Source organism: Theropithecus gelada, chromosome 2, assembly GCF_003255815.1.
Source record: "Theropithecus gelada isolate Dixy chromosome 2, Tgel_1.0, whole genome shotgun sequence".
NCBI classification, from domain to species: Eukaryota; Metazoa; Chordata; class Mammalia; order Primates; family Cercopithecidae; genus Theropithecus; species Theropithecus gelada.
Window position 1 is genome coordinate 60944062 of NC_037669.1, and position 144179 is coordinate 61088240.

At 39.9% G+C, this 144179-nt stretch overlaps 1 protein-coding gene across 2 annotated transcripts; it reads right to left on the reverse strand.

The window, feature by feature from the left end:
- Positions 1–67133: 67133 nt before the first annotated feature.
- LRRN1 (leucine rich repeat neuronal 1) lies at positions 67134–114844 on the reverse strand. 2 transcript variants are annotated; one of them, XM_025375278.1, is made up of 2 exons: positions 114383–114844; positions 67134–70365 (listed from the first exon to the last, which is right to left on the reverse strand). In XM_025375278.1, the coding sequence occupies exon 2, from the start codon at positions 70084–70086 to the stop codon at positions 67936–67938; it is 2151 nt and encodes a 716-aa protein (XP_025231063.1). In that variant the 5' UTR covers positions 70087–70365; positions 114383–114844; the 3' UTR covers positions 67134–67935. The 2 variants fall into 2 exon arrangements, with proteins under 2 accessions (XP_025231063.1, XP_025231064.1); XM_025375279.1 differs by lacking the exon at positions 114383–114844 and adding an exon at positions 113243–113632.
- Between the last annotated feature and the right edge of the window lie 29335 nt (positions 114845–144179).

Sequence of the window (144179 nt, forward strand, 5' to 3'; positions counted from 1 at the left end):
CTGCACAGTAGGAATAGTATTCAAATTTCCTGCAGCTCATTGCTGCAAAATGAGGCAGATTACATATACCTACTATAAAAAGTTTTTGTGGGAAAATATGCAAGTTTCCAGTAATTTTCATTACCCAGTTTATCCATTCATAAATACCTTCCAGTGAAACAATGCAATATATACTTTGTAAGTATTACATATTTCCTTATTAGAATTGGAAAGGAGAACCATAAAATATAACTGGCCACCTCCTTCTTGGTCATTATAGTGCATTTACTGGTGATACTACCAAGAAACATACATTAAGCTCCCATCCAATAGATGTTTTTCTTTATGAGAAGAACAATGTATACATCTTCCCTTTCTTTGTAACCTCTAATGCCATGTACCTGTGTGAAGAGGGGAAATCTAGACTCATTCAGGAGCTCACTGATGAGCACAACAAGGACCCAACTTGCAGCATCCCTACAACATCATTTTATTGAGACAATTGTTATTTATCAGCAGAAGCAGCAGTGGGCTGTTTGTTTCATAAGAAAACTCCCCAGCTCTTATTTAATTACCTTGGAGGACCTTATTCTCAGAAACAACACTATAATGAGTGTACCATCAGACACCAGATTTATTTCCTGAAGCAGAGGGGATTTGAAATGTACCGTAAACAGGGAGTTCCTGTGAGCAGAGAATCCAAACAGTGGAGAGAGCTTATTAATGTAGGGCATGGTATTTGACCTCTTTTAATTGGTTAAAATTTCAAAATTGGCTACAGTTTCAAAAACAAGGCTGTGAGGAAGAAGAAACAGCATGGGTGGTGATGGAAGAAGTGACTGGATCTCTAGAAACAACTTGAACTCTTTCTGCTCTGCAGCTTGTTGAATCCTTTGAAGATTTTTCTGCATTATGGCTAGGTTGCTATGCTGATCATGAGACAGATCCTGGTTATGAGCACATCACAGGGTGACGGTCTTGGTACATGATTGCATTATTGTTTTCAAGTATTCACTGTGTATCATGAAGTTGTTATCAGGTAAGTCTTACCTAGATAGACATCCTTGCTTTGACAAAGTAAGTTCTTAAGGGATTCATTTATTTTATTTTGGCTGATGTGAAATAATCAGAATGACAGAAAGAATGAGAAAGAAAAGAATCAGACAGGAAGAATGAGAATCACTGTATATGTGATATTCACAAATCTTAGCCTCTTTTTCCCGAAGGTAGCCAGATCTTTTGTGTTCTTTGTGTCAAGGGCATTTATCAAACTTAAAGTAGAAGCTGCTTGAAAATAAATTTTCTAATTGCCTTTTGTGACTGTTATTGAGGAAGGGGAGGCAGAAGAGGGAGAGAGGTGAGAAATTCCCTAAAGTAGAAGTGGGGCAGAGAATGACATGATAGGTGCCAAGTGTATCAGAGACCAGCACCATAAAGCTTGGCAGCATGCCAGGTAGCGGGCTCTGGAAAGAGAATGGTGGTGTGTCCAGACTGGGATCCCTAGGTAAGCTGGTCAAAGGTGACCCTTTTTTCTAGGCTCACTTCCCTAGGGTCAGCCCCCTGGCTTGGCCTGGTTTTTACACTGGAGTCTAAAGACATCTCCAGAGCATGATGAGGGAAGGGTGGAAATACCCCTAAGGGTTGAAATTCAACCTCCTATCAACTTGGCAGAACAGGGGCTTGTATTAGATTTCCAGGGCTGCCAAAACAAAGTACCACAAACTAGGTGGTTTAAACAACAGAAATTTGTTCTTCCATAGTTCTGGAGGCCAGAAGATAAAGGTATCAATAGGGTTGCTTACTTCTGAAGGCTGTGGGGAAGAACTTGTTCCATGCCTCTTCCCTAGTTTTTGGTGATTGGTTTTTAATCTTTGATAATTTTTGGCTTGTAAGCCCATCACCCTGATTTCAGTCCTTGGCTTAATCAACTATGTACATAGTGATGCCACTTGCTGAGATGGGGAAGATTGTGGGAGGGACAGATCTACACAGGAAAAATCAACAATCATATTTTGGCCAAGTTCAGACTGAAGTGCCTATAGACACATAGATAAGGATGTCAAGCAGTTAGCTGAACAGATAAGTTTCGGGTTGAATTAAGAGGTCAGGGCTAGAGAGTCCTTGTTGTACATATTATATTTAAAACAGAGGTCTAGATGAGGATGAATGTAGAGCTTGAAGAATGTAGGCACAGAAAAGAAGACTAAAGGAAAGCTTGGTATAGTCACACTTCAATGACTGAAACAGGAGAGAGAACTAGCGAAAGTGATTGAGAAGTAATGGTCAGTGAGATGGAAGACAAATCGTGAGAAATCAAGAGAAGGGAATATTTTAAGAAGGAGGGAGTGGACAACAATGGTAAATACTGCTGAGAGGTCAAAAGAGATGAAGAGAGAGATGATCATTTGAGTTGGAAATATGGAAGACATCCTGTTAAGACTGGTTTCAGTGGAAAGGGAAGGAGTAGTATGGTGGGAAAGAAGCCTGGTTTTAGAGGATTGAGGGAGAATAGAAGGAGAAGAAGTAGAGACAGCAGCTTAGAGAGCAGAGAAACATGGATATATAGAGCTAGATGGGATTATACTGCAGTGACAAAAACCAACTAAAAGCTTCAAACAAAATTGGTTTGTTTCTTGATCACATTCCATGACAATAGCTAGAGGTCAGCTATGCCCTGTACCATGTGTCTTATGTCTGGACACAAGCTGACAGAGTTCCCCCAGTCTGGGGCACATCCTTTTGATAGAAGAGAGAAGAAGCAAGAGACAGAACCATGCCATGCAATGTCTCAAATCTTCAGCTTGAATTTGCCATACTACACATTTACACACATTCCATTGACCAAATCAAGTTACAGGCCAAGCCCAATGTCAATGGGTAGAGAAGTACACTCCTTCTGTAAGGCACTTCACTGCCTATGGTAATGTGCAGAAATGAAGAAATAGTGAATACTTGAAGACAATAATGCAATCTATCCCCTCACCTCTGCAACCACCACATACACACACCTTTTTTTTTTTTTTTTTTTTGGTGGGTGATATAGACCATGTTTGCGTGCTGTTGGAAATAATGCAGTAGATCGACTAATTGAAGAAAAAATCCTGTGAGGAGGTGAGGTTGCTTTCTTAGGGGTAAGAATACTACATTATTAACAGGAAGAAAGGCATAGAGAGAGTACAGAAACTGAAAGGTTGGTATGCTTGCCATGTTTTTTATATGATGACTTCTTGATTCTAAATTTTGGTTCTGTTTTTGCTTCCGAATAATGTGTAAGATCAAGGTACTTGGGGAGTATGTTTTCTGAAATTTGAATGTTTAGACATCTTTTGTTGCCTGTTGCCTTCAACAAAACAATTTGATGGGTCTGGAATTATTTTTTTAATCTCCAAATGACTAGCCATGTTGCTACATTGTCGTATAGTAGTATTTCGGTTATAGAGGTGTTTAATACCATGATCTCATTATCTCTAGGACATGCCCCCCGCGGGTTATAGCAGCTCAATGCCTACTTATTGAACGAGTGCATGCATGAACTGCATGCATTACATTTTTTCAGACAACTCTTTAATGGCTCATTCTTTAATATTTTTAATTAGATCATCTTTTTTAGCTCTGGCAGAGTAAAATGCAATTCTCTTTGATGAATACTAAGTATGAAAGGAAAAAATAAGTGTTATAAGCATGTATTTTGAGAATGAAGTCCTGTAAAATGTAGATAGATCAAGTACAATTAAAAACTAACATGTAGGTTGTAGTCTCCTTTCTTGCCTGAGAGAGTATGAAGAAAATCATGTGTCTATTAAGGTGGTAAAGCAGCAAGGCTTTCAGGGTGAAAACTGGATCTTCCTTACAGTCTGTATATTAAGATCATCAATCTTAGTAATAACTTCTACTAGATGAACAAATATAAGAGATTTCACCTACCTAGAGTTAAGAAATGAACTCACTTCCTTCTCATAAAATATCCTTTCCTTCATAGCAATGGTAAAACGTGGTAACTCAAGTAATTATCATTGAAGAATGAGAACACCTACTTAAAGCATCCTTGCATAGATGGCTTCCTTGCCCTCTTCACTGAGCAAAGCCGTTGGGATTGGAGAGATGGGTGTGAATGCTCAAGTGTGTGGCACTTCAATATGCCATGGCATTTTTCAGTAAGTTTTGAGCTATTGAGTTGCTACTTGTCTTCTTTGAAAACCATGATTCTTAATTATAAGAAACCCATTTTGACAAAGATTGAGAGTGGCAGAGACTTAAGTGGAAAGTTAACTGTCAGAATATCATCTGCCCCGCCCCCCCCCGCCCCCATTTTTCTGTGTTCTGGAGAGTATTTGGGAACAAAGTTCCAATTTCATAGCTATTGCTCTTTAGTATATTAATTGGCAGTGATAGGAGGGGGAAGTTCATGCCCAATAACTTTTAAATTATTCCTAAAACAAAAAAATCACTTGGTTCATTTTTGAAATTTAGGTGTTGTCTAACCAATAGGAAGCTCAGGGACCTCTGGGAGACAGCAAGCCTTCTTCTGTAGTTTGGCCGTAGAGAGACCCAGGTTTGAAAAATGATTCTGTCACCTACTACTTGACTGAAATTGGGAACGATTTTTGTTTTCTTTTTGGAGGCTGGTTTTACTCATGTATAAATATGAATACTAGTGTTTGTCTTATTAACTCATCTATTTACTCTTTTAATTATCACTGAGTAGTTACCATATACTCATCTCTGGTTTGTGGATACTAAAAATGCAAATAACAATAGCTAACATTTGATGAGTATTAACAAAATATAAGCCACTCTGAATACATCTCTTTTATTGTTCCCATCAGATTTGTGAGAAAAATGGATTACCATTATGTTCATTTTACAGATAAGAAAGCTGCACTTAGAGTTCAAGTACCTTGTCCAAGTTACATAAATTAGGAAGCATGGAGCTGAAATTCAAGCCAAGACAGTCTTCAGTTGAGAGTTTATTTTCTTAACCACTGTGTTATACTGCAAAGATGTAATGATACACTCTCTGCTTGCTAGTATGGACACAGACAAGAAAGTAAGCAATTATAATAAATGGATGTGCAAAGTATCCAGGCATTGTAGAGGAAAAAGCATTTACTTCCTTAGAATCAACTTTATTTTGAGATCCAAGATCCTGATGAATCTACAGAAGTCTTATCTGATGTGTTGGATTTTGTGCTGATATCAAAGCCGTTGGCATCAGAAACACGCATACATACTATAATTTTGGAAATGTCAATATTTAACATCAGTCACTCTCTATAAAAATTCATGATGTTATAGTGATAGAGTACCAGAAATCTTACCAAATTTCTGCTACTAGGAAATACTTAGCACAGGCCGCCATTTACATTAAGAAGATGATTAGACTATTTTAAAGATTCTGATTTTGTTAATGACTGATGCTATTAAGAATACAATTCACAGAAAATATGCTAAAAATATTTTCATTAATCAAGTGCATATTTTAATAAAAACCAAAACATAATTTTTATAAGCACATTATAGGAGGATGTGATGTGTGAACTGTACTATAAAGGCACCGATAAATCAGAATGAAACAAATGAAAATAATTAATTTTTAATGACTTGAAGTTTGGGTCAGAAAAAAAGTGAAATTAGAACGTTTTGAATTAGTAGCAGACCGTGAGCTTGAAGACCTCGATAACAATCCACCCTTTGTATGTACGGTGTGCTATTAACTTGAAAGCAAAAATGGCCTCTGTAAAACATTGCCTTTTGTTAATTAGACAACTTTGAGCCTTTGAACATGAATCATTAACTACTGATATTGCCCTAAGGCCAAATATTTGTGATCTCCTGGGGCTGTGAGAGAGAAAGAAGAAAAAACGATGAGGAAAGGAAAGTGCTTATTTCTCAGTTTTAGATTATCCAATTATTTCAAGTAGAGAAATATCATTAATAAGGTCACTTAAAATAGAGTAAGTGGGAAAATAGGAAGACAGCATCCTTGTTTCAGGCATGGAATTTTATGACAATTACAAAAGCCTAGCAATCTATCATTTTAATGGTGGCAGGAGAATAGTGGGTTGCAAGCTCCTCTGTGTGAGGAAGATGTGACATGTACCAGTAACATCTCTATTACTACAAAGTAGGGGACCCAGCTTTCAAGCAAAGCGTAGCTACTATTATTAAGGACTTCTGTAATGTTCTTGGCCATGTGAGACTGTAGATTGAAAGGGAAATTTCATTATATCTTTAAACATTTAAATACTTGGCTTCATAGTTCACTGATCTTGAGCAGCCTGACTCTCATTTTGATTCAGGTTTCCTTTGTTCCTTGGTTATTTATTGATGGTGCCTTTCTCATTTATTGTGTCACATTGAGAGGTGCTCCCTCCCTAAATGTAGAATTACTCTGGTGTGCTGATTTTGCCAGTGATGTGACAGATTTCCTGGGATCATTTGTAGGATTATCTCTTTGAAGCTCTGGTGTCAGGATCCACTGCACACGTGGTGAGGAGAGTATTCTTTATCTGCAAAACTACAGATTACTAGGAAGAGCCTGCTTTACTCTGCTCTTACAGCTCTTTTGTGGCCTCTGTTCCTAGGAAGCAAAAGAAGTAGAGGTGATAGGTAAGGACCAAAGTGTTCTCCACTCTGTTCACATCAAGAGACTTCAGCACCCAGAGACTATAAGCAGCGGCTGAGTAGAAATGGAGTGAAGAGGTAGTGTCAAGGAGAAAATGGCTCTGAAATACTTCACAATATAGAAAGTGCTGTATTTAAGGATTGTAGGTATTAGTATTATTTTTATTTCTTGCTTTGACAATTTAAATTTCCTGTGCTCCCTCTGAAATGAAGCAAGGGACCAGGCTGTATTTTTCCTTCTAACACTTTTCTCTTCCCTGCCACTTTCTTTCCTCTTTGGTACTTTTCATGCTATGCCCCTTACCCCTCCTCTAATAATGAGGTCCAGTAAGCGGCGAATAGAAGGTCTGGGCAGATCCACTCCCTGTCTCTGTTCCATGACCCCTGCCCCTTCAAACCATGAGAAAACTAATGGTGATCTTGTCGACTATTCCTATGTTCAGAACCTTCCACATGAGTCACAGCTAGTTTCTACTCCGGCATCCCAGCCCTCTAAGTGCCTCTCCCAATGTCCTCTCCCTCATATCTAGCTTTTTCTGTGGCCTATTCTTTGTCTCCATTGGCAGGTACTTTCTTTTTTTTCTTTTTGGTCTCTTTATGTGCTCAATTTTAATAAAAATCATGGCCCTTTTGCACTGTTAGAGGCATTTTGTCATAATCTTCAGGCAATAAAAGAGAGAAACATTTCAAATGAAAGCAACAGGGACTGTGCCCAGTTCATCTTTGTTGGATACATGCCAGTTTGCACAGCTAATGGTCTTCTTTGTGCATGGGTGGTTATTAGATGTTTAATGACCATTGCTCTGTTAGAACTCTAGATGGTCTTAGCTCTGGGTGAACAGTTTAAAATCTGGCTGCGTTAGCAAATACCTCATTGTAAGAAGACATATTTCTTCCTATTTCTAAGTGAGGACACAAGGAAGATTTAGCTTTTTATTTTTGTGGGGGATGAGATTCGGTGGGACAGTGGATCTGTTCCATCAATAATTCTTATTGAAAGACTGCTAGGTAAGGATATCATAAGCACCTGGGTATTTAGAATGAAGGGTGATATAAATAGAAATAAATCTTGTTTATAATTTTATTTATGGAGGAAACACATAATTTCTTGATCAGAGATTTTGGGATTCTGTTTCCTTCTGTTTCCCTGGACCTAGGAAAGGACTTGGTCCATAATGGATACTCAATAAGTGTCCTAGCCAACTACATAGTGAATGAATGAATGTAAAATGTAAACACAGGAAGAGAAATACATGGCAAGCAGAAGGTAAGTACTCAGACACTGCTAATGAAACCATCAGTCAAGGAAAGCCAGCAGTTCAGTGGCAGTATCTCTGGTAGAAAAGGTGAATATACATGGAAAGCAAGTAGTTTTCTTTTTGTGACCTCTCTGTGCCTCCGTTTCTTCATCTGTAAAAATAAACAGTCTGAATTAGATCAATATTTTTAAAACTTTAGCTTTGTGCACGATAATCACCTTGTTGAAGAGTAAGTTTGGGAATCTACTCCCAGATAATCTGATCTGGTGGTTCTGGGGTAGAGGTTAGGAGTCTACGTTTTTCAAAAGCCATGTTCAGTTACCTCCATGGATTGATGGCCAGTCTTTGAGTTGGCTGACCTTGGGTCAAGCGTACAGAGTTCTGGCTGGAGTGAAGCTATTCAAGTATACAGAAGATGGCCTTCACAACTCAAAGAACTGCTTTTCTCAAAACAGGCTGTGAGTGTAGCAAGCACTATGACTGACCTACCCACTTCAGTATTAACCAACTTGGCTCTCACATGCTCACGTGGTAGAAATGGCCTTGCTCAAAGCACCAAGATTCTTCTGATGGAGCTGAAGTCACAATGGGTTTGGCTGCTTCCTGTTCTGGTGAGGCACTTCTGCCTTCCAAATGCCATGCTTTATGCTAACAAAACTGACAAGACTCTGTGTCAGCCTTTGCTGATGTTATTGCTGAAAAACTGGTACCTGTTTTTACTTCACCTTGTACCTTCCTAAGTTCTTTTCAGTTGAGTTGATGGACTGTGGCACTCCTGACTTGAGCTCAAGTACATATGCCTTAAGTAAAATGGCATTTATTTTCCTTATCTTTCATTTTTTATGTAATTTTTACAGGAATACACTTTGTAGTTTTATAGCTAGGAAAAAAGTGAATGAGCCCAGGTAGTCTTGTTAAATACCTCTCTTCTCTGGGTGTAATGGAATTTTTTTTAAAAATTCTGATAAATCTCTCCAATCAGCTTGACATTCCTCCCATCTCTTCTTTAGGTGACTCTTATTTCCTGGTTGGTGAAGAATATCTATGGCATTCCATAAGTGCTTCTGTCTTAACAGGGTCTTGTGAAACATTTATTATTGTTCATTGGCTCCAGTTGCAAATATTGTAGTAAGAGTTCATTTCCATGATATGTTTTGGGAACTGGGGTGATGCTGACAAAAGAGCACAGTGCCTGGCACATAGTAGATACCCATAAATGCTGTTGGATGAACAGATTAATGCCTAAGTTGGGGATGTCAAGTCCTGACTCTGCTATTTATGAGTTCTGCCTTCTGAGGCAACTCATTCAGCCTTTTTGAACTTCAGTTTCCTAATCCATAAATGAGTTCAGATTAGGTGGCCTCTTTCTGCTAAAAAAAAAAAAAAAAAAGTTACAATTCTGATATGACTCTAAGCATAAAAGGTACCCTGGATAGTTGTGATTGTATATTGAATATTTGCCTTACCTCTCAGGATGCTTTCTGCTGCATATTCAAAGTAATAGAATCCTAGACTGAAATGGCCTAAAGGACATTTATTCTCTTACATAACAGGAAGATGAGAGGTAGTGCAGGCTTTATATTTCAGTGATTCAGCAGCTCAGCAGTGGCACAGGAACCCAGGAGCTTTTGTATCTCTGCTCTGTGATCTTCTGCATCAGCTTCATCTTTTTGCTGGTTCTCCTGGAGACTTTATGTAAATTGAAGTGTCATGCTTTTCACATCCAATGTGAGAGAGAAGAAAAATCTCCTAGCCAACTACATAATATAGTTCCTTTTCTTCAGTCTGTTTGGGCCAAACAAAGACCTGTGCTCCTCCCTGGACCAACTGAGCCCCCACAGGATTAAATAGGGTGATTAAATTTGACTGATCATGTGGGATGGAATAGACATGAGTCTACTCATACAATGTCTACTTAGGTTTCTTAATCATTTCTGCAATTGCTCTTCAGGTGCCAGTCATATATCTTCTGTCCATTATTAACTATTATATATCTGGTCTTGCAGTGGTGAATAGAAGGCAAAATCTACTTTGATGGCTTTATGTATGTACTAGTAGGTATTAGGCTTGCTATTGTAACTATGACAGACCAAGAACCCAGTTTCAACTTGGTTACTATATTGAAGACACCTTTGATATATTTCAAGTTATTCCTTCTTTTCTCAGTATTTTTTAATTGACAAAAATTTTATATCATGTACAACATCAATCCTTTTTGGCATCTGTATTTGTCAGGGTTCTCTTAGAGGGACAGAAGTAATAGGATATATATAAAGGGGAGTTTATTAAGTATTAACTTATACAATCACAGTGTCCCACAACAGGCTGTCTGCAAGTTGAGGAGCAAGGAGAGTCAGTCTGAGGCCCAAAACTGAAGAACTTGGAGGCCAATGTTCAAAGGCAGGAAGCATCAAGCATGGGAGAAAGATATAGGCTGGGAGGCTAGGCCCATCATTGTTTCACGCTTTTCTGCCTGCTTTATATTCGTTGGTGGCTGATTAGATGGTGCCCACCTGATTAAGGGTGAGTTTGCCTTCTCCAGCCCACTGACTCAAATGTTAATCTCCTTTGGCAACACCCTCACAGACAAACCCAGGATCAACATTGCATCCTTCAATCCAATCAATTTGACACTCAGTATTAACCATCAGAGCATTATATAGAAAATCCAGATTAAGTAAATAGCACATTTCTTGCTCTCCAGGAATTCAGAGTTTCATAGAAGAAGCAAGAAAGAAATACTCAAAAAGTTAAATTAGAATACAAGGAGAGTACATGTGAAGTGCCAAAGGACCCATAACAATATATAACCAACTACTAGACACCTACTGTGTATGAGGCGTTGTTTAGGTGTGTTGTATATGTGGCTATATTTAATTCTTACAACAAACCTACTAAGTAGATGGTGATATCTCCATTTGATGGAGGAGAAAACTTAGGCTCACAGGGATTAAGTACAAGACCCAGATAACACAGAGCTGGGATTTGAACCCAGAGCTCTGTTTCCAAAGCCTGTGTTAATTTTACTACATCATGCTTTGAACAATATGTAAAAGTAAGACCAGAAACTTCCAACCAATTAAGTATTTTTTATCAACTTATTTTGGGGTGTTGGGCTAAAGGGGATGCAATTAAGAGGAGTTAAGGTCACAGAACAGAAAAGGGTGATTGTCACAGATTGAGTTCTCAAGAAGCAGATGCTAAAATGGAGTTTGAGATGCAAGACATTTATTGGGTTTCAACACATGCAAAGGGGAACAGCAAGCAAAATTGGACAGAGAAAGAAGTTAAACTGTGATGCAGGCCCAAGAAACTCATGGCCAGGTTGGCAGGGAGTGCTGCAGTGAGCATTGCCCTGCATAGTGTCCTGCTACAGGCTGAATGGCAAGACCTGTCTAGCCCCACTTTGCCCAACCACTGGATAAAGCTATCCTGGGAAGGGCATGACCTCTGTGAGCCAGCTCTCTGCAGCTAAGGTGGTCCTGCAGAGGTTGACAGCTGGAGGCTGCCTGCTGGCAATACTCCCTGTGGCAGGGAAGCAAGGCCTTCCTTGAAGGGGACCTGGATCATGCCTTTCTATGTCTGCCACAGTGATGCCAAGGGCAAATTCTGCCTGTATCCCAGTTCTACCCATATCCTAGTTTGTGTCCAGTGGGTGTTACTGAAAGTGGTGAGTGGGGACCTATTTGAGTGAAATGGATAGGGGCCTGGGAGTGATGAGCCCACAGATGTCATTTCCATGCTTGCCAAAATGCTTAGGGAAGGACATCTTTCAGTCTGGCCTCATTTCTTTCAAACTAGGGTCTCATTTACTTTCTCAGAAGCAATTTTGAAAATGGGCCATGGTGTATCAAAAGACAGGAGTCATGCTTTTTATCATAGCAGTGAGGTTGGGCCAAACCAGGTCACCAGAATTTATTGTTTTTTCAAAGCTGATGGATTTCTAGGATTGGGCTCTGCTGTGGTAATCACCAGATCACAGAAAGCTTCTTGAGGTCAAAAGTTTACTCCCATCATTCAGGGATCCTGGCTGACTCACTGACTCATCTGCTGAGGCCTAGGTTACTAAAGTGACCTGGAGATCTTTTCTTTCCCACACTGCTTGTTTGAGTTTGCATGTAATAATTAAGAGATATTACAAAATCTAAACCACACTAATGAGCCCATGAAACAAGGCTGGAGGAGAAGTGTAGATTCTCCTTTCTCACTCAGATATCACACATAACATTCCACCTTGCCTTGCAACGGTCAGACAGGTCTGGAGTAGTCTTTCCTGGCTCTGTGAGATGCTAGGATAACTGAGTGCCCAGCATACCCAGTGCAGGTTAGTGGAGATATTTGCAAGCAGGCAGTGTGCATCTATGAAAGAATCCTCCAAAAGAAGCGTTGGAGTTGCTAATGGAAGCTGTTTTTCCTTCTCTCCTTTCCTGTCCAGAATGTGCTGCCCATCTCCTTCTTAGGCTCTGTATTAGTCCATTTTCATGCTGTTGATCAAGACATACCCAAGACTGGGAAGAAAAAGAAGTTTAATTGGGCTTACAGTTCCACATGGCTGGGGAGGCCTCAGAATCATGGCGGGAGGCAAAAGGCACTTTTTACATGGTGGCAGCTGGAGAAAATGAGAGAGAAACAAAAGCAGAAACCCCTGATAAACCCATTGGATCTCATGAGACTTATTCACTATCAGGAGAATAGCATGGGAAAGACCAGCCCCCCATGATTCAATTACCTCTCCCTCAGTCCCTCCCACAACACGTGGGAATTCTGGGACATACAATTCAAGTTGAGATTTGGGCCACAGCCAAATGATGTCAGGCCCCATCAGGTTCCTAGGCTTGCTAGGCGGATGTGAAAGGCCTTGATACACTGAAGCTGAGCTCTCAAGCATCAAGCCACACACAACCTCAGCCAGGAGAACAAGGGAGCTACCTTTTGGCAGGGTTCCACATGGGCTCTATTGGAGAGACAATTAGTGGTACTGTCATTAGGTACCTCTTAATGGCTTTCTTAAATGTGCTGACTTAAATTTATTTAGTTCTAGAGGTTCTCTGAGCATCATAACTATATTTCAAATTGTGATTTCTATAAATTAGAAATGCCACTTTTCTTCAGCCCAAGAATTTCAATGAACCAATTATTCAAAACCAAATTTAATCAAGTGCATTTTTTTTCCTTTGCAAGCGTATGTTCCCTGGGCCTGCAAAGAAACACAATGTTGCCATCGGATTGGCTGAACAGAGCTGATAGATGGGGCTGTCTAGAATTTATTGCTAATTTGGCTGTTAAGCCTTGCAAGGACTTGACACAGAACTGGTGCCTTACATAATAATATTTAGGCCGGGCGCGGTGGCTCAAGCCTGTAATCCCAGCACTTTGGGAGGCCGAGACGGGCGGATCACGAGGTCAGGAGATCGAGACCATCCTGGCTAACAGGGTGAAACCCCGTCTCTACTAAAAATACAAGAAAATTAGCCGGGCGAGGTGGTGGGCGCCTGTAGTCCCAGCTACTCGGGAGGCTGAGGCAGGAGAATGGCGTGAACCCGGGGGGGCGGAGCTTGCAGTGAGCCGAGATCGCGCCACTGCACTCCAGCCTGGGGCACAGAGCAAGACTCCGTCTCAAAAAAAAAAAATAATAATAATAATAATAATAATATTTAGTGTCTGGCCTTGGGTTTGAACTTCAGTTTTCCCAAGTGTTGGTAAACACATGGCTTTGCTGTGCTTTTGCAAATACCCTCGACTTGGCTGATTTCCTTTGACAGAAGACAATGTACAGTTGTGGCAATTGTTTTAGTGCATTCTTTCTTTGTTCTCATTGTGCCCCATGTGCTATAACTTGTGCGTGCGTGTGTGTGTGTGCACTCATGCACACAGGTGTTTCAAGTACCTCTGACTGTGGCATCCACAACCTATTTTATTGGATAAGGGTATAAATTCTGGCCAAGGATAAAGGACTGCAGAAGGTTACCAGAGTAAGAGAGTATGGGAAATATTATAAATTCTTTTGTCATATTTAGAGACCAAAAATGTACTAAGAGCACAAAATAAGCCCAAGATGCCCTAGGCTGAATCCTGGCATCACTATTTACTAGTTGTATTACGTTGGTGAGTGACTTGTTGTGGGAATATGATCCATGTAAAGTGGTTACTCATTGCCTGGTTAGAAACTGCCCACTTTATGCTGGCTATTGTTACCATCAATACAAGGTTAGAATGTGCTACTGAATGATTGCTTCACAGAATTCATGGACAAAGGTAACCCCATATAACAGAGACAAGGCTTATAGACCAATAAATGATGATCTTCCCACCTTGCACAAGCGTTCATTGAGTTTGACATATGTATAACCTTGTAATGGGATCTCTGCCTCTCCAAAAACTAAATAATAATAAAGGAACAAGGTCTTGTTCTTGAGGATTCCAAAATCAAGATATGTTAGACTACAAGATATCTGAGATATTTTTCAGCATAAAGGTATATGATTTACAGTCTCTTTACCCACAAATTTGGTGATTGTTATCTTCTAATACTCCCAGGGAACTCTGGGATGAATTTAATAGTGTAGCATTCGGTTACAGCTTTCAGGTCTATATATGGAAGATTTTGGAAATACAACCAGAGCGCATTCCTCATCTTCACCTCATGCCTTCAGGACCTATTCTGGCCCAGTGTCTAGTGTCTAGGAACTGAACTGAAGGGGAGGATTTCCCCACGTATTATGGCTGGCTCCAATTTGTGTTCTAGGATGGGTCTCTATCATGGATAATAATTCTAATAGTTAACATTTATTCAGCATTTACTATGTGCCAAGCATTTTGATGATTATGTGCATGTCATATTTAATTGTTACACTCACCTTGTGATCTAGGCATGATTAGGATCTTTATTTTACCTGGGACAAAGTTGAAGCTAAGCAGGATAAAATAAGTGGCAGAGTTGGAACCTCACCCCAGATTGCCAGGCCCCAAAGCTCTTCCTGGTACAAGCATGGTGGCATGGACAGTTCTTTCCTGGCTCTTTTTCACCTTTCTCATCTATAAAGTGAGGGTGCTAGGCTCTGTCTCTAAGACTCTTCCAGTTATAACATTCTATGACTTTAGATGTATTGAATGCTTTATATCAAATAAAATTTTTGTAGAATCCACAGTCATATACATCATCTCCCTAACTCTTTCTTCTCTTCTTTGGCTTGCTTTCAAATGACCTGAGAGTGGATTGCAGAGTAGTATACAAGCATTTTATTTTCTTCTTTTTACGTGTGAACTCACCCCAGTGGATCATTATACACTTTGGGCTTTGCTGGTTTCTGTGTCTGATTCTGGTCCTGACGGGGACCCTTTCTTGCCTACATCGATGTCTGAGAGCAGCTCTCTGGGGACATTTGGCAAGTCATGGCTTAAACAAGGTAATAGTTGTGTTCCGTAGAATGTTTTCAGCCAAGTTAGCACTGAGGCTTGAGGAAAATAGGTGATAGTTGGCCCTCTATTAAACAGAAGCATTTGAAAATATGTGAGTTCTTTGGAATGCCTGATAGTAAATATGTGGTATAATTTTTTTCAGGTTTAGCCTATCACCCCTTCAGGTTTGATTATTAATGAGGAGGCTATGAACTTTGGAGAGTGATAAAGCACTCCCTGCTCTCTGATAAATGACATGTGAAATCAAATGACATGTAAAGACACAGCAAAGAGAAAAGGAAGGTGAACTAGAAAAATTTCAAATCCTGTTCAAGGAAATGTTTAGGATAAGCCTTTTTAGGCCAGGTGTGGTGGCTCATGCCTGTAATCCTAGCACTTTGGAAGGCCAAGGCAGGTAGATCACTCGAGATCAGGAGTTCAAGACCAGCCTGGCCAACATGGCAAAACCCTGTCTCTGCTAAAAATACAAAAATTGGCTGGGCATGGTGGTACATGCCTTTAATCCCAGCTACTCGGGAGGCTGAGGCATGAGAATCACTTGAACCAGGGAGGCAGAGCTTGCAGTGAGCTGAGATTGCACCACTGCACTCAAGCCTAGGCAACAGCATGAGACTGTCGAAAGAAAAAAAGAAAAGAAAGGAAAATAAAAGCCTTATTAATTTCTCAGAGATTTTACTCCCTTCCTTAGAACAATGCATAATATAAATGTAAACTTATTCAATACCTGATGACTATGATATTTATAACAAAAACAGCATTACAGAAGGCTTTTGATTTCAACTCAACAATTAATAGCTAAGAATGGGATGATAAGCAAGTATCCATCTTTTATTCTTATATTTTGTCATCACCCATCAGTGTCTAGAATCAGAATTATTCATGTAGGATTGTGTCTGAACTTTGGAAAGATTTTTGTTACTTTTACTTTAGTTTCTTTCTTTGTGAGATAAATTAGAAATTGCTAAAACCCAAAGACCTTAACATTTGAAGGCCAACATAAATTTTTAGGAGCTTCCTCTAAAGGCTGGATATCTTGGTTTCTTAGCTACCTGACCCTCCAAAGACTGAGAAACTAGTTTTTGGAGCCTTCTGATGTCTAAAGCACACATGCACACACACAAAGTTTATATATAGGGAGTATAAAAATGAGGACCAAGGGATGGAAGAAGCAGCAAAACTATGATCATTGGATTTTATATAGTTGCTAAATATAAGTTTAGCTAAGAGCTTCCTGGTTGCCAAGACAAAAATGGCAACACTAAAAATTATGAGATTCCCCAGTTTCCTTCTGGTGGCAAGAAAGAAAAATATTTATTTTACTTCTGGTGATATTTTATTGTTAGAATATTCCAGAAGGCAAGAAAACAGTAGAAACCCTGTCAGTAACTGTAGAGGCATGCCTCGTTCGTAGCTCAAATATATACAGTGGTTTTATAACCCAAGAATAACCCTTAAGTGAGCTGCCTTCATGGTTCAGATTTTTTCTCTCTCAGTTTACTTCTACTCCCTTACTGAGTTGATTGACAATTCTCTATGTATATCTTACATTCCTCTTCCCCAAGAGAGGAGAACTGGTTGGAATTGTTGGTCACTATTCAATATGGAGCATTCCTGTTGGGCACACTTCTCAAGTTAAGTAACCCTAGAAGTTATTTCCCAGCATATAGAACACCAGTTCAGCCATGTATGGCTAATTCAACCTGGTCCAGTGGAAAGAGCATGCCAAACCTCTGAGTAAACATCGTGTTGTAATAGTTTCCTCAAAAGAGAGGAGTGTAACATGTAAGAACTTTAGGTTTTGTGACCATTTGATACACTTTCCTTGCCAGAAAGGAAGAAGCCAGTGTTGACTCTATCCCTTATTCCCCACCTTTGAGCAGACACACCATTCCTGGGAAATGGTAATGGCAGGGTGTGCAATTGTTCCATTTTACCCAACTTATTCAGGGCACCAGATGAGTGAGTATTCACCCTTTTCTAGTCCTAGGCTACTGGGATTTCTTTTCAAGTAGCAATGCTAACAAGTGAAATAGATGGAAGGATCTGAGTTACAATGACCTTATTTTTTGCCTAAAATGACTTAATCAGCATCAGTGAGAGAAACAACAGGTCTACAGAATCTAGAAATCCACTTAATAGTGTAATATCAAGTTAACTTTTTTGTATATAACAAATTCTTCTCCTTCCTGACTTTTTAAATCTCCCCAAATCCTCCCTAGACTTTTTCTCAAGATGGAGACACTAGATCACTGTGGCACCAGTTCTAATTACTGTTTGTTTTATTCACATGTGGTTTTTCTTATTTTAATGCCAGGACAAGCAGGAATGAAGTATGCAGAGGGAAGCATTTAGCAAACACCACATTTTCATTTATTCAGCTTCATACTGTGTTCTTAGTCAAAAGAATGGAAACCATCCCAAAGTTACTTTGATTTCTCCCACTGTATTATTTCCCTATTTAACCACAATTCCTGACCTGAATTTATTTATCTGAATTTATTTACTCTTTTTATTTCTACTACCCAACTTTGATATTCCCTCTTTGTATACAGTTATTTCCCCTTCTATTTATAATACTGCCCATTTGATATGTAACACTTTTACAAAAGAAACAAAACTTTTCCTGGAATTGACTTCAAAAATAAGGTTCCAATATGGACTCTTAACTGGGGATTTAGTAGTATAAATGAGGAACAACTAATGATGAGTTTTATAGCAAAACGAACACAGTTTAAGTTTGATCAACACCCAATATTCCTGGGCAGGGAGTTGAGGAGTCATGTGTTAGACTCCCATGAGTGGAAGTATGAGAATTCCACTTTTTGCTTTTCTTTGTCTTGCATTTCCTGCCTGTGATAAATGTGTCCCAATATTTGTCCTTTGGATGTTGTTGTTGAGAATCATTTCTCATGATGGGAAATGTCAAGTCAAATAGTGTGACAGAACTTGTTGAATGATTGAGTCAACTCAACCACCAGTGGTATTGTCAACCATGGCTGTTGAATTAATGAGAACAATTAAAACTCATTTTTCAGAGGTCAAGAGAGGCTCACTTTTGTGACTTCATGTCAGATGATTGATGACTTTTTTTTTCAGATGGAGTCTCACTCTATCACCCAGGCTGGAATGCAGTGGCATGATCTTGGTTCAGTGTAACCTCTGCCACTCAGATTCAAGCAATTCTCCTGCCTCAGCCTCCCAAGTAGGTGGGATTACAGGCATCAGCCACTGTGCCCGGCTAATTTTTGTAGTTTTTAGGAGAGATGGGGTTTCGCCGTCTTGGCCAGGCCAGTCTTGAACTCCTGACCTTGTGATCCACCTGCCTTGGCCTCCCAAAGTGCTGGGATTACAGGCATGAGCCACTGTAATGAGCCACCCAGTCTGATGACCATTTTTCCACCCTTTATTTTGACATTTTTGATATTGAAAACCACCTGCAACAGAACACCATTTAAGATCAATGACTAGTGTCAGAATGAAAGAGACACTGTTCAGATTTGAGAGGCAGAATCTTAGAAGAAACTGGGTGTTAGACGATTTGTGTTAGAATTCTAGCTGTGTGATTAGCTGTGTGACCTTGGAAATATCATCAAACCTCTAAAAACCTACCTTCTATTTTTTTTTAACTTGTAAATGCTAGGTAATAGTCTTGCTTTATTTTAATAATCAAATAACATGATAAATGTGAAAGTTTGCAATCTGTAAGTCACACTGCAAATCTATTATATATTATAATTGTATTATGTTTTTACTTAAAATCTGTTCTGAAAACATTTATCAAACGTTCCTTAAATTAACTTAGTGAGTGCTATATTGGGTCTTCCTTTGGCAGGGCTGTGTATTAGTCCCTTTTCACACTGCTATAAAGACATACCTGAGAATGGGTAATTTATAAAGGAAGGAGGTTTAATTGACTCACAGTTCTGCATGGCTGGGGAGGCCTCGGGAAACTTACAATCATGGTGCAAGGCGAGAGAGAAGCAAAGGCATGTTTTACACGGCAGCAGGTGAGAGAGAGAGAGGGTGTGTGTGTGAAGCAAAGGAGGAAGAGCCCCTTATAAAACCACCATATCTCATGAGAACTCACTCATTATCATGAGAACACCATGGAGGAAACCACCCCCATGATGCTGTCAGCCTTAAACTAGGTCCCTCCCTAGACACATTGGGGATTATGGAGATTACATTTTACAATGAGATTCAGGTGGGGGCACAGCCAAACCACATCAGGCTGTTAAGGGCTATTTCACAGGAGATGTGATAGTTTCAAACAAAAGGCAAGAAAACTTTTCTTTGAACAAAAAGCTTAATTGTATGCCAGGAAGATTGACTAGAATGCTGAATAAATGTACATCTACTTAAGTAATATGGCTGTATTAGTTTTCTCTTGCTACATAACAAATTACCCCCAAATTTAGCAGCTTAAATGATACATATTTAGTATCTCACAGTTTCTCTGAGTCTGGAATTCTGCTTAGTTAGATGTTTCTGGTTCAGTGTCTCTCATGAAGTTATAGTCAGAATATCAGCTTGGGTTACAGTCATCAAAAGACTTGAGTGTGGCTATTAATAGGAGGCCTCAGTTCCTCGCTAGCTGTTATCCAGAGGGCTGTTTTTTACCATATGGGCCTCACCATAGGGTTGCTTGAATGTCTTCACGAAATGGCAGCTGGCTTCTGCCAGAGTGAGTGATCCAAGAGAGAAGGAGGAAGCCACAGTGCATTTTATGACCCAGGCTCTGAAATCACACACTACCACTTCTACTAGGGTTGCCAGATATGACACAAAATACCCAGTTAAATTTGAATTTCAGATAATAAATAATTATTTTTAGTATAAGTATGTCCCATGCCTGGCTCACCTGCAGTATTGTTGATTCCTAACCACATCTTTTCTCTCTTTGTAGCTATCAGTGGTGCTAAAATCTGAGTTCAAAATGCAAAGAATTTCATATATTTAAAATTAAATAAAATGCAGAGAAACTTAGAGGCAGAGAAAACGCCATGTCAACCACAAGTGTAATTAATATTTTCCAAGTAATTATAATTCTTGAAGGACTGTGGTATTATCAGATACTCTCCATCCTGAGCCCTGAATTCTATGTATAGTGTAACTGCACCCCATCAGGGGAAAATACAGGGTGCCTCTAAGTTCAGAAGCACAGGAGAATGAATATAATGTTGTTCATGACCACTTCTCTCTCTCTCTCTCTCTGTGTGTGTGTGTGTGTGTGCATATAAGCATATATAAAATTTACATTTTCAGACTTTGTAGACATCCGATAGTTAAACGTCAGACAATGTAAAGAGAGAGTAACGGCAGTTAAGGTGTAGAGATAATGCCTGAAGAAAAAAGCAATTCTTTTTGAACAGCATTCTGGGATGATGTACATTTATTCCAAATTATCCAATATATGTAGTCTACATTGATCACAGAAATGAAGTCAATGTGGAGGCAGTATGACATAGTGGCTAGGAATATAGCCTCTATGGGTCCCATTATGGCTCTGGGACTTTAGGCAAGTTTCTTATCTCAGAGGGGCTTGATTTCTTTATCTGTAAAATGGGACAAATAATAGTACCTCACAAAAAAATTCTTAGAATCAAATACATTAAATTTTCTACATAGTAAGAGCTCAAAAACTGTTGGTAATAATTATTTAGGAGTGATTGAAATATAGAAATGAATAAGAATTGTTCCCAAGGAAGAAAAAGTCTGGCTTTGAATAGCTAATCGGAAAGAACTGGTGGCTTCTACATTTTTAGGTTTTATGTGCTTGGTTATCATGCTTGTATAAGACTGATGTGCTGATTGGTAGGGTAAAAATGCTTGCGTCCTTCAGTTGCTGAGTTTCCCCCCAAATAGCAGCGACTGCTTTGTTTTCCCTCAGTTCCTTTGCTCAAAGACTCAAAGACATTCCTGTTTTTTCCACACATCTTCTTCCTCCTCTTCTCTGCTACCTATTGCAGTTAGTGGGAAAGTTTTCTGAAATAAATGAGAACTCTTTCTCCTCTTCTGTCATTTATTTTCCAGATCTTTTCTAAATTATACTTCAAATGCTACTTCCCCATTTGTCACCCACTTTCCTGTCAATGTTGACAGTGATGATTAGCATACCCTTACATCCTGCCACTCATTCCCCGCCTACCCTAGCATCATCCTGTGGAAAGGAGTCTGCATTTCCACAAGAGCAACGCCAAGTATCCTTGAAAGGGGCCATGAAACGAAATGCAAAATAAATATCATTGGTGCGCTCAGAGATGCTGTAGAAGAGACACTTGCTTTGGGTAAGAAAGGGGACTAATGACTGATAAGTTATCATTCTCTGCAAGGACTCCAAGAATGTTATGGGAGATTTATCATAATTCACTATGATCTTATTTTATGATTCTTTATTGGCTCCCTGTGGCAAGTTTCTTAATTTTTCTTTCTCACTAACAAGAATGATAATTTGGGGTATGTGTGTGAGATAAAAATTCACAAATAGCTCCAAGACCACGGAGAAATTAGTTTGATGAGAATTTTTTATTTTGCCTTTTCCTTCTCTCCTTCATCTTTTATCATTGTACTACTTATTTAAAGCTGTTAGAGTTCATTGATTCTAAGGTGCTTTTTCTCCCGTACAACTTTACTTCTCTGCAATAGGGCTATGTCTCATGTTTGATGGTGTTTTACAATTAATTGACAGAATTTTTTTCTTTTGCAGAATCACATGCCACAATGGTGCATCTTATAATGGATGATTTCTTAGAAGCAATGAAATAGGGCATTGTCCAGGCTTTGTGCTATGTCTGTTGCATACATTTTCTAATTTAGTCCTCACAATAATCCAGTGATTAATTAACCAGTACGTTTACTCTTAACAAACATTTAGAGTAATTGTATTTGAGCTAATACAATTAATAATAATATTTAACATATATTGAGCAGGCACTATGTAAGTCCTTTACATATACTTTCTCCATTTAGCACTTAGATGACCCTGGGAGATAGATATTGATATTTTCATGTTTGCATGTCATAGGCCAGCAAAGGAAATACTCAGGCATTGAAAAACTTGCCAAAGTTAGAGAGCTAGTAGCAGGCAAGGCAAGATTCAAGACTGGGTTGTTCTGACTTCAAAACCTATGCTATTAACCACTACCCTACATTGGGTCAAATTATTATAATTAACATTGGTGAAGTACTTTACCATTTACAATAGCTTTCACAAACATCTAATTTAATCCTAGCCTAATAACAAGTCAATGCAATTCCTTTTATATATTTTACTTTTAAAGATATAAAACACTGTTAAAAACATTATTAAAAGCCTTCTTAAAAAGGTATTAGCAAACCAAAGAAACATTAAGGAAAACTGAAAAGCTGGGACTGTTTCACTTTATTAGGATAAAGTAGAGAAAAGCTGAATCAGACTTCATGCTAAATAGTATCCAAAGGATAATTGTCTACTTTATTATAGAAAATCAAGCTATTGCACCATATGAGCCTTTGCTCTGAGATCTAAGTTTGCATTTCCAACTAACCAAGGAAAATCAATTGGAGTATTAAAACAATGGGTAATAATAATGTGTAAAATGGATCACTGGAGTTGATAAATATGATAAATGAACTTAGGTCAATGACTCTTTTGTATAGCTTCAACTTTACAGGGAATGACTTGAAAATTCACACTATTAATGTATTTGGGTTAAATCTATTGTCTTGTTATTCTAGTGATTTATGGCCAACAAAAAAATACCCTAAAAGAGGCATATGTCTGGATGAACAAGGGAGCTCTAGTTAGATTCACATTGTCCCCAAAGAATTCTAACCATTTAGAATTCTTGGTGGCTGGCAAGGTGGCTGAATAGGAACAGCTCCAGTCTGCAGCTCCCAGCAAGATCAACACAGAAGGTGGGTGATTTCTGCATTTCCAACTGAGGTACCCAGCTCATCTCATTGGGACTGGTTAGACAGTGGGTGCAGCACACAGAGGAGGAGCTGAAGCAGGGTGAGGCGTTGCCTTACCTGGGAAGCACAAGGGGTCAGGGAACTCCCTCCCCTAGCCAAGAGATGCCTTGAGGGACTGTGCCTTAAGGAACAGTGCATTCTGGCCCAGATAATATGCTTTTCCCACAGTCTTTGCAACCTGCAGACTAGGTGATTCCCTTGGGTGCCTACGCCACCAGGGCCCTGAGTTTCAAGCACAAAACTGGGCAGCCATTTGGGCAGACACCGAGCTAGCTGCAGGAGTTTTTTTTCATACCCCAGTGGTGCCTGGAACACCAGTGAAACAGAACCGTTCACTCCCCTGGAAAGGGTGCTGAAGTCAGGGAGCCAAGTGGGGGTCTAGCTCAGTGGATCCCACCCCCACAGAGCCCAGCAAGCCAAGAACCACTGGTTTGAAATTCTCCCTGCCAGCACAGCAGTCTGAAGTCGGCCTGGGATGCTCGAGCTTGGTGTGGGGAGGGGCGTCCACCATTACTGAGGCTTGAGTAGGCAGTTTTCCCCTCACAGTGTAAACAAAGCCACCTGGAAGCCTGAACTGGCTGGAGCCCAGCATAGGTTGGCAAAACCACTGTAGTCACACTGCCTCTCTAGATTCCTCCTCTCTGGAAAGGGCATCTCTGAAAGAAAGGCAGCAGCCCAAGTCAGGGGCTTACATTACAGATAAAACTACCATCTCCTGGAACAGAACACCTGGGGGGAGGGGCAGCTGTGAGCACAGCTTCAGCAGACTTAAATGTTCCTGCCTGCTGGCTCTGAAGAGAGCAGTGGCTCTCCCAGCAGAACACTTGAGCTCTGCTAAGGGTCAGAATGCCTCCTCAAGTGGGTCGCTGACCCCTGTGCATCCTGACTAGGAGACACCTCCCAGCAGGGGTTGACAGACACCTCATACAGGAGAGCTCCAGCTGGCATCTGGCAGATGACCCTCTGGGATGAAGCTTCCAGAGGAAGGAACAGGCAGCAGTCTTTGCTGTTCTGCAGCCTCCGCCGGTGATACCCAGGCAAACAGGGTCTGGAGTGGACCTCCAGCAAACTCCAGTAGACCTGTAGCAGAGGGGCCTTACTTTTAGAAGGAAAACTAACAAACAGAAAGGAATACCATCAACATCAACAAAAAGGACGTCCACACAGAAACCGCATCCAAAGGTCACCAATATCAAAGACCAAAGGTAGATAAATCCACGAAGATGATGAAAAACCAGCGCAAAAAGTCTGAAAATTCCCAAACCAGAAGGCCTCTTCTCCTCCAAAGGATGACAATTCCTTGCCAGCAAGGGAACAAAACTGGATGGAAAATGAGTTTGGCAAATTGACAGAAGTAGACTTCAGAAGGTGGGTAATAACAAACTCCTCTCAGCTAAAGAAGCTTGTTCTAACCCAATGCAAGGAAACTAAGAACCTTGAAAAAAACATTAGAGGAATTGCTAACTAGGATAACCAGTTTAGAGAAGAACACAAATGACCTCATGGAACTGAAAAACACCGCACAAGAACTTCCTAAAGCATGCACAAGAACTTTGTGAAGCATACACAAGTATCAATAGCTGAATAAATCAAGTGGAAGAAAGGATATCAGATATTGAAGATCAACTAAATGAAATAAAGCATGAGAACAATATTAGAGGAAAAAAATGAAAGGGAAGGAACAAAGCCTCCAAGAAATATGGGACTATGTGAAAAGACCAAACCTACATTTGATTGGTGTATCTGAAAGTGATGGGGAGAATGGAACCAAGTTGGAAAACTCTTCAGGATATTATCCAGGAGAATTCCCCAACCTAGCAAGACAGGCCAACATTCAAATTCAGGAAATACAGAGAACACTACAAGGAAGCACCTCAAGGAGTGCAACCCCAAGACACAAAATCATCAGATTCACCAAGATTGAAATGAAGGAAAAATGTTAATGGCAGCCAGAGAGAAAAGTCGGGTTACCCACAAAGGGAAGCCCATCAGACTAACAGTGGATCTTGCTGCAGAAACCCTGCAAGCCAGAAGAGAGTGGGGGCCAATATTCAACATTCTTAAAGAAAAGAATTTTCAACCCAGAATTTCATATCCAGCCAAGCTAAGATTCATAAGCAAAGAAGAAACAAAATCCTTTACAGACAAGCAAATCCTGAGAGATTTTGTCACCACCAGGCCTGCCTTACAAGAGCTCCTGAAGGAAGCACTAAATATGGAAAGGAAAAACTGTTACCAGCCACTGTAAAACATTCCAAATTGTAACGACCATTGACACTATGAAGAAACCGCATCAGCCAACAGCCAAAATAACCAGCTAGCATCATAATGACAGAATCAAATTCACAAATAACAATATTAATCTTAAATGTAAATGGGCTAAATGCCCCAATGAAAAGACACAGACTGGAAAATTGGATAAAGAGTCACGACGTATCAATGTGCTGTATTCAGGAGACCTATCTCATGTGGAAAGACACACATAGGCTCAAAATAAAGGGATGGAGGAATATTTACCAAGCAAATGGAAAGCAAAAAAAAGCAGAAATTGCAATCCTAGTCTCTGATAAAACCGACTTTAAACCAACAAAGATCAAAAAAGACAAAGAAGGGCATTACATAATGGTAAAGGGATCAAGGCAACAAGAAGAGCGTACTATGCTCAATATATATGCACCCAATACAGGAGCATCCAGATTCATAAAGCAAGTTCTTAGAGACCTACAAAGAGACTTAGACTCCTACTGAATAATAATGGGAGACTTTAACACCCCACTGTCAATATTAGACAGATTAATGAGACAGAAAATTAACAAGGATATTCAGGACTTGAATTCAGCTCTGGACCAAGCGGACCTAACAGACATCTACAGAACTCTCCACCCCAAATCAACAGAATATACATTCTTCTCAGCACCGCATCACACCTATTCTAAAATTGACCACATAATTGGAAGGAAAACACTCCTCAGCAAATGCAAAAGAATGGAAATCATAACACACAATCTCTCAGACCACAGTGAAATCAAATTAGAACTCAGGATTAAGAAACTCACTCAAAACCACACTTGGAAACTTAACAATCTGCTTCTGAATGACTTCTGGGTAAATAATGAATTTAAGGCAGAAATAAATGTCTTTGAAATCAATGAGAATGAAGACACAACCTACCAGAATCTCTGGGACACAGCTCAAGCAGGGTTTAGAGGGAAATGTATAGCACTAAATGCCTACAGGAGAAAGCAGGAAAGATCTAAAAATCGACACCCTAATATCACAATTAAAAGAACTACAGAAGCAAGAGCAAACAAATTCAAAAGCTAGCAAAAGACAAGAAATAACTAAGATCAGAGCAGAACTGAATGAGATAGAGACATGAAAAACCCTTCAAAAAAATCAGTGAATCCAGGAGCTGGTTTATTGAAAAGATTATCAAAATAGATAGACCACTAGCCAGACTAATTAAGAAGAAAAGAGAGAAGAATCAAATAGATACAATAAAAAATGATAAAGGGGGTATCACCATTGATCCCACAGACATACAAATTACCATCAGAGAATACTATAAACACCTCTACACAAATAAACTAGAAATTCTAGAAGAAATGCATAAATTCCTGGACACATAAACCCTCCCAAGACTAAACCAGGAAGAAACTGAATCCCTGACTAGACCAATAACAAGTTCTGAAATTGAGGCAGTAATTAATAGCTTATCAACCAACAAAAAGCTTGGGACCACATGGATCCACAGCCAAATTCTACCAGAGGTACAAAGAGGAGCTGGTACCATTCCTTCTGAAACTATTCCGAATAATAGAAAAAGAGGGACTCCTCTTTAACTCATTTTCTGGGACCTGCGCCATCCTGATACCAAAGCGTGGCAGAGAAATAAAAAAAAGAAAATTTAAGGCCAATATTTCTGATGAAAATTGATGCAAAAATCCTCAATAAAATAGTGGCAAACCAAATCCAGCAGCACATCAAAAAGCTTATCCACCATGATCAAGTCAACTTCATCCCTGGGATGCAAGGCTGGTTCAACTTATGCAAATCAATAAACATAATCCATGACATAAACAGAATCAATGACAAAAACCACATGATTAACTCAATAGATGCAGAAAAAGCCTTTGATAAAATTCAACACCCCTTCATGCTAAAAACTCTCAGTAAAATAGGTATTCATGGAACTTATCTCAAAATAATAAGAGCTATTTATGACAAATCCACAGCCAATATCACACTAAACGGGCAAAAGCTGGAAGCATTCCCTTTGAAAACTGACATAAGACAAGGTTGCCCTCTCTCACCACTCCTATTCAACATGTTATTGGAAGTTCTGGCCAGGGTAATCAGGCAAGACAAAGAAATAAAGGGTATTCAATTAGGAAAAGAGGAAGTCAAATTGTCTCTGTTTGTAGATGACATGATTGTATATTTAGAAAACCCTATTGTCTTAGCTCAAAATCTCCTTAAGCTGATAAGCAACTTCAGCAAAGTCTCAGGATACAAAATCAATGTGCAAGCAATATGAAAAATCACAAGTATTCCTCTACAACAATAATAGACAAACAGTGAGGCAAATCATGAGTGAACTCCTGTTCACACTTGCTACAAAGAGAATAAAATACCAAGGAATGCAACTTACAAGGGATATGCAGGACCTCTTCAAGGAGAACTACAAACCACTGCTCAAGGAAATAAGAGAGGACACAAACATGGAAAAACATTCCATGTTCATGGATAGGAAGAATCAATATCACAAAAATGGCCATACAGTCCAAAGTAATTTATAGATTCAATGCTACCCCTTTCAGGCTACTATTGACTTTCTTCACAGAATTGGAAAAAACTACTTTAAATCTCATGTGGAACCAAAAAAGAGTCCATATAGCCAAGACAATCCTAAGCAAAAAGAACAAAGCTGGAGGTATCTTGCTACCTGACTTCAAACTATACTACAAGGCTACAGTAACCAAAACAGCATGGTACTGGTACCAAAACAGATATATAGACCAATGGAACAGAACAGAGCCCTCAGTAATAACATCACATGTCTACAATTATCTGATCTTTGACAAACATGACAAAAACAAGAAATGGAAAAGGATTTCCTATTTAATAAATGGTGTTGGGAAAATTGGCTAGCCATATCCAGAAAACCGAAACTGGATGCCTTCCTTACACCTTATACAAAAATTAACTCAAGTTGGATTAAAGGCTTGAATGTAAGACCTAAAACCATGAAAACTCTAGAAGAAAACCTAGGCAATACCATTCAGGACATAGGCATGGGCAAACACTTCATGACTAAAACACCAAAAGCAATGGCAACAAAAGCCAAAATTGACAAATGGCATATAATTAAACTAAACAATTTCTGCATGGTAAAAGAAACTATCATCAGAGTGAACAGGCAACCTATAGAATGAGAGAAAATGTTTGCAATCTGTCCATATGACAAAGGGCTAATATCCAGAATCTACAAGGAACTTAAAGAAATTTACAAGAAAAAACAGACAACCCCATCAAAAAGTGGGCAAAAGATATGAACAGGCACTTCTCAAAAGAAGACATTTATGCAGCCAACAGACAAATGAAAAAAGGCTCATCATCACTGGTCATTAGAGAAATGCAAATCAAAACCACAATGAGATACCATCTCATGCCAGTTACAATGGCAATCATTAAAAAGTCAGGAAACAACAGGTGCTGGAGAGGATGTGGAGAAATAGGAACGCTTTTACACTGTTGGTGGGAGTGTAAATTAGTTTAATCATTGTGGAAGACAGTGTGGCGATTCCTCAAGGATCTAGAACCAGAAATAACATTTGACCCAGCAATCCCATTACTGGGTATATACCCAAAGGATTATAAATCATTCTACTATAAAGACACATGCACACATATTTATTGTAGCACTACTCACAATAGCAAAGACTTGGAACCAACCCAAATGCCCGTCGATGATAGACTGGATAAAGAAAATGTGTCACATATATACCATGGAATTTTATGCAGCCATAAAAAAGGATAAGTTCATGTCCTTTGCAGCAACATGGATGAAGCTGGAAACCATCATTCTTAGCAAACTAACACAGGAACAAAAAACCAAACACCGCATGTTCTCACTCATAAATGGGAGTTGAACAATGAGAACACATGGACACAGGGAGGGGAACATCATACACTGGGGTCTGTCAGGGGGTAGGGGGTTAGGGGAGGGATAGCATTAGGAGAAATACCTAATGTAGATGACAGGTTGATGGGTGCAGCAAAACACCGTGGCATGTGTATACCTATGTAACAAACCTGCACGTTCTGCACATGCATCCCAGAACTTACATATAATTAAAAAATGAAAATTTTAAAAAAATCTAGAATTATCATAAAGGCACAGAGTTGTAGAATTTTAGAGACAGGAGGAGTCTCAGGAGGTTGAGCATTTCCCACTTACACAGATAGAACATGAGCTCTCTTAAACAGCCATCAATATTTCATTTCTTCTTTCTTGGGCATCTTCTTTAATTGCAATTTGTCCTTGTCTTATAAGTCTTTATAGGTACCTGACCTGGGTTTGTGGTTTTGATACTTTTATTTTCTGGAACAATACCCTTTCTAATCCCTTTCTGACAGGGGGAGGGGAGGCAGTGATATGGAATGTAATGTCACTTTTGACAAAGGGGTAGAAATATTACCATTTTGAACACCAGGCATCCTTCTCCAATGTGTCCCATGTTTTATGCAAGAGATGGATTATGTTTGGCCCTGAATGCCTGCCTTTTAGTCAAAGATCTCTAGGGTGAATGAAGCACCTACCAACTAGGTAAAGGATTAGTAGCCAAGGTGAGGAAAAGAAATCTTTCTTTTATCCAATTCCAAACTTTCCCTTCTTCCTGTCCTTCTGTCTATGGAGCAAAACCCTCACAATAAAAAAGCCTGTATAGCCCAAGAGACAGGCAATAATTTTTTATCTCAATATTTAAATAAAATTTCTTATATTTTTCTTTAAAAATATTACCCAACATTATTTGCCATGGAATTACAATGGATTTAGAACTGGAATATACCTCAGAGATTATCCATTCCAAATTCTCTTATTTTGCAAATGAAAGATTTTGTAACTGGAGTGATTAAACGCCTTACCCAACAACATATAGCTATTTGTGGCAGCTGTAAATCTAGAACCTTTGTGTTACAGTCTGTGCTGTTGTAACAAAATACCACAGATTAGTTAATTGATAAAGAACAGAAATTTATTTTTCACAGCTGTAGAGGCCAGAAAGTCCAAGATCAAGACTCTGGCATATGATAAAGGCTGCTTCCGAGATGGCACTTTGAATGCTGCATCCTTTGGAGGGGTACAGCGCTGCACCTTCACATGGCACAAGGTGGAAAAGCAAAAAGGAACAAAACTCCATCCATCAAGCCCTTTTATAACAGCATTAATCTATTCATGAAGGCAGAGCCCTCATAATCTAAACACCTTCCAAAAGACCCCACCTTCCAACACTATTGCAATGGGGATTAAATTTCCAACACATGAATTTTGAGGGACACATTCAGACCATAGCACCTCATTTGCTGACTCCCAACTTGACTTTCCCCCTACAAAAAGTTTTTCAATTTTCAATTAATATTGTAAACTTCTTACAAGTAAGAACAATTCCCATAAAACTTTTTTCTTTGGAAAACTGGCAAAAGATCCTGACTAGGTTGCGAAAGAGATTGCTCTTTAAGACAAAGTTTCAGAAATGACCTTTGAGGGCATTTTCCATATTTCTGATTAGTGGGTGCAATAACCTTTAGCTGAAGAAAAGGGCACCCCAAAGAGCAGAGCAATAATAGAGGAATTACTTTGGCAATTACTATTACAAGTCCACCTTTGAAAGCAGGTGGAGAAGTCAGTGATGGAAAAAGCCAGCATCACAACCTATGATAAGAACAGAAATGTCAATATCAGCCATCTAGGGCATTTCTTTGCCTTCTCTGATTGGTAGCAAAAAACAAAACGAAACAAAACAAGCAAAAAAAAAAATATATATGGTTTTTTCCAGTTTAGTGAAAGGTATTTTCTATGCAGCTAGGTGTAATTAAACCTAAGAAATTACTTGGTATCTTTTAATTAATATAAGCCATAGCCTTGCCACCTCTAAAATGAAAGTAGTGTAACTGAACCAGCTTACCTCATATGATAAACATAAATTTAATACATGATAAGACTGAGAAAACCATTCTGGTTTTGAGTGAAATGTTTGAACTCTGTTAGAGCTTCCTCTGAATGAGAGTAGCCTTTAGATGCATTTCTTTAGATTATTTTATTTAAGTGCTGACTCCTGCTTCCCAGTTCTCTATAAGATATGGAAGAAGACAGAGCGTATCTTACCTAAGATGAGAAAAGCTTCAGGTCATTTTTATTTAACCTATTCAGCTGAGGACAATTGAGTGAGGGAATGCTAGATGTACCCAAGTGTATGCCTTCAACATTTCCCACAACACAGGCTTGGCTTTGCCCATGGTGGGCATACCGATCATAAACAAAGCCCATCCTAGCATAGCAGAACACAGATTAGACCAATAAACCCTTTATTTGAGCAAGTTACATTTGCTTTAGTTTCTTTTATCTCACCAAAGAATGCAATGAGAAAAAATTACCTTTTCTCTGACATTAGTTTTTCTAGATTCCCAAATCCTTCTTTTTCTGTTTTTTTGGGTTTCCCCCCCCCCCCCAGAATTAAGAATTTTTGGCTTGTGGTGACATGGAGTGTCAGCAGTTTAAAAAAAAAAAAAAAAAAAAAAGACCTTCATGACTCTGCCATCCATCAGTTCACACTCCCACTTGGGACCATGACAGTTTTCTTGCAATTTCTCTTCCCCGTTGCCTCCTTGAAGGAGAAAAATACTGTCTTTTATCCATAGTTTACCCATTAGGGATATCCTGAGAATAAATGAAACCATCACATGTTGAGATAATCCTCTGAATAAAGATCTCTTAGAATCTGATACCATTCAGAGTTTTAATAGAGTTACAGAGTCCAAAATCTCTCACTCTTTGCCAGGCTATCCCAGCTGTAGTGCCAGAAGAACACCATCTGTTAGCTCTGTGCCAAGCCTTCCCTTCTCCAAAGCAGCCACCATCACCTTTTGACATCTTTTTTTTTTTTTTTAATTGAGACAAAGTCTCACTCTGTTGCCAGGCTGAAGTGCAGTGGCATGATCTTGGCTCACTGCAACCTCCACCTCCTAGGTTCAAGCGATTCTCTTGCCTCAGCCTCCCAAGTAGCTGGGACTACAGGCATGCGCCACCATGCCCAACTAATTTTGTATGTTTAGTAGAAACATGATTTCACCATGTTGGTCAGGATGGTCTTGATCTTTTGACCTCCTGATCTGCCTGCGTTGGCCTCTCAAAGTGCTGGGATTACAGCCATGCACCACCTTGCCTGGCCCATCTTTGGCATCTTAACCGGTGCTCCTAACCGGTTCCTCACCTCCAATTTAGAATAGGACTCTACCTGGACAGATGATTTAACGAACCATATAAAACAAAAATATTTACAGCTATATAGCACCTTTTTAGATATAAAAGTACTTCCTCATTCATTAACAGAAAATTAGGCCAAGATTTTGAGGTATATGCTTTCTCAAAACCTGAAGTAATCTTCACAAACCAACTATCTTAAGGCATCAGCCTAGCTTTGCCACTGGACTTAAAATTTCTGTGTTAACAGCTGGCCAGAAATATGAGAATAATGAAGCCACCACTGGATTCAGACAATTTCCTGGACAAAAAATGAAAATGTCCTGTGAACTCAAAATAATGTTAGTTATTCTATGGACTTCGTGGGTTGCTGTGCATGCATTTATGCATATGCATTTTTATCTCTGTTTCCCTGGACACTCCTTCATCAAATTTAATTGTTCTCATTTTTTTCTGTTAATACCCCTTGACCACATCCAAATCCTTGATTTCATGCTAAGGCTTTGAGACACTAAGAAGGAGCTATGCTACTTGGTATAAGTGGAGGTTCCACTTCAATTTAAGAATTTCTGAAATTGCCTTAAGCTGTAATCAGAGCAAAGGAGCAAGTGTCAGAATATTTCTGTCTGTAATGGAAATAACCAGAGAAATGCAAAATATTTTTCTCTAGTCCATTCTCACCAATTCTATTTTAGATATACCTGGGTCCCTTTAAGCAGAAGTCTTGACTTGCAATAAATTTAACAGGCTGCAGGTTATTAAATGACTGTTCTCTTTATAACAGCTCCCTCTCCCTTTTGTTTGAAAAATTAAAAATGGAAATCACATAGTCAAAAAATCCTGATTTATTTAGGTTCCTCCTTAACCTCACTCGTCCAACCAATTGGGAGAAACAGTGCTTTTAGAAGAATGTCTTAATTTTGGTTTCTCTGGAAGCAAACTCTGAGAAAAGAAATTGAGTACAAGTAGTTGATTTGGAAGGTGATCCCAGGAAACAGCTGTCTAGATGTGGGGAAGAGAAAAACAGAAGGAGTCAATAAAGCCTTTCTGATTAAACAAATTACCACTGTGGATAACTGAAGCTCATTCCTGCTGGAGAACTCTGGGAACTACTGTAGAACACACAGCTCCATGCTCTCTCCCTGGAGGAGTGAGAGAGCTGGGGCATTTATAAAGCAACTCCAAAACCATCAGATTTTGTTTGAGAAATGCTGGTGGGGATGTTTTGCAACTTACCAGCAATAGGTCCTTGATTATATCACTTAAGTCCTTGAATTTCATTTTCTTAAGAACAAAGTGAAAACAAGAATATTGCTTCACAAGATTGTGGTAAGAATTCCATGCACTAGTGTGTTAAAGGGGTTTGTAAATTACTAATTTGTTAGACAAATGTTATTTATTATTAATATAGGTGAATAACACATGCTCTACACCACCAAGGAGCTTGAAGTCTTATAGAATGAAGACATAAACATAAATAAATACAGCAGTTCTCCCTTATCCTTGGTTTCACCTTCCACACTTTTCGTTACCAAAGGTCAATCACAGTTCAAAAATCTTAAATGGAGAATTTCAGAAATAAACAATTCATAAGCTTTAAATTGTGCACTGTTCTGAGTAGCATGATTAAGTTTCACACTGTCCAGCTCCATCTTGCCTGGGTCATGAATCCTCCGTTTGCCCAGCATATTCATGCTGTAGCTGCCACACATCCACTAGTCACTTAGTGGCCATCTCAGTGGTCAGATTAACTATCGCAGTATCGCAGTGCTTGTGTTCAAGTAGCCTTTATTGTCCCTAATTGTTCTATTTTATTATGAGTTACTATGGTCAATCTTGTACTGTGCCTAATTTATAAATTAAACTTTATCATATGTATGTATGTACAGGGGAAAAAATGCATAGTATATATAGGTTTTTGTCCTATCTGTAGTTTCAGGCATCCACTGGGGGTCTTGGAATATATTCCCCATGGATAAATGGTGACTACTGCAACTATCAAAGACAAGATGTAATCCGTGCCATTAGAGAGGAACAAATTTGTCTGATAGTACAATGGATTAGGAACCTAGGCTTTGGAGTTCCAGCCTTTGCTCTGCCACTTATTAGTTTTGTGATCTTGGGCAATTTACTTGCTCCCTATGAGTCTCAGTTTTCTTATCTACACAATGGGAATGCCAGAAATGTTCATGAAGTTGGTACAAATATTAAATTAGACAATACAGGTAAAGTGTTTAGTACTTATTAAATGGTGGTATTATCACTATTATTATTTCTGCTGCTACTCCTACCTGGGACTCAGAGGAGGGAGAGATTACTAGTTTGGAATGTGAAAGGCTCTAGGAAGTCTCCTGACATGAGGTAGTGAATATGGAAGTCCTTCATTAACTGTACTTTCTATCATCAATTTCAAGGTATGATTAATCATACATAAGGTTACATGACTTGGGCATTATAGTCTGTAGAACTATGGAGGCAGACGTAAGAGAGGAAAGGCATTTTAAATATGAGAAATGGAACATGGAAATGAGAAAAGACTGCAATGTCTCAGGCATGTTTTGCAAAGAGTGAGCAGAGTGGTGGGCATGAGCAGGAGGAAGAACGAAGTGGGAGATGGTGTCAGTACAGGGAAGGTCTCAGGGACCAAGGTAAAGAGCTGGAGACCCAATTAACATTTTGAAGAGATGAGTGACTTGGAGCCATTGCTCTCACAGCCTTGCAAGCCTGAGCCTTCAGATCCACTCATGTGTGGCCTCTTCAGTCCTGAATCCAGAGCCACCATTGTACTGCCTGGCTTGATTTCCTTCTCCTTCCTCTGTCCTGGGTGCTTCTCTTCTGACTCTCCCACTTGTCTTCTTGCTAGTCTTTGCTAATGCTGCACTCCTCACCTGGAGTCCCCTTTCCCAATTGCATCGTCCTTAATCACAGCCAGCCATGCATTTCCCACAGCGATCCCTTCTGCCTTAGCACTTTCAACACCTTTAGTCCCTACCTTCCACTTGACCCATTTCCCAACAAGAGTAAGGCCTTTCAATGCAGAGAATGTATTTTCTATTTTCACATTCCACATAATTTTGGATTCACAGAGAGTTCTTAGCAAATACTTGGCTGCTGAGACCAGTGGCCATACCTTCCCAAAAGGGCCTCAGCTTGTGTTTGTTAGGTCAATTGTGTCTTTCTTGAATGCACCTGGTCATAGTCAGCGTAGTAAAATGACAGGCCTGTCTCGACTTCTTTAAAGAAGGTCTGGTGATGTTACCATTATATGGCAATGTGAAATGGGATCCATGAAGCTCCAGGTAGCAATTTGGGAAAAAAGACTGATGTTTTCTGTGATATTTTGGATATAACTGTCTTGTGTGCTATTAAATTTCACCTCTATTCACTACTAGCTTTGAACCAGAAGTCAAGAGATCCCATTTTAGTTCCAGATTTTCCATGAACTAGCTGTGTGCATTTGGGCCAGTGTTTTCCTTTCTTTACCAGTAATGGCTGTCATTTATTTGACTGAGTGCTAGATACCCTGCTAAGTGCTATACTTTCATTATCTCAATCTTCACATCACCCCTGTGAGGTGGGTACCACGACTCATCCTATTTTCGGATGAGTAGAATCAGGTTCCAGTCAGTAAAGTAACTGGCTCAGAGACACAGAACTAGTTAAGTGGCAGAATCAGAACTTAAAGCCCGGGATGTCTGATTCCAAAGTCTATGAGTTTAACCACTATGCTTCATTGCCTCAGTTTCTTCAATACTCTGCATTTTCAGCCTTACATAAAGAGATGGGACTCAGATCTTTAGGATAATTTCTAAGTTTATGACTGTACTCTAGGATCTCATGTTATTTCAGGCATGAAATGGAGATTTGTAACTTGTAACTCTGCCATCATCCAGCTTCTAGCTAAGGCTATTCCCTGAGGAAAGTCTCTCACTCTCACTTTGCAGGGTATGTGTGGTGGGGTGGCTGACCTCTGCTCCTCCCACCACCTCCGGGGCTGGCATGGGACCAAGGACCAGGCTGATCAGCTTGTTGTATCCTTGGGCCACAGTGCTTGGTTCAGATTTGACCATGTGATTTAATTCAGGCCAGTAGTAATGAGGCTCAGGAATTTTGTTCTGACTTTGGAGGGAAACAAGTACTCATTTGCACTGAAATTGAACCTGGGAAGATGTAGACTCAGAGCTTGTAGCAGTCAGCCACATTGCTGCTTGTGGAATCTGGGAATAAAACTACACAGAACAGGGGAGAGTCAAAAGAGGGAAGGACTGAATCTTAGTGACATTGTGATATCCCCTGAATCCAGCCCTGTCAGAGGTCAAGGTCTAAGGCTGAACTTGCAGATAATTGAACCAATGTGTTCCTTTTGCAAGGTTCAGTTTTCTGTTTCTGAGCACCAAAAGATAAGAGGAGATCATGATTCTTTTCTTTTTGGCACAAACCTACCAAAATCTGATTGAACAAGCAATTTCTTCAGGATCACACCCAGTCAGAGTGCATCAGGCCTGGAATCACCTCTAATTATTGTAGGACATATATTATTACAGTGGATGGAAAAGTACCTAATTTATCATGTGATAAAATATCTGTTAAGTGGTACGATGAAACTTTATGATTCCCTTCTGCCAAGAGGCTTCCTGATCATTTGCTTGTCTCCAGAAGATGTTAATTGCTAATTGTCAATGTGCATTTCAGGAAAGTGAGCTGCTGACCGTGATGCCTGTTAGCTTCCAGTGGCAGCTCGTGTCTGTCCTCTTCATTTCTTTGTAATTACATTTGAACTTTGAAACCCAAAATCATTTAGATTGAGGCAATATAACTTGATTGAATGAATTATCTCTGTATTTTTACATTAGTCATTATATTTCACTGAATCGTGGAATGTTAGGGTCAAAAGAGACCTTTAGAGAATAGATTTTCCAACCTCTCTAATTTAGTAGATGAGGGAAATGGCAGCCAGATGTTGACACTGAGTCACAGGGTAGTGAGAGGCTGTTGGGGACTAGAATCAAGGTCTTCTGATGAAACCAGGATAATTTTCACTATACTATACCATCTCTCTTGACCCTGTCCTCATGTGTTACATGAATATAAACTAAGAAAAGCCCAAGAGACATGCTGAATAAGTGTAGTCTGCCAGATATGAATTTACATCATTGATAGTTCCCCCTCCCCAGTTATTTTTCCCCACCTTCTGTTCTTTCCCTGTGTCAGGCTAAGGGGGTTGAAATGTCTCCTGGGTAGCCGATTCAGTCAGGAAACCTACCAAGAAGTGAATGCAAAGTAAGGTAAAACCTTAGGCATTTGTCCCCACAATTTGTGATGAGTTTTAAGGAATTTGTGATGAGTTGTGGTGCCTGGAAAAGAACAAATTTTTCTATGTGATATAAGAAAATTTATTTTCTAATTACAGGTGGTTTTTGAGTTTTCATTACAGTAGGTTTGATCCATTCTGTGCCTGGCAATACTGTTAGAACTTCAATTTATATTATTATCCTTGAAAATAAGAAGATCCTAATTATTAGTTACGTTCTGTAATTTATCTATTTTTCTTTCTTTCTGTGTGTGTTTGTTTTTGTTTTTGTTTTTTTGAGACAGGGTCTCACTCTATCACCCAGGCCAGAGGGCAGTGGCATGATCATAGCTCACTGCAGCCTTGACTTTCTGGGTTTAAGCAATCCTCCAACTTCAGCCTCCCAAGTAGCTGGAACCACAGGTGTTTTTCTTTTTTCCAGATTTACTTTGTGCACCAAGATTTCAACTGTTTCAATGAGAGAGAAGATTAAATTTGTTTTGGGATCACCGAGTCCGTTGTAGACTAAAGCCACTTAGCAACACTGCAAAAATGCTATCTTAATTCATCATTAAGCGTCTCCCTCCTAAAAACTTAATTAGTACACTGCTGTCAGTAGTTTTTCAGAATAAGAAATCAGAGAAGAATCAGAAGGAGGACCAATAGGAAACTTGGATTTCCTGTTGGATTTATAAGGACACATTTTAAAAGATGGCTTTCACTTTAGTGACAGTAAATAACTGGAGGTGCTAACAACCATCCCTGAGGTTGGTTAACCAAGGGCATAGACTGTCACTCAGACTCTCAGAGTGAAGAGGGACAGCTGCAGAAATTACCCTTTGAAAATGGACGTGTATAAGTGATGGCCCTTTTCTGTTGTCTCTGAAAATTTACATTGCAATTCATCAGTACAGCATCAAAGACAAAATTTAGGCTCCCTGAATTTTTGAGCTTTTGATAGACAGGCTTAATAATAAAAAGTGAGAGCCTCAGTTCAGAATTAGAAACATAACTTAGCAATTTATAAAGTAAAGTTAAATTTTGACACTAAAAAAATCACATCACAAATATCTGTTTAATTATTGATTCTTGCTAGAAGTATTAAGGTCATAAGAAGAAGAAAGGTAACTTTGGAAAATATCAGAATGAAGCCCAGTGTAACCTTTCCTAAAGTAAAATGATTGGGAGGTGATTGTATATTTTTTTAAATAATTAGGCAAGTGATAATATTGATCCTGATAAACTGGGTTTCTAACCAAAGGTGGTAATCTTAGGACCCAGTTCTATTTTATGGAAGATGTATTGAGAGCTTAGTGGATGTCTTTTAGAAAGTGTTAAATCCCTGTGAAAAATTCTGTCAAGCCAATAGGAAAACTCCCCACTCTCTGCTAGCAGTAAAGCATATTTTATGGACTTGAAATGTTAAAGGTAAATGGACAAGTTTACTGCCGATTTAGTGTCCTGTCTCTGCCGAGTTCTAAAGCTTCATGTAGTAAAGAAAGGAAGGGCCTTTTAATAGGAACTGCCCCATTGGACCCCTGGAAGGGGGCTGAAGGAGGGCAAGGGACTGAGCAAGGGTGGCCGTTTAACACAGGTGGCAGGTGTTACAAAGATGGCTGTGTTAGCAGTGCAGAAATGCCCTTCAGAGCCTTTTCACAAAACCACTACCACAAAACAAACACCACCACAACAAAAACCAGCCAGGACGGTGAAAAAATGAAAAAGTGCCAGATTGTAGGCCCCCAATCACATCTGACAGGTGGGCACAATGCCAGCCCTTCCTGAGGACCCTCCCAGCCTCCAGGGCTCCTCAGGGTCCACAGTCCTACAAGCGTATGGCACTCTAGAGTTGACCTTTTTCTGCTGTCTGTGCCATTATGTTGACCCATGTTTGAAGATGAAATAATTAATGCAGTCTTCAACAAATCCTTATTGGACACCTATTCAGTGGCATCCTATGATTCTTATAAAAGTATCCAAATATGGATTAACATAACTACATTTTTCACTGATACAGTAGTAGATTGTAGACCTCTAATCCAACTAGTTAATTACATTCCAACTAGTTAGAACTCTTCACTTGAATATTAAATAATTAATGCAAATCTTAAATACTGAGTGAGCACCTATTTGGTGGCAGATTTTATTGCCTCACACCCCAGAAAGACTCTTTATTTATTGAACAACAATGACATTAAATTAATAAGAAGAACATAGTCCCTGCCATTTGGGTTTAGTGAGGAGACAGGCAATAAGCAAGTAAACAAACAAACAGAGAATTTATAAATTGTTGTAAGTACTAAGAAGGAAACAAACAGGGCTCAATAATAGAGGACATTAGGAGAAAGAAGAAAGCTGAGACCAATAGATGGACCATTACTTGTGGAAGAGCAGCCAAGAAGTTATTGGTGGAAAGGAGATTTTAGAATCTATAAGCAATTCCTGAGCTCTATGTCCCAGGTATTGTTCTAGGCACTGGTAGAATAGCAGCAAAAGCAACATCGACTAAAATATTTGCCTCTATGGACCTTTAATTTTAGTTTGGAGATATAGACCACAAATAAATGAGCAAATAAAAACATATAGTATGCTTATATTTCTAATTACTATGGAGAAATAAAGCAAACCAGGGAAGGTGGATGAAGAGTGCCAGGTGGCAGTGACTTACTCTCTTAAGTACTTTGATCGGGAAAGCCTCACTATTAAAGTGACATTTAAGCAGATACATGAAAGAAGTGAGGGAATGAGTCATGCAGGTATCTCAAGAAAGAGCACACTAGACCTGCTTTGTCTAATATGGTATGCACTAGCAACATGTGGCTGTTTACATTTAAAGTAAATAAAACGCGTACAATTAAAAACTCAATTCCTCAGTTGCATTGGCCATATTTCAAGTGCCCAATAACCGCAAGTGCCTGGTAGCTACTGTACCTAAAACAGATCTAGAACAGCACAAATCTAGAACATTTCCATCATGACAGAGAGTTCTATTGGTTAGACATAGGGACTAGCCAGTGCACAAAGACTTTCAGAGGAAAGAGGGTATGGAGTGTTTGAACAATGGCAAGAAGACAGGCGCAGTAGTAGAGGACTGACTGACAGAATTGGAGGGTGTGAGGTCTCAGCGGTAGCTGGCAATGATAGGAGCACAACTGGGCCTCGAAGGCAGTTGTAAGAATATGGGCTTTCACTCAGAGTGAGTTGGGAAATCACTGGAGGGTTTTGAGCTAGGGAATGCCATGCTTAGTCTTACATTTAAGGGGATCATTCTAGCCTAGGGTCAAGGGCAGGAGCAAGGGGACCATTTAGGAGTCTCTTGTAGTCAACCAGGCAAGAGATGATAGTGAATTGATCCAAACCAATCATAGTCTGGAATTTTTAAGGCAGAGCCAAGAGAATTCGCCAATATTTCAAGTGAGAAGTGATGGTGGCATGGATTGGGTTTCTGTCATTGGAGGTAGTGAAAGGGTTGGATTCTGATTTTGCACCAAAGGTAGAGCCAACAGGATTTACCAGTAGAGCAAATGAATGGTATGAGGGGAACAGAAGAAGCCAGGATGTGTCCAAGATTTGAGACTTAGACAAAATGCAGGTGGGGTTGCCCTTAGCAGATATGGGGAAATTTGGAGTAGAGTACGTTTGGGGGGAAAATTAGGAGTTCAGTTTCAAACATGTTAACCTTAAGAGGCTTAGTAGAAATCAGGGTAGAGATGCATATTAAAGACTAGAACTCAGGAGAGAGATGTGACCTGGAGGTAGAAATTTCAACTATGAATGTGCAGGTGACAATCAAAGCCCTGAGACTGGAGTGTGTGCAGATGGAGGTGTAAGGACTGAGTCTTGGGGTACTCCACAGCGAAGAGTTTGGGGAGATAAGGAGAACCAGCAAAAGGGCTGAGAAAGACTGGTCTGTAAGGTAGGAAAATCAAGAGGGCGTGGAGTTCCCAGATGCCATGGGAAGAAACTGTTTCCGGGAGGAGGGAATGATCAACTGTGTCAAATGCTGCTCACACTTCAAGTAGGATGAGGACTTTAAAGCAGTCATTCAATTTAGCAGCATGGAAACCACTGGCGTCTTTTTCAAGATCAGTTTCAGGGAAGTGGATTCAAAAGAGTATGGGAGGGGATGAACTAGAGAGTTTTGCTTTAAAGGGCAGCTGAGAAATGAGGTGATAGCTAGAGGGAAAAGTGAGTAAAGATTGTTTTGTTTTGTTGAGATGTAAGAAATTACAGCACACTTGAATGCCGATGAGGATAATTCAGTAGAGAGGGAAAATTTAATTATGCGTGAAAGACAGGGAACAACTGCTAGGGAAATATCCTAAAGTAGGCAAGAGGGGATGGCACCTACTGCGCAATTGTGGGGAATGAATTTAGGTAGAAGCAAGGACAGTGAGTCCAGGAAGCAAACAGGAGTGACAGGAGGGAAGGCAGGGCATATGGACACAAATGCAGGTGGGAGGGTAGATGTGGTTATGAGAGCATTCAGAATTTCTCTTCTTATTGTGTCTGTTTTCTCCATGAAATAAGGAGCAAGGGCATTCATTAGCTGGGAGTGAGGGAATGGGAGGAGTTGGGATGCTAGGGGAAACACAAAGCATGAAATACTTCTCTTAGGAAAGGGTGAGAGGGAATGGACTGGGGGATGCAGTAGGATTACTGGGTACTGCTATAACCCTTTGAGGTTCAAGGTCTTTAACTTAAAGGCAGAGCATTTTTAATGGTTGTAGTTTTCTTCCCCTAGCCATTTCAGCTACGCAGGTATAAAATCAGGGTTGGTAAAGAGTTGGATTTACCTAGAGTAGGGTTTGGTTGGAGAATACAAAAACAATGAGGGGCATAAAAGTGGGGGTTGTATACACATCAAGGAATGACACACCTGGCATAGAAGCTGGGTAATAAGGAAGTGAGGACATATGAGGTTTAAAGGACAGGAAAATGGCTTTAGAACTAGCGGACTGCTTGTCCTAGTTGGGAATGAAGAATCACAGGAGGCGATGGATCTGCTTTCCAGAGTGGACTATTTGGAATTGAGAGTATGGAGCGTTGTTAGGAATGATGAGGTCCAGAGAATGACTGTGGGGTAAGTGGCTGAGACTGTGTATGGGACAAGGTCATTGGAAGACAGGAAGGAAGTCAAGGAATTAAGATGCCATGCAACTGGAAGGATTCTCTACATCAATATTAAAGTCATCAGGAATGATGACAGGAGCAGTATTGGAGAAAGTAGCAGTAAGTCAGGACCTAAGAAAGATCTCCAAGAATAATGGGGAGTGACAGGGATCTGTAGAAGCCTGTAACAAGAACTAGTAGTAAGGGGTAAAGCCAGATCTTGTGGTGTTTATAGAGGAGGGGAGGAGAAAGGTCTTTAAGTAGAATGAAGCATAGGATGCCTTAGAACCCTATTCTTTCCTTAAATGCCTTTATCTTCACCTAACTACCATAAATACCTTTTTCCTGCTGGGTCAGGGGAAAGAGCTGGGTTGGCACCAGACAGCGTTGGCACTGCTCATGATTTTTGTCAGTTAAGGACAAATTGTGTTCTTATAATATTCCTGAGTCTCAAGGTTGTGAAGACACATAATTGCAGAGATGCCAGAGGGAACATGGCCCGTTGGTGAAAGTTTTCAGTTCTAGAATCAGAAAACCTATATCCAACCTACCTTTCTCTACTTACTGTGTGACATTGGGCAAATCACTAAATCTATTTTTGTTCTCCATGTTCTCATCTGTGTGACAGAGTTAATAGTAGCAATCCTTACAATTGCATGGCATCTTAATCTATTTTATCAAATTGTGGTGAGGATTAAAGGAAATAATTTACATTAAGGGCCTTGAATGTAGGATGTAACTGGTAAGTTTCAGCTATTGTCAGTGATATTCAGATTGTGATGTTCATATTTACTCAGCAAAATGTACTTTGCAAAGTACATTCATTCCTAGATTGGGAACTGGTTGGTTCCTTACAGATACTGGATTTGTAATTCAGGTAGGTCTCACCAGAAGTAAAGGCCTCTTAGATTTCCCAAACAGGACTTCTCCCCAGGCTGACCTAGTGGATTATCTGTCTATTCAACAGTTGAGAAATCTCCAAACTGCTTTCCACAGTTGTTGAACTAATTTACATATACACCATCAGTCTGTGAGTGTTACCTTTTCTCTGCAGCCTCACCAACATCTGTTATTTTTCGACTTTTTCATAGTAGCCATTCTGACTGGTTTGAGATGCTATCCCATTGTGGTTTTGATTTTCATTTCTCTATGATTAGTGATGTTGATCATTTTTTCATGTTTAAAGAAACATAAATTATTCTACCAAAAGGTACATGCACTCATATGTTCATTATAGCACTGTTCACAATGGCAAAAACAGGGAATCAATCTAGATGCCTACAAATGGCAAATGGGATAAAGAAAATGTGATACATGTACACCATGGAATACCATGCAGTCATAAAAAAGAACAAAATCATTTTCCTTGCAGCAACATGTATACAGCTGGAGACCATCATCCTAAGCAAATTAACACTGAACAGAAAACCAAATACCATATGTTCTCATTTATAAGTGGGAACTAAACAATGAATAGACATGGATATAAATATGGGAACAAAATACACCAGAGGCTGCTATAAGAGGGGGTGAGGAAGGGTGACAATGGTGGAAAAACTAATTATTGGGTACTGTGCTCACTACCTGGGTGATGGGATCAATCGTACTCCAAACCTCAGCATCACACAATATACCCTGCACATGTACCCCCTGAATCTAAAATAAAAATTGAAATAAAAAAAGCTGATTGAAAGGAGAATTTGCTTGTGACCTTGAGCAAACTATTTAATCTTTTGAACATTAGTTTTGGTATCTGTAAATTGAGATAATACTACTTCTCTGATCTTACTCAGGTACTCAATAAATATTTGCTGAATCAGTCAGTCAATTTGCTGCTACTTGGAGGAAGCCTATCTTTACAGCCTTATTTCTAACACTCCCCACCTTGAAATCCATGCTGTAGTCATGCCAGACTATCTGCATGTCCAAGAGCACACCATTTACTTACACATCTCTGTCCTTTGGCTGTACTGTTCTGTCAACTGGAATTTCATCCTTGCATTTCCAAACAGCTACATTCTGCTTTTCTTAAAGGATCAATCATAAAATAATCTCTTTTTTGAACCTTCTCATTGTCTTCACTGAATTATTCAGTCTCTGTTTTCCCTCTCCAAGGCATTCTGCGTGTAGAGTTATGTTTGTATTGACCATAACATTGTATTATAGTAGGGGATATACGTGTTTTCATTATTAAAGGATGGGTTCTTTATGGGGAAAGGTAAGTCTTCCTTATAATTACACCTCCAAAGGCTAGCTCAGTACCTCAAAATTAGAACTTGCCTGATAAATGTTGGCTAGGTATATAGGTTATAAGCAGGCTCTGTGTTGGTTATTTTACATTCATTTTCTTTCAGATTTTTATAGTAGTATCCCATAGGGATAATTACTATTATTATCTCAACTTTGAAGATGAGGTTAAATTCTTGTCCAAGGTCTCAGTAACTGGCAGAACCTGTATTTAACCCTAGACAGTTTGACTCCAGAGCCCATAATCCTTAGAATGTAGCTACTAAAATGGGGGTTTCAAATACAGAACTCTCATTTTGGGCATCTCTCATGTTTCAAGATGCCAACTTTGCAAATCATTTTTGTGAAAAATAGGATTTGCTGAAAATGTGCAGTGCAGAAGTCTGCCATCTATTCTTACATCAGTACAGTTATTGCTGTCTCTCAATTTTGTTTCTTTAGGAACAAAGTTACTTATTTTAATCTCTTCATTAAAACTTAATTTTCAACTCCGAGAGCTACTATGTTTCGAGCGAGAGGGGGCAAAAAAAAAAAAATGCATAAAAGCAGAATTGGAAGAACAGGATAATTAGAAAGAGTCGTGTGCAGCTGGGCCTATTTCTATATCCATAATTTGGTAAGAAGCAGATCCTAGCACGTCATAGAAGAGCCTCACTTTATGTTTTCTTGGTATTTCTGCAAAATTCCCCATCCATTCTCTCTTCCTCTGAACTACTGACATAGGAATCTAGATTACACAATTTATTATTTGATTTCGTGGTGTCTAGATGTTTTTGGGGTGCAAGATTTCCTAAAATTCTAAGATTTTAGAAAGTTGGAGCTAAAAGGCAGCTAAGACATCATCTGTCCAAGTCTATCATTTTATTTTATTTATTTATTTATTTTTATTATACTTTAAGTTCTAGGGTACATGGGCACAATGTGCCGGTTTGTTACATATGTATACATGTGCCATGTTGCTGTGCTGCACCCATTAACTCATTATTTACATTAGGTAAATAATGTAATTACATTCCTCCTAATGCTATCTGTCCCCCTCCCCCCACCACATGACAGGCCCCGGTGTGTGATGTTCCCTTCCTGTGTCCAAGTGTTCTCATTGTTCAATTCCCACCTATGAGTGAGAACATGCGGTGTTTGGTTTTATGTCCTTGTGATAGTTTGCTCAAAATGATGGTTTCCAGCTTCATCCATGTCCCTACAAAGGATATGAACTCATCCCTTTTTATGGCTGCATAGTATTCCATAGGGTATATGTGCCACATTTTCTTAATGCAGTCTATCATTGATGGACATTTGGGTTGTTTCCAAGGCTTGGCTATTGTGAATAGTGCTGTAATAAACATATGTGTGCATGTGTCTTTATAGTAGCATGATTTATAATCCTTTGGGTATATACCCAGTAATGGGATCACTGGGTCAAATGGTATTTCTAGTTCTAGATCCTTGAGGAATTGCCACACTGTCTTCCACAATGGTTGAACTAGTTTACACTCCCACCAACAGTGTAGAAGTGTTCCTATTTCTTCACATGCTTTCCAGCACCTGTTGTTTCCTGACTTTTTAATGATAACCATTCTAACTGCTGTGAGATGCTATCTCATTGTGGTTTTGATTTGTATTTCTCTGATGGCCAGTGATGATGAGCTTTTTTTCATATGTCTGTTGGCTGCATAAATATCTTCTTTTGAGAAGTGTCTGTTCGTATCCTTTGCCCACTTTTTGATGGGGTTGTTTGATTTTTTTTCTTGTAAATTTGTTTGAGTTCTTTGTAGATTCTGGATATTAGCCCTTTGTCAGATGGGTAGATTGCAAAAATGTTCTCCCATTCTGTAGGTTGCCCATTCACTCTGATGGTATTTTCTTTTGCTGTGCAGAAGATCTTTAGTTTAATTAGATCCCATTTGTCTATTCTGGCTTCTGTTGCCATTGCTTTTGGTGATTTAGTCATGAAGTCCTTGCCCATGCCTATGTCCTGAATGATATTACCTAGGTTTTCTTCTAGGGTTTTTATGGTTTTAGGTCTGACATTTAAGTCTCTAATACATCTTGAATTAATTTTTGTATAAGGTGTAAGGAAGGGATCCAGTTTCAGCTTCTACATATGGCTAGCCTGTTTTCCCAGCACCATTTATTAAATAGGGAATCCTTTCCCCATTTCTCGTTTTTGTGAGATTTGTCAAAGATCAGATGGTTGTAGATGTGTGTTATTATTTCTGAGGGCTCTGTTTGTTTCTATTGGTCTATATCTCTGTTTTGGTACCAGTACCATGCTCTTTTGGTTACTGTAACCTTGTTGTATAGTTTGAAGTCAGGTAGCGTGACGCCTCCAGCTTTGTTCTTTTGGCTTAGGATTGTCTTGGCTATATGGGCTCTTTTTTGGTTCCATATGAACTTTAAAATAGTTTTTTCCAATTCTGTGAAGAAAGTCACTGGTAGCTTGATGGGGATGGGATTGAATCTATAAATTACCTTGGGCAGTATGGCCATTTTCACAGTATTGATTCTCCTATCTATGAGCATGGAATCTTCTTCCATTTGTTTGTGTCCTCTTTTATTTCACTGAGCAGTGGTGTGTAGTTCTTCTTGAAGAGGTCCTTCACATCCCTTGTAAGTTGGATTCCTAGATAGTTTATTCTCTTTGAAGCAATTGTGAATGGGAGTTCACTCATGATTTGGCTCTCTGTTTGTCTGTTAATGGTGTATAGGAATGCTTGTGATTTTTGCACATTGATTTTGTATCCTGAGACTTTGCTGAAGTTGCTTATCAGCTGAAGGATATTTTGGGCTGAGACGATGGGATTTTCTAAATATACAATCTTGTCATCTGCAAACAGGGACAATTTGACTTCCTCTTTTCCTAATTGAATACCCTTTATTTCTTTCTCTTGCCTGATTGCCCTGGCCAGAACTTCCAACACTATGTTGAATAGGAGTGGTGAGAGAGGGCATCCCTGTCTTGTGCCAGTTTTCAAAGGGAATTCTTCCAGTTTCTGCCCATTGAGTGTGATATTGGCTGTGGGTTTGTCATAAATAGCTCTTATTATTTTGAGATGCGTTTCATCAATACCTAGTTTATTGAGAGTTTTTAGCATGAAGGGCTGTTGAATTTTGTCAAAGGCCTTTTCTGCATCTATTGAGATAATCATGTGGTTTTTGTCTTTGGTTCTGTTTATATGATGTATTGTGTGTATTGATTTGTATATGTTAAACCAACCTTGCATCCCAGGGATGAAGCCAACTTCATCGTGGTGGATAAGCTTTTTGATGTGCTGCTGGATTCGGTTTGCCAGTATTTTATTGAGGATTTTTACATCAATGTTCATCAGGGATATTGATCTAAAATTCTCTTTTTTTGTTGTGTCTCTGCCAGGCTTTGGTATCAGGATGATGTTGGCCTCATGAAATGAGTTAGGGAGGATTCCCTATTTTTCTTTTGATTGGAATAGTTTCAGAAGGAATGATACGAGCTCCTCTTTGTACCCCTGGTAGAATTGGGCTGTGAATCCATCTGGTCCTGGACTTTTGTTGGTTGGTAGGCTATTAATTATTGCCTCAATTTCAGAGCCTGTTTGTGGTCTATTCAGGATTCAACTTCTTCCTAGTTTAGTCTTGGGAGAGTGTATGTGTCCAGGGATTTATCCATTTCTTCTAGATTTTATAGTTTATTTGCATAGAGGTGTTTATAATATTCTCTGGTGGTAGTTTGTATTTCCATGGGATCAGTGATGATATCCCCTTTATCATTTTTTGTTGTGTCTATTTGATTCTTCTCTCTTTTCTTCTTTATTAGTCTTGCTAGCAGTCTATCAATTTTCTTGATCTTTTCAAAAAACCAGCTCCTGGATTCATTGATTTTTTTGAAAGGTTTTTGGAAGATTTTTTGAAAGATCAGTTCTGCTCTGATCTTAGTTATTTCTTGCCTTCTGCTAGCTTTTGAATGTGTTTGCTCTTGCTTCTCTAGTTCTTTTAATTGTGATGTTAGGGTGTCGATTTTAGGTCTTTCTTGCTTTCTCTTATGGGCATTTAGAGGTATAAATTTCCTTCTGCACACTGCTTTAAATGTGTCCCAGAGATTCTGGTATGTTGTGTCTTTGTTCTCATTGGTTTCAAAGAATATCTTTATTTCTGCCTTCGTTTCGTTATTTACCCAGTAGTCATTCAGGAGCAGGTTGTTCAGTTTCCATGTAGTTGTATAGTTTTGAGTGAATTTCTTAATCCTGAGTTCTAATTTGATTGCACTATGGTCTGAGAGGCAGTTTGTTATAATTTCTGTTCTTTTACATTTGCTAAGGAGTAATTTGCTTTACTTCCATTTATGTGGTCAGTTTTGGAATAAGTGTGATGAGGCCTGGAACATGTAAATGACTTGCCTAAAGTTACATAGCAGGGAAGTGGCAGCACCAGAATTGGAGGGCAGATCTGCTCACACTCAAACTAAGACTTTGGGCACTAGATCAAGGTGTCTCTTGCCTTCCAAATTAGATGTTGAATATCTCTTCAAATATTTACTCTTGCCTTCATATAACAGACATTGACAGAATGTTTTTTATGTGCCACACATGTACTAGGTATTGAAGTATGAGGAGGAATATGTTCCCATCTCGAGAGCTCAGCCATGGGGCATCCTTACCTCAGTCCCGTGAAAACTCATTCTTACAGGCATGAGCATTAACGAAGGTGTATACAGAATCCTCCCAGACCTCTGTGTGTACAAATAAGTTTCCAAGCAGGAGCTGGGAGGCAAAAGTCATCCCAGCAGAGGGATGGGCATTTGCAGTGGCGTGGTGCATGAAGGAGGATGGTTTGGCCGAGAGCAGAGTGTACAACGTAAGAAGGTATGAGAATGAGACGGGAGGAAGAATAAGGGAGCCACTTGGGGAGTGCGAGCAATGAGGCTGATGACTGTGGACAAGGGTCAAATTTTGAAGGGCATAATATGGTATCCCTAGAATGATAGACTATATTCTATAAAGAGTAGGAAATTACTACAAGTTATTAAGCAGGAGAATAATATGATCGGGCAATATTCTCTTTACTTTTCTTAAACCCCCGTGTAGAGTCAGGGTTGTGTTGGGTAGATAATAACTGATATGGTTGGCTGTGTCCCCACCTAAATCTCATCTTGAATTATAGTTCCCATAATCCCCATGTGTTGTGGGAGGGACCTGATGTTGTGGGAGGGGTAATTGAATCATGGGGGAGTTTCCCTCATGCTATTCCATGATAGTGAGTGAGTTCTCATGAGATTCGATGGTTTTATAAGGGGTTTCCCCCTTTGCTTGGCTCTCTTCTTCTTCCTGCCGTCATGTGAAGAAGGATGTGTTTGCTTCCCCTTCCATCATGATTGTAAGTTTCATGAAGCCTCCTCAGCCTTGCTGAACTGTGAGACAATTAAACCTCTTTACTTTATAAATTACCCAGTGTCTGGTATGTCTTCATTAGCAGTGGGAGAATGGACTAATACAATAACATGAACTTAATTGACTTAGAAACTAGACTCAGTGGTAAGTTTCCAATCAAATATGCACTTTCTCTTTCAGGAATTTCTGGAAATGATCATGCTTTATTAAAATTTATTGGCTTTTTTGGACAAGTACAATGGTTTATACGTATATTGGTTGCTGTAAAAATTATAGCCTTTAGAATAAAGGAGTAGCCCGCCTATTCTATCTGTCTCACTATTATACTTCCCTACTGCCATGCATGTAAAATGAAGGCAAAATGTAGAAGGAGGCACAATGGATAAGCCGAGGATGCTCAAGAGGAACTTCAGGGATTCACATTGGGCAACTAACTCTCAGAGGTTGAGAGTTAGTGGATATTTCAAACCCATCTTGGCCTTCATTTCTCCTTGAGTTGTTTCCTTATATACTGCTTACATCCTGTATTCTCTTCTATAGAGAGTTCCATAAAATAACATTCTCCAAATTTTTTAAAGAACATTTTTATAGTCTTTCATTATTCTAGTATAAATCCACTTTCCCTTAGGTTTGCCATGTAGATGTTTGTAAACTGACCTTCGGTCTTATCTGTGATACTTGTTAAGTATTGCAGAGTATATGGTGAAGCTAAGTTTTACCAATGATACCAAAATTTTATAAGCCTCTGTCTTTCTCTGGGGGCTTTTTCAGTCATAATAGACAACGTCCTCTATCTCAAATTGCCAAGAACCCACAGCAAGAAAGTAACACATTGAGATGAGATCCACAGAGAGAAACATCAAAGTGTGCTGCTTTGGCCTCTTTCAGTAATGCTCCTCACTGCTTATTTAATGACTGAATTGTTGTAACAGAAGAGAGTGTTGGAGGGGATTAGGAAGTCTGGTAGTATGGGCAGTCAGTGCTCTGACCTTATGTTGTTGAATTTACACCAGTCTGAGTATAGATGTCTACATCTGTGTCTCGTTGCCTGAGGCCTCCTCCAATCACAGCATGCAGAGTGGAAGTACTGGTGAATAAATACCCCCAGAACGATCCTTTAAAAATGGCTGATGAGAGTTGGTATGTATATTAGTTTCCTACTGCTGCTGTAACAAATTACCACACACTTGGTGGCTTCAAACAATACCAATTTATTATCTTACAGTTCTGGAGGTCAGAAGTCTGACACAGGTCCCACCAGGCTATCTCAACAGGCTGTCAGGGGTGTGCTCCTTTAGGAGGGTCTGGGGAAGAATCTGACTTCTTGCCTTTTCCAGCTTCTAGAATTCCACGGTCTGTGGCTCCATATTGCTCTGACCTCTGCTTCCTTGGTCACATTTTCTTTCCTGACTCTGACTCTTCTGCCTCCCTGTTGTAAGGACCCTTGTGATTACATTGGGACCACCCAGTTAATCCAATCTAATCTCCCCATCTCAGTATCGATGTCCTTAACTTAATCATGTCAACAAAGTTCCTTTGGCCTTGTAAGGTGATATATCCACAGGATCTGGAGATTAGGGCATGGACATCTTTTGGTGGGTGGTGGACATGATTCTGCTTACCACAGTGTATGAATATTCTAGTTTCCTCATTCTTTAAGTGGGGTAACTGAAGCATATGTTCTGCTGTTTTCAAGGTCTCCAAGTGAGATTTAGCCCTAGCTGTTCATATTGGTTACTTGCGCAATAAATACCTTTTCCTGGTTTCCTTCCCTTTCCCATTTCACTGCCTCATTTCCTGCCCAATGGCTCCGAGAATTACCTCCAAAATCCAAATACTTGTATTTAAATCCTTTTCTCAGGGTCTGCTTCCTATAGCTTGTTTAACTTCTGTCATTTCTTATGAGTAAATTTCTTTGAGTGCTCAAATAATGATGGACAAAGGGACAGGTCAAAAGGACACAGGTGCCAGCTTGAAGGAACTCCCACTGGCCAAATCTGGGACAACTGGAAAACCAAAATAAATAATCATAATAAAGAATTACAATGTATTGAATAAAGTATTATAAGAATCCATGAGTCCATAGATAAACAAAAAACAAACAAATGAAAATGGAAAACTATTTCTTATAGTCAAAATCCAACTAATAAATGTGGAAAGGAAGATGAAATTATCAAATCATTATTTGGCAAACATCATAATAATAACTAATCCAGACAAGAATATTCAATGACTCTTAAAACTAGTAGGTGAAAGTTTGAGGAGTAGCAGGATATTTACATAGTCTCAAAGCATTTCCCTCATGAGACAATTACGAAGGGTAAAAGAATAACTTTATAGTGGAGAAACCTGATACACTACCTTAACCAAATGACCTAATTGACTTATGGAATATGGGATATATATGTAGCCTGTGCCTTCTGATATGACGCACCGAGAAGAACTCAGCATCACTTCTGTGATGTTTCTGCCAAAAGTGTGAAACTTGAATCTAATCTTGAAAAAAGATCTGACAAAACCAAATTGAGGGACATTCTATAACCTTGGCCTGCCCTCTTCAAAAATGTCAATATCATAAAATACAAAGAAAGACTCAAGAACTATTCCAGATTGAAAGAAACTAAAAAGACATGAACACTAAGTGAAACACTTAATCTTAGATTTTTCCTTTTGCTATAAAGAACATTGTTAGGCAATGTGATAAATCCAAATAAGGACTCTAGATTAGATAATAGTGTTATATCCATATTAATTGTCCTGATTTTATAAATTGTACTGTGGTCATGTAAGAGAACATTCTTTGTTTTAGGAATTACACACTGAGGTATTTAAGGATAAATGGACATCGTGTTTGTAACTTGCTCTTAAAGAGTTCAGAAGAGAGAAATGAAACACATGTAGTCAAATGTTAACATTTGGAGGATCTGGGTAAAAAGTACATGAGAATTCTTTGTATTATTCTTGTAATTTTCCTGAATGTCTTTAAAATTATGATAAAATTTTAAATGCACAAAAATTGTATGGTGTTTTGAGTCATTGGGTCTTTGTGCTTGCTTACCTCCATGATGGATCTTGTCATTATGAGATAAGTGAAGTGTCCTCAGAATTCTTGAGCCACGGTATCTCTGTCTATATATGTCCATTGGGAAACCCAAGGAGGTACTGACTATTAAGGAGACTTTCTAATACCTGTACCAGAGCACAGGATTTGGATTAAAGAAAACAGAATTTGAGTCTTGCTCAAAAGTTGTAAGACCTTTGATAAGTGATTTCACTTTTGTTGGCTTTAAACCGTGTCTGGAATGTGAAGGGCTTGATATCAGTGATTCTTCTTTAACCCTTCCAGAACATTAATTTATTATTCTCATATGTCCTTTGAGTATTTAAATAACTGAGTCTGTTCTTCTGAATGTGGCTCATGATGGCTGCCTTATAATAAATTCCACATGATGTGGTCATGAATTCATGTGAAGGAAACTTCTGTTGTAAGGTTACTTGTTTGTTGTTTTAAAGGAAGAAAAAGCCAGATGAAGCAGTCAACAAAATTATTCAGTTTGTGATTCTGTTGACTAGATTTTCTCACATAGGAAATTGTATGAGTTTAGGCAAACAAACTTCGTAATAATAATTATTGAAAACAATTTACTTAGTGTAACAAATATGCCCCATTTGTTGAGTTGGGATTGAGTTGGTTTATTTCTAAAACCTTCGGGCATATGTTAGTTCCCAACTTACATTGAAGGATAGAATTAAATGGTCTAATGTAAAAAGCTAGGAACAGGGGAATCTGAGCTGAGCCACAACATCAACCCCACAGCTGCTTTGCTCCTTAATATTTGGCAGAGGGTAGTTCTCCAGTCATTGCCCTTCCTCTTTCTTAAATAGAAGTAATGAGGCTTGAACCTCTCTTGCCTCTCAGGAGTGCTGCAGTGATGAGTGGAAGTGCCATTTGAAAACTGCTGTGAGTTCTCTGCTAGGAAGATATTTAAGTAACAAAGCATCCTCATCAGAGTACAGTCAGCTATTGCTACAAAGCCAGCACCAGGGGACTGAATCTTTTCATAAGAGCGTGATCTAGAATGTGCTGTAGATAGCCATTGGCCATTCAAGGGATCCTCCTGTCTCAGCTTTCTGGGTGGCTGGGACTACAGGCACATGCAATCACACCCAGCTAAGTTAAAAATAATTTTTTTTAGAGATGGGAGCTCGCTATGTTGCCCAGGCTGGTATCAAACTCCTGACCTTAAGTATTCCTCTGCCTCAGTCTCCCAAGTAGCTGGGATTACAAAAGTGAGCACTGCATCCTTGAAGTAATTTTTATATCTGTTTTTTCTGCTCCATATCTTGTCACATTTTGTTGCGTTACATTGCTATAAAAAGCGCATCATCCACTTTATATCCATCTCTTTATATCCAAAGAGCTAAGGGGCTCATACAACTGCAGGCAGAAAGGGAGCAAGGTGGCAGTAGGGCCACCCACTGGGATTAATCATTTGTCACAGGTAGTCCCCATACTTCTATGGGTAATTGATCTTTACTTCCATGCTGGTTTTAAAGATGAAGAAACTTGTGTGTTGCACCTTCCAACAGCCACCAGTGAACATTTGCTTCATTCGTCCCTCTGTACTGGTGCCCCATAGTCTGATGTCCTTAAGCAACTCATGAAATACAGGTGGGGAAGGATGAGGACTGTCTTTCTTTTATTAACTGCCTCAGTTCTTTAATGGTAGCTGAAGCAGGGAAATGACCTTGGTGCTTGAAAGCTACACTTTTATTTATTTATTTTTTGAACTTTTTGTAAGAAGCCTTGGTGGGGGTCTTTTTTGCATGTATTTTGGACACTTGATCCTTGATCATTGTATTATTACCTTGACCCTCCTAAAGAATGACATTGATTATGTCATTCTCATTGTTCAAAGTCCTTTAGTGGCTCCCCTCTACTTAGAGAAGATAGTCTCAGGCCTTCACTCCAGCATACAGGTTTCCTCATAATATAATTCTAGGATAGTGTCGTGGTGATGAGCATTGATTCTGGGTTAAATACCTGATTCTGCCTCTTGTGACTTTGAACAAATTGCTTAACCTTTCTGAGCTTCCTGTTTACTCATGTATAAAATGGAGGAAACAAGAGAACCTGTCTCATAGGATTGTTTTGAAGATTAATGCAATCATTCATATAAAGTGCTCACCATTGTCCCTGGAACATTGTAAAGGCTCAAAAAAGTTTGTTATTTTTACCACCTCTCCCCCCTGAACCAGTCCAGCAACTGAACTAATTATTGTTGCAAGTACCCCATAATTTACATTTTCCTTCAGACTTCCTTTGGTTCATGCTTTTCTTTACTCTTCCCCCGACTTTCCCAAGTTCAAATGCTCCCCGTTCTCTGAGGCCCTGCCACAGTGTTACCTCATCTCTAAATCCTTCCACAAAAAAATATTTGCCCCTGTTTTTCCCTCCACAGTTCTAAGAGATCTCTCCTTTCCCTGAATTCCCTTAACACTTTTTGAAAGCCACAGCCACTTAAATCAAGGAGGCTCTCTGGAATTCCACTTAGGTGAGGTCTGAGGGATGTGTCTTCTGTGATGAGGTAATGTCAGTCCTCTCTACCATGCTGACTCTAACCAGTAAAGAGGACCACCCATAATTATGCCCAACACATAATAGTTGCTCAAAAAGTATTTATTCAGTGAAAGGACCTTCCCGTGACTACTATACAGATCACTCCACCAGAATCCCTAGTTTCATCCCAAACTGAAATTCCTCAGAAAGCATGTGTTGAGATTTCAAAAACTGTTGAGCCTTGGGTGTGGGGAGGATTTGGTGACATGTCAGATATATTGTATGACTCATGAATTTAAACTGGTTTGGGGGATTCTATATGCTAGAACTCGATCTTTTCAAACTAAGAGTTCTTTTCTCCATGACAGCTATCATTTTTGCTCATGTTAGAGCTTCAAAATGATTGCATGGGAAGTGGAATGCTTTGGTATTTGAAAAGATTAGGAGGACTTATTTCTGTCTTGCTATCTTCCCTTACAAGATGGCAGGGAAAAAGATGACACCCCTATATTTTGAAAAAAAAAATGTATTTTTTATCCAGAAGAATAGAAATGGGCTTGAGGGTTGCTGCCTGTGGTTTTGCTCAGCGCAGTTGATCTAGGCAGGGTGTTGGGGTAAAAACAGAATGGAACTTCTACACGTTATAGGAGATAACAGCAAGACTGTCACTGACTGGTGCCTGTTGGAAGGTGCAATATATATATAGCCAGAAATATATATATGACCGTAGATTATTCCTCCTCAACAGACTTAATGAAATTAGCCTCAGGCAATTGTCCTCATAATGCAAGGTGAGAAAATTTGGGGGGAAAGCTTAAGTTTTCCTATTTCTAAATAGGAAAGGCTTTAGTTCTAGTTTCAGATTCTCCAGTCACAGGTTGAGAGTGCTTGGCTAAATTATTCTTTTTCCCTGGGCCTCCGTTTCTCCATCTGCAAAACAAGGGTATTGAACTAAATGGTCTATAAAGGTTCCTCAAATTTTTATCAATATGCCTTGATGAGACATATCAGGTTGGGAGCACCCATTTGGTGAGTGAGAAAAGCCCAACTTGTCTCGTATGTCATTGTGAAGGGTATGCCCTACCCAGGATTCACAATGACAGTCAACTACCTAGACATAGTCATCCAAGCAGGACCCCCAACTGTTGTGGTTGAATTGTCTCCCAAAAGTTCCTAACTGCCAGTACCTCAGAATGTTACTATATTTACAGACGGTCTGTTTCAAGAAAATCAAGTTAAAATGAGGTCATTAGGGTGGACCCTAATATAATATGACTAGTGTCCTTATAAAAAGAGAAAATAGGGCCAGAAGCAGTGCTTCATGCCTGTAATCCCAGCACTTTGGGAAGCCAAGGCGGGTGGATCACCTGAGGTCAGGAGTGTGAGACCAGCCTGGCCAGCATGGTGAAACCCTGTCTCTACTAAAACTACAAAAATTAGCCAGGCATGGTGGCGGGCACTTGTAATCCCAGCTACTTGGGAGGCTGAGGCAGGAGAATCACTTGAACCTATAAGGTGGAGGTTGCAGTAAGCTGAGATTATGCCATTGCACTCCAGCCTGGGCAACGAGAGCAAAACTCCATCTCCAAAAAAAAAAAAAAAAAAAAAAAGAAGAGGAAATAGGACACAGACACATGGAAGGAAGATCACATGAAGACATAAGGGGAAGACAGCCATCTACAAGCCAAGGAGAAGAGCCTCAGAGGAGACCAACCCTGCCAACATTTTGCCTTGGACTTCTAGCCTTGAGGACTATGAGGAAATAGATTCCTGTTGTTTAAGCCACCCCGTCTATGGTACTTTGTTATGGCAGCCACAGCAAATAAATACAAGGACTGTGCTCTCTAAGGAAAAGTAGAAATGCTATTGTGGTGGGGGAGAATAGCAGGAAAAAATTGGGGTGAGAGAAAAGAGTTTGCAGGGTTGCTCCTAAAATTGTGTTTCCTAAGTGCCCGGTCCTTGGGTCAGAAGTTGGGCATACATTTACTCATTATTTAGAAACGGGGGAGAAGATAATTGAGAAGTTACCTGGGGCCATGTGTCATAGGCCCTGGGCATGCAGTAGTGAATAAGGCAAATATCTTCCAGTGGTGAATAAAGTCAGCAGCCATGATGGTTGCTAAGATGGAGAGAACGGCCTAATATAAGACGGTATGACAGGCAAAACTAACTTAATCTGAGCTCTTTGAAGGCTTTGTCTAAAAAGCTCCAAGGAAAGAGTGAGGATTAAGCAGGAGAAAAAGGAGGAGGCATTTCAGTGAGAGGATCTATGTGAATGTGAGAAGGTATGACCAAGGTTCTGAAAAGCAGTCTAGTGGAACTGCAATACAGCGAACAAGAAGTAGGGATGTGGAAGTATAAGCCAGTAAATTAGAAAAGATAAGTAGCTTAATTAGCTTAATACTTTTCATGGAGGAAGAGAAAAGACTAGGGTTAGAATTTAATTGACCAAGCCATTTGGCTCTGACTGCTAGCCATTCTAGACTTTATCCATCATTCTTTCACCTTCAAGATGACTAACCAAGGGATGGTCAAGCCTATCATATGCATTTTTTTTTAATGCATGGAAAGAGCTTTTATTCTGGATGCCTCTTTCCATATTCCCTGGGGGACTGGCCAGGACAACTTAAAAAGAAAATTTTAGGATCCTTAGAGTCCAGACCTCTGCCTCCACTCTTCTACATCCAACTTTGAGTTTTCCTTGCTCCCCAGAATGGATGTTGCCTACAGAGAAGAAGAGAACCCAAATGAGAGAGGTGTTATGAGTAATTGTAGAAATTCTGAACAGCTTTGCTTAGAGAAAGTGAAAAAGAAGAGGGAAAAAGATAAGGACTGTTTCCTAAGAGGCCAGTTTAAAAGGCTCTTCTTTCAGCAAACTTTCAATTATAATTTGTCCACTCCCACCAGGATCTCATGTTACAGAGCTTTGAGGGGGAGAGAGAGATGTCTACCACTCTGCCCCTAAGCAGTGTTTTCTGACTACATCATCTCCACGGTTTGACATTTCCACAGTGGCTGTGTGGCTTTCTTTCCCTTCCTCCTCTGGTGTCATTACTCCTTCCCAAACTTCTCCCTAACCTGACCTTTAGTAGTTGTGATACAAGAGGAAGATTGTGTGTTAATTTCTGGTATTCATTTCCAAAGTGCAAGCTTTGCTGGGGTAAAAAAAAGATGGCTGTACTCTTTTGAATAAGGCTTCCAGAGTTTGAGGAACTGTGAAAGTGTACCCCACTGAACTATGAAGAATAGGTACTCATCTGCATGGTTACCAAATCTACTGAAAGTTGCTATGTGCCCAGAAAATGTAAGCTGTTAAGTTGTACGTTCAGAGTAGCACCTTGGGGAGCTGAACACAAATCCAAACAATCCCAGATCATTACAAGTGGCTCAGCCCAAGCAAGATGTCCTGGGTTGTATGATTTCCACAAACTTGGAATGAAGTTAAGGGAAATTTTCCCAGGTCTCAATATGGAAGAAAAGAAAGAAAGAAAATTTAAGAAATGCAATCTGTTTCCCCAAATCAACCAAATGCCAGCTTGCTCTCTGCAACAGTCCAAAAATCTATTACAAGACAAAACAAAGTATAACCAGGGAGATGAATGCATTTGCTTCTAGCAAAAACTTATTATTCACTCCAAAGTCAAAGTTGTGAATGAGTTCATTCATTCAACAAACCTCTATTGGCTTTTGGATGGTCCAGTGTTTTTCATTGTTTACAAATTGCTCCTCTCAATTTATGTAGTTAATGGGAAGCTAACTATAACTTGTAAGTCTGGGGAAATGAACTGAAATTAAGCTTTTTGTAAGATGGCCAGTTGAGTATTTCTCCAAAGAGAGACCAATAATTCAGAGGAGGTGGTGATGGAATCTGCCTCAGACAAATCTCCTAATGATCAAAACAACAAGAAGTATAATGTCCACCCATATACTTGTTAAGAGCAGAATTGGGGAAAATAACCTTTTCTGTCAATCTCTTCTTGCTATCAGGAATTTCTATGATCAGAAGTCAATCCAATTAAAAACCCAAGGAAAATCCCATAGGAGTAGAATCTAGATTCAGAAGTATTTTGTATTAAGTTACACTACAATGTCTTTGACCTGTTTTACTTTTGGAAACGGAGGGGTGCAATATGGAGTTTGAGGGTACATGTATCCAAGTATGAATTGTTCTTTATTACTATTCCAAGTATAAGGCCTTGTTTGTTACACTAAGAAAAGGATCAGAATTTTGTCTAAGCAAGTGAACTAGAAATATTTGTATTTAGTGGGCAAAAGACAAGCTGAAGAGGATTCATTTGTGCTTTTAAACACCACAAAATCAGTTTCAATTTTCCAAACATGTACTTCCTATTTTCTTGACACCACAGACACCAAAGAAAACCTGTACTAAGTGGAAGCCACTGACTGGGATAGTCTTAAGCAATTAGGGCAATCTCACATCTGTTTAATGCTTGTGTCTTACATATTACCACAGCTGAGGTTCCACACTGAGGCCCCAGGGCTTGGAAGGTTTATCAAATTGCTCTTGCGAGCTTCTCTTATCTCACCAGGAAGGCACTCCCCCCAGTGATTATGTGGAATGGCTTAAAAAATTAAACTGGGAGGCCGAGGCGGGTGGATCACGAGGTCAGGAGATCGAGACTATCCTGGCTAACATGGTGAAACCCCATCTCTACTAAAAATACAAAAAACTAGCCGGGCGTGGTGGCGGGCGCCTGTAGTCTCAGCTACTCAGGAGGCTGAGGCGGGAGAATGGCGTGAACCCGGGAGGTGGAGCTTGCAGTGAGCTGAGATCCGGCCACTGCGCTCCAGCCTGGGAGCACAGCGAGACTCCGTCTCAAAAAAAAAAAAAAAAATTAAACTGGGAATAAAGCTTCATCTGGGGACCATAGGCTCCTCATACAACCCAGCCTCTCCCTCTCCCCTCTGCACAAAACCTTGCTGTAGTTTCTCTCCTACTTCAGCTTCCAGTGTAGTTACCCTGTATTTTTAGGAGCCCCTTCTCCTTTATCAGAAGGCCTCCAGAGTCCCCAAGTCCTCCGGGAAGACTTCTTCCACATCCTTGGAAAGTCTGTGATCACGGCAATTTGTTTGCTGCCTAGGATGCCCTCCCTCTGGACGCTTGCTTGTGAAGCCCTCAGCTCATCTTTTCATTCTGAGCTTAAGTAGTGAAATCTGAAATGTGAGCTCCCCAATCTGACCAGGGTTCTTCTTCCCTGTGCTGTTGTGCCGTTTCATCTTCTCCGTGTAGTCATCATACTGGATGGTCCTTTACGTGGATGTCTATCTTCCTCTGTGACTACACCCTGGAGAGCAGGGGCAGGGTGGGCTCATCTTCATGTCCCTGGTGCTTGACATGGAAGAGGCAAAATGCTTCCAAAAGGACTTATTCCATTACTAAATATCCGTATGATAGATGGTTATACAGCCTTTAATACCATGGTTTCCAAGATAGTTTAATAATATAAAAAGATGCTTACATTTTACATAATAGAAAAAAGTGTACAAAGCTATATATACTATGATGCTAATTCTATACTCATAAAGGTATATATTTTTATAATTATATGTATATCTACATATATAAATATATACACAGAGAAAAAAGAGACTAGAAAGAAGTGTACCAAAATCTCATCTGGTTTTGAGTTGTGGAATTATATGCTATTTGTAATAAATATTTTTCTCTAGATTCTCTATAGTAAACATATACTACTGTTACAATCAGAATAAAAAATGCGATTTTTAAATGAGTTGCAAACACGAACCATCTTATGATGGTGGAAGCACCCCTAAGCCAGTTAGAATAAAATTTGGTAAAATCAAGTACTGTTAATAAGTGTGTGGTACTCTGATAAGTGGGAAAATAATATAAGAGCATATATTTTGGTTAATATTCACAGTCGCCTTCTTTTCATAGTTTCCTCAGTAGCACAGGAGATACTTAAACCAGTCTGCCTCTTACAAGATTGAAAGTAATACATTTTTAAACTAAGGGTGACTGAGATCACAAAGACACAGGATTAGGCATAAAACTCTTCACTAACAGTTCTCCAGGGAATTTATCCTCCTAGCACCCTCAGCCCCCAGAATGATCTATAGGAAAGTTAAGATGCAATTACTTACAGCATCAGAACATGTCTTTGCTCTGGATGATGTGGTATATGATTAAAATGGGAGACTAACTTTAATGGTTAAAAAATAAAAAGAGCAAGGTAGCATTTTCTTTTTTATCTAAGGCTATGGCATGAAATGCCACATTAACAAGCCTTCTGTGGGGAGGTTCCTTGCAAGATTATGACACCTACTCTTTTCTTTGTTCCTCATTCTCAGGAAAGAACTGAATTCACCAGGCCAATGAGATGGCCAGTCCAGTACTCTGAGTGCCTTTTCAGCTAGAACATAGTTTCATGGTTAGTCTTGGGCCTGGGAGTCTGACAGCCAGGGCTGCTTGGCGTCATCACTTATAAGTGATGAACTGAGGCTCAGTTTCTCTATGTGAAAAATGGGGACATGAATACCTACTTTACAAAGTTATTAAGGATTCCACAAGATAATACAGGCCAGGTGTTCACCACGGCATCTGAAGCATAACAAGTGCTCAAAATGTGGCCATATTTGGGACCTACTTTTACTCCCACTCACTTTTATTTTGACTGATTGCTTGACTAGTTTTTTTTTCTTTTGCAGCTTCAGTTTCTTCCAGTTCATTGTATGGATTTGTTGTCACAGCCATGGAAGACCTGTCCTTTACTTTTTCCTCTTTGGCTTGTGGTTTCCGCATATTGATCTCAGGTTTGAGTCTTAAATTAGACCTTGCCTCTGCTCCATTGTTCCTGACTCAAATGCTGAATATTTGGGGGTTATGTGTTCTCTATTCCTGACCTAGATTTAGTTTGTGGACCATTATACAGGTGGAAAACTACTGGTTTTAGTCATACAGTCTTAAGTCTCAGTTGTTTCTTACCAGCTGTGAGATTTCAGGCAAGTTGCCTGGCTCTGTGAGGCTGAGTAAACACTATTCTCTAACATAGGGACAACACGGGCAACTGAAAGGATGCAAAGTAATCTATGTGAAGCTCCTAGCAGAGGGCTAGATGCACAATAAATGCTTCTCCTCACTTTTCCTTAAGTCACAGCTGTAAAAATGTAGTCCTGTCTGCCCCAATTATATGGTTTGTTTTCCTTCTCCTCATGACCACTGTCTTCTGTTTACATGAATGAGGCATGCTAATATGCAGACTGATGCATTAAAATGCTACCTTATTAATTCAGTATACCCCCCTTATTAGGAATTCATGATCATTCTGTCAGGGCCCAGGCTGAATTTACCTTGTCAATCTAATCTTATGGGAGGGAGACAGGGAGGCCTAGGTGGAAAGGAGAGGCATGATCTGACCCACTTTGTGACCAGAACTACTTTCATGAGGTGCATGATACTGGATTTGCTTCATATTTAATATATAACTGATGTAATGGGCTGTCAGGCGGGCAATTACATAATGCCACTTTCATGTTTTACCGCATCCATATAAACTTGGGAGGGGCCTAGATGATTTCCTAAATATAAACATATCCACAGACGCCACAATTTGGTAATTATGCAAGAGCCATTGTGTCTGGCTCTTCCCTGTGTTTTCAGGCATGTCAGATACCCTTGCAAACTGCTCAATTTATATGAACTTCACATTTCCCCATTTAAGCTTTGGAGCTAAACACTTGAGTTTGTCATTAATTTTATAAAAGCTTTCCATGGTTTAGTGCTAAAGAAAGAGTGAGTTTGGTGTCTTCTCCACAAAATCTATACATTTCAAAATTTTAGGAGTGTGTAACGGAAAATAGTATTGGGGAGTTCAAGATTAGAATTAAAATTTAGCCTGATATAAGTATAGTTTTGGAATATACCTCAGATTCCCAGCATATACAGTTTCTTAAAGAAGAAAAGATAAATAAATCTGAAGACATAAAGAAAGCCTGCATTGTCATCTCCCGCCGTCAAGTCTTCTAGGAATTCTTTAATATGAGAAACCCATTGAGTTCTGTTTACCTGTTCTGGGCAATGTTGAACAAGCAGATGTAAAAATCATTAGTTCCCTCAGCATCTCCTTTTTATCAGTGCATATGGGGGAAGCGGGGGTGGGGGCAGGGGGACTGTCCACACCAGATTAGATCAAGTCCTGCAGAGATTCCAGGCCAAAATTATTCTAGACCTCCTGATAATGATTCTGAATCACCAATTTTTAAAGAAACATTTTTTTTTCCTCCAAGCTAATCCCTTTTGAATGATTAAAAAAAAAAGTCTATTTGCAAGCAAGGCAAGAGTGAAAGAACTGAGGTGAAGAAAGCATTTGCAATTGTACTTAGAATGCATCAGAAGTAGTTACACTTCCCTTTTCAGTGAATAGAAAGGGAAAAAGTATGGTTTTTCCCAGCAAAGTGTTGGAGATCTAAAATGTTTCCCCCTACCCCAACAATGGTGAAAACAGTAATAAAGAAAAGAAAATGCCTTGGAAAATGAATACAGAAATAGAAAGCAAACACCAAGTAAAGGGTTGACTATGGTGTCCTTAGCAAACGAATGATTGAATAAATAGAAACCACATGAGAGAAAATATGCACTTTGATATTGTTTGCAAAAAAAAAAAAAAAGGAGATGATTCCTTTTTGCCAAATCAGAAACACTGGCAATCAAACATTGCATTTGTTTTTATATCCATGGCATCAGTTCAATTTTTCATTAATTAAATGAGCAAGTTAGGGAATGCCTGTTTTAAGAAACTGCTCCAAAAATAACCTTGAAAAATCAGGTTAGAGATACACTATATACCCTGAGGGCAGCAGAAAGCAAAAGGGAAAATATGAAATTAGAAAGTGACCTATAATAACCGCTTCACTGTTAAATGTGACATAACATTCATTATCAATCAGGACCTAGTTTGATGTCTAATTTCACTGGCTGTCTAATTTATCAAATTAAATACAAATGAGAAAATACTTGGCCACGGAAAAAAGTACTCTATCATTTTGTTTTCTATCAGCTGAAAATCAACTGATTAGCACAGACAGGGAAAAGTAAGCTCCAGTACTTTACTGAAGAAAAATGTAAAAGGGATTTTTTTCCCCTAAACTGGGCTGGCAGAAGATATTGTTGATGAAAAATCTCGGATTTCCCAGTGCTTGCTATATCTTCAGAATGGAGAAATGGCTGAGGTTTTCCCCTTCATTTATTGCACCAGTATTTAAGTGCTCATTCTGTCTAAGTTCAAATATTTGCTTTATGGGCTGAATGAAGCCTCGCAGATTTGCAACTGCGGGCTGCTGAGGGTCTAATGCATCAGTGCCATCCCTTTTCATAGTTCACGGATGGAAAGGAAAGTTGTAATATGGTCCACTACTCTCTGCAGACGTTTGAAGACAAGAACTCCTCAAGGGAAACACCCCAAATTTGCATTCAACGCTGCTCCAATTCTGTGTGTTTGCCATACATACTTTGCAGTACTAATGATAGAGACACCATCTGATCTGCCCTGTGCTAAAATGTATCCTGAGTAAATGGGAACTTGAGGATGTACTGCATTTTTGAAGCAGGCGCACCAGAGGTTATTCAGAACTGTAAAAGAGGGGCCCCGCACAAGAACCTAAAAGGCTGCTGGGCCTAGAACAATCCATGGAGTGCAGAGCACTGAACCAGCAGGAGTCCGACCTGGGTAAGCTGCAAGCCCTCCCTGGGCCCAGGTTTTTCTCACCAATAAATGAAGGCTTTGGGAAGGGATGCTTTAAGCTCGGGTACTTCTTATTTTTCTGTTGCAGTTCATTTGTTTCAAGATCTGAAATTCTGTTTGCCAAAACCCCTAAGAATGGGAAGAAAGTGATTTTTTTTAAGTGATTCACAAAACCAGGATATTGCCAAAGAAAAATACCTCAGCCTACATCACCTGGACTTTCTGTCAACTTTTCCTTGCTTTTGCTTGTCTGGCACCTGTCTGATGGAATGGTGTGTGCCTGGCGGCAGCTGCCTTTTGAAACAACCTTTATTTTCAAATGGGTTCTTCTTTACCTATTAAATCCCATCCCTCTGCCCTTTGTGGAACTGGCCTTCTACCTAAACCTAGTTCCGTCTGCTTTAAATGTTACACACGTTTGCTTTGTAATCTTGAAACAATTCTCCAAAACTGTCTATGTATATTTGGATGAAAAACGTCAATTGTATGGAAGTTGTTTTGTTTTCTGTTAATCATTTACTTGTCTCAGCAGATATCGCCACACAGATAGAGAGACTAATTAGGGTCTAAGCATATAGACAACTGTTAAAAAGAAATAACATGTCATACATTTTGGGACACTTCATAGATGTTTTTGTACTTTGATGAAGAATGTGGATACTACAAAAGAAAATCAGGTTTTAACAAAACTCTTACAGAAATGACATATCCAATATATTCATATATATACACAAGAATTATGTGTGACAGGTTGGGATGTGTGCGTATATGAATATATTGGTGTGTGTATGTGGTGTGTGTGTGTGTGTGTGTGTGTGTATATATATATTTACCTTTATGCAAGGGATACAACAATACACCTTTTTTCCTTCATATGAACTATCCTCCCACTGCCCATTATGTGCTAGTCAGTACTATTTAAAATACAGAAATCCCGTTCATTAAAATATCTTAATTAAAATAGGCATTTCTTCCCTTAGAAAAAGAATTAAAACCTTTTAGGGCCTAGCTTTAAAAAGCAACATGCTACAGCTGATTTATTTTGGTGGTTGTTTTTATGGATGTGAAAAATATTACCACTGCAACTAGCAAGAACTATAAATGATACATTATTGCAATTGTTCTAAAAAATCAGAACAAAACTAATTTATTATAGTTCTGTCTTCATTATACACCACGTGTTGGTGAGTTAAACACAACAAAATTGTCTTTTCTTTTAAAAGTGTCTACTAAAGATAAAAAGAATAAGATAACAATTAACATGTTGTTACATTAAAAAATTTGATATACATATTTCTATTGCCTGTTAGCTTGTTCTAAGCCTCTTTATTACAAAAAAAAGGAAAGAAAAAGAAAACTCATTGTTTAAAGGCAAACATTCAATTCAGTTGATACAACATTACAGTACAGTCAACTAACATCATTCAACGAAGGTAACAAGTCTAGCCTTAGCTTCTTGAGTTAAAAGTCTGTAGACCAGATTGCTACAAAAGTTTCAATGCTGCTTCAAAACTGTATGTTAGCTTTTTGGAGGACAAGGTACTTTCTACCAATGGCTTCAGAAGGGGTCATGCTACTGGTAAAAGCACAGGGGAACCCCAACCTGTCATTAATCATTTTATTGAGCACTGTAGTTAGAAGAGCATTACTGAGCTTAGCACAACAACTAAAATAAAATAATATAATAATAATCATAATAAGAATAAAAACCAAACACAAACTGGAAGCCTAGAGTCGCTGCCAGCCGTGTCAAACCCTTGCGATACGCTATACTAAAAAAATTTGAAATATCCACCCGTCCTCTCCACTCTGCCACAAACTAGCAAAGTCAAAAATACAAAAGTCTTCAACTGGTTTACTTTTGCAGAATAAAGCAAAAACGTCTTTGTGCTCCTTACTACCAGAAGCAAAATATCCTCTGAGTTACCACATGTAATAGCTTCTGGATGTGTCAACCTGGGTTGGCTTGGTGTCTGCAGAACCATCTTTGTCTTTCTCACTGTCTCCTTCCCAGAGGTTAATGAGTGGTGGGTACAGCTCATTTAGTGGGATTGAAGAGGTTTTTTGCATATACTTTTTTAGTGAGTGGTGGTAGTTTTTTCTCTTAAATCTTTTGGCAAAGTACACAGCAATGGATGCAAGGCTAATGACGGCAAACATAGACCCCATTACTGCAGCAAGCGCTGTACTGGTTTCTTGATCAGAGATGTCCAGTGCGAAGGCGGCATTTTTGGTTGTGACATTTACGCATGACTTTTGAGTCTGCTGATGAATATTGGACACCGTGAGACACACTTCATAATCTGTGGAAGGCTGCAGATGTGTTAGGTTGTATTCATGGACATCTACTGGGACCCTGGCAGTATATGTTATGTGGGGGTTATCAATCTTCATGGTGGCGGATGACCATTTTAAGTTTGACGTCATGACGTTGGAATTAACTTTCCAGGACACTAAGATGGAATGGGATTCTGTCTGCTTGACGTATATTTTTAGCACCTGGGTACCATCCAGAAGGGTCCCATTAACCTTAATTGTTGCTACCCGAGTGTCTGCCCCTTGGACATTCTGGGCAACACACGTGTATCTTCCTGAGTCTTCAATTTGTATGTTAGATATTTCCAAGGTGCCTTCGCTACTTAGCTTGTATTTATCTGAAAGGGTTTCCACAGTTATCTTATTTCCAATGGGCGTGACCCAGTAAATTTCAGGTTCTGGCTCAGCCATGGCTCGACAGTCTAGGAAAACCGTCATGCCGATATCCATGTTTAAACGATTTGGGAAGGTGTCGTGAGATATCATTGGGAGGCACTGTTCACTCGAATCCTGGATTAAAACTTCCTTCACCTGGTGCCCTTTATATTCAGGCGGCATGGCACAGAACATGGATAGGGGCTCCATGAAGCGGATGTTGGTTTTGTTGGAGTTAATCCAGTGGATCACACAGTCACACCTCAGGGGATTGCTATGGATACTGATCTCACGCAGATTGGGGAGGGATTCGACTGTCTTTTGGTAAATGGCATTCAAGGCATTGTTGTTCAACATCAGGCTTTCCAGAGCAGGGACACTTCGGAAAGCCAAGCGGTGGATATAAGAGAGTTTAGGGTTATTGGTGGCTTCCAGCTTTGTGAGTTCAGGCAAGTTATCCAGGGCATAGCGGTCGACAGAAACGAGTTCTCCCATATTGTTGATTCCCAGTTCTTTTAACCGAAGCATATTTTTGAAGTCCCCTTCTTGGATTTTGTGAATGGGGTTTTTGTTGAGGTCTAAGAATTTCAAATTTGGAACTTTTTGCAGGGCAAGTTGAGGGACTTTGACCAGTTTGTTATCATAAAAAGACAGGCTCTCAAGGCTATCCAGACCCACCAAAGCATTTCCAGGAATATCAGTGAGATACATTCCTGCCAAAACTAAGCTTCTCAAATTTACGAGGGGTTTGAAGTTCATATCCAGAATTCCAATCACAGGGTTTTCTCCAATCATGAGAATTTCCAGGTTGGGTGTAGAATCAAACCAGCGACTATCAATAACTTTCAATTTGTTGGAGTTCAGGTGGAGCCTTAATAGATTTTTTAAGCCTGCAAAAGCATTAGCAGAAATAGTGCTAATTTGGTTGTGGTTGATGTAGAGTTCTTGAAGGTTGCTGAGGTCTTGTAGACAGTAGTCAGTCATCTCCGTAATCTGATTTTCCTCCAAATGCAGTGTCGTGAGCTGGGTTAGGTTTGCCAGCCCAACCTCCTTAATGTTAGTAAAGTTGTTTTGGGAGAAATCTAGTTCAGTCAAGTTGAAAAGCTGCTGCAGCTCATCCACAGTCTTTGCGATGTTATTGCTCTGTAAGAGAAGCACTTGTGTGTCACTAGAGAGGTTACTGGGAATCCTTGTTAAGCGGAGGTCATTGCAATCAACAGTCGTGGCTTCTCTGTAAGTTGACTGTGGGGTAAACCAGGGACGAATTTCACATACGCAAAGTTGTGGACACTCACTATTCTGTATGGAAGACTCAGTTAATGAAGTCATTAGTAGGCCCAGCACCAATTGGCAAGCTGCTACAACAAAGCTCATTCTAGCCATGCTGGCTTGCTGAGCAAGCTCAACTCCTGACACCCTTAAGTTTTAACAAAACGTGAACACGATATTGTGATATGTAGGACAGCGAGCAGAAAATGTAAACATTCAAGCAAAGTCTTGGTTGAGCTGTGTAGAATTCCAGAGTCCAAAAGGATGGTTTTCAGGAGTTTTCAAAAGGCAGAAAGCAATCTGAAGTCTTTTAAACTGTGTCTCTCAATTCCAGGCATGTGCACAGGTCTGTGGCATGAGTTACTTCAGCCAAATTGAAGTCTGGAGATGTGCCTGAAAATTAGATTAGGACAGATGTTATGCTTATTCCATATACTTTCTACATTACAGCCTTTCTTTTGTTTCCTAAAAAGGCACAGTCACTCACAAATCTAGTATTGAATACATTCAAAATCCATTCAGGATAACCAAATAGGCTTTTAAATTGTAGGACATTCTTACTATATCCCACTTACTATACTAAAACTAATTTTAGAACTCCTTCGATTTTACAATTAAATTTAGACTCCATGTACCACCAGAGTCATATATGACTGTGTACAGTTGTATGTATACACATGTAAAGTCACTAAACATGCACACACACACATACAAGTGCACACACTCATACACACTTACTAGAAACACTAAGAAAAAGCCTGCAGATGTCATTTCTTTAAAAACAAAGATGTCTTTAGAAACTACATTTATAGCTCCAAAACATTAAAAGTTCATTCCTAGTAAAAGCAAAACATGAATGGTAGCTTATTAAAGACTCAAAGCTAAGTTTTAGATCTTTACATTTTAGTTAATACCTCATTTGTCTCCAGGAATTGTTTCTTTTCTAAATGGTACATTCTGTAGACATATACAGCCAATGCTTTTCTAGCTCAATTATTCTTATGCAAAAAGTTAATTTAATATTCTACAACATGGATGGAAACATCAAAAACATGCTTGAAAGATGCCAGTCATAAAAGATCACATATTGTATGATTCCACATATACAAAGTATCCAGAATAGGACAACCTGCAGAGACAGAAAGTAATTTGGTAGTTGCCTATGGCCAGGGGTATGGGGGGGTACAGTGGGAGGAGTGCTAAAGGCTACAAAGTATTTTTTGAGATGATGAAAATATTCTAAAGATTGTGGTGATGGTTGCACAATTCTGTGAATCTTCTAAAAACTCTTGACTCAAACATTTTAATGAGCAAATTACGTTATGTGAATTATATCTTGATAAAGTTATTATTTTTAAAGTTAATTTAATATAACTAAAAAAGGAAAACATCAGTTTTTCCTATATTCGAATAGCCACATCAGATCTTGACTGAATAATAAAAGGACTTCATTCTGTCATACCACTGGTCTCCATTTAAAAACACAAACATACACAATAGATGTATTTGTATCTCACACAGATGATTTCATTAATCTCATGAGAATGTCACTCACCGCTTAATGACTGTTGACCACGAACATGTTTACATAACCTCTTGAAGCCTCAAGTATCTTCAGTTATAAAATGGGGTTGCTCATACAAGTACAGTTGTCATAGGATTATTGAGAAAATTAAGGGAATCTATGTAAACTTCTTAGTGTAGTAGCTGACTCACATTATATGCTCCCAAAAGTTAATAATAGTTGTTATTCATCATCTTATATCTCTAATCCATTTAGTTTTAGCTAAATAGTGGTTGTCAGAGGACAAGTGAAAGAAGGAAAGCTGAGAATATTTGTTTTTATTAACCATCATCTATTGATTTCAATAAAATCTTCTGAAGTCAGATATGTACTGCTCACCTGCTTGCAAAGATAGTATTAGTAGTTAATGGCTCTATTTTTTCTGCATTCCTATCAGCTGTAAAAAGCCATTATGGATCCAGTGTTTGTCTTGCTTTCCCAAACTGGGCCATTCACTTGCTAAAGTAGTCAAAGCAGAGTTACATGTTTTCCTGGTGTTTGTCTTGCTATAGTGCACTTGAGTCTTGAGCACTGAAGAACTTCAGTGACAAGTGTATTCTTTACCTTACTACTATAAGGATCTAATAAAATCGAGCATATGTGTTTAAACCCAGTGCTCAATACATAGCAAGCTCTGAATTCATGCTAGCTGCTATTAACAACCTTTTGATTTTGTAAAACATAGTAATCTTTGTGACTAAGAGTATAAGAATACAAATAGCCAGTACTAAAAGTTATGTATTTAATGAGTCATATTTTCATAGTAAGAAGAAAAAGTCCTACAACTTTTTTGTTATACAAAATATGAAAACTGCATTACTGGTCTGACAATAAAGAAAAAAAAAATCCAGATTCTGGCAAGTATGAGACAGGAGTAGGAAATGATTGTGTAGGAGTAGGAAATAAGTGTGTTGCCTGATACTAGATGCCTTCTAGTCTTGGTGGGAGGAAACATACATCTGGCATTCTTCTCCCTCCTCCCCATCTCCAAGTCTGGTTACTTCACCCTTTACTATGTAGTCTTGTGCCACCATAAGGAAAGTCTGGCCAATGATGGACCGCACATACAATGGTAGTCCCATAAAGTTGTATTCATAGTACCATATTTTTATTATACCTTTATGTTTCAATACACAAATACTTGCCATTGTGTTACAATTGCCTGTTGCCTTCAGGATAGTAACATGCTATACAGGTTTGCAGCCTAGGAGCAATAGGGTATATCATATAGGCTACATACCACCTAGGTTTATGTAAGTATACTCTATGACATTTGCACAATGATGGAATCACCTAATGACACATTTCTCAGAACATATCCCCATCATTAAGTGACATGCCTGTATTTGCAAAACTTTTCAGTATTATAAAACTAGTTTGACTCTGACTTTTATCCGGATATTCTATGAAATGAAAAAATATGGACTGGGCGCGGTGGATCACGCCTGTAATCCCAGCACTTTGGGAGGCTGAAGGGGCGCAGATCACGAGGTCGGGGGTTCGAGACCAGCCTGACCAACATGGTGAAACCGTGTCTCTACTAAAAATACAAAAATTAGCCAGGCGTGGTGATACACGCCTGTATTCCCAGCTACTCAGGGGCCTGAGGCAGGAGAATCGCTTGAACCCGGGAGGCGCAGGTTCCAATGAGCCAAGATGGCGCCACTGCACTCCAGCCTGGGCGACAGAGTAAGACTCTGTCTTAAAAAAAAAAAAAAATACCGCAGAGAATAACATTTTTATTATTAACTCCACAAATTTATTTCACTTTTGTTTCTGTTTAGAGGAATCTTGAAACAGGTGCAACGGCCACAATAAATTGCTAAGAAAACTTCTGCCACAGGTTATTTCTCAATCATAACTCAAAATAGAAAACCAAAAGAATAAAGCTACCTTTCATAACTGAGATAGAATTTCAACTAATTTTTATTTGTTTATTTATCTTTGAGACAAAGTCTTGCTCTGTCTTCCAGGCTGGAGTGCAGTGGCGCGATCTCGGCTCACTGCAACCTCTGCCTCCCGGGTTTAAGCAATTATCCTACCTCAGCCTTCTGCATAGCTGGAACTACAGGCACGTGCCACCACGCCTGACTAATTGTATTTTTAGTAGGGACAAGGTTTCACTGCATTAGCCGGGATGGTCTTGATCTCCTCACCTCGTGATCCGCCCACTTCGGACTCCCAAAGTGCTTAGGATTACAGGTGTGAGACACCGCACCCGGCCTCAACTAATTTTTATGTTTCAAATGAATGTAAGGAAATGTATCAAGAAGTAAAATATGTATTAAAGTTGTGTGAGAGACTTCCAAATCAGTCTATTAGTATTGAGAAATAGCCTTTATGGGGCTATAGTTTGAACATTATGACAGCTAATACCCCCATTTTAGTTTAAATTATATGATTTGAGATAATTGTGTTGAAATCTTCAAAATTTTCTTTGACATACACACATACCTTTTTCAACCAACCAACCAACCAATCAACCATGGAAACCCATAATGTTAGAAATCAGATCAAGCACAGAGGAAGACATTTTTTTCTTCTGCATTCTATAAGAATGTATGTATAAGAATTTCCTCTCCACATCCTACAAGACATTCCTTTGGCAGCAAGGAATTAAACATCCTTAATACAAAAGGAGGTGTTAAGATATTTCTATTTCTATTTAATTCTGAATTCTCTTTAGTAAATTTCACCAAATGTTTTTAACATGACATTATACATAGAACAACTTTTATAGCGCCCTTAAGCCAGTTTAGATGTTTGCAATGTAGGGCATTTCTCAGGAGCTACTCACTAATAGTGTTTAAATGTAAATCCATTATCACAACAAGAAAACTACAGACCAATATTCCTAATGCATACTGATGCAAATCTTCTCAACAAAATGTAGCAAACCAAATTCAAAAGCATATTAAAAAGATTGTATACTATGAACAAGTTGGATTTACACCGGGAATGCAAGGAAGGGAATGTGAAAAACAATTAGTATAATATATCACATTAACATAATGAAGAAGTGAAAACACATGATCATCTCAATTGATGCACAAAACCATTTGACAAAATTCAACACTTTTTCATGATAAAAACACTCAACAAACGAGGAATGGAAGGAAAGTACCTACACATAATAAAAGTCACATATGAAAAGTCCACAGTTAAAATCATACTCAATCGCGAAAAACGGAAAGTTTCTCTTCTAAGAATGGGAACAAGGAAAGGATGCCTATTCTTGCCATTTCTATTCAACATAGTACTGGAAACTCTAGTCACAGCAGTTAGACAAGAAAAATAAATAAAAGGCATTTAAATGGAAAAGAAGTAAAATTATCTGTTCCCAGATTACATAATCTTATATATAGAAAATCCTAAAGATTCCACAAAAAACCCACTAAAACTAATAAATGATGTTAGCAAATTTGCAGGATACAAATCAACACACAAATGAGTTGTATTTCCATAAACGAACAATGACTAATCTGAAAAGGAAATTAAGAAAACAACCCCGTTTACAAAAGTCTCAGAAAGAATACAATGCTTAGGAATGAACTGAGAAGGCAAAAGACTTGTACAATGAAAATTATAAGAGATAACCAAAATAAATCAAAGATGACATAAACACAATGGTGAAACATCCCATGTTTACAGACCGGAAAATTTAATATTGTTATACTGTCTATAACACCCAAAACAATCTACAGAGTCAATGCCATCTCTATCAAAATCTCAATGGTAACTTCCACAGGAAAAATTTCTAAAATTCATATAAAATCAAGAGATTTTACATTGCCAAAGTAATCCTGAAAAAGAACAATATTGGAGACCTCACACTTCCTGATTTCAAAACATACTGTAAGGCAACAGTAATCAAGATGGTGTAGTACTGACATATAGACAGACATATAGACCAATGGAACAGAGTCCAGAAATAAACCCTTCTATACATGCTCTTTATGATCTTTGACAAGGGTGCCAATACTATACAATGAAGGACAGTTTCTTCAACAAATTGTGTTGGGAAAACTGGATATCTACATGAAAAGAATGAGGTTGTACTCTTCCCTTATGCCATATACAAAAATTAACTCAAAATGCATTAAAGACCTAACCATAAGACCTAAACCTTTGAAACTCCTAGAAGAAAACATAAGGGAAAAGCTTTTGGGTATTTGGCAATGGTTTCTTAGATATGACACCGAGAACACGGGCAACAACAACAAAAGACAAATGAGATGACTTCAAACTTACAGCCTGTGCATCAAAGGAGACAATCAACAGAGAAAAAAGATGACCTACAGAATGGGAGACAGTATTTTTAAATTATATATATGATAATGGATTAATATCCAGAATATATTATAAACTCCTACAACAAAATAACCTTATTAAAAAATGGGCAAAGGACTTAGACAGTTATCCAAAGACATACAAATGACCCACAAGCATATGAAAAAATGCTCCATATCACTAATCATAAGAGAAATGCAAATAAAAAGCACAATGAGGTATCACCTCATACTCATTATGATGGACACTATCACCACAGAAAATAACACGCACTGGAAAAGATGCAGAGAAATTGTAACCCTTGTTCACTGTGATTTCTCAAAAAATCGAAAATATAATCACCATATGATTATATCCCAGTTCAGGGTACATATCCAAAAGAATTAAAGCAGCATCTGAAAGAGATATTTATTTGTACACCCACGTTCATTGCAACTATTATTCACAATAGTCAAGAGGTGGAGGCAGCCCAAATGCCCAATGACAAATGAATGGATAAAGAAAATGTGGTTTAATTAGATCCCGTTTGTCAATTTTTGCTTTTGCTGCAATTGTTTTTGGTGATTTTGTCACCAAATGGTGATTTTGCCTGTGCTTATGTTTTGAATGGTATTGCCTAGATTTTCTTCTAGAGTTTTTATAGTTTGGGTTTTACATTTAAGTCTTTAATCCATCTTGAGTTAATTTTTGTATAAGGTATCCAGTTTCATTTTTCTGCATATGGGTAGCCAATTCTCCCAGGATTATTTATTAAATAGGGAATCGTTTCCCCATTGCTTGTTTTTGTCAGGTTTGTGAAAGATCATATGGTTGTAGATGGGTGGTCTTATTTCTGAGTTATAAAAACAAGATCATGTCCTTTGCAGGGACATGGATGGAGCTGGAAGCCATTATCCTGAGCAAACTAAGGCAGGAACAGAAAACCAAACACCACATGTTCTCACTTATAAGTGGGAGCTGAACAATGAGAACACATGGACACACAGGGAGGGGAACGACACAAACAGGGCCTGTTGGGTGGTAGGGTGAGGGGAGGGAGAGCATTAGGAAATACAGCTAATGCATCCTGGGCTTAATACGTAGATGATGGGTTGACAGGTGCTGCAAACCACCATGGCACACGTTTGCCCATGTAACAAACCTGCACATCCTACACATGTACCCCGGAACTTAAAACAAATTAAAATTAATTTTAAAAAATGAAAAAATGTGTGGTGGCTCAAACTAGACTGCTCTGATCCCACAAGAACCCTGCTGCTGTCCATTCACATCAGGACCACCCAGGAAAGCAAACAATTTAGCCTTCCCGGCATGATATCACCTAGTCCCTTGGACTATAGAGTGAGGGCTTATGTGTCTCCTATTTAGAGAGTGTGTTTCATAATTATACAAAGGGTAGAAAATGGACCAACCAACAGGCTGAGTCATTTTTTAAGAGGGTGGCAGTAATAACCCCAAATGAGCTCAACAAAACTGGGGAATCCAAGGAATGGTGCTTGAAGGGAAGTGGGGTTGGTTGTGGTCCTTAAACCTCTTGGCACTTTTATAAAATGGGGCAGGGTGGGAATGGAGTAATACAGCCCTTGCCTCCAATCCAAATGCACTCAAGGACTTAGTATTTAGTCTTATTTTCCAGTTTTGTTTGTTTACAAAGCAACCTTGCTTGATACTGCAGGGAAAGTCAAGTTTTTCATTTTGCCCACTCAGGGCTACCCGCCTGGGTCAGCATCTTCCCTAGCGTCTTCACAGCACTCCTAAGGAAGACTTTTGCAGTGCTCTCCAGAGCTGAGGGGAGTGGAATTCAGTGGAGGGAAAGTGAAAGGAAACTAAGGTTTCCCGTTTCTTCTCAAGGCAGATGTTCTCAGCTTCCTTCACACCTCCTTCCCATAGGTGCAAGAGACAGTACAGCTGGGTTGTGTAGGAGGGCCGAGAAGAAAGGGGCACTTAGTCTAGCCCCACGTTTGGCCCAAGACAGGTACATAGCAGATACCATCCTATCTTCCCCTCTTAATAGCAGGCCAACCACATGTAACCCTTCCCCTTCTTTACTAATGCACCCTCTTTGTGGTACCAGCAACAAGGGACAGATAGGCCCACCCACTCTAGTCTAGGGAGAGTTTTGCTACTATCCCTAAAATTGTACCACCCCCATATCCCACTCCTTTTTGTAAAAACAAAAGGAGTTTAAACCTGTAAGCATGCTATTGCTTTCTATGTGTTAATCAGTTTCCTTCCATTTGAGCTGCATAAGAGGGAAGGGTATCGGAAGCATAGGCCGTAATCTTGTGCCAATCAGTAAAAACCACTACTACACACACACACGAAAATGTGGTGTGTACATACAATGGAATATTATGCAGCTTTAAAAAGGAATTCCTGTCATATGCTATAACATGGATGAATCTTGAGGACATTATGAAATAAGCCATTCACAATAGCGTGAATACTACATGATTCCATTCATATAAAGTAGTCAAAATCACAGAAACAGAAAGTAGAAAGGTGGTTGCCAAGGGCTTGGAGGTAGAGGGAACTGGTGTTTCATGGGAATAAAGTTTTAGTTTTGCAAGATGAGAAAGTTCTAGAGATCTGTTACACAATAATGTGAATATACTTAACACAACTGAACTGTACACTTAAAATTGAGAGATGATAAATTTAATGTTAAGTGCTTTTACCACAAAAAAAAGTGAAGCCATTATAATTCAGGCCAACTTTTATAACATATACAAATTAATTATTTAAATTCTGCAACAAATAAAAAACAGCTGGAATAGACTTTTTTTTTTTTTTTTAAGTGAAATTGCTTTCTTCTAGGGCTGATTGACTAGATCTATCAAATGTATGAAGAAAATGTCCTGCTAATTACCAGGGTGATGTTCCACAAACAAGTCTGGCGGTTTAAAGAAACAATCCCTTAAGTAACAAAACATGGCTTTAAGGCCCAGAATTGGCAAGGGATGCATTTCGAGAGTCCCACAAACAATTATACAATTACATTTGATGCTTCTTTTTTTTTCCAACAAGATATATTTGCTTGCTTTTTCCAACAAGATATACTCTGCTCTGAGTATAAAATTCTGAAGGCAATGAACTGCATGATCATCACCATCACTGCACTTGGCAAGCGCTCTCATTTTCCCCATAGAACTGTGTTAGATAGGATGTTAGTTCAACAGAATAAAAATATTTGGTGAGACTTAGCACTATGATTTATATGCATTAACTTCTTATGAAGTTAGGGAAAAAAGAAATATGTACTCACAATAACAAGTTGGTTATTTGTATTTCTGTTACTGAAAAAAAAAAAAAAATCTGGCAGCTCTGGGGTTGGAGAAAGAATTCTACCGTGGAGGAATCAAGTGTTCTGTATTCGAATTACGCTTCTCTACTTACTAGATGTGTCACCTTGTGCAAGCTGTAGACCTTCCCCAACTTACGATAGTTCAACTTACAATTTTTTGACTTTATGAAGGTGTGAAAGCAGTACACACTTAGTAGAAATCTGAGTACCCATATGATAGCATTCTATTTTTAACTGTCACTGCAGTATTCAATTACACGAGAAATTCAACAGTTTATTAGAAAACAGACTTTATGGTAGATGATTTTGCCCAATAAAACTAATGTAAATGTTCTGACAATATTCAAGGTAGGCTATGATGTTTTGGTAGGTTAGGTGTATTAAATGCATTTTCAACATAATGATATTTTCAACTTAAGATGGGTGTATCAGGACGTAACCCTATCATAAGCTGAGAATTCTCTGTGATTCAGTTTCCATAGCTAAACTTAAGGCTAAGTATATATGGTTCATACATGTACATTATGATAACAAAAAAGTACCTATGTAAAAATATTCAGCCTAGGGCCTGGGTATGATGGTTAATACCCAGTGTCAACTTGATTGGATTGAGATACAAAGTATTAACCTTGGGTGTGTCTGTGAGGGTGTTGTCAAAAGAAATTAACATTTGAGTCAGTGGGCTGGAGAAGGCAGATCCACCCTTAATCTGGTGGGGACAATTTAATCAGCTTCCAGCGAATATAAAGCAGGCAGAAAAACATGAAAAGGAGAGACGGACCTAGCCTCCCAGCCTACATCTTTCTCCTGTGCTGGATGCTTCCTGCCGTTGAACATCAGACTCCAAGTTCTTCAGTTTTAGGACTCGGACTGGTTCTCCTTGCTCCACAACTGGCAGATAGCCTAGCCTATTGTGGGACTTTGTGATCATGTAAGTTAATACTTAATAAACTCTCCTTTACACACACACACACACACACACACGCACACATATATATATCTCCTGTTCTGTCCCTCTACGAGAACTCTAATACAGATTTTGGTACCAGGAGTGGTTCTAAAGGAACAGAATATTAAAGGATGGAGTTCTTTCATTGATTTTGGGGCTTCTGGAGTTGGCTGCTTAATATGATTAGACCCCAAAATGCTAAGGACTCTACTTCTAATAGTATGGAGAACACTGATAGTCGTTGGTGTTAACTATTTAGAGACTTATGCAAAATAAATGCATTTGACACTGCTGATTCACCACTTGTCAGAGGCATGGAGTTTAGTGACCCTATACATATAGTACCTTTGACCATATGTGGAGAACCAAGAAACATAATGAAGCTGGTTGGTTGCTCCTAAGTTCGGTGGACAAAGTGATGAAAGAAAATGATGAACTCAGGGATTCTATCTCCTTGCTTCAGAAGCAGACACTGAGCCTCAAATCTGCTAAGACTGCCCTGAATCTTATCTCCTGAAGAGAAAGAGCTGAAATTGTGGAAAAACAAACACAAGTTCTTATGCTAGCGGCTGACATGCAATGAAAGGTGCATGCACAGCCTTGCCAGGTATCTATAAAGTGAGGGCATTGATTGGAAAAGAATGGGACCCTGAAACTTGGAATGGGGATGTGTGGGAAGACCCTGATGAAGCTGGGGACACTAAGTTTGTAAACTCTGAGGAAACTTTTTAGCCAGAAGAAACAGCTTCCCCATCCCCAGTAGTGGCAACATCCCCTCCCCAACACATGCTGCCATAGGCCTTTCCACCTTTGTCTGAGGAGACAAACCCTGCACTGCCTGAGGCAACAGTGGTGGCCTCTCCCCTGAGGCAGCTGCCAGGCAAAATAATGTTGATTCTCATCAGGGGCCACTCTCAATACCCCTGTTTGCTTCTAGACCTATTACTAAAGTCCCCTGGAGGTGAGGTTGAGAGTGTGACCCATGAGGAGCTGCACTACACTCGAAAAGAACTGTTTGAATTCTCTAATTATATAAAGAGCAATCTGGAGAACAGGCTTGGGAATGGAAATTAAGGGTATGGGATAATGGTGGAGGGAATATAGAGCTGGATCAGGCTGAATTTATTGATTTGGGCCCACTAAGTAGGGACTCTGCATTTAATGTTGCAGCTCAGGCAGTTAAAAATATTCTAATAGTTTATTTGCTTGGTTAGCTGAAACATGGATTAAAAGATGGCCCACTGTGAGTAAGCTGGAAATGCCTGATCTCCCTTGGTTTAATGTAGAGGAAGTGATCCAAAGGCTTAGGGAGATTGAGATGGTGGAGTGGATTAGTCACTCTAGACCCACTCATCCCACCTGGGAAAGCCCAGAAGATATAGCCTTGACCAATGCCTTGCAAAATAGATTTGTGAGGGAAGCACCTGCATCTCTGAAGAGCCCTGTAATTGCTCTTCTCTGTATGTTGGATCTAACAGTGGGAACCACAGTCACTCAACTATAAAATTTAAATACAGTGGGAAGAATTGGATCCCAAAGTGGCGGGGCCAAGTGGCAGCACTCAACTATCAAAGGCAAAGTGGGCGTAGCTACTGTAATGGACAGCAGAGACAAAGCAGCAATCAGAATAATTTGACTCATGGAGAGCTCTGGCATTGGCTAATTAATCACAGTGTTCCTAGAAGTGAAATTAATAGGAAGCTTACTGCATTCCTACTTAAATTATACAAACAGAAAACCTCTAGGCTGCATGGACAAAAGACTAATTTGAATTATAAAAACAGAGAATCATGACCTCTCAATCAATTTCCAGACTGGAGCCAGTGTATGGAACCAGAACCACTTGAATGAAGGGGAGCCTGGGTCCCTTTAAGGAAAAACCCCACTACATTACCAACAATTTATGCAGTGAATCTTTCTCCTATCCTTCCCCTAGGAGACCTCCAGCCTTTTAACAGGGTAACTGCGCTGGGGAAAGGGAAATGATCAGACATTTTGGGGACTACTAGATACTGGCTCTGAGCTGATATTGATTCTAGGAGACCCAAAACATCATTGTGGTCCTCCAGTTAAAGTAGGGGCTTATGCAGGTCAGGTAATTCATGGAGTTTTAGCTCAGGTCCAACTTGCAGTGGGTCCCCTGACTCATTCTGTGGTCATTTCATTTCCCCAATGCCAGAATGCATAATTGGCATAGACATACTTGGCAGCTGGCAGAACCCCCACAATGGCTCCCTGAACTGGAAGGCTATTATGGTGAGAAAGGCCAAATGGAAGGCATTAGAGCTGCCTCTACCTAGAAAAATAGTAAATCAAAAACAATATTGCATCCTGGAGCAATTGCAGAGATTGCTCGCCACCACCAAGGACTTGAAAGACGGAGGGTTAGTGATTCCCACCACGACCCCATTCTACTCTCCCATTTGGCCTGTGCAGAAGAGAGATGGATCTTGGAGAATGACAGTAGATTATCATGAGCTTAACCAAGTCGTGACTCCAATTGCAGCAGATGTGGTTTCATTGCTTGAGCAAATTAACACATCTCCTGGTATCTGGTATGCAGCCACTGCCATGGCAAATGCCTTTTTCTCCATTTCTGTCCATAATGCCCACCAGAAGTAATTTGCCATCAGCTGGCAAGGACAGCAATATACCTTTACTGTCCTACCCCAGGGGTATATCAACTCTCCAGCTTTTGTGTCATAATCTTATTCAGAGAGATCTTAATCACTTTTCACTTCCATAAAATATCACAATGATCCATTACATTGATGACAGTATGCTGACTGGATCCACAGAGCAAGAAGTAGCAAACACACTGGACTTATTGGTGAGACATTTACGTGCCACAGGATGGGAAATAAATCTGACTGAAATTCAGTGATCTTCCACCTCAGTAAAATTTTTAGGGGTCCAGCAGTGTGGGGCCTGGTGAGACACTCCTTCTAAGGTGAAGGATGAGTTGCTGTATTTGGCCCCTCCTACAACAAAGAAAGAGGCAGAATGCCAAGTGGGCCTATTTGGATCTTGGAGATAACACATTCTTTGTTTGAGTGTGTTACTCTGGCCCATTTATCAAGTGACCTGAAAGGCTGCCAATTTTGAGTGGGGTCCAGAACAGGAGCAGGCTCTGCAACAGACCCAGGCTTCTGTGCAAGCTGCTCTGCCACTTGGACCATATGACCCAGCAGACCAATGGTGCTTGAAGTGTCAGTGGCAGATAGGGATGCTGTTTGGAGCCTCTGGCAGGTCCCTATAAGTGAAACACAAAAGAGGCCTCTAGGATTTTGGAGCAAGGCCCTGCCATCTTCTGCAGATAACTACTCTCCTTTTGAGAGACAGCTCTTGGCTTGTTACTGGGCTTTGGTGGAAACTGAACGTTTGACCATGGGTCACCAAGTTACCATGTGACCTGAACTGCCTATCATGAACTGGGTGCTTTCTGACCCATCTAGCCATAAAGTGGGTCATGCACAGCAGCATTTCATCATCAAATGGAAGTGGCATATACATGATCGCGCTCAAGCAGGTCCTGAAGGCACAAGTAAGTTACGTAAGGAAGTGGCTCAAATGCCCATGGTCTCCACTCGGGCCACCCTGCCTTCTCTCCCCCAGCCTGCTCTGATGGCCTCATGGGGAGTTCCCTATGATCAGCTGACAGAGGAAGAGAAGACTAGGGCCTGGTTCACAGATGGTTCTGCATGATGTGCAGACACCACTCGAAAGTGGACAGCTGCAGCACTACAGCCCCTTTCTAGGACATCCCTGAAGGACAGCAGTGAAGTGATATCTTCCCAGTGGGCAGAATTTTAAGCAGTGCACCTGGTTGTGCACTTTGGATGGAAGGAGAAATGGCCAGATGGGTAATTATATACCGATTCATGGGCTGTAGCCAATGGTTTGGCTGGATGGTCAGGGACTTGGAAGAAGTATGATTGGAAAATTGGTGACAAAGAAATCTGGGGAAGAAGTATGTGGATTGACCTGAGTGGTCAAAACCTGTGAAGATGTTTGTATCCCATGTGAGTGCTCATCAATGGGTGACCTCAGCAGAGGCGGCTTTTAATAATCAAGTGGATAGGATGACCCGTTCCATGGACACCACTCAGCCTCTTTCCCCAGTCACCCCCGTCATTGCCCAAAGGGCCCATGAACAAAGTGGCCATGATGGCAGGGATGTAGGTTACGCATGGGCTCAGCAACATGGACTTCTGCTCACCAAGGCTGACCTGGCTCCAGCCACTGCTGAGTGCCCAATTTGCCAGCAGCAGAGACCAACACTGAGCCCTCGATAAGGCACCATTCCTCGGGATGATGAGCCAGCTACCTGGTGGCAGATTGATTATATTGGATCTTTTTCATCATGAAAAGGGCAGAGGTTTGTCCTCACTGGAACAGACACTTACTCCGGATATGAGTTTGCCTATCCTGCATGCAATGCTTTTGCCAAGACTACCATCCATGGACTCATGGAATGCCTTATTCACCATCATGGTATTCCATACAGCATTGCCTCTGACCAAGGCACTCACTTTACAGCTAAAGAAGTGTGGCAGTGGGCTCATGCTCATGGAATTCACTGCTCTTACCATGTTCCCCATCATCCTAAAGCAGCTGGATTGACAAAACAGTGAAATGGCCTTTTGAAGTCACAATTAAAACGCCAACTAGGTAAAAATATTTGCAGGGCTGCAGCAAAGTTCTCCAGAAGGCCATGCATGCTCTGAATCAGCATCCACTATATGGTATTGTTTGTCCCATAGCTAGAATTCATGGGTCTAGGAATCAATGGGTGGAAGTGGCGCCACTCACCATCACCCCTAGTGATCCACTACCAAAATTTTTCTTTCCTGTTCCCACGACATTTCGTTCTGCTAGCCTAGACATCTTAGTTCTAGAGGGAGGAACGCTGCCACCTGGAGACACAATGATTCCGTGAAACTAGAACTTAAGATTGCCACCTGGACACTTTGGGCTCCCCCTACCTTTAAGTCAAGAGGCTAAGAAGGGAGTTACAGTTTTGGCTGGTGTGACTGACCCAGATTACTAAGATGAAATCAGTCTGCTACTCTACAACGAAAGTAAGGGAGAGTATGCATGGAATACAGGAGATCCATTAGGATGTCTCTTAGTATTACAATGTCCTGTGATTAAGGTCAACGGAAAACTACAACAGCCCAATCCAGGCAGGACTACAAATGGCCCAGACCTTCAGGAGTGAAGGTTTGGGTCACTGCACCAGGAGAAAAAAAAAAACAACAACAACCTGATGAGGTGCTTGCTGAAGGCAAAGGGAATATAGAATGGGTAGTACAAGAAGGTAGTCATCAATACCAGCTACAACCACATGACCAGCTGCAGAAACAAGGACTGTTGACTGTCATGAGTGTTTCCTCCTTGTTAAAAACATGTTTGTGCATGTATATACCTGTACTAAGAAAATATCTTTTTTTCCTTTATCATGTGACATAAGATTTATTGACTTCATATCAGCATGTAAGTATTGTTAACTTTATGTAATAGTATTTGGGTTGGGGGATTAGTGTGTTTCTGGTTGTAGGAAGGATAGTTGTATTATGTTAGGTGTAATTATGCCCTCATTATTGTCTTTATTTGTATGTATGGTCTCAGGAGATGTGTTCAAGTTGACAAGGGATGGACTGGCGATACAAAGTATTAATCCTGGGTGTGTCTGTGTGGGTGTTGCCAAAAGAGATTATCATTCCAGTCAGTGGGAAGGCAGACCCACCTTTAATCTGGTGGGCACGATCTAATCAGCTTCCAGCAAATACAAAGCAGGCAGAGAAACATGAAAAAGAGAGACAGGTCTAGTCTCGTAGCCTACATCTTTCTCCCGTACTGTATGCTTCCTGCCCTGGAACATCGGACCCGAAGTTCTTCAGTTTGGGGACTCGGACTGGCTCTCCTTGCTCTTCAGCTTGCAGACAGCCTATTGTGGGACCTTGTGATTGGTTGAATAAACTCCCTTTATATATATAATAGTCACATATACTAATGGGAGATATATAATATATATAAACTATGTATATATAATATATAATATATATACATATATACATGTAATATGTATATAAAAGATATATAATCTATATTAATATATACATATATGTATATAAAATATATATAATATGTATATATTATATATAAATATATACATAGTTTATATATATTATATATCTCCCATTAGTATATGTGGCTTATATATAAGATATATATATGTAAATATATCTCCCATTAGTTCTGTCCTCTAAGAGAACCCTAACACACTGGGAAAACATCCAGCACATCGTGCGCCCTCAAATACTCATTTTTGAACCTCTGGAACCCTATCAGATTTGCCTTTGAATTTCATTTTCATCTTGTTATTGGGAGTAATGAATAATCTCTTTAAGGCCCTTGGGCATGGTAGATGCTTAGTAAAGAGTTATTATCATTATTATTTGTCATTTCCATTATATTTTCAACCATTATCATTGGAATTAATAAAATTCAGAGACCCAATATTGTATTAGAGCTAAACTGAAACCCTATCCAGGCAAATTATAAAACACAAACCTCCAACCTGGAAATTATCTCCATCTCATAGATAATATAATCACAGCAAAGAACTAAAACTTTGATCCCCAAATGAAGAAAAATGCCTTCTGAGGGCGTGAACTTTATTTATCCTTTCTGGATTGGCCAAATTCATATCATGTAGATAATGTTAAAATAAAAAACATTCTTTTAGCTCTTTCTAGGGCTCCAAATAGATTCAGGGCTAATGCAGCATTCAAATTTGCTTCCTTACTTTTAGGAATGGCTTGAATAATGGAGAAATGGGATTTTTGTTCAACCAAGATTTCCTTCTGGCCCTACAGAGTTTAAAAAAATAGATTGCCTCAACACCAACATTCCCTGTAGTTACTCCATGAGGCAAGGTGGACCCAGACTCCACTGTGTGGACGGACCTCCCAGAAGGATCCTCCTGTCCCTGAAGGCCACTCTGCCTCCTGCTACAGGTCCCAGTGCTGATTGTGATACTTAACAAGGGCTTTCAGATGTCTGAAACAAGAGTATAGCATAGAGTTAAGAATGTGGCTTCTGGAGAGACAAATTCGGTTTCAAATTCAGTTCTGTGACCTTGGGTACGTTACTGAAACTTTCTAAGTCTCAGTTTCCTCTTTAAGAAAATGGAGATTATAAAACCTGCTTTATAAGGATTGTGAGAGAATCAGAATGAACTGTTAAATGTAAAGCTTTTGGCAGAGGGCCTGGCACATGGCAAGCCCCCAGTAGATGTTAGCTACTATTATTTACAGGATTGATGTCTCGTATTCAATCTGAGTCTTTTTCATGGGTGTTGAAGATGAAAGTAAGTCACAGATAGTTGAAATCAGTAGAGAATGCCTTTTGTGATATGACCCATTACAAGTTCTGTACCTTAAATAATGTAGCTAGCCAGTACAGGGTGGTCAAAGAGAGAAATTACAGTAAATTTTGTATTGAGGATGTATTTGATTCTTCTTGGGAAGGAAAGAGGGCCTTGCACATACATTCTGAACACTGAATCTGCACAGACTATTTTTAAAAACATTAGTTTCTTAGACATTTTTCTGGCACCTGACCCTTTGTGACTTTTAGATTTCTTTCTCCAACAATTTTCCAAAATTATGTTCCCGGTTCACACATTATCCAAAGCCAAACACTCTGTAGTGTGTGTTAGTGATCACAGACGGAGGGTCGTATGGGAGGAAGAGCTATAATAGTCTCCATAATGCATTAAGGAAACAATAAAGTATATCCCCTTGCAAGGATATAATGGAGCTTCCCGAGGCTCTTTTGCATAAGGAACTGTTCCTAAAAGCCCACATTATTCATCAGCAAGCAGTGCGGCCACACATCTCAGTAGGCCGGGCAACAGAACAAGGATCTTCGCCAGGAAAGAAATTCTTAATTTTGGCTTCACCACAAACTTTCTGGACGACCTTGAACAAGTCATGTAACTTTGTATCCTATTTTATTTATCTTACCTTAAGTAGTCATAGCTTCCCAGACCTAAAGGAACCTCAGGAAGTCATCAACCCATTCCTCTGGTGTCATGGAAAACTTTACTTCCAACCATTTTCAGAGAGGCAATGCTTCCTCTGTCTCCTTCTCTTCCTTTCTTCCCTTCTTTTTTCTTTCTCTTGTGTTATTAGATTGTTTTGGAGGGATGGAGTTTGATTGTGACAAGGATCTCAAACTTAATTCTTTCTAGGGCCAGGTAGGTGTAGGGAGTTGAGTCTAACACAGTAAGAAGCAGTAGTCATGTAGAAGGCTGGAGAGTGCATGAATTCCAAAAGGCATCCCAAAATGTTTTAGCTGTGCAGGCCAAACAGAACCTATCTGCTTTCAGAGTCCCTTTATGGCCCATGGCCAGTTTGCAACCTCTGAATATAAGTATAAAAACAGCACCTATAATGCTGGGCTAACGGGAATATATGGTAACTAGATGGTTAGATATACATTTTCAAATAGTATTGGCAAATACTCCATATGTGAAAAATCTATAAATTCAGTTTATTATGGTGTGAATCTCTGCTCAGAAGAAAACTTCTTTAGTGCTTTAAGAAGAATTACATTTCCAAAAATTCATTTTACACTCCTTTCTTTCAGAAGACCTACTTTAAAAGATAGTCAGCACCTTAGAGATCCCCTAGGTGATCCAAATTGACCCAGATAATTGCCAGGGGAACAAAATAAAACCAGAGTGCCTTGCTCCCAAATTCAGTGTATCCTAATCTGGCCATGTTAAATTTCTGGGGTGGTTTTACTGGCTCCCAGAGAAAATTAGATTGTCCTCCTCCTAATTTTCTTTTCCTTTTTTCCTTTTTCTTGTATGTTATTACTATTAATTAATACAGACAAAAATTATCTGGTGTACTTGGGTGATGTAAATGTACTAGTGTACAAAGAAGGGGATGGATACAAGTGATCTTTTGATTCTCCCTTATTTTCCTTCCTCTTTCAGGCGAGGGCAAATCCATCACACTGCAGGTGCAGTCTCATCCAACATCTCTGGGAAAAGCCCAAAGGCGCAGCTGGTCTCCAAGTCGAGCATAAAAGCTGGGGTCACAATTCATTCAGCTCCTAAGAGGAACTGGGCATGGATGGCACTTTAGCCCTTTCAGGAGGGTTGGCCAGGCATGGGAAGCAGGGTAGGCTGGACTGGATGGACTTAAGAGTTACAACAGAAAATGTAAAAAGCAAAAGAAAAATGAAAAGCCAAAAGTCCAGTGCCAGCTGGCACAAATCCAAACCTAGGAAGGTGGTCTTGGGACGGACGGGAAGGGTGTCTATGAAAGAGCCCTAGGGAATAACGTCGACCTCAGAGTCTAACTTGACTTCAACTGATCAAAAGCAAGCAGGCTAGCCTCCCTGTGAAATACACAGAAGCACAAACTGTGAAAGGTAGAGACGGCCTTACAGATCACCTGACACATCTACAATAACCTCTCATTTTGCAGAGGACACCTCAGAGAGGTGAGGTCACATATTTGGAGGCCAAGCTCCACTCTCCAAGCACCCTGTCCTGCACTCTAGATAAGAGAATCCCACACTGCTTTGCTTTGTCTAGGGTTAAATTCATCATCTTTACCATGAGGGCAGGGCCTACAATTCTTTGAATGACATTAGTCTTTAGTGCTCCATTAATCAATCATTTATCAGTAGCATAGGCAAACATCACTCAATTTAGGGATAGTTCAGTGGCTGGTTTTCTTTAATAACCTCCATTTTGACCTTTGCTTAGGTAGGTTGGGGGTTGTGTAGCAACTCAATCAGTTACACTGATGGCCAACTTATTCCAAAAAATTAGTCAGGTCAGCTGAACAATGTTCATTGATTTTTTTTTTAACATGGCAATAAATTGATCGTAATGTTGATCTGTGCTATATAAGCAGAGCCGAATTGCATGTATAATTTGTAAAATGCATAGGTTAAACTTCTCTTAATTGGTGATAGAACATGTGCCTTTAAAGTCTATGAGGGCATAGAAATTCAAATGAAAGAAATGTATAGATTTTTTAAATAATTAGGAGTTGGAGTTAGACATTCAAGATAGGAAAGCCCTCATGAATAATATGAATATAACTAACTCTACTAGTAAACTTACTTTAATAAAAGACTATGTACTAATCACTACACTGAGTGATTTATGTATATATGGTATGATCATCCCTATTCTTTACAATGAAGTCAACTCATTTGTCTCAAGTAAGCTAGTAAGTCATGGACATAGATGCTGTCTGGTTCTGAGTCCTATATGATTCTCAGGTTGTTTGAGCAGCAGCATGGTACAGGGGCTGGAGCACTGGACCAAGAGTTAAGGGACCTTATCTCTGGTCTTGACTCCAGCTCAGTGCATGTTAGCCATCTTTCCTGCCTCTAAATGATGAGGCTGGGCTGAAACTAGGGCTCCAGCTCCAAGGTATTGTGTATTTGATGCTTTGTTCAGGTTTCTACTCTTAAAAGATAGATACCCATGTAAGCAGCACTTCTTGATTGGGAGCAAAACACTTGCTCCTAGATTTTTAAGAGAAACTATGTTTAGCTTTAAAAAAGAAATTGAAAAGAAAGGCACAGTCTCAAGAGGCAGACAGAGCTGGGTCCACATCCTGGCACTACCTATGCCACCTGGTACAAATGACTCCACCTCTGTAGGCCCTGGCTTCCCCCTCTTTTTGATGGGCATAGTTATACCTACCTCATTTGGATGTTCTGAAGATTAAATGAGATAACATGTCTTGAGCAGTGGATCATAGCAGGATTTCAACAAATTTCCTTTGGCGTCAACTTAGACAATTAGAGTCAGGTGCTGAAAACCTAAGTTAATATCTACTCTTCCGATAAGAAAATTAATTTATTTCCTGAAAACAATCTCCTGAAAATTATCTGGAACTTTTCTTCTTTTTAAACTAGGCCTTCTTTGGTGTTTTGCTTTTTTTTTTTTTTTTTTTTTTTTTTTTAAAAAAAAAAACCAACATCCCCAGGAGCTAGGTACTATGATTGTCCCCTTTTTACACTGAGGAAATAGATGCATAGAGATATTAAGTAACGTGCTCAAGATAAACATCTAGAAAGTGGTGAAAGAAGGAATCAAATGGAATCGTCTTGGTTTCAAAGCCCGTGCTCTAAGTGCCACCTCTCACATGACACAAAATCATCCCAAAGAATCCCCAATTTTGAATCAAATGAATGAAGTATCAACAGTGTAGTCTAGCTGCCTGGCAGCATTTATAGCTCCTAAAGCCAACACCAATTTTTCCCAAATGATTTGAGCCCAGCCAATTACAGTGAAGACCCTGGGATAGTTCCTCTGTTCATTGAACAGCTTGGGTGCCACAGAAATATCCTCTATCCCTTAGGTAAGGATAGAGCAGATTTCTAGAATATTTGAAAAAGTTTAAAGCAAAGGCAGTTTTCATGGAATCTGAAGTAAGAATGAAGCAGGTCCTGAATTTGAAATTAATTTCACTATTATATACAGGTGCACAAGAGAGTGTTCTTCTCCCCCAGACAAAAGAGTGAGAAGGACTCAGGAAGGCCCAACTTGCAAACTCCCTAGTATCAAGTGGCTGCCTTCAAAATCCAACCCTTCTCTTCCCAGCTCATTTCCAGTATGTATTTGCAAAGGCCATGCCATTTTTGAAGGTAAGAAAAAAAGTCACACATTTATTTTAATAAGACAAAAGTTAATTAAATATTTGCATTCTAGTTATTAGGATTTCAGTTTTGCAGGTTAATGGTGAGCCTCTTTAAAGAATTCTCCTTTGTGATCTCTCTACACCAAGATAGGTTGAATGACACCTGAAGCATTTCCATATTCTTAATTGTCCGGAAAGAAGTGTTTCAAACAAGTTAAATCCTTCACCAAAGAAACACAAAAAATAAAACACGAGATAGGCATCTACCAAAACATTTATATATCCATCTCAGTCATTCGGGATGCAAAGATGTAAATAACAGTAAACTACAGGAATTAAACTGCGAGCTCAAGAAAGACAGAAAACACCCTTTCCAAATAATGAATTATTTTCTAACCTTGCAGACACCTCATTTTTTACATCTTAATGTTAATTGCAGGGTAGTTTTGGCTGAGTAGTAGTTGTAAGAGTAACAGTAGTTAGTACTTATTAAGCTCTTATTATGCAACATGCACTGCACTGAATCATTTACATAAATTATTTCATGGAATGCTCACAACCCTATGAGGTGAATGCCATCATGTTCCTATTTTTATGAGTGATGGAATGGAGACTCAGAAAAATAAAATGAACTACCCAAGGTCTTGGAACTAGTACAGCAGAGTGGTTGAGGTTCTTTGTGAATCCAGGCATCTGATGCCAGAACCCAAATCACATCGCTTTTCTATCCCAATCCGTCTAGGCAGGGAGAGTCCTTGCCAATATTTCAATACGCCAGCATGAGAGTGTGCGTCTCACGGAGTGAGGAACCCGTTTCCGTCTTGTTCACTGTGAGTCATTCCAGGGTCAGGCAATGAGTCTGACATCTACATAGTGGGCACTCAATAGATAAATCAAACAGCTGGCTGAATCAAATCGAATGTGCTTTCTAGGTACCCAAATATGACAACAGGTTTAGGCTTGCAAATACTCACAGCTCTGGTGGGTCTCTCCTACATTTGGTGCTTAAGAAAACCTTGCAATTTAGCACAAATCCATCCTACGGATTGTGATTGAGACAAACCTGCTCTGTGATCCATCCTTTTCTCTAGACTCTGATGAAATCTAGTGTCAATCAAAATGCAAAAGAGATCCAATAAAGTGATGCCAATTGAATCACACTGATTTAATTAAAAATACATTGAGTGTTTACTGTGTCACAGGGCCAGGAAGACCAGACCCTGCCCTGAAACAGCTTCTAATCTTAAGGGGAGTGAATAAGACAAGTACACAAGTTACTCTAAAAAAAAAAAAAAGAAAGAAAGAAAGAAAGAAAGAAAGAAAAAGAAAAGGTACATGTCAAAAGGGAGGACTAAAGAGACAGGTGGATCTCCGGGAGGGAGGAATGAGAGTTGCTAACTTGTGTTTGATCTATCAGCACTATCTAATGCAACTTCCTGCAATGACAGAAATATTCTGTCTGCACGGCCTAGCATGGTAGCTCCTGAGTGGCTACTGAGCAAGTGAAATGTAGCTGGTAGGAATGAGACATGGAGGTTTTATATTTTATTTCAATTGACTGGAATTACATTTAAATAGCCAGATGTAACCAGTGGCTACCACACTAGGCAGCACAGCCCTAGATCTCCAAACTTAGTTTTCATGAATCTGGAGATTGTTTTAAGGGAATGCACACTGTCATGCCTCATGGAGATTTTGATTTATTAAGTCTGGGATGGGGTCTGGGAATATCTGTGTATTTTTAAAAGCACCAGAGTCCTGTCATGCAGACCACATTTAAAAAGACTCCAGCCTTAGTCTAGCTCTGACCTACCACCACTCACAGGCTCAGAGGATCCAGCAGGCATGTCAGCAAAGACACAGGTAGCCATGGCTTTGCTCTAAGTCACACTGTTTCATTCTTCCAGTCACTCTTCAGAGTGTTCTCAGAGGTGACTCAAACTCTTTAAGTCCAAGGTTATGTTTTATTCATCTTGGTAGGTACTGCACTTAACACAGTGACTAGCCTGCAAGTGTTCAATGAAACAACCAGAGTACGTCACAAAGTATATTTAGACCTTTCTTCATTTATTGCACTTCTCTTGCTATACCTGAGAGAACAAAGGCTGTCTGAAACAGGTGTATGGACTCTTATAAAGTTCACGTAATTTGAATCCAGAAGGAAATACGTAAGAATTATTTTACCTAAACCCTTAGGATGGAAGCAAGCAAAGGTTTCCATCAGAATAGAGCTCCTCTTTTCAAGCATCAGAGTACACCATTGCTCTCCTTATTTACTGTGTTTGAATATAGTAACTGAAGAGCAGTTTACATAGAAAATAAACAAAAAATGTTCAGCCCTGTATGAAATATCATGACTCCCACCATATTCCCTAAAGAAAAGGCTGAATGAAACTTTTTAGAAATTAAGAGCTTTTGATGGCAAATTTGCTACACAGGGCCTAGTAGAATGCTAGCCTTAGAAGGGGTACTCGAAAATGACTGTTGAATAACAAATACGCCTTTTTAGGTGATACCTATTTGTTTTGTACTTTAGGCATTTTAGTTACTTCCTATTAAAAATATGTGTCATTTCTAGATCACATTCTTAGACAACGTAATTACAGAAGATATGAAGTAAAAGTAATTCTAAAAACTAGCAGGGCAAATTAATATTATTGTGAGAAAGGTAGAGATGGTTTTTGAGAACTCAGGAAATTATTTCTAGATTTTTCCAACAACAACAACAAAAAAAAAACGAGAATGGGAAAACAGGATCCCTGAGAAGGCAGCTCTTTAGAATATGAGAATGAGCATAGGCTTTGGAGTCAACAGATTTGAGATTAAAATCTAGCTCCACACATGATACTTTTCTAGTTTCCACATCTTCCTTTGAGAGTAGTGTCAGCATCCTTTCCTCATGTGGTTGTTAAAAAGATGAAATGAGTTAATATGTACAAAATGCCTACATCATTTACCATGAGTCCATCCCATGATCTGGGTCAAAGTGCTTGTTAGTTACGGATTGTGGATTCAAAAAAGATGTTGAAGTCCCAATCCCAAGGACCACAGAATGTGGCCCTTTTTTGGAAATAGGTTCATTGCAGATACAATTCGTTTAGATGAGGAGTACACTACTGGAGTAGGCTATAGGCTAGGCCCCTAATCCAATATGACTGGTGTCCTTTAAAGAAGAGGGAAAATGATGTGAAGACAGGGACACACAGCAAAAACACCACGTGACAATGAAGGCAGAGACTGGAGTTCCACAGCTGTAAACCAAGAAATGCCAAAATTTGCCAGCAAAGCCCCAGAAGCTAAGAGGCAAGGACTTATTCTCTTACAGGTTTCAGAGGGAACATGGCCCTGTTGACACCCTGATGCTTTCATCTTGGACTTCTAGCTTACAGAACTGTGAAATAATAAATTTCTATTTTTTTAAGCCACTCAGTTTGTGGTGCATGACCATGGCAACCCTAGTAAACCAAATAAGTGTAAGATTTTAAAGTAGTTAACATTGGGCTGAGCACAGTGGCTCACACCTGTAATCCCAGTGCTTTGGGAAGCTGAGGCAGAAGGACTGCTTGAGCCCAGGAGTTCAAGACCAGCCTACCAACATAGTGAGATCCCATCCCTACAAAAAATATAAAAATTAGCCAGGCGTGGTGGCATATGCCTGTAGTCCTAGCTACTTAGAAGGCCGAAGCAGGAGGGTTGCCAGGAGTTTAAGGCTGCAAGGGAGCTGTGATCACGCCACTGCACTCCAGCCTGGGTGAAAGAGTGGGACTCTTGTCTCAAAAAAAAAAAAAAAGTAAAGTAGTTAATTGAAATGTGTATTAACTACCATCTAAATTATTTTTATATGAATGCTTATTTTATCAAAGAGTTAGGGTCCTGACTTTCCTCACCCTACTTCTCCCTGTTGTACTCTTACTACACATAATTGATTATGAAAAGAGTTTGCTTTCTACTGTTGCCTGTATATCCTACAGATAGGGAGACAGAGGTACCTGTTCCTTAACTTTAAAAGCTGTGGTACGCTCCATAATCTTTGTAACTTCTTCTAGGATCCAGCAGGCTAGACTTCTTATTATTCATGAACTACCTTAGCTCTGTGCCAAAATCATTTTCCTCCCATGTTCTGAAAGTCACACACCAGATACAGTTTGAAGAATCTTGAGCCTTTAGTCTTTCACAGCCCTTTTAAACCCAAGATTCTTCCATAGGCAAAGAAAGTAGGATGAGGGAAACAATTTTTTTCTGTTTAAATCACTTGTAAGATCAAGAAAGTTTTGTTTTTCTTTTTAAGAAATGGACTATTTGCATAGCTGGAATCATAAAAGTGGCAATTTAACATAATTGAATTGAGAAACTGACAGAAGGCCCAGCACAGAACAAAACATCAACCAACAACTGGGCTGTTTTTATTGTTCCTTTTTAGTACCAGCAAGTGAAGTTATTAAAAACTACCATGAAATCAATTAATTTTAGTCTTTTACAGATTATTTTAATTCTCTTCCTGTAATATGTCTATATGAAATAATTGCTTTGTAATTAGCTGCATGATTAAATGTTAAATGCTAAATCTTTACTTTGGCAGGCTTAATATGCCTGGAAGGCCCACTTGCACGACTTCTGTTTAAGTATTTCACAGTACAACACTAGGTATCCTCACTTCAAACAGATTTCACCATGCCCTGTTAATCAATGTTGCATAAGGAACTGGTTGCTACAGTGGTTCCGGATTGTACATTCAACACTACACATACACCAGTGGAAAAAAGAGACCCGTCACTGTGGGTACTGAAAGTGCCAACATGTAGGCGGCTAATACCGAGCCATAGATTTTTGGATGCTGATCAAGTCAAGCAATTCCATTAGACTATATCAGATTTGCTTTTGCTCCCAGACTGAATTAAAGTTTAGTTTGTAATGGAGAGGATAATTCTCCTCATCAAGGAAATGGCTAACATTTTCACATTCATTTCAGAACATTTATTGCATTTTTCTCTGCTCATCTAGAGCTCTGTACTGTCTTTTGTTATATTTTTTAAACCAGTAGTAATCTGTACTAATTATCTGACATTTTAAGAACATTTTTATTAAAAAAAAAAAAACACTAATATCCAATGTCCTTAAGATGGGAGCCTTTAGCTCTGATCTAGTGATATTTCTCTAAAGAGCCTGACTGCTTAGGATTCGCTCATTAGAAGACGAAGTGCTGTTTAAACTTTAGACTGAGAAAATGTCAAGAACATATCCCTTCCACATTAAAATGTTCCTTTAAAATTTGAAGACAGATATACAGAAGTGTATATACATTCAACATAAAAGTTCCTGCTAGTCAAGGTTAAAGACAGCAGTGCTTGGGTGAATGACACAGTACTTGTCCTTTGACTTGATAGAACCCAACCACATTGAATGCCATCTTTTTTTAAAGAAACAAAGTAAAGCCATCTGTCCCTGAACTCTTAAAATAAACTTTGTTTCAAATTCCTTTTCTAAACTAATTTTTATGACTATTTCTAATAAAGACTTAAAGAACTAGACATTTTTAATCACTGCAAGAAAATGAAGTAGAGGTGTGCCTGCTTGTTGAAACCTTCCCTCTGAAGGCTTGGGGGTCACAGTGGGTCTCTAAGTAAGTGGCCAAAGACAGGGGTGGGGAACAGAATACAAAACAGAAACTGTGGAAGGTGCTTTACCTACATTCTTACAACACTGGGACAGAACATCGGTTTTCCAGCTTCTAGATGGCAGGTGGTGGGGCTTCTCAGTCTCCACAATCAGGTAGGCCAATTCCTGTAATAAATCTATCATATCTTATCTATCCTATCAATCAATCAATCAATCACCCATCCTATTCATTCTCTTTCTCTGGCGAATCATGACTAATTCAAGTAATGTCACAATTCCCACAGCTATAGGTGAACCAGCTGAGGTTAAAGCCAAGTTCGTTGCACAGGACCTTTCTGTGATACCACCTGCCTTAATTGTCTTATTGGACCCCAAGAGTACATTGCGGCCTTCTTTTAGACACGTAGAAGAAAACTAACTTGCAGAGTGAAACCTTCTAATGCTCAGGGAATTTGCAAATTTAATTTTCTGTTTGACTGAAGGTTTCCTAGAAAGCTTTTGTAGTTTCAAATTGTAATACCTATATTTTTGCCTTTAATAAGGGTGGTTATATGTTTTTTATTAAGACATAGTTTTCTTCAAGGCCCTAACAATGAACTCATATTGGAATTTTTTTTCTTAATCAAAAGCCCTGGTTAAATTATTTTCTTCCAGTCTTCCCTTTTCTTCTAAAAGTGGACTAAGGGTGGAGGGGATCTAGTTAATTAGGATTTCTGTTAATCAGGTTTTTTAATTGTTTTGGTAAATTAAAATCAGGTGAAAGTTATGTCCCTGAATTTGAAAGAGTTTCTTATTATAGCTTTTCCTTGATGCCAATGTGTTCCCCTATCTTAGTATGCATTTGAAACTAATGGTCCGATACTCAAAGTGCTCAGATCATCGATGACCTGGACACCATAAATCCACCAGTGCACATTAGTGGATGGTCCTTAATTACACAGCTTAGGCCTGTGTAATCATATGGTGCAAAGGAACAGCTGAGAACATTAAAATGCATTACAAATAATAGTGCATTCTATAATCTCTCTTCAACTAATATGTTTATTATTAAAAGTAAAAAGAAAAATTTTAGTTGAATATCCACAATGTCCTTCATAACCATTAAAATATAAAAGAATCCAGTGCTATTATAAGATCATCTTTATTGGTTTACCTCCTAGTTTTCTAATAGAAATTGTAGTTGGATTTTGAACTTTTAATATAGAAATGTTTTAAATGAAGCAAAATTAAAGTTGTCTCTTAGAAAGACTAAAGAAGGGTTATTTCTTAATAAAATAAATTTTAGAGTAAATTGCAGTGCAATCTTATATGTCTAGGATGAACACGTACCTTAAAAATTTCTGTAGAGGTTTTGATTTAAGGGGACATAATTTAAACTATAGAACATTCAAATGGTTATAATAGTGAGGAAATATATTTTAATGGTGGTTTATTATTACTTCAAATTACATTTAATTGAGGATAATGAAGACATAATTTGAAAACAAGACCAGAAAATGAGAATTATTTTATTGGAGAATTAAGCAACATTAAGTAGTATGCTTCAGCAACTTAGCATAAAATGTGAGCAAGTAGTTTATTTTCACTTCAGGGTTTTCAAGTCTCAAAAATCCAACTAGTACCTATGTTGGCACTCACCAAAAAATTCGGGGTACACAAATATTACCATCAACATGTGGCTAGTAAGTAGGTTTTTGTACCATTCCAAATGCCCACAGGAGTGATAGAAATGAATTAAAATAGTTTATTGAGCAACTCTTCTGTGTAAGGCACTGAGGGCAGTGGCAGGGGAGGTGGGGAGAGCTGTGGAGCATCCCAGATGGAGGGGGAGTTGTACACAAAGCGGTGGTATTCTGAGCCAGTTGTGAGCATTTCTTTCCAAATCTGAGTTCAGAGACATCACACTGGTAGCTTAAAATTGGTCATAAAAAGGAGGGCTTACCTTTTTAGAGAGCCAGTTGTTAAACATTTACAGGCATGCCACTAGTGTAAAGGTGCCAAGGCAGCAGACACCAATAGGGGACAAAATAGGAATGCTTTCATTTTGAATGGGATTTTGGTTATGCCACAGTAGCAATGGAAATCAAGACAGAAAGGTAGGATGGTTCCTAGATATGGAGGGCCTTTATGCTTCACTAAGGAGTTTTCTCTGATTTCTCATCCTTATCAGAGACTTAGAAGAAAACAGATGGTACATTAAAGAGGGAATGAATAAAGAAAGGTTTTAAAAAGGGAACATTTATAAGATGTCTTACTCCATTCCTGTCACTACAATAAAATACTTGAGACTGGGTAATTTATAAAGAATATAAATTTATTTTCTCACAGTTCTGGAGGCTGGGAAGTCCAAAATCAATGTATCAGGAGATGTGGTGTCTGGTGAGGCCTGTTCTCTACTTTGAAGATGCTGCCTTCTTTCTGTGTCTTCACATGGCAGAAGGGGGCAAAGACAAAACTGAAGCCGTGTCCTCACATCCTCACATGGCAGAGGAGATGGAAGGACAAAAGGAGACTAAAGAACTCCCTTCAATCTCTTTTATAAGAACATTAGTCCACTCATGAGGGCAGAGCCCTCATTACTTCATCACTTCCCCAAAGGCCCCACCTCTTAATACCATCACGTTGGGGTTTAAGTTCCAATATACAAATTTTAGAGGGATGCATACATTCAAACAATAGCATAAGGGATAGGCAAGGTTAAAGTCAACTCAAAAAGGATGGGCAAGCAACCCTGAGTGGGCTACCACAGGATGCAGAACACAACAAGAAGCAAGGGACCCATTTATGGGTCTAGTCCATAAACATCTGATTCCTGGGGTACAAAGCAAAGTGGAAAGGGGTAGCGGGTGGAACTGGAGGGACATCAAGAATATCCAGCACAATACTATAGCCAGGGGGGACCATTTAATGCCTCTTTACAGGGGAACCATGGGATCCCGTCTATAATTCTGAAAGATGAATCCACCAGCTGTATGTTAGACTAGAGAGGAGGCACACTACATAGGGGGAAACCGGTTAAGAAGTACTTTCAATAAGCTAACGGAGAGGTGATAAGGGCTGGAATTGGGGTGGTGTTCACAGGAACAAAGAAGAAGTGCCATATTTAAAAGACACTAGGGAACTATAACTAGAGAGGCATCTATTGGATACTGCAGTTGACTAGATGTGCAGACAGGGGAGGGAAGAGTTAAAAATAATTTCAAGGTTGAGCCTGAGTGATGTGATAACAGCAGTTCTCAAAACAAGATAAGGGCCAGCAATGGCAGGAGCTCATTTTGGAAGTGGGGTGAGTTTCCATTTGAATGATTAGAAGAGGGTAGGAAAAGACAGGCTGGAGTACTTCTCCTGCTTCCCTCCCTGCTGAGTCAATAGGCAGGGGTTTGGATCCTCTACAAAAGGAACATTCTCTCTCCTCTTGTACAGCCACAGTTCACTCTGCATCCCGGAAACCACTTCTTCCTCTTGCTGCTTCAGTGATGTTGTGATTTTCAGGGTGAAAATATGCAGCAGGCATTTGGAAACAAAGGACTGGAGTTTGGAAGTGACATTATGGTTGGAGAGAAATTTGGGAGTTTTTCTCATAATCTAGTAAGTAGAAGACTTAAGATCTCAAGGGACACAGAGAGAAAAGCAGGTTAGGAATAAAAGGGTGCAGGGGAGTCCAAGATTTACTGCCATAAAGCATGCAATAAAGGATAACTCAGCATCTTGCTGAAAAAATAACCAACTCTATCCCCACTATCTTCTTATGATAAGTATTTGGTAATAGTGTCTAAATTTACTTATAAGTCAATACAAAGATGGAACTAAAACAAATTGTTACAAGGGCAAAATGCTAACTCAGTGTTGAAATGGTCTAATATTACCACCCATAATTAAGATCAGGCAGAAAAGTACATCTCTCCACTGAGGACAAATCAATAACAACTAAGTGTTATGGTCATTAGAGCCCCAATGAAATTGCCATCTAAAGCTTGTGGAAGATCTTGTCCACTCACCATCAGTCACCTTTGTTCATGCGAACAGCAGCCAGATGTGGCTAAGTGCATTTTACACACACCAGCAGTCACCTCTGTTCATGTGAACAGCAGCCAGATGTGGCTAAGTGCATTTTACACAATGAGTTCATGAATGAGAATGATAGTGCATGCATGAAGCATTTGCATGCCACGCAAGAGAAATGTTTCAGCTATCACCAAACTACTATAAAAAATCTACATCTGTGGGCAACACAGGTGATGTGTTGTCAATTAGCAAGTGTCTTAATCAGAGGTTCACTACAATGAAAGGAAAATGTAGAACAGGGAAGAAAAAGGCAATGAAGAGCAGAAAATAAAACAAAGTAAGCTAATTTACTAGACACTATGTGCCATGTTCACATGCATTATATCTTCCCATTCTCACAAACTTGTGGTGCTACATCTTTCTTTTTTTTTTTTTAAACCAAGATTCAGAGAAGTTAATCAGCATGCTCAGAGCCACATAGAAATGGAGAAGAAACTTTCTTCCTGGCGTGCCCGACTTGGCATATGCCAGTCCACACATGTAAGACACTGGCATGCCACCCAACCTACCAAGACTCAATAGAATTGCTCACACAATTTCCCTCTCCACCAATTCAACCCTTCTGTTATGGTGACATATCTCTTCGGTATAGGATGCAGTCTCTTGGTTTGCTGAACTTTGTACAAGTTCTGCCTTCTCTGAACTCCAAGTGCACTTTGGAAGTAGGCAGAAAAGAAGGTCCCCTTTTATTCTATTCTAAGCCTCACTGGACTTCTCCCTGTTGATCAAGCATACCAAAGTCCTTCTCACCTCTGGGCTCTGGCTTACAAAGCTCTTCCCTCTCCATACCCTTTGCCTGGCTAACTCTCCCATGACCTTCAGATTTTGGCTTCAATAAACGTCACTTCTTTAGGGAGGTCTTCTCTTCGAAGGCTTTATGTTACATTCCCCTGGCCTCATGTACTTCTTCACTGGACTTAACACAGCCATCATTTTACACTTACTTGTGTGATAATTGGATTATTGCTTTTATCTCACATCAGACGGCAAGCTCCACATGGGAAAGGAGCACACATCATCTGTTTTGCTCACCACTGTACTCCCAGCTCACAGAAAAAGATCTGCACACAAGTGGGGCTGTCGATATCCGCCAAATGATTGCAGTGAATGTCATGTTCTAAGAACTGTACCAAGTGCTTTCCCATACATTCTCATAGCAGCCCTATGGGTAGACATTATTTCTCCTTTCTACAGATGAGTTTGGGGGCAATAAATTGAGTCTTTTAACCAATACTGAGCATAGCTATTACGTGACAGAGTTGAGATTCAAACCTGTCTGGTCTGAGCCCCTGTTTTTCTGCTTTGTTGCAGAATTCCTACAGATGATCACTTAATTATTTTGATTTGCTTCTATTCACTCTATCACCCCAATGAGTCTGGAAACTCGTCTGGACAGAAATAACACCATGTACATTTTCTTCAACCCTCATATCACCTTTCTAATAGCACTTGATACTCAACATGCATTTAATGAATACTTTTTGATTAATAACACTTCCTTGGCAATAGTATCACAAAAAGCATTCCCAAATGAGCTCAACTTTCTATAATAATCTCTCTAAAGCAGTAACATAGTAATATCTCTGAGTATAATACAGGTTTATGAACTACTCATTTTCTACCAAAATACAGATGAAATAACTTTGTAAAAATTATTTTAAAGAAGCAATATGGTAAAATGAAATAGACATATGATATGGAAATCCCTTTCCTCTTTCAATGACTGAATATTTGCTAAGTACATTTTCCACATGCCAAATGCTTTCATAGGTGCCAGGGACCTAAGACTCAGTCACAGTCTTTTCCCTTAAGGAGCTGCTTGGTGGTGGTGGTATTACAGGATGTAAATAAAGATAACACATGCTAGACTTGAGTGAGGACAAGGAGATGTGGGAAAATCAAGGACAGTGTGACTAACTCCGTCTGGAGGAAAACCAGAGTTAAGAGTATTGTTCCTACGCATACTTCTTACTAGCTGTAAGATACTGGGAAGATCCTTGTCTCGGGTTTTTTTTCCCACATCTTTAAAATGGGGATAATACATAACTCCCAGAGTTGGTATGTGTTCCTCTCAGCACACTTAGAAAACTCTATTTATTGGCTTGCAAGGGTAGCCAGGTGGCCAGCTGTGCAGTACTGGCTTTCCCCCAGAGCTAAGAGTCTGGATATCTACAATTACCTGTAAATGTGATCACAGCACTTGGGAAGCACTGATGATGCGGATTAAACAAGACAATGAATATGAAGTTCTCTACAAATAATTACTATTTCCATCTCACAAAGAATTCAAAGAAAATCAAGTTAATGGTATCCTCAACTCTTCCCTTCATGTACAAGTGAAAATCAGCTAGCTGAAACATGGGAGGTGCTAGGGAGGCCAACTCATAGCAACCGGCCTCTGTGGATTCACCAGGGATCTCCCTAAGGGTCACACCTGATTTGGCTTGCCTGGTGACTCACTCTCTTTTTTTCTTTCTTTCCTTTTTTTTAAGAGACAACATCTTGCTTTGTCACTCTGGCTAGAGTGCAGTGGTGTGATCAGGAATCACTGCAGCCTGGACCTCCTGGGTTCAGGTGATCCTCCTGCCTCAGCCTCCCAAGTAACTGGGACTACAGGTGTGCACCACCATGCCCAGCATGCCTGGTGACTTTCTCTTGCTTCCAGAAAGATTTGTGGCTAAATTGCACTGTTCTAATCTGGTCCTAACCAGGAGCCTTGTGGTTTGGTCAAGATACAAGGTAATGATGATACTAAGAATTAACAATAACAATGGTAGCTGCATTGTCTATGGACCATTTACAAGATGCTCAGCATTGTTCTCAGAGTTTTACATGGCCCAACAACCTTAATGTTACAATGGATGCAGAGAGATGAAGCTTTTGGGTTTGTTACAATGTCTTAAATTCAGCTCTTCTTGGTGGAATGATAGCTCTGAATCTAACACATTCTCTTTATTTGGAAAATGTGATTCCATGAATTACCAGTTAGGGGCATTATAATATTTTCAGATAGAAAAGAGAGAGTGGGATACAGAAGAGGATCTAGAAACAAACAATAAAAGGCTCTAATGTATTCACCTGTTTGCCAGTTCTTTCAAGGCACATCAGCAGAATCCAGATTTCTCATGTCTGGACAAATATAAAGCAATCTAGGGGTCTACCACGAAAGGTGACAGCCATGTGAACTACTGGCTTCATAAAATACCTAGTCTGAGTCTTCTTGTCCCTTAAAATCTCTCTGCTTGCCTCAGAATTAGCATCCTCAGAATGCAGACCTTGTAGCAGCAGAAATATCAGATGTGAACATAAATACTTCTACTCATTGCTACTATATGCTAAGTATGTACCTTGGAACAGGAACTGTTCTAAAGACTTTATATGCATGTTCTCACTGAATGATTCCAACGATTCTAAAAGGCAGGCTCTATTATTATCCCATTTTGCAGATTTAGATACTGAGGTTCCATGAAATCACTCTAGATCACACAGCTGAGAAGCAGTTCTGAAACTAATTCTTCCCAAATCTAGGACATGCCTTGTTACCCACTCCTTCCCCTGCCTTGGGCTGCATGTCCTGTAATACGATGGCAATGACTGACACATTGCTCTGATGCTTCACTTGCCTGTCAGAAGGACACCTTAAAGCAAAACAATCTTTAGAAGTGAATCTCAAGTAGTAGTTTTTAATACTGCTAGCAGTTTGAAGCTCATAAAAATCATTCAGTACTTTTCATGGCTGGGCATGGTGGCTCACACCTGTAATCCCAGCACTTTGGGAGGCCGAGGCAGGTGGATATCTTGAGGTCAGGAGTTCGAGACCAGTCTGGCTAACATGGTGAAACCCTGTCTCTACTAAAAATACAAAAATTAGCTGGGCATGGTGGCAGGCATCTGTGATCCCAGCTATTCAGGACGCTGAGGCACAAGAATTGCTTGAACCCCGGAGGCAGAGGCTGCAGTGAGCCAAGATCGTGCCACTGCACTCCAGCCTGGGCAACAGAAACAAGGCTCCATCTTAAAGAAAAAAAAAAATCATTCAATACTATTCATTAGATTCAGCAACCTACTTATTTCTGCAAATATCGGCAGTAATTTTTTCAAAATTAATCACTTTACCTGTCTTTTCCCTATGTAACAAAAGATGCTTTTCAATTTTTAGACACCTTCTGAATTTAGACAATGATGATATAACTTAATAGGCAGTGAGATGGTAATGGTTAGGAGAATGCAATCTGTATGTATTCTCATCCCTTTAAAATGATTTAAAGAGGGTTTATAAATATGTTGTTAATAATAATTTTAAAAGATAATTCAATGATTGGTTAAATAAAAATACCAAACTAGATTTCAAAATTAAAAGTAGTAAAAAAAAAAAAAAAAGGTGATTTATTTTACATAGACTTTAATATGGAATTATGTAATTTTTTGAGCGGAATGGGCTGAAAGCTAACGTAGTCCAGTCCTCTTGTTTTATCGCTGCAATTAAAGAGGAAGAAACATAGCCAAGCACTTTAACAGTACAGGTTTCGAGTCAGACAGACTCAAGTTCAACCCCTGCTTCTCCACTGACCAGCTCTTCCCCTATCATTCACAAGTCACAGAGGCAGTTCTTGAAAATGCCCTGCCTGGGAAGCAGGAATGCCATAAACTGAGAATTCAAATAAAGGACTCTCTCCTCTAAAACAGATGTGTATCCATTCATTCATTCATCCACTTGACAAATATTTATTACATACACACTAGTTGTTTGACCTTGGGCAAGTTACATAGTTGCAGTCTGCCTTGGTTTCCTGAGCTATAAAGTGGGTGTCTGTCTACATTACAGAGTTGTTGCAAGGATTAAAGGAGTTAATGCACATAAGGTGTTGGTGGTGGGTCTTAACACGTTGAAAAGGCACAGTGTAGGATATCATTATTCTACTGCTACTGCTATATGCTACGTTAGGAAAAATGGTGGTCACTAAAGCATCTCATTTGCATAGAACTAACCTCTCACTCCAGAGATCAATCCTGGTAGTGAAGCCATTTGGGAACTTGTTCGCCGGGACTCCAATTTGACAGTGTGAATGAATGCATGAAGAGAAAAATATCCCACCAGCATTTGCCCACTATTTTGTGTTTTGCCTTCAGATGGCTTTGAAGTGGCCTACGTTTTTCACATGGCCTTCCCGTGAGAAAGGATGAGTTTCTTGAGTATGTGAGGAAGCTGGCTATGTCCCTGTGGAACACAGCAAAGCTAACTGGTCCTTTGGGGGTTAGGCCTTACATGTAGTCCTCACTGCATGGAACCACAGTCAGTTGGAATAACCACCTAGAGAAAGCCAGTCATTGCTACTGCACTGTCCTTATGGTTCTCTGACGGTCCAAAGAGTTCATGTAGATTCCACATGTGTCCTGGAAACGCTCAGGATATGGCTGAAGTCCTACCTAACTCTCACTCCTGATCCTGGAAACCACAGAGAATGAAAAGAACCTTGAGTAGTCGCGTGGCTTCTCAGTCTTTCTTCTTATAGGAAACCTTACACTCGTCAACCCAGAGAAACCAGAAATGAGACATTGAGGGAAAGTTCTCTCCAAAACTCGTTCTGATGTGCAAGTCTTACTAAACAAACAACAAACAAACATAAGCTTGTATGAAATCTGTCTCCCCTGCTCTATATGTGTGATATTTGTGCATATCTGCATACACTAGTCATTATTCTCTGAAAGTTAAAATGTTCCTATCAAAGAAAAAACAAAAATCAACAAAAAATCATCAAAAAATGTCCATTCTTCCCACATGTTCTGGGTTGTCCTATTTTCTATCTCGTTTTCTAACTCTAGCTGCACTCTCCTATGAACCTTTCTTCCCAGATTGTCACAAGTATTTTTTAAGTGGCTAAGGTCAGCTTAAGATAAGCCATTAGGGAGGGGGTGTGGTTAATCCTTAGGTGGAGGGGAAACCCAGTTGAAGTTTCCCTGCATGATACTTTTTAATTGATGTGTCGCAGGTCCTTGCTTTTTTCGGTAACCCAAGAGCTAGCATGCTGAGTCACCGTCATCTTGTTACCGGTTAGGACTCCACAGTTTAGGAAGCAGCTACCATCTGAGTGGAAGACACTAGGTCTGAGAGAGGCAGGAGTCTCATGTCTTATCCCACCTCCAGTCTTCTCCTAGATGCGTGACCCCAGACAAATTCAACTTGTGCTAGGAAGAGGAGCCTCACAAGACCACTTCTTTTACAGATGAACTTCATTGAGTGACTTGTCCACAGTCACAATGAACCTTTCCATGACTGTGATCTCTCAGTTATTGGGGAAAAGGAGAAAGAACAATCACATTTGGTATCTCAGGATGTTACAGGTCAAATGAGATACATATTTAAGGATCTGGCAAAGTTTAAAGCTCTAAAATATGAGGCAGTGACAGCTTTGTCAACTCAGCTGCATCTTCTCTTCATGCGGCGTGTGCTGTCCTACGTTTATTGCTATCGACTTTCTGTTTCCAGCCTCCTCTCCTGTTTACTCAAGACACACTGAATTCTGATCAAGTCCTACAAGAAATTAACTCCATCTTCAGTTTAAAGTTCTCGACAAACTTAAGGAGTCTACCCTCTCTCAAGCAACCATCCAACATACTTATGTTCAATGAGGCTAGATCGAAAATCGTCTCCCGCTGAGCACTTGTGTGGCAGGTAAAAGCCCGTTCTGTGAATTAACCAGTATGTTTCATAAAGCCTCTGCTGGCAGCTGACATCTGAATTCAGGCTGCTGCTTTTGTACTTCTGTAGCCTACACTCTCACCATCATAGCACACTATGCTGCACTTGTCAGTCTCCTTTCTGTAACCCCGACTAGACTGAAGCTCACTGAGGGCAGAGGCAGGATCCTTGGCACTGCTGACATTTGGACCAGATAATTCTTCATTGTGGGGCTGTCCTGTGCTGTGCATTTTGTTGAGCAGCATCCCTGGCTTCTACCCATTAGATGCCAGTATACCACCCTCATTTCTACCCTCACTTGTGACAGCAGCTGACAAAAAAAGGTCTCCAAATATTGCCAAATGTCCCCTCAGAGGCAAAAATCACCCTTGGTTGAAATCCTCTGTGCAGAATGCCTTTTTCATGCAGAGCACTCAAGAAATACTTGTAGGAGAATGCATAGGTTGATGGAAACAAAATGCTCCAATGTACAAGCTGCAGAAAAATCAAGCTAACTTATTTTAGTTTTATTGCTTTCTGTAACGCCTGGCATACAGCAGGTGCTCAACATATACTTGTGGGGTGAACAAATGTTTAATGATTGTAAATGGCTTCCTGTACCCCTGGTAAAATTTTTCCCCTCAGGTGGGCCCAGGTGAGGTGGTGAGCAACTGTCAATGCCAGGGAGAGAACAACAAAATCTCTTAGCTATGGAATTAGAGACTATAAACATCTTACCTTGCAGAAAGGTAGGGGCTGTGCCCAGACCATTAGCTCTCCATATAATTCTAGCTCTTGGGACAGAAATCAAATTATTTGCACTGGTAATATTTAAATCATCTACCAGTGTTCCTGGATCCTTTAATGCACAACTCTGATAGGGCCGTGAAGCACCAGGAGGGTTGCAGGACATCCAGAAGGTCAGACATTGAGTCATTAGTGTCACTGCTGGGAATTGAGCCTGCGCCTTCCTGATTCTCTGTACAGTACTTGATTACACTGATTATTATGGATGCAAATTAAGACTTATCACTATTGTGAAATAACAATGCAGGTTAATGATATTCTTTATTGCCATGCTAACATTTTTTTTCTAGAGGGGAAAATTATAGGCATGAAACCAATTAAGCCACCTTTCTTTCTTTTAAAGCTTTTTTAGTTTTTCTAAAGGATGATTCTTTCTGTGGCTCACTGCTTAATAGTGCAAACTCATTTTTTGTTTCCTAGGTCTTACTGAGATAGATGCTAATATTGGTACTGCCCACTGTCCCCCTACAAATTGAAAATGACTAGGCTAATACATTATCTCACAAAGGGCAGTCATAAATAGGAAGAGCAAATATTTTGAAATGAATATTCAACGGACATTCTCCTGAAGAGGTTAGGCATTGCTGGAAATGCCTCCCTTGAAAATCTTTGTTTACAAGATTGCCCTTTCCTGGACACCACTGTAGGATGGCTCTCTTCCCTGGATTGAAATGGTGGCTCCAGAATACAATGGCAGACTAATTTATGTGTTCCCCGAACTTAAATAGTTTTCCTTTACTCCCAGGTCTACAAAATATCTGCCACAGAAACCTTTCACATAGAAGGATGTCATGTCATATGTATATTGTTAATGTAACCATGGTAACCAAAAATGCCACCAGTGTGTCTGTTTCATACACAAATGAGGGGACAGCTGTGGAGTCCACATGTCTGCCAGTGGTATAATAGATGTGAGCTAGGACAGCCTGGGTTGGAAAATTACAACTCATTTATATTAATCAGAGCTTTCAAATAACACTCCAACCTCTGAGCAATAAAGAGTATAAATGGAAGGCAATAAGCCACTCTAAAAGCAGTTTTCACTCCACAGATTTTAAAACTAAGTGTCTTAAGCTGATACAGCAGCATCTTTAGAGGGTACTCTGAAGTAAGAGTGGACAGAACCTTGGGAATGTATTATTCCAAGTCCACCCTTAGCTTCTTCGCATCTCAGTTCATTAGGTAAAATGGTTCCATATAAGTTATGTGTTTATGTTAATTGTGGTACTGGAGGTATGGCTTACATAAACCTTTTAGTAATCTCACTGATTATGGCAGTTAGTCCTTCCAGCCTTATTCTCCCAACTTGATTATGTTATACATGACAAAATTGAAGGTTGGTATGGAGTTAAGCAACTGATCCAAGATCATCCAGCTATGACTGGATAATAGCTTGCTAACCAATCAATCAACTGATAAAATTGTTAATAACTCCCGACATTTGCCTAGAGCTTTGAAAACATTCAAAAAGTAAAACACACAATAGTAGTAAAGCTTGCATATTGTTTCTTTTAAAAAACTGTAACATAAAATGGTATGTATTTCAATTATTGGATAATACGCTTAACAGTTCTACAGGGTGCCCATAAAGTCTGGAAACATTTATCATTTTATCATGGATTATAATGCAATGTCAATAAACCATTTATCATGCATTTATCTATATTTGAAAACTTGGGAGGCTACATTCTGTAATAGATCTGTAAAGCAGGTGAATGCTAATATGCTAAAACAAGAAATTAAAAAGCAAACTTCACCTAAAAAGACTTGAGAACAAATGGATCCCTTGGTCACTAAAGTATTGAATTTTACAGATAGGGTTTAACTTTTATCTCTATTCTGTACTTTGAGCCAAAACAAGAGAGAATAAATGTTTTTCTGACTTCATCTATATAATTTCATCCTGAATTAAATATTAATCAAAGCTCTATTCATGAGTTAAAGATACTTTCATTGTTCCAGAAACATACGACTCTAAATGATCATATGATTCTAAAATGGAATTTGCTTTATCTCTAGATTGGCTTAACCCAAAATAGATGTTCAGCATAATTTTTAAAAATTAAATACAATATTTGAATAACCTGACATTAGTGCTGAAATGAATCATTCAGAGAACTATTATTTTGTAACTTAAAAATAAATTTTAAGTAAGCATTATGCAAGTCTTGTAAAAATGGCATCTGCATCCTATAATTTACCATATTTTATTTATGACTTATGGCCTACTTATGGTGGTATAAAAAGCCCACCATTCTGATTATTTATCATCATTATTTATATTCCACTGGCTTGGGAAGTAGCAATATAACTCTGTAGAGACCGATTTTCTTTAGTACCTAGTATATTCCCGTGAGTGTCACTGCTTTAGAATATGTGGTAATGGCTCTAGCAGTTTAGGTCAAGAAGGTGGCCTTAGCACAGACTTAACTAGTGAGAGATCAGTGGTTGAGTTTTTCCTTGCTTTCCCAGAATTTCAGACATTAACCAGAGCTAGCTGAGGTTATTTCTTTAGAACCACAGTCTGCAGTTGGATCCGGTCTTGAGATCTTTTATTTAGCAGAATGATCCTTTTCTAATAATTAAACACTTTATTACTTTTATTTACCAAGGAATGAGTTCTAATCTTTCCTTTCATTAGACTTGCAGAATAAAGATTACACAGGCAGGTTAACTGCCAAAGATAAGGTTTCACAAATGTGAGCGTCGTTTTTAAGTTACCAGGTTTCAAAAATACCTTGATAACTTTACAACAAAATGGTTTATAGTCTAGAAATGTCAAGTTTATTTTAAGTTACCCTTCAACTCTATCAGGAAGACAGAATCCCAGGCGTGAAGAGCCAAATTAAGAGTTTATTATGATGATTTGTTACTTTCTGACTTCTATATAGCTCTAAGACAGAAAATGCAAACTTGGCTATAACATTTTCTTACTGAAAATGGATTCAATTCATTTTTCCCCTCCTGGGAAAATATGGCCTTATGTATAAAAGGCATTGAACCTGCAAAAATAACTTAAGGGAACATGTAAAATAGCAGACTAACATCTGTTGTCCACCCCTCCCCCCAGACACTGGGCCCTCCAAAACAATGTTGTCTTTTTTTTTCTGGTGGGGGGTGGGGGGTGCTGTATTTTAATGTCCCTTTCAGTGAATATATAGGATACAGGGGCAAATGCTGTTCCATGAATAGGTTCTTTTTCCCTTCAACAGTGTTTGAGGTTGACAAAAGAAGAGGCCACTGGGGCTGGTTAGTCGTAGGTATTAATGAAATCGCCTGCCTCACGTGCGGCCCACACTGCCTGCCTTTTGTTCAGCTGTCGCACAATGCCAAGAGGTGAACAGTGCAGTGTGGTCACTCAGCTAATGTTAGACACAGCAGAAAGGCCCTTGCCCCACAGTCTATTGCACGACTGCCTCCCCGTTCACTGTTCTGTGACCTGAAAACCATTAGGGTAACTAGGGATGGGACAGTTGCATCACCTCCAGTTCTACAAGTTTGGTGCCTTAAGAACAGAAATGACTTTGACCAGACAGTGGACATTCTCAGGAGATCTTCATGTCGGTCAACGACAACGATCTTCTACTATAATGAATAGCTCTGAAGATGAGTACCAAATTTGAGCAAGAGTCAAATTATTAAAAGAAAACTCGAAAAGTTGAGGGGTGAATTCAGAAATCACTTCAAGCCGCCGGAAGTGGGTTAAAGTTACTGTCTGCTTCACACAAACCTTTTCCTAACTAGCACAGAATATCCAGCTTGAATACTGCACGAATGTATACAGCCAGGTAAAGAGCAAGCAGCACTTTGAGCTTTCAATACAATAGCACTTAAAGAATTTGTCTCTTGAATAAAGGTGTCAGCAAGCCATGGAATTTCCAAACAGAAAAACTCACACTGCGTCTTTATTCTATTTTCTTAAGGTCTATTGTTAACTGAAGACTCCTTGTCTTTTCAAATTCCTTCATGTGAATGGATGAGGCCAGACATCTGCCAGGATCCGCTCACATTTGCATGCAAATCAGAGACTTCGGGACACATATGGCCCTGGAGCCAATAACACTTTTACTCTAGATTTATACTGATTAAAGTGCCTTCCTGAACTTTCCACTCCTCCAGCCCTAGCTTTTAAAAATGAAATAATGAGCCTATTCCACTAATATTATTTAGACTGTCATGGCAAAACAAAACAAAACATGTTGTCTTTTATCCTCCACGCAAAAGCCCAAGTCGGCAGTACCTGTTCCCTCAGCCAATTAGAATTCCACTTTTCCTTTACTAATTTAGGTTTGGGAATGAAAATATTTACAGTGGGATGGGATTTATACTCTTAGCCTTTGCCTGTGAGGTTCAAGTGCTTCAAAACCATTTGTACACCGGCCAGTCATTCCCTCACGGCCAGGCTCTGTTCTTGGCGTTGGGGCTACAGCGGTGAACACGGCAAGCGAGGTCCCTTCGGGATCTGGCATCCGGGCCGAATCGCCTGGTCCGCGTTTCCGCGCGGGCTCCCCTGGAACCGTCCCGGGACGAGCGGCCCTCCCGCTGCTGGACTTTTCCCCCCAACCCCAGCCTGCCAGGCAGGGACTCCCTGGGCAGGAGGCGGGCGCCGCGGGAGGCGGGGAAGCGCCGAGTCGGCGGCTGCCCACACCCCTCTCCACGCAGCACAAAGGACACTCGCTGGCAAACTTTCCTCGCTTCTGACCCCGGCCGAGCCGGGAACTCAGCGCCGGCTCTGTTCCTGGCGGGGATGAGGCTTCCCTAACATTTTAGGCTCTCTGGCAAGCGTCCTTAGGGTGCCACTCCTTCTGGGCTCAAGGCTCACAGGCTGAGGTCTGTCCCTGCGTGGACCGCGGAGAGTTGGGTAGATTCTTCCCAAGGCTCTGACTTCAATACTTTCAATGCCTTGTCAATTATGCCTCTTGCCCCTTTCTCTTACCAAGGCCACCGCCAAGACACCCTTTTTCTTTTCTCTCCCCATAACCCGTCACTTTCCTTTCCCTCCTCTTGGCCCTCTTTCCAACTCCCTGGGCACCCTTTCCGCGCTGTTCTCCAGCCCCAGCTGCCTTCCCCAGTTCACATCCCGGCAGCCCTCCTCCCTCCCAGTCCCCGGGCACCACCCTCCCCTGGTCGGCCCCTGAAATCCATCGGGCTCGGCTCCAGTCACTGCCTTTTTCCTATTTCTCTCTGGCCTGCCTTCCCAACTAGCGCTCTCCCACACCTTTGTTTTTTGGTAAGGGGGACAGAGGGAAACGGGGCACTATATTCCCGTTTCCCGACTTCGTCATTTTCCCCAGCTCCATGAGCCGCGCCCCCTCGTCCCCCTTAGGCCCGCGATCTTATCCCGAGGTTCTCCAGACCCTGCAGAGTCTCCCACGCCACCAAGTTTGCCTCTACTTCCCCACAGTGCCTCCCACACCTCCCCCGCGGCGCGGCCGGCCAGGGCACTTACCCCGAGGCCCAGCTGGTGGGGGTGTTGGGGTGCGCACGGACCCGGCACCCGCGGCAGCAGCAGCAGGAGGAGGAGAAAGACGAGGAGGAGGACCGGCTGAGCGGCGCCTCCTTCCCAGTCCGCAGCGCGCACTGGCTCCTTGGGGGACCCCCGGCAGAGCACCAAGACTGGAGACGAGGCGGCGACACAAGCAACAGCTGCTGCACGAGGCTGGGCTCAATCGGCTCTTGGAGGCCGGGGCAGGGGGAGGCAGGATTGGGAAGGAGGGTCGGAGAAGTGGGGTGCAGAGGGCGGGGCAGCGAGCTGCCAGGTCCTGAGGAAGGCGCCCCAGGCGCCTAGGGATGCCGCCGCGCCGTGGCCGCCGCCCGAGCTGACGCCGCCGGCCCCTCTCCCTGCCCGGCGGGCGCTTGCAGCCGCGGGCGCACGGGCCTCGCCTAGTTCCGCCGCTAGCTGCCTGCGCCTTCGGTGCGCCCCGCTTTGTGCTCCCAGCAGCCGGCGTGCACCTGGTGTAAGCAAAGGCGGTCAGCTGATGGGCCGCGCGCGGATTGGCTGCTCCGCCGTCTCCTCCCCTCCCGCCCGACCCCCTTCCCGGCCTCCCCCTCCCGCCCCCGCCCCCGCCCTCGGCTCAGCCCCTTGCTGGGCACCATCTGTAGACCGCCCAACAAAGGCGCAGCGCGGCGGGCCTCGGGTGGCCGGGCCGCGCTGCGCCGCCGCGGTCGTCGCTGCAGGGAACAGCCGGCCGCCGCTTTTTGTCTAGGGGACAGCAGGCTGCGGCTGGGTAGAGAGGCGAGGCGCACTGCCGTTTCTTAGCAAAAGATAGACCAAAAGAAAAAAAGCGTCCGTGCTAGGAGGCCAGCTAGGCACAATGGGGCCACATCTCTTTGCAAGGTAGAACTCGGGCTCGGGAGCTGAGAATCAGACACAGTTCGGCCTGGGGTTGTGAGAGCGAAGTTTCCGGGTGAAATCCGACCCTGCGTCTTAAAATACAGGGCGCGTCCTCGGGCTGTGTGTGCGCGCCCGGGGGCGTCCTCCGCGGAGCTGGCCCGGGCCAGTGTCCTTGCCGCGGGAAGGAGGATTCGGACGCTTAACTCGGTGGAGAAGCCGCTTCCCATTTGAGGAGGCTTTCCGAAAACGTTTCTGAAACTTTGAAATTACAGCTTTCTGATTTGTTAGGTGTGGAAGTTGTGTTTAAATAGGCGGCGGAGGACTGAGAACGCAGTCTTATGTGGAGGGTGTCTCAGAGAAAGGGGAGGAGAGTGGGGAGGGAATGGGTCTTCGTAAACTGCCCGTGAACCTGCGTCTCAACTTCAAAGTCGCCAGCCCCGGAACAGGGCTCCAGAGAAGCCTTGGCATCCTTTATTGGGGGAATCGGCTTTAAGCGAAAGCATCATTAGCCCGTCAGTACTGAACAACTTCTGGCAAAGGAACGTGGTGACATTTCGTCATGATGTCTAAGCTTAGAACTTCTGGAGAATTTAGAAGGATACATTATTAGAGAATCATCTTTTGGATTCTTCAAAGCCACAGGATAAATTCAATGTCAGTAATCATGTTCTTGATCCCTATAAAATTTCTTGGTGTCTGGCGTAGTCTCTGATAAATGTTTGATGTCTTTGTGTGTCTTAATACTTTGTTATCCTGAAACTGTGTCATGTAGACATAAATGGTCACAATTTGTCTTAAAAGGCTTTAGGAAAAGATGATGTTAGCACTTGGGCTGGAAGGTCGTGCAGAGAAGGGGAAGAAAAAGGCCCACTGCTGTCTACAAATGAATAGGAAGATTTAAGATCTTTCAAAGCAAGTGGAGTCTAGACCCTTACCCAAATTTTGTAACATGATTTGGTCTCTTCCCCCCTTTTCATGCAGATTATCCATGGAGTTAGCATGCAGATAGCATGGAGTTATCTGATAGAAGGTGGCCTCTGGTGGAAGTACAGAAATTGAATGGTCAGGGAAAGATAGAATGCAGGTTTCTTTGGTAGTCTGTGTTAGGTTTCCGGCCTGACTTCCTGGGAGTGGAAGAGAGATGAAGTTGTGCCCTTCGAGGAGGAGCTTTACAGAGGTAGGTCTTGGAGGAGCAGTTGGAGCAATTGATTAATGATGGTGAGAATTGCTCCTAGGAGGCCAGATCTAGAACAGCCTCCAGGTTTTGGAAGAGGCTTCATGAGAATGGTATGAGTCAGGGACCAAGGTATGAATTTTGAAACCAGGCCAACACTGCTTAGATCCCAGCCCTGCAATTTATAAGCTGTACCCCTAAGGGCAAGTCACTTTCTCTCTTTAAGCCTTAGTTTCCTTGGCGGTAAAGTAGGGTTAATAACAGTACTTATCCCAAAGGATTGTGATGGTTAAGTGGGAGTAAACACATAAAATGCTTAGGACAGTGTTTAGTGTATAGTAAGCATTCAACGACAGGTGTAAACTCTAGGCATTATTAGGCAGATATTGAAGACTAAAATAAGACATCACTTCAGACAGGTGGGATAATGATTCCACATGTGACAGAATATCTCAAAGGCACTAGCTGCTCCAATGGAGGAAATGGACTCTGTCTCCCCGCTGTTCAATTCATTTCTTTTCAAACTAGCATATCATTTATTTAAACTAATTTCCCTCTTCCCCAAAGCAAGAGTGAGAAAGGCAGCTTTTCCCATTTCTACTTGACCACTACATGCATTTGGTTCCAGACAGAGAGAAGAGCATTATCATTAGGAAGACGTGTGTCAGGGATGGGGGAGGGAATTTGGGTGAGAGGATGGGGCTTGCTGTGGACAGAAGAGGACACATGAGCATGAGAATTATAAAAGAGTCCGAAATGTGGTGCAATTATTACAAATTTGCTGAATTGCCTGAATTGGTAATTGGTCCACATTTTAGAGATTGCCATTTTTTAACTCTGCAAAGGGGTTTTGGGACTGTCTTGTTAACTGACACTTAAAAGCTCCTTGTCATTGGGATGGATGAAGACGAAACATACAGTCAATGAAGCAGCATAACCAAGTCTCTTACTTCTTGCTTAAAGAGCTCAAATCCATCTGAATTACTCCTAGTGAGCTCACCCAGTCCTGGGATCCTGAATTTATTAGTAAAAAAGCACTTAATAGTTATTTATTAAGGTGTGGTAGAAGACCTTGGAATCTTTGAAGGAGAACGGAATTGGAGACAAGAGCCCAAGAGTTCCCAAGAGAGCAAGGTCTTACTGTTGATGTAAAGAGTTCTTGCCCCTGGATTGGCTGTGTTGAGACACTACAAACCCCTCTGGATTCCTGCACCCAGTCCCTCGAGGTTCTTTAGCTTTGGTTTGAAGGAACATTATAATTGGTATTAGCCTAATTGTACTGATCTATGTGGTAAATGAAGAAGAAAAAAGGTGAAACTTCAGAAGATAATCATATTTGAATAATCTTTAAAAGAACATCTGTTTTTTGAAAAGAAAATTATCATATGCCACTTAAAACTGCAATTTTTCAAAGTTGAAAATATGTCTCTAATTGAAATATTAATAGAGTACTGGTAGTCAGAGTTCTTTCCAATTTCTGAACTAAAATTTTAGTTTTAAAACAACCACCAGCAAGCTCTTAGAGGGTGATGACTGCAGCTTAAAATTATGTGACTATTGTGATCATTGTTAACTTTCATACCAAATATATTGTTTCCCTAAGAATTTTTGACAATGAGTGAGTTTACTACATATACATAGTTCCTGGTCTTCTAGGTTTCTTTTTTTGTTTGTTTTGTTTTGTTTTAACTGCATATGAAACATCTCAACAACAAAAAAAAAGGGATTCGTTGAGATTTCTGTAATTAAAACTAGTTTTTGCATTTTTACATTTAAGCTTAAAAATTTGACATAGAACTAAAGTGACCAACCATCTTAGTTTGCCTGGGAATCTCTAGGTTTTAGTCCTAAAATTCTCAACATCTCAGGTAACCCCTTAGTCTTGGATAAACCAAGACGGTGGGTGGTTCTAAATGGAACTAACATTAATAGGTTTATGGTGCTGTTGCAATTTTAGTTGAGTTACAGCTTTGCAGATATACCAAATAACATTTTATTCCTGACTGAATAAAGGGTTCTGTTTCCACTTGTAGAACTTGGTTGTTGCAGAGAAGTTGACAATCATTGTATTGGTCCATTCTCATACTGCTATGAAGAAATACCCAAGACTGGATAATTTATAAAGAAAAAGAGGTTTAATGGACTCATAGTTCCCATGGCTAGGGAGGCCTCACAATCATGGCAGAAGGCAAAGGACGAACAAAGGGATGTCTTACATGGCAGCAGGCAACAGACAATGTGCAGGAGAACTGCCCCTTATAAAACCATCAGATCTTGAGACTTATTTACTATCATGAGAACAGCACGGGAAAAACTTACCCTCATGATTCAATCACCTCCCACCAGGCCCCTCCCACGACATGTGGGGATTATAGGAGCTACAATTCAAGATGAGATTTGGGTGGGGACACAGCCAAACCATATCAGTCATCAAATCCAACTTCTTTATTTTTGTAGATTAAGAAACTAAGCCCTAGGAGAGGAACACGGCCAGTTTATTTACAAATCCTACTCTGAAAGCTAGACCGTATACTCTTTGGAGAGGGATGATGTGACCAGCTCCCCGCCCAGGGCCTATACCATGTAATGGGTACTCAGTAAACTTCTTTAAAATAAATGAAACCATAAATGTCTTTATGTAATCGGGTCACATTATTTCATGAGTATTTTCTTCATATCATTAAAAAGTCTTTGAAGCTATAATGCTTAATGGCTGCATAATTCTACCAACTTTTTGTTGGTGAGAATAAGGATTTTCTCAATTATTTGTTATCACATATAATAAACATACTTGTTTAAAAATACTATTTTGGTTATTGATCTATAGATACAAACTACACTTTATTATCAGTTTAACATATTCAACTTTTTCTATTTCCTTACTGTTCACCTTTAGCCAGCCAAACCTTACTAAAAAATAAAAGAACATTTGTTTGCTTTTGTAAAGATTTCAGTTGATAGAATTTTAGAATCTTCTTTGTTTTTAATTGTTTGCTCTCCATTCTAATTTCTCTTTTGTTTGTATAACAATGGTTAACATAAACTAAGAATTAACTCTGTGTCATTACATTACACTTAGTAATTTTTTTTTGCATTGGGAGAGGCAGTCCAGTGTAACGATTAAGAGCCAGAGCTCTTGATTTGGGGTCCCTAGATTTACATTACAGCTCAACACACTGTGTGAATTTGAACAAGTTACTAAGTTCTCTGTGCCTGTAATAGTACCTGTATCATGGAGTTTTGTGAGGATAAAGAGGTGCATATGCAGCATACCTATGTAACAAACCTGCATATATACTCCCGGAGTCTAAAATGAAAGTTTAAAGAATAATAATAAAAAAGATGCTCAACATCACTGATCATTAGGGAAATGCAAATCAAAACGACAATGAAATACTACCTCATGCCCATTGGGATGGCTATTCCACAAAAAAAAAACCAAACAACAACAACAACAACAACAACAACAAAAAACCACCAGTGTTGGCGAGAATGTGGAGAAATTGGAACCTGATATGGTTTGGATTGGTGTACCCACCCAAATCTCATGTCGAATTGTAATCCCTAATGTTGGAGGTGGGGCCTGGTGGGAGGTGATTGGATCATGGTAGTGGATTCTTTATGAATGGTTTAACACCATCTCCCTAGAGCTGTTCTTGTGATAGAGTTCTCATGAGGTCTGGTTGTTTAAAAGTGTGTAGCACCTCCCCCATCTCTCTCTTCCTCCTTCTGTGGCCATGCAAGACATGTCTGATCCCTCTTCGCCTTCTGTCATGATTGAAAGTTTCTTGAGGCCTCCACAGCCATGCTTCCTGTACAACCTGCAGAATTCAATTCAATTGAATTGTGAGCCAATTCAACCTCTTTTCTTTATAAATTTCTCATTCTCGGGTATTTCTTTACAGCAGTGTGAGAACAGACTAATACACAATGCCTGTGCACTGTGAATGGGACTATAAAATGATCCAGCCACAGTAGAAAACAGTATGGGAGTTCCTCAGAAAATTAAAATTAAAATTACCATATAACCAAGCAATTTTACTTCTGACTATGTGCTCAAAAGAACTGAAAGCAGGGTCTCAAAGAATTATTTGTACACCCACATGCATAGCAGCATTATTCACAATAACTAAAACATGGAAGCAACCCAAATACCTATTGAGGGATGACTATATAAACAAAATGTGGTATATACATATGTATTAGTCTGTTTTCACGCTGCCAATGAAGACATAGCTGAGACTGGGTAATTTGTATAGAAAAAGAAGTTTAATGGACTCACAGTTCCACGTGGCTGGGAGACCTCATAATCATGGCGGAAGGTGAAAGGCACATCTTACATGGCAGCAGACGAGAGAATTGAGAGCAAAGTGAAAGGAGTTTCCCCTTATAAAGCCGTTAGATCTTGTGAGACTTACTGCCACAAGAACAGTGTGGAGGAACTGCCCCCATGATTCAGTTATCCCCACTTGGTCCCTCCCACAACATGGGAATTATGGGACCTACAATTCAAGATGAGATTTGGGTGGGAACACAACCACACCATATCAACATACAATGGAATATTATTCCACTTTAAAAAAATTCTGACATACCCTACAACATGAATATGAAATGGGGACATTGTATTAAATGGAATAAGTCAGTTACAAAAAGACACATACTGTATGATTGCACTTATATGAGATACTGAAAGTAGTCAAAATCATACAGAAAGTAGAATAGTGGTTGCCAGGGCATGCAGGGAGCAGGGAATGTGGAGTTATTATTTAATAGGTGTAGAGTTTCAGTTTTGTAAGATGAAAAGAGCTATGGAGATGGCTGGTAGTGATGGTTGCATAACATTAGGAGAGTGCTTAGTAACACTGAACTGTACACTTAAAATGAATAAGATGGTAAATTTTATGTTTGTATATTCTATCACAAGGAAAAAGAAGTGTGTATGTGCCTAGCATATAGCAAGCACTCACTAATATTAATGTATTAATATAATGGTCACTGAGAACAAATAAACCAAAGACCATCAGTGGCTTAAATAAGGCAAGTTTATTTCATATTCAACTAACAGAGTATGTTTCTGGCCGGGTACCCTCTACCTAGTCGTTCCAGGCCCAGGTGACTTCCATTTTTTGCTTCTTGCTCCTCTATGGCTATAGACATTTTTTCTTTTGCACAGAGTGTAGAGAAAGAAAGAGAATAAAGGATCACATGGGAACGTTCTATGGGCCAGCCTAAGAAATGGCTCATATTATTATTGGTGAGAACCCAGTTACATATCTATGTCTAACAACAAGGGAAGCAGAGGAATATAGGCTAAGTATGTGCCTAGAAAGTAGACAGAGAAATTGTGCAACATATTGCAATCTGTATTAGCAATATGGCAACGTACATTAGAAACACAGTCATCTCTCCTACCATTGGCTGTTACCTTACTTAGTCCTCATAACGAGTCTGGTAAGGTAACAGAGAAAATGACTAGTTCAGGGACATCCTGCAAGTAGGAGGGTTTCATTATAGCAAACAAAATGTGTATACAACACCTACTAGAGCAGTGCTTTCCAGTTCTCTGTTCAGCTTAAAACTTTTCTTGGTTGATTGCTAACCTAATTACCATCAACACAGTGCCTTCTTGAAGCTCCCGGAGACTTCAAGCAGGGAGAAGAAGACTGTCAGCTGCCCCGCCGGCTGCTTGTACTTCTTATTCTTTCAGTAACGTCTTTCTTCTTTCAGTAACTATAAAACTTTAAGGAAGTTCAGAATTGTTCCTCATAAGAAAGTGCTTAGAGACTGCTGCACTGGAATTCAATGCCCCTATTATCATAAATTTAATATCCACACTTACTTTTAGTCCTAGGGGCCTATGAGGCTATAAAAGAAAGAATGGCAGATAGAGTAGACACAATCGGCTTATACACATTTTGCAGAAACACTGAAGCCCACAGAATTTCCTCTACATTTCATTTAGTACCTTCTTCTGTCAAGTTTGTCTCCATTTTGCCTGTACTTCATTTTATTTTTATAATAGAGAGCTCTCATACTTGTTATCTCTGAGTATGTTAACAGTCTCTTTTGAGTAAAACATTGCCCATATTGCATTTTCGTGGATAACTAAGTATTCACCTACTGGACCAATCATCTGTTGAAATCCGTATTTTCTTGAATTCAGTTCATATCGTACTCTTGAGTCTGTATCACTTTGCTTAAACTTTGCATCACATCCAAGCTATCTTTTGGAAAGGAGACTGAATTTTTGAGTTTGGTAGCCTTGGAGAAAGAAGGCTGCAGATGGATGTGTGATATATGAATGGTGACTTATCTAGTTACTAGAAGCAAGGTCATATTGTAATTCAATTCAGTAAGGACCCACTGGAGCTATAAAGAGCCTTAGAGATGATCTGGCTCAACCCTTTCATTTTATAGATGAGCAAACTGAAATCTCAAGAAGGCCAACGCGTCCACGTACTTCAGAGCATCTTGGAAATTTGACTGGATTTAAATCCTTATCCAAGGTCCCACTGCTGGTTAATAGGAGAGCTGGGCTAAAATCTCATTTTCTTGATTTTTCTCTTATATTAGTGTAACTTTAATTAGGATCCTCAGGCCTTCCGGAAGTTCATGGGATATACTTTTAAGAGTCTGCGACTTTGCTATATATGAACCTCAAAGCGCAGATAACAAAAGCAAAAGTATATGAATAGGATTATATCAAACTAAAAAGCTTTTTCACAGCCAAGGAAACAACCAACAGAGTGAATAAACAGCCTACAGAATGGGAGAACATATATGTCTCATACATACCATACATCTGATAATGGGTTAATATCAAAAATATATAAATAAACAGTTCAATAGTAAGAAAATAACCTGATTACAAAATGAGCAAAATATCTGAATAGACATTTCTCAAAAGAATATGTACGAGTGACCAACAAGTATATGTCGATTTTTTAAAAATTCTCAAAATCACAAATTATCAGAGAAATGCAAATCAAAACCACAATGAGCTATCACTTCACACCTGTTACAGTAGCTATCATCAAAAGATGAAAGAAAAGTTTGGCAAGGATGTGTAGAAAAGAGAACATATATATATATATATATATGTTTGGAGAGAGAGAGCTCTGAACCGAAGTCAGAAGATTTGAGTGTGTCACTTGCCAGCCGTGTACCTCTCAATGTGCCATTGACAGTCTCTCAGCTTTCACATGCTCCCTGAGAAGTCAGAGTGAAAACATCCATCTGGCCTGCCTCCTCAGTTTCCAGATCAAATCAAACTGTTCAGGGAAGTACTTTGCAAATGGTGGAATGTGTAGACCATTTTATCATGATGCTGGGATAGTGGAAGGCTCTGTGAGTGGTGGGCTTCCAGAATGGGGTTCCCACAGACTGTGGCTGCCTGTGCCATGTGGATGATGTCTAGTGTAGAATATACCAGCCAACTGCACCTGCTCCCTTTCACTTCAGTGCCTGAGAAGAAAACAGAACTGCCAGCAGTCCATGGGACAAATGACTAAACGCCCTCCAGACAGTTCAGAGTCCTCTGCCTTTCAGACTTCGGTTCTTCGTGAAGGAATCTCGGTCTGGAAAGCAGGAAGAAATTTGTTATCGAATTTTTCCATCACAGGCAAGTTTTGGTTTTCATAATAACAGTAATAATAATGGCTAATTAAGTATGAACTGTGTGCTAGGCATGGTGCAATTTCTGCTTGAATTCTATGTAATTCTTAGAATAATCCCATGATACAATTAGATGTTATTTATTACTCTCAATTTTTTTTCAGATGAGGCTACTGAGACCTTAATGAAGTTAGATTATATGCCCTGGATCACCAATCTGATACCAGAGCTCAAGCTCTCAACTCTGATGTGATATATAGTCCCAGATTCTATCTATGCCATAATACTAGAGACTGAAAGGCTTGCACTGTTTTGACCATATCAACACTGATACTACGCCTACTGGGGAAAAGATTCTAAATTCAAAAAAACATAATGGATTGAAGTCGTGTCCAACAAGCTGTCCCCAGATATATTCTTTCTAAAATGAGGAACAATGAGGAACATGAGGACTACTGCTCACATTTTATTAGAATAACAGTCACATTCACAAAATAATATTTGAAAGTAGGGTATTTAAAAATTTTTGATGTGTAAAAGGTAATGAAATTTCTGTTTATGACACTGGAGCTTTCTGACTGGGGCGCATGGAGGGCCAGCCATGGGCCACGTGGTTGATTCTTAAGGGTGGGGCAGTTATACGGGATATGGTTTGCCAAATCACTTCCTGGAATGCTTCCTGGTGAGCCTCTGGTGAGAACTGAATTCTAGACTCAATCTCACCACTCATCACTTTCCATCTCTGACCCTCTATGTTCTGTATGTGTAGAATGAGATCACTGAAAGTATCCGTGGTATTCATACTTTCTTTCCTCCCGGAACTTTTAGGTTAAATAGAAAACACCATATTAGGCCAGTTGTGGTGGTTCATGCCTGTAATCCCAGCACTTTGGGAGGCCAAGGCAGGTGGATCACTTGAGGTCAGGAGTTCAAGACTGGCCTGGCCAACATGGTGAAACCTTGTCTCTACTTAAAAATGCAAAAAGTAGTTGAGCATGGTGGTATGTGCCTGTAATCCCAGCTACTGGGGTGACTGAGGCAGAAGAATCGCTTGAATCCGAGAGGCAGAGATTGCAGTGAGTGGAGATTGTGCCACTGCACTCCAGCTTGGGCAAGAGAATGAGACGCCATCTCAAAAAAAAAAAAAAAAAAAAAAAAGGAAAGGAAAAAGAAAAAAAACATTTCAAGGCATAACGGCTAATTTATCCAGGCTCTTGGTCACAACAACCAAATCTACTCTAGCTAATTGGGCAGGAAGATATTTACTAAAAGGTTCCAGTTAGCCTACAGGATCTCTGGAAGGGCTGGAGAACCTGGATGTTGCCCAGCCAGGAATAAGCCCCCAGAGAAAACCCCCTGACATCCCATGTGCCTCTTCTGCTGGAATCAATGTTGTCATTCTTGCCCATCATTCGATACCTATCACACTACGGTCTGGTCTGGTTAGAAACTCTGCACGCCTCTCCCAAATGATACTGCCATTGTCCTTGTCAGAAGATCTAAGCCCCTAGCCATAGCTGTCTTTTTATGTAGCTCACTGTGCCGCTGTGCTGCTTGACCAAATCTAGGCCCAGTGCAGAACAGGAAGCCAGCTAGAAGCCAGGACTCGGTGCTGGTTGGGCCAACTCACTGTTCCTGCCATCTGCACTCATTGAAGATGGCCAGAGCTGGAGCTCCTATTCAGCTTTCTCTTGTCACTGTTACTTGGGGATGATAGTGCCTTGTTGGCTGATCATGCACTGAACAGGTCCCCAAAGCTCTGCAGATCAAAGTCAGATAATGACCAGACTAGATTATTTTTAAGATTCTCTCTACTGCTAAAATTCCTTGATTCTGTTTTCCAAGGTTAAACTAAAGTAGAGGTGTTTAAACAAGTACTTTCCTGTAGGTCTTGGCTAATTCCAATAAATTCTCTGTAATTATCAGTAGTTAATATTATACCCAAGGAGTATGGCTTTGTCTACATTTACATTGTAGTTGATTTATTCAATTAGGTATATCAATACAAGATTACCCAATTCACATAAAATGAAACGGGGGGTAAGGGAGAAAAAAGGGGAACATTTGACAAAGGTCTTCTATGGGATTTCTTTTCAGAAGAGTAGATTTGGGGTCTTTCAAGAGAAGCATTTTTGAGTTGAGAGTACTTGCAGATAGGAAAACTGCGTACAGTGTGTGGTGCAAGTTCAAATTTACAAGCCCCTAGCACAAAGCTCCAAAAGTCAAAAGAAGGAGTGGGCAAACTTAAGCTACCTTAAATTATACAGAGCTCTGTTTATATAATCTTTTGGCTCTCTAAAGTCTCTCAATTATCAGAAAATAACTGTTATAAAGGTACCCCAAAGACATCAGATATGAATGAGGTGCCATCTTATTAGGCATAATATGTCCATCACTGTATAATAACTTGGGATATACCATGTCATTTTGCCCATGAGCTTGGGTTCTGGATTTATTCCCTTGACTTTTGGAAGCATTAGTTAACTTATCCATTAGATGGGAATAATAATAGTAACTGCATCACGTTGCAAGGATTAAATAGGACAATATATGTTAAATTATTAGCACATTGCTTGAGACAATAGATGTTTTGTCTAATGCAGTCATTGGAGCACCTACCCTAGCCTTTGGACCTTTGGGGGCCCAAATGGGGCCTAAATGGCGTTAGCAGCTGAGCAGTGATTTGGGGAGGCTGCTGCTGGGGAGAGAAAAAGCCAGAGATGTGATATTCATAAATGTGCCATCAACCCACAAGTCCTCCATCATCACCAAGACATAGGGACAGAGTCTCCCTCTGAATCTCCCTCTGAGTCTCCCTTAACTCTTTAAGATTGCCCTTGATGTTTATTATCGTATTAGTCTGTTTTCAGGCTGCTGACAAAGACATACCTGAGACTGGGCAATTTACAAGAGTTTCGACTGGACTCACAGTTCCATGTGACTGGGGAGGCCTCACAATCATGGTGGAAGGCAAAGAGGAGCAAGTCACATCTGACATGGATGCTGGCAGGCAAAAAGAGAGCTCGTGCAGGGAAACGCGTTTCTAAAACCATCAGATCTTGTGAGACTCATTCACTATCACGAGAAAAGCACAGGAAAGACCCACCCCCAGAATTCGATCACCTCCCACCGGGTTCCTCTCACAACATGTGAGAATTGTGGGAGTTATAATTCAAATTGAGATTTGAGTAGGGGCACAGCAAAACCATATCAATTATGGACTGATTTCATCTATATTTGACTCAGTAGACATCGACAAACATCGGCTACATGTAAAACATGATGGCCTATGAACTGGGAGACTAGACAAACATGGACACTAATTCAGCAAATATTTGTTGAGTTTCTACTGTGTTCTAAGAACTGTTTTTTGGCTCTCAGCTTTAGCAAGGCCTGAGAGGATCATGTGGGGGCAGAGGTGGGGACATGAGGGATGAAGTTAAAGAAGAGACATTAGGGTTGACTCTTCCCCATATACATTGGGAAACCACAGATAGCATGAGTTACCATCCCAGTTTGCTTGGGACTGAGGGATTGTCTCAGATGTAAAACAGTTCTTTTTAAAACCAGGATTGAGTGCTTTCCCAGGATGTGGCATTTCCACGCTAAAGCCAGGGAGGTTCTGCTAAATTGGGATAAATTGGTCATGTTAACGTGTTTTTACATCCCCGGTTGGACAGCCTCTCTACCTTTGAGGAATTTAATTCCCTGCATTCAAAATGAAAAGCTTTGAACTGAAATGCAGTGGTGATGTAGTACAGAGAGGTCTGGAGTGAGATTTAAGACAGCAGCTCAGACCCTGGCTCTAGTTCTTGCTATTGTGATGACTCTTGGCAAATTGATTACCTCTGAAATTCAGCTCTCTCATCTACACCAACAGAAATACCCACCTTCTGGGAGTTTGAACAGGTTACATGAGATAATATGTGCACAAGTGCCTAGCACAGAGAGGGACTGCATTTACGTTTTAATTTTCTTTTGAATAAGAAAACATGTCACATTGGCTTAGAGATAAGAAGTTCCACGCACACGCTTGTCTGCATTAGCCTTTCTTCATTTATGCTTCATGTACAGACCTGGTAATGCTATTTAAATGTTTCAATTGGGTGTGTTCCAAGTTACTAACAAAATTGTAAACTCCCCAAATGCAAGCATTAATCTTTTCATGTCTTGGCTATCTCCTAAAAGCTTCTAGAAATTAGTGTAGTCAAATTTTGGGAACACAAATTGCCGAGATTGGTTCGTAATGCCCTTAGAATAAAATATGCAGCAAATATTTAGTTTTTGATCTGCATTTTATACTGCAAGCCTACCACCATGAATGTTAATGTTATATATATATAAGAGGAGCCAACTCAGAACATATCCACTTGAAGCCTTTATCTTACCTAAATTATTGCATTTTAATCCCTTTATCCGTGTGATTTCCTTGCCATGTGCAAATGCAAGGGCAGTGAAAGGTGGTAGAGACAGGACAGATGTATACCTTGCCATGCTAAGTAAGCAGAAATCCTTCTGTGCCCATGAGCCTGAGAAAACATGGTTGAAATGTCAAAGCTAACTGTGGAGCCTGGAGTTTATAAGCAGCAACAAGCAGCACATGCAACCCCACATTAGCCAAATGGAGATAAACTTCTTTGTAATTTCTAATTTTCTGTTAACATAATAGGTTAGTCGGTCTGCTCATTTGGGAAACTCTTAAGGGCTTTCTTTAAAAGTACCTAGGGGAGAAAATGTCACCCATTAGCATTGAGCCTGACTCTTCCCATATTAATTCGCTTTCTCTCCTTTTCCTCCCTCCCTCCATCTCTTCTACACCAAGCAGTTTCTGTGATTGACTTTATGCCAAATGTTCATTCAGCATCCTTGGCATATGTTGTTGTATGATGGCTGTGCTGGTCTGCACGTTAGGTCTGTCCTCCAGATGATTGAATCAGGAGAGCCAGAAGCTCTGATGGCAAAAGGCATTGCAGATTCTGAGACATGGTTCAGCCCTGGTCATTGGGATCATCCCCTAAACCAGGCTGGAGAAATCTGCTAAAATCACTTAACTAGAAACATTCCCTTCTGCTGCTTGAAAGATGTTCCTGGGTTTGTGCCCATAGCTTGAAAGAGGTGATTTTCAGCATTTTATTTTTAGGGTGGCAGAAGGGAGGTGGGCTTCAGCTGAATATTGCCAAAAGAGCTAATATGACCTTGGACTTCGTTAAAAGAAGTATTGTGCTTAAAACAAGGCAGGAGAGGTTTTGCTGAACATGAGCAGTGGTCTTTAATTTATTCATTTATTCGATAAAATATATGACACCTATTCTGTGAAAGGCACTGTGCTGTGAGAGATACAAAAATAATAAGTAGCACAGCAAGACAGATGTAAATTGTATTAAATGAGAGTTCTTTGAGGGGCTACTGCTTTCTAGTTTGGCTGATGAAACTGCTAGATTCTTTTTTTTTTTTTAAACAGAGTCTCGCTCTGTTGTCCAGGCTGGAGTGCAGTGGCGTGATCTCGGCTCACTGCAAGCTCCACCTCCCAGGTTCATGCCATTCTCCTGCCTTAGCCTCCTGAGTAGCTGGGACTACAGGTGCCTGCCACCACGTCTGGCTAATTTTTTGTATTTTTAGTAGAGATGGAGTTTCACTGTGTTAGCCAGGATGATCTCGATCTCCTGACCTTGTGATCCATCTGCCTTGGGCTTCCAAAGTGCTGGGATTACAGGCGTGAGCCACTGCGCCCGGCCCGGAACTGCTAGATTCTATACTCCAGCAGTTACAAACCCAGATGTCTGCAGGGGGCTGGCAGATAAGTGAGCAAAGTGGCCTGTTAGGGACTGTGCCAAATTGCAGAGGATGTGCCCTGTCTAAAGTGGGCAGCTGCTATTCAGTCCTATTTGATTGCCATCTTCTGAGACTGTGGGTCTGGCTTTGCCAAGAGAAACTGGGAATCCAAAATTTGGGTGAAATATTCTATTTAAAAATGTCAAGATAGCAGCTAAGTCAAATTTTTAAAAGCTCTGTAGAATGACTCAATGTCTTTGGGCTACATCCTGCTCATGGGCTTCTCATTTGTAAATTCTTCTAATAAGTAGTGTTCACCCAATCAAGGTGTATTTGCCAATAGTTACAGGAGTCCTTTAAATTGAGATTTCACATAAATAACCAATTGGTGTATGCGATAGGTAATATTGAATGTCAACTTTTTTGAATTGAAGGATGCAAAGTATCGTTCCTGGTGTGTCTGTGAGGGTGTTGCTGAAGGAGATTAACATTTTAGTCAGTGGACTTGGAGAGGCAGACCCACCCTTAGTCTGGGTGGGCACCCTCTAATCAGCTGCCAGCACAGCTAGAATAAAGCAGGCAGAAGATGCAAGAGCAGACTTGCTGACTCTTTGCCTTCATCTCTTGCCTTCATCTTTCTTGCCTTCTTGTCTCTCTTGTCTTCATCTTTCTCCCGTGCTGGATGCTGCCTGTACTGGAACATCAGACTCCAAGTTTTTCAGCCTTTGGACTCTTGAACTTACACCAGTGTTTTGCCCGGAGCTCTCGGGCCTTTGGCCACAGACTGAAGGCTGCATTGTCAGCTTCCCTACTTTTGAGGTTTTGGGACTCAGACTGATCCACCCCTGGCTTCCTTGCTCTTCAACTTGAAGACGGCCTATTGTGGGACTTTACCTTGTGATTGTGTGAGTCAGTTCACCTAATAAACTCCCCTTCACATATACATATACCCTATTACTTCTTTCCCTTTAGAGAACCCTGACTAATATAGTATAGATTGCCTGGACTTCTTAATAATAATGATTCTGTTTGCTTAATGTAACAGATAGGTAAAGACAAATGAGTGACACCCATGCAATTAATATAATTTTGGTGGGGAGTAAGAGGAGTTTGTTCTCCACTTACAGTGGAAAGTTTTAGTGTATTCTGCTGCACATGACATGGGAGTATTTCGCGCCTTCTCTGGAAAGAAGTAAGGGGAATAAAACCCCCTGGATTCTACCTGCTAACTTGAGGGTGACTAAAGCGATTTATCTGGAGGTTCCCCAGGGTGGATTCGTAGTGGACTAGGGCCAGATTCTCTGCTGATGCTTTGAACTTATGTCCAGAGCATCATCTGCAACACAAAAGACCTTGCCTGCTCTGTGTCCTGGCCAAAGAAATGCACATGCTCAATCGCTGGGTTGTGGCTCTTGAGTAACTCCTGGAATTACCCGGCTGGAACTCCTATTCCTTTTGGACCACAAATTTCATATCTTTACCTGCTGCCTGTATCATGCTAAAAGTTAAAAATGTTATTTTTAACATTTTTTACATAAATGTCTCAACTAAACCATGTAGGTGGACTAGCCCCATTAACAAGAGAAGCAATGGGCCATTTTCTCACTGGTTATTAACTATGTACGTTATCTATGAAATAACAAATCTGGCCATGGTTACCATTGTATTCTGTAGGGTGGAATAGAAAAGGTAGAGGGTATATATTTCAGTTGCATTTTTAAAATTGTTTATTTTATTTTGTTTTTTAATTGACAAATAATATTAGGTTGGTGCAAAAGTAATTGCGGTTTTTGTTAGACAAAAACCATAACTACCTTTGCACCAACCTAATAATTGTACATATTCATGGGGTACATAGTAATGTTTTGGTACTTAAAGGGATCAGATCAGGGTAATTAGCATATCCATCATCTCAAACATTTATCATTTCTTTGTTACTGTATTAGTCCTTTCTCACACTGCTATGAGGAAATACCTGAGACTGGGTAATTTATAAAGGAAAGAAGTTTAATTGACTTACAGTTCTGTATGACTGGGGAGGCCTTAGGAAGCTTACAATCATGACAAAGGCAAAGGAGAAGCAGGCATCTTCTTCACAGGGCAGCAGGACGAAGTGAGTGCAAGCAGGGGAAATGCCAGATGGTTATAAAACCATCAGATCTAGGCCGGGCGCGGTGGCTCACGCCTGTAATCCCAGCACTTTGGGAGGCCGAGGCGGGCGGATCACAAGGTCAGGAGATCGAGACCACGGTGAAACCTCGTCTCTACTAAAAATACAAAAAAAATTAGCCGGGCGCGGTTGTGGGCGCCTGTAGTCCCAGCTACTCGGGAGGCTGAGGCAGGAGAATGGTGGGAACCTGGGAGGCGGAGCTTGCAGTGAGCTGAGATCCGGCCACTGCACTCCAGCCTGGGCGACAGAGCGAGACTCTGTCTCAAAAAAAAAAAAAAAAAAAAAAAAAAAAAAAACATGAAATGCAACTGTTCCCAATACAAATGACGTGGGTTGGCTGTGTACCCATCCAAAATCTCATCTTGGATTGTAATACCCACAATCCCCATGTGTCAAGGGCAGGACCATGTGGAGGTCATTGGATCATGGGGGTGGTTTCCTCCATGCTGTTCTTGTGATAGTGAGTGAGTCTCAGAAGATCTGATGGTTTTATAACCATCTGGCATTTCCCCTGCTTGCACTCACTTCGTCCTGCTGCCCTGTGAAGAAGATGCCTGCTTCTCCTTTGCCTTTGTCANAGGGTACATGTGCATAACATGCAGGTTTGTTACATATGTATACTTGGGCCATGTTGCTGTGCCGCACCCACCAACTCGTCAGCACCCATCAACTCGTCATTTACATCAGGTATAACTCCCAGTGCAATCCCTCCCCCCTCCCCCCTCCCCATGATAGGCCCCGGTGTGTGATGTTCCCCTTCCCGAGTCCAAGTGATCTCATTGTTCAGTTCCCACCTATGAGTGAGAACATGCGGTGTTTGGTTTTCTGTTCTTGTGATAGTTTGCTAAGAATGATGGTTTCCAGCTGCATCCATGTCCCTACAAAGGACGCAAACTCATCCTTTTTTATGGCTGCATAGTATTCCATGGTGTATATGTGCCACATTTTCTTAATCCAGTCTGTCACTGATGGACATTTGGGTTGATTCCAAGTCTTTGCTATTGTGAATAGTGCCGCAATAAACATACGTGTGCATGTGTCTTTATAGCAGCATGATTTATAATCCTTTGGGTATATACCCAGTAATGGGATGGCTGGGTCATATGGTACATTTAGTTCTGGATCCTTGAGGAATCGCCATACTGTTTTCCATAATGGTTGAACTAGTTTACAGTCCCACCAACAGTGTAAAAGTGTTCCTATTTCTCCACATCCTCTCCAGCACCTGTTGTTTCCTGACTTTTGAATGATTGCCATTCTAACTGGTGTGAGATGGTATCTCATTGTGGTTTTGATTTGCATTTCTCTGATGGCCAGTGATGATGAGCATTTTTTCATGTGTCTGTTGGCTGTATGAATGTCTTCTTTTGAGAAATGTCTGTTCATATCCTTTGCCCACTTTTTGATGGGGTTGTTTGTTTTTTTCTTGTAAATTTGTTTGAGTTCTTTGTAGGTTCTGGATATTAGCCCTTTGTCAGATGAGTAGATTGCAAAACTTTTCTCCCATTCTGTAGGTTGCCTGTTCACTCTGATGGTAGTTTCTTTTGCTGTGCAGAAGCTCTTTAGTTTAATTAGATCCCATTTGTCAATTTTGGCTTTTGCTGCTGTTGCTTTTGGTGTTTTAGACATGAAGTCTTTGCCCATGCCTATGTCCTGAATGGTACTACCTAGGTTTTCCTCTAGGATTTTTATGGTATTAGGTCTAACATTTAAGTCTCTAATCCATCTTGAATTAATTTTCGTATAAGGAGTAAGGAAAGGATCCAGTTTCAGCTTTCTACTTATGGCTAGCCAATTTTCCCAGCACCATTTATTAAATAGGGAATCCTTTCCCCATTTCTTGTTTCTCTCAGGTTTGTCAAAGATCAGATGGCTGTAGATGTGTGGTATTATTTCTGAGGACTCGGTTCTGTTCCATTGGTCTATATCTCTGTTTTAGTACCAGTACCATGCTGTTTTGGTTACTCTAGCCTTGTAGTATAGTTTGAAGTCAGGTAGCGTGATGCCTCCAGCTTTGCTCTTTTGACTTAGGATTGTCTTGGAGATGCGGGCTCTTTTTTGGTTCCATATGAACTTTAAAGCAGTTTTTTCCAATTCTGTGAAGAAACTCATTGGTAGCTTGATGGGGATGGCATTGAATCTATAAATAACCTTGGGCAGTATGGCCATTTTCACGATATTGATTCTTCCTATCCATGAGCATGGTATGTTCTTCCATTTGTTTGTGTCCTCTTTTATTTCACTGAGCAGTGGTTTGTAGTTCTCCTTGAAGAGGTCCTTTACATCCCTTGTAAGTTGGATTCCTAGGTATTTTATTCTTTTGAAGCAATTGTGAATGGAAGTTCATTCATGATTTGGCTCTCTGTTTGGCTGTTACTGGTGTATAAGAATGCTTGTGATTTTTGCACATTAATTTTGTATCCTGAGACTTTGCTGAAGTTGCTTATCAGCTTAAGGAGATTTTGGGCTGAGACAATGGAGTTTTCTAAATATACAATCATGTCATCTGCAAAGAGGGACAATTTGACTTCTTCTTTTCCTAACTGAATACCCTTGATTTCTTTCTCTTGCCTGATTGCCCTAGCCAGAACTTCCAACACTATGTTGAATAAGAGTGGTGAGAGAGGGCATCCCTGTCTTGTGCCAGTTTTCAAAGGGAATTTTTCCAGTTTTTTCCCATTCAGTATGATATTGGCTGTGGGTTTGTCATAAATAGCTCTTATTATTTTGAGGTACGTTCCATCAATACCGAATTTATTGAGCGTTTTTAGCATGAAGGGCTGTTGAATTTTGTCAAAAGCCTTTTCTGCATCTATTGAGATAATCATGTGGTTCTTGTCTTTGGTTCTGTTTATATGCTGGATTATGTTTATTGATTTGCAAATGTTGAACCAGCCTTGCATCCCAGGGATGAAGCCCACTTGATCATGGTGGATAAGCTTTTTGATGTGCTGCTGAATCCGGTTTGCCAGTATTTTATTGAGGATTTTAAAATGAATGGCATAACGGTTGACATTAATAGTGTGAGGTGATCACTCACTAGTTCTGAAGAACTAAAGATGTGACTGGTAAATTTGTTCAGATTTGCCTTTATTAGACCTGGGAAGCTGGAATTCAAGCAGAAACTGTGACCTACACAGAAGGTGAAATTAACATATTTTATCCAGATTCACCTGGATTAGCCTGTCTCACATTGTCATAGATAAAACATGATTAATACGCTTTGGGAGGGGCTGGGAGATTGAAGAACACATTTTACACTTGGCCATAAGAGGAACAGGTGAAGCACCATTAGCTATTGAATTTTTGATTTTTATTTTTTTCATGAAAAATTTGTTATTTTTAACATTTTTAATGTAATAAACAGAAGAATAAATTATGTATCACATAAAAATTTGTGTTTCATAAATTTATGTTGATTGGTGTGCTTTTGACACATCACATTTTCAACATTTATAATTTTCTTCCAATGGGGAGTTGAAGTTTTTGTGCATTCTTTCTGTATGTTTATGCAAAGTGTGTTTTTCAGACTCTTTGTTTGCATGGTTTCTGTGCACTAAGGACTTTATAAAAATCAAATCATTCTTCATCCCAACAATCTCATGAGGTAGATATTGTTATCTGGCTTCACTTTGCAAGAGCTGAAGCTTAGGGCAAATAAGAAATGCTTAAAATCTTGCAGTTAACAACTTATAGAGCCAGGATTTGAACCCAGTTCTGTCTTATTCTCATAGACTTCATTGCCAGCTGTGAAATATCCATGACACCTGTTTACACCTCAGAGAAGTCACTTTGATATATTTATATTAACTTCTACTGAGAACATAGTTAAACTGAGGCCAGATATTTTTAGCAAATGCCTTTAAACTGGGGAGGTGATTAACACTTAAGAGGCAAAGAGATGGCACAAGACCCAGGTTTCTATTAAATTTGAAATTAAACGGAAATATAGTTGACACCTGTGTCTTTGGGCAAATTAACTGCTATAACTAAGTAGAAATTACCCTCTTCCTTGTGGAAATATGCCAGTTGGAGCTGTGTAGGTTATGAACATCTAGCTTGCGATTTGAAAAAAGAACCCATTCCATAAGCCTGGGCTCATGGGACTTTTAGGCAAGTCATTTAGATCTGATCTCATCAAACTGGCTGTGTCAAAATGCATGTAACCGAAATAGAATTTGGCGCTCGACATACCCTAGTACTTGTTCAGTGTTGCCTTTGAAAAAAATACAAGGTATCAATCAAAAGTAATGTAGACAATTCAAATCTTTATTGGAATCTCTTGAATAATGTCAAGGCAGATAAAAATCTGAAAATCCCATCCACCTTTATTAAAATAATATCTCTTTAATTCTCTCAAACCCAGTATCTCTCAGACCAGGAGCTGACCTTAAAATTAAGGTCTTTATTTATTTATTTTTAAATATTGCCTCTCTCAAGCCTTGCCTGAATTCTCCACCTCCTCAATCCCAGGAACCAACAAGCTATCGAAGACAGACTTTGCACAAGAGGACAAAGGAAGGTAAGGCTGGGAATACTGATATTTTATTTTTGCTCTGTCAGACATGAAAATACTATATGTAATTCCTAAGGATTGTGTATAACAGAGATACCAGGACACACTGCATCCCTAAGTCTCCCTTGCGCCATTGCCGTGGGCAAGACTCAGGAGCCACAGGAGTTTCAGGGAGAGTACGAGAGTCGAGAATGGTGAGAGATTCATGTATGTGGTGGGAGGGGAGGTAAGATTCATAGGTGGATTGAGTTGAGGCATGAGTTGAAGCTTAGCATTGGGGTGAATATGACAGACTTTTTTGGTGTGTAATTTTTAGATAACATGTGATGCCTTCTGTTTTAGGCAGCATCAAAACGATCCCCTGCCACAGTGACTATGTCAGAATGTCATTGACCTTGCCTTTGATGCACTCTGATGAGCTTGCCTCTCTCTTTTCCATTTATATCCATCTTTCCCACTTATATCCGTCTTTCCCACTTCTGGATACCGATCAAATGTCAGGTTAGGTTGGAATCATAGAAAGTCATGCTTGGAAAGAACCTTAAAGGTCATGCACTTCAGCAGTTCCCAAATCTCATACCTGGGCTGCATTTCAAATATGCATATTCTTGTATTGCACTTCTCAGAGTTTTTTCATTTATTTGTTTGCTATGGAACCCCAAAAACTGCAATTAAAAAAATATTCCTAAGTGTTTTTTTAACCACTCTGCTTTGAGAAATCTGGATTAAATTCACCTGCTTCCATCCCACTTGATCCTATGCCTGCTACTCAATTCAGTCCACCTGTGAACCTTACCGCCCCACTCATCACATACTTAAATCTCTCACCACTCCCTCCACCAGCAGGGCTCTTGGTCAGCCGAGGGATGATGTTGGTGATGGCAACAGAAGCTCACATGTACTGAGTGCTTACTAATTGTCAGTCACTGAGCTAAGGGCTTTACCTAATTTATCACTCTTAATATATATAGCAATCTCAAGAGACAAACAAGATTATTATCCTCGTTTTCCCTTAAGTCATTGAATTTGCTGTAAACACACTCTTTTCCAGGTTTCTGCTCAGGTATTTCTCCCCTTGTGAGGCACTCCTGCCTACTCTATGGTCTTGGTGATGTGCCTCACCTTTGTGCTTCTGCAATGTCTGTGCTAACTTCTGTTTTTCCACATATTATTGGGACGATAATACATTTAACAGCTAAGGGTGTGGAGTTACTCTGCCACTTCCTGGCAATGTGGCTCCAGGTAAGATAAACTAGCTCTGCACCTTCTTTTTATCTGTAAAATGAAGAATAAAATAGCACCTCCTCTTAGGTCTGATATGAGGACCAAGGCACAAATGTATGTTAAACACTTAGAATAGAGCCAGGAAGAGAATAAATGTCCTGCAAATGTTACCTATAATCTTATTATACCAAATTTTAACTGTCTATTTACCTGGCTTTCCCCTTTCATAGGCTATAAGCATCTTGAAGGCAGAGATTATATCTTGTTCAATCTTCTATCTCAAGTATCTACTACAAGACCAAGCAAATGGTAAGTGCTCAATAACTGGTGATTCTTCAGGTCATCCTTGTCAATGAAAGGGTTCAGAATAAAACATCATAAAGACCTCCAGCCCGCACACTTATTTATTTCTCTGAACATTTACAACATTACTAAATGATACCACTCTAGTGTCAATTAATAAGAATAATTTGTTTTATTGTGATTTAGTCACAGGGCCCTATACATTTACCCACTGCTTTGCCTACCAGACAAACCTAGATTTGAATCTTGCTTGCTTGCCTGTCTTGCTCTCTGTGTGTCATTGGGCCAATCATTGCACCTCTTGGATCCTCATTTTTCTCATCTATAAAACAGAGATGATATAATACATCTTCCTTGCAGAACAGTAAAAGGATTAGCAGTGTTGTATGAAGGACATGTTGTGTGGTGGCTGGAATGGAAAAGATGCCCAGGAAGAGGGATCTATGCTTTCTATTTCATGGAAGGGGTTCACCACAAATATTTGTTAATTTAGTCTTGGCCTCTGTTTAGTATAACCATACACCTCAGAGACGTTGAGGGTCTGGTTTCAGATGACTACAATAAAGAGAATGTTACAATACAGCAAGTCACACACACTTTTTGGTTTCCCAGTGAATATAAAAATTGTGTTTACACTACGCTGTAGTCTATTAAGTGTGCAATAACATTATGTCTAAAATGTACATACCTTAATTTAAAAATACTTTATTGCTAAAATATGCTAACAATCATCTGAGCCCTCCTCGAGTCGTCATCTTTTTGCTGGTGGAGGATCTTGCCTCAGTGTTGATGGCTGCTGACTGATCAAGGTAATGGCTGCTGAAGGTTTATGATGGTTGAGGCAGTTTCTTAAAATAAGGCAACAATGAAGTTTGCTGCATTGATAAACTCTTCCTTTCATGAAATATTCCTCTATATCACGTGATGCTGTTTGATAGGATTTAACTCATAGTAGAATTTCTTTCAAAACTGGAGTCAATCCTCTTCAACTCTGCTGTTTGTATGGTAAATGCACCTGATAGCATTAACTTAAACACACCCTGAGAATGACCCTATATGGTAGATGCACCTGAATATTTGTTCTGAGACAGGGATTCTAGGAGTTGCCAACCTGGAGATTAATTCCTTGCCTATGAGGAACATCTGAGTCCTTGTCCCATCCCATGGAACATGGGCCATACTGGGGATTGAGACCCTGAGTTTGGGGTTAAATAGAGGTTGCCAGGTGGAGGTCATTAAGGGGAGCGTATTAAGTGAAAATGCAGTGTAAACTGCATGCTGTTTGCAAATTGTCATGGCCTTCCTGTCCAGCCCACCACCACGGGATCATTTATGTATGTAAGGCGGTTCTCCTGTCCAGCCCTCTGCTACTGAACTCCCTCCACTGTATGTAATCCCCTAATAAACCCCACGTCTCATTTGCTGACTCTGGGTGTCATCTTCAGCTTCTTGAACATGGTGCCTTCACTATTGAGGTTAATAGGGGTTTAGCACAGCACTATTGCTTTATCAACTAAGTTTATGCAATATTCTGAATTCTTTGTTGTCATTTCAGCAATGTGCACGCACTTTCATTAGGATCACCAGGAGTAGATTGCATCTCAAGAAAATACTTTCTTGGCTCCTCCGTAAGAAGCAACATGTCACCTGTTTCATTTTTATGAGATTGTAGTAATTCAGTCACATCTTCAGGCTCCACTTCTAATCGTAGTTAGCTTGCTGTTTCTACTACATCAGCAGTTACTTCCTCTACTGACATCTTGAACTCCTCAAAGTCATCCATAAGGGTTGGAATAAACTTCTTCCAAACCCCTATTAATCTTTTATTTTGACCTCCTCTCATGAATCACAGATGTTCTTAATAGCATGTAGAATGATAAATCCTTTCCAGACAGTATTCAATTTACTTTGCCCAGATCCGTCAGAGGAATCACAATCTATAGGCTTATGAAACATATTTCTTAAATATTAAGACTTGAAAGTTGAAATCACTCCTTGACCCATGAGCTGCAGAATGAATGCTGTTAGCAGGCATGAAAACAACATTCATCTTGTACATGTCTGTCAGAGCTCTTGGGTGACCAGTTGCATTGTCAATTAGCAGTAGTATTTTGAAAGGAGTCTTTTTTCCTGAGCAGTAGATCTCAACAATGGGCTTAAAATATTTAGTACACTATGCTTTAAAGAGATGTGCTGTCATTCCGGTGCTGTTGTTCCATTTTGAGAGCACAGGCAGATTAAGTTTAGCATAATTCTTAAGGGCTCTAGGATTTTCAGAACAGCCAATGAGCATTGGCTTCCACTTAAAATCACCAGCTGCATTTTAGCCTCTAATAAGTGAGTCAGCCTGTCTTTCGTAGCTTTGAAGCCAGACATGGACTTCTTTCTAGCTATGAGAGTCTTAGATGGCATCTTCTTCCAGCATAAAGTTCTTTGATCTACACTGAAAATCTGTTATTTAGTGTAGCCACCTTCTTCAGTCTTAGCTAGATCTCCTGGATAGCTTGCTGCAGCTTCTCCATCAGCACCTGCTGCTTCACCTTGCACTTTCATGTTATGGAGATGGCTTCATTGCTTAAACCTTATGAACCAACCTCTGCTAGCTCTAACCATTTCTTCTGCAGTTTTCTCACCTCTCTCAGCCTTCATAAAATTGAAGAATTAGAGCCTTGCTCTGGATTAGGGTTTGGCTTAAGGGAATGTTGTGGCCAGCATAGTTTTCTTTTCTTTTCTTTCCTTCCTTCCTTCCTTCCTTCCTTCCTTCCTTCCTTCCTTCCTTCCTTCCTTCCTTCCTTCCTTCCTTCCTCCCTTCCTCCCTCCCTTCCTTCCTTCCTTCCTTCCTTCCTTCGTTCCTTCCTCTCTCTCTCTCTCTCTCTTTTTTGCTCTTGTTGTCCAAGCTGGAGTGCAATGGTGTGATTTTGGCTCACTGCAACCTCTGCCTCCTGGGTTCAAGTGATTCTCCCGCCTCAGCCTCCCAAGTAGCTGGGATTACAGGCACCTGCCACCATTACTGGCTAATTTTTTATATTTTTAGTAGAGATGAGGTTTCACCATGTTAGCCAGGCTGGTCTCAAACTCCTGACCTCAGGTGATGCACCTGCCTCAGCCTCCCAAAGTGCTGGGATTACAGGCATGAGCCACTGTACCTGGCCACCAGTGTGGTCTTCTATCCAGATCAGTAAAACTCTTTATATTAGAAATAAGCCTGTTTTGGTGTCTTATCATTTGTGTCTTCACTGAAAAAGCACTTTTAATTGCCTTCCAGAAATTTTCCTTGCAATTTATAACTTGGCTTTTAGCACAAGAAGTTTAACTTTTGGCCCGATTCAGCTTTTGACATATCTTCCTCACTAAGCTGAATCATTTCTAGTTTTTGATTTAAAGTTGGAGATGAATGACTCTTCCTTTCACTTGAACACTTAGAGGGCATCATAGGGTTTTTAGCCTAATTTCAGAATTGTTGTATTGCAGAAAATATGGAGGTCCAAGGAGAGGAAGAGAGACAGATGAATGGGTGGTTGGTGGAGCAGTCAGAATACACATATTTATTAAGTTTGCCATCTTATATGGGCACGGTTCATGGTGTCCCAAAACCATTACAAAAGTTGTATCAAAGATCACTGATAACAGATCACTGTAATAGGTTAAATAATAATGAAAGGGTTTGCAATATTGTGAAAAGTACCAAAATGTGACATAGAGACATGAAGTGAGCATGTGCTGTTAGATAAATGACACCTACATTGGAGACTAAGAAGAGGGGAGGGGTGAGGGATAAACAACTAAATATTGGATACAATGTACACTATTTGGGTGATGGGTACACTAAAATCCTAGACTTCACCATTATACCATTCATCCATGTAACCAAAGACCACTTGTACCCCTAAAGCCATTGAAATAAAAAGTATGTATGAAATAAATTGAAGAAAAATGGCACCTATAGACTTGTTCTATGCAGGGTTGCCACAGATGTTCAATTTGTAAAAAAAAAAAAAAAAAAAAAAAAATGCAGTATCTGAAAACTACAATAAGGAGAAGCACAATAAAACAGGGTGTGCTTGTGCTTTTCATTGACATGAAAACTCTTTTGGGCCTGAAATCTTTTGAGTCAAATTTCCTGAAGTGCTAGTAGGGTTGAATTGTGTGCTCCTAAAATATGTGTTGAAATCCTAACTCCCAAAACCTCAGAACGCGACCTTTTGGGAAATAGCATTGTTGCAGATGTCATTAGTTAAGATGAGGTCATTCTGGGGTAAGGTGGCCCCTAATTTGATGTGACTGGTGCCTTATAAGAAGAGGAGAGAGAGATGCAGGGAGAAGAACGCCATGTGACAACACAGGCAGATTGGCGTGACCTGGCTGCAAGCCAAGGAACCCCAGGGACTGCTGTCACCAGCAGACGCTCGCAAGAGGCAAGGAAGGATTTTACCCAGAATCTCACAGGGAGCATGGCCCTGCTAACACCTCGGTTTTGGACTTCTTGCCTCAAGAACTGTGAGAGGATACATTTTAAATTGCTTCAAGCCACCTCGTTTGTGGTATTTTGTCATGGCAGCCCTAGGAAATTAACACAAGTACTATGCTAAACTTAATGAGCATGTTTAGCTACTCTAGAAAAGTAGCTTTCTTAGAGTTACTCTAGAAAAAAAGAAATATTTCTATTACTTATGAAAATGAGCACATTGAGGTTTTCCACAGGTGATGGATTTTTCTATCCTAGAAGTGATTATAGCTATAGAATGACTGGCTGACTTTCAGGGGAAAGAGAAAAGAACCTCTTGCTTTACCACACTATTCAGAGGCTTTTTTTTTTTCTTCCCCTGAACTTCCAAACTTTTTGCAAAGAAGTTTGGGTCCCAGGAGGACCAAAAGGCTTTCAGTCGTAAGATAAGAAAATTCTGCTTGCATTTACTATTTATGACTTGTGGCTTCATATTGTCATGTGACCACATGATGCTCTGCTTTTAAGAACGTGCAAATGACATGAGATTCATTATTTTTTCATGTAAAGAGGATGATGGCAAGCTCTGCTGTGTAATACACAACCAGGCTGTCACTCTTGCTCTGAAATTGGTATTAACATTGTCCATTTAGAAATTAGTGGACTACATGCCATATTCATGAACATAATATTTGACACACAGGCAGTATTTCATGGATAAAGCATTCAAGTGTTTAATTGCAGTACATGATTCATGGGAAAGTCTTCAACTCTGAGCAATTTATTCCCTGGTACTAAACTCAGGAGCATATTTTTCCAAGGAAAGCACACATCTAATAAGGAAATCCATTAGCTTTGTTCTCATATTTCTCCTCCAACAAGGGGGCTGCTGCTGTTTGTACTGCTAAGTTTGATTCAGTTTCTCAGTGCAAGCAGAATGAAATTGAAATAGTCAAATAAGTTGGAGTAAATACTAAAAATTCACCTTATAGTAATCCAAAGTGTCCTAGACAAGAATTGAATTTTGTTTGTTTGTTTGTTTTTGTTTTGAGACGGAGTCTTGCTCTGTTGCCCAGGCTGGAGTGCAGTGGCGAATTTGTATGTATTTTTAAAAAGCCTTTCTTCTGGGGGAAAGAAAGTTTTGTGTTTCTGTCTGAAATACTGCTAATTGGAAACCCAGTCCTGTCATGGAAATGCTGCTCTGTTCTGTTCTTTGCACACGTTCAATGCTAATGTATTCTGTTCTTTGCACACGTTCAATGCTAATGTATCCCTCCTGGCCTCAGCTTCAAGGAATGTCTTAAGCTATGGAATGATGAACTTCCTCTCTTTTTGTTGGAAGAAATTCCACATTTCTTTGAGTCAATTTTTGGCCCAGGGTACTACTGCACAGTTATGACTATTTTTAGTGGTTTTCTTTTATACTTTAACATGTTCCCCAGAATTGTTCTAAAATAGCTGAATGATCATATAATTATTTTCTCTTCTTTTGAAATTCATCTTCCATTGCTTTTGATGTTATCTCTGTTCTCTAAAACATTGAATAAAGGACATTCATTCCTTCATTTGTTCAACTATTGTCTACCACTGGAGTTGGTGAACAGAGGCTCTCTGCCTGTATCTGTACCATTTGCAGGCTAAGAATGCTTTTTACACTTTTAAATGGTAGGGAAAAAATTGAAAGAAGGGTAA

Coding starts and splice junctions, on each gene's coding strand:
- LRRN1 (XM_025375278.1), bottom strand. CDS start 70,086: ATGGCTAGAATGAGCTTTGTTGTAGCAGCTTGCCAATTGGTGCTGGGC.